This window comes from Adiantum capillus-veneris, chromosome 28 (genome assembly GCF_014529385.1).
Source record: "Adiantum capillus-veneris isolate H3 chromosome 28, ASM1452938v2, whole genome shotgun sequence".
In the NCBI taxonomy this organism is placed as follows: domain Eukaryota; kingdom Viridiplantae; phylum Streptophyta; class Polypodiopsida; order Polypodiales; family Pteridaceae; genus Adiantum; species Adiantum capillus-veneris.
Window position 1 is genome coordinate 48,185,670 of NC_140958.1, and position 144,179 is coordinate 48,329,848.

Genomic DNA, 144,179 nt, shown 5'->3' on the forward strand with positions numbered 1-144,179 from the left:
TCTTAATTGATTTGGATAGTATTCATTGCTTCTTATCGTCTAAATTGATTGAGAAATTAAACTTGAAATTAAATCGAGAAGTTAAAAGACTTGTGGACTTAACTAGTGGTAATAATAGTTTCACGAAAGAGTTAGTAGAAAATTTATTTTTTTTTCTTTGAAGAGTCGAAATCATAAAGATGATTTCTATAACATAAACATTGATATGCATGATGTTATCATTGGTATCAATTAGATCATTGAAAATCATGTTTTGATTGATTGTTAAGAAAGAAAAATATATCTTTAATCATTTGATGATGATAAGTCACACTCTTCGTGAAAAGAAAGAGATCCTAATTCTAGTTTTGGCCATGGAATTGATAAGGTGACTTAGATAAGAGTGTGAGACGTTTCTTGTGTTTGCTAATGAGATTAAAGAAGAATCTGGGGATAAACATAAAGAGACAAATCCAGAATTTATAGAGGATCTCTTACATGAAGTTAAGGATGTGTTCCGGACGATCTTCCTGGTATACCTCCGCCTAGAGCGGTAGACCATGCCATAGATCTATATCCAAGAACGACACCTTATTCCAGATCTCCATACAGGTTCAATATTGATGAGCTTAAAGAGCTCAAGATACAACTTGATGATCTTTTGAAAAAGGGTTTCATTAAACCTAGTGTATCTCCTTGGGGTAGTCCTGTGTTATTCCGAAAGAAAAAGGATGGTACATATAGGTTATGCGTCAACTATAGGGGATTAAACAAAAAGACCATTAAGAACAAATATCCTCTTCCTCGCATAGATGAATTGCTCAGCCAATTGAGTGGTGCCACAATATTTTCAAAGGTAGACCTTCGTTCTGGCTATCATCAAATCCGCATTAAGGTCGAGGACATTCCAAAGACTGCTTTTCGTACACGTTATGGACATTATGAATTTAGAGTTCTTGCTTTTGGTTTGACTAATGCACCAGCAACTTTCATGTGCTTAATGAATAATATTTTATCCGTATCTTGATGACTTCATTCTGGTATTCTTGGATAATATTTTTGTGTATTCTACGAATGAAGAAGATCATGCATTGCACTTAAAGAAAACATTTGAAGTTTTGCGTGAACATAAATTGTATGCCAAAGCAAGTAAGTGTTCTTTTGCAAAGGATCAGATTGTGTATTTGGGAAGAGTGATTTCTAAAGAGGGGATTCACATTGATCTTGATAAAGTTAAGACTATGTTAGTAAGAGATGTAAGAAGCTTTATGGATCTAGCACAATATGAGAGAGCACACATTAAAGATTTCTCTAAGATAGCAAGTCCTTTGACCGAATTGACCAAGAAAGACAAGGGTTTTGTGTGGACTTCTAGCTGTGAGACTGCTTTTGAGACCTTGAAGGCTAAAATAGCGGAAAATTGTGTTTTAAAAGTTCCTGAGATGGGCAAACCATTTGTTGTGTCCTGTGATGCTAGTGGTGAACAATTAGGTTGTGTTTTGACACAAGAAGGAAGAGTGGTTGCATATGAGTTTAGGAAATTAAGACGACATGAATTGAACTATGCAACACATGATCTAGAATTGCTTGCTGTTGTTCATGCATTGAAACATTGGCGTCATCTTTTGCTTGGTGTCAAATTCGAATTGCGTACTGATCATCAAAGTTTGAAGTATATTTTCACTCAGCCATTGTTAAAGAACAGACAAAGGAGATGGATTGAATTGCTGGCTGAGTATGATTTTGATTTGAAGTATTTGTGTGGAAAAGAAAATAAAGTCGCAGATGCATTGAGTCATAGGTCCATGTGTAATTTGTTGACTGTTGTGCGATCCAATTTGATTGATGAGATACATGCCAAAGTTGAAAATGATTCTTTTTACATGCCTATTTTGAAATTCTTGCGTGGGAATATTGGTGAGATGTATGAGAACAGATATCACTTGTATAAGGAAAATCTGTATTATTATGACTGCTTGTGTATTCCTGCAAATTTATGCTTTTAAGAGTCAAAATTCTGCATGAGTGTCATAATTCACCTTTTTTTGGTCATCCTGGATTAAATAAGACATATGAAAAGATTAAAACATTTGTTAAGATTTCAATGTCAACAAGTTAAGATTGAGCATAAGAGGATGCCTGGTGACCTTCAACCCTTAGAAATTCCTTTACAGAAGTGGGAGTGTATATCCATGGACTTTATCATTAGACTTCCTACTACTCGTGGAGGGTATGATTCGATCTGTCTGGTGGTAGATAGACTCACAACACAAGCTCACTTCTTTCTTGTAAAAATAACTGATACTGCATTGACCATTGCACACTTGTTTATGAAAGAGATATTTTGTTTGCATGGCATGCCCAAGAGCATAGTGTCTGACAGAGATTCTAAGTTCACTTCTCATTTCTGGAGAGCGACTTTTGACTCTATAGGTACCCAGTTACGCATGTCTACTGCTTTTCATCCTCAAACATATGGGAAAACGGACAGAGTGAATCGTATTTTAGAAGATATGTTACGAATGTATGTCAATGAAAACCAATCTAATTGGAATGAATATCTGCCTTTGGTGGTTGAATTTGCATATAACATTTCATATCATTCATCTATTAGGATGACTCCGTTTGAGGCAATGTATGGCTATAGCTATCCTACACCTATTCATTTTCTTAATTCGAGGAATAAGGTAGAACTGTCACGTGAGATGCTTGAGAAAATAGATAACGAGTTGGCCAAAATCAGGGGGAATATTAGAGAATCTCAAAAGAGACATAAACTGCATTATGACAAGAAACATCGTGTTGTGGAGTATGAAACTAGTGACATGTTTTTTTTAAAGGTTATTCCTGAGAAGTCTCATTTGATTTTTGGAAATGATAGAAGATTGTCTCCACGATTTGTTGGGCCATTTAAAATTTTGAAGCGCATTGGTTCATTAGCTTACAAATTGGAATTGCCTTCTCATGTTAAAGTGCATCATGTATTCTATGTGAGTTTATTGAAAAAAGTATGTTCCTAATGTGAATCATGTTTTTTAAGACAACTCTAAGTTGAAAGATGACGGACCATTGACTGTAGAACCAGACTTAGTACTAGATAGGCGTTTTAAACATCTGAGAAATCGAGACATTGTGGAAGTTTTGGTTAAGTGGCAGAACTATCCAGTAGAGGATGCATCATGGGTTGATCTTAGTGTTTTGCAAAGAGAATTTTCCTCTCTTTAGACCAACTCTGAGGACAGAGTTAATTTTGATAAGGGGAGAATGTAATAGGACTAGTCTTTGAAGTTCTTAAAGTCGAAAAGAATGTAGCAGGGCATATCTTTCGTTAGCACGATTTGAAAGATTGTTGAATAGTCTATTAAATAGAGCTTATACGAATGAGTTGAGATATTAAGAGAGAACATATATTCTTCTTTTTAAATAATACACTAAAGACGGATTTGATAAAGATTAATGAATAACAGATAGTCTGTCTATGAATAGTAAAATTGAGATTTTTATTAATATCAATGTTTTATATTTATGTGTTTTAGCTTAAAATACATGGGTACGCTTAAAATAAGTTGTAAAAGTAGTGGAAACCCAAAAATAAAGGTTTTATGAGTCGCGACCTAAAAGTTGCGTTTTTAGCCAAACAGAGACGTTTTTTGCAATTTTGTCCCGTTGTCTTGTAGACCAGACCTATTCACGTCGTTTTGAGTACCTAGATCGCTCTGTTCTGAGCTCGTTTGTAAAAGTTATGATGAAAACAAACTGAAGGCAGCAGCAGTGTAGTATACACAGGGACAGACAGACATACAACATCATAAAGTTCTCCCTGCTATCAACCAAGAAGTGGATTGTTTCTTCATGGTAGAGTATTACAATTGAGATTATGAAGGTATATAATTATGTTTTTTTACTTTGATTATCATGTTGAATTGGTTGCACGAGTATGTTCTTTTGACTATTTTGTAAGCGATGCAGAAATCAGTTTGTGAAACCGGATCTGTGCAAAGTGTCATGATAAAAATCTAACCTTTACGGATCGCTTAGCGATCACGTTCTTATCTTATTCTCGCAGGTATACTTGGTGCAAAAATCGAGTTGATTGGACGTCTATAAAAAAAAAAACGACTATTTTGAGAAGCCGCATGTTTTTTGAAGAAAAGAATGATTAAAGAACGACGGATGGTACGTTTGGGGATCATTCACCGATCTCTTCTTCTACGAGTGCGAGTGCGAGTGCGAGTGAGAGTGAGAGTGAGAGTGAGAGTGAGAGTGCGAGTGCGAGTGCGAGTGCGAGTGAGACGCTGCATGCAAGCGAACTGAAGCTCGGGGGTGGTCGGGAGGTTCGAGCTCCGTACAACGGAGTGCGCCCATATTGAATTGCTCCTCTGTTGTATCAAAAGTCTGCAAAGATTCATCAATACAAAGATCTCTTTCTGTACCTTTTGCTGTCTATCTCTATTATTCGGTTCCCGTGACATCAGTAGAGGAAAGATTCGCAGCCGTGAGGCATCGTCATCCTTGTTGGAAACCACACAAGTGATGTCAAAGTTATCCAAAAAATTGGTGGTGATGTCTTCTCCCTTCTTGCCACTGGATGTGGAAAAAGAGACACTTTCCATGGTACTAAATCAAAGAGCAGACAATTACAAACTTTTTTTTCTTTTGGAATGACTTATTGATTCATAAAGGTTTATACATGGGTGAAAAACTTGAGCAGGAGCTAAGAAGATCCCAAGGCTAGAATAGAATAAAGATGCTTACATCAAAAGAGTGGTAATAATCAAGAATGGGCAAGATGATGGGACATGGGGATCTAAGACTTTTATCAAGCATCTCTGCTCCAAATAGGAAAACATTCTAGCGTTATCTAAGGATTTTATCAAGCATCTCTACTCTGAATAGGAAAACAATATTTTGTTGTTAGATTATCTTCCTATCAATGTACATGTTTACATGTATGTGTTGCAAGAAACAAAAACGAGAGACTTCTGGCCTATTGTTATTATCCATGTTGGATGTAGGGCAAGGCTTTGACCACTAGAGTTGCACCTTAAGTGTTGACAAGGTGACACCTTCACCACAGGCCTCTACCTCTTTTTGAAGTCCATGTAATCCTCCATAGTGGGTTTAAAACTGACTGGGCGAGAAAAAGCTACCTCAATTGGCTTTCCATTTTGCATGCGGCGGTGACGCGCGAGTGGTCGTACTTGACTTAAACTCTCTAGTCCTAGAGAGAGCGTAGGGCCACTTGATTCCACCAAATGCTTTAGGCTTTGTGGCTTGGACTTTGTGGTTGATGTAGTTGATGAATCTTCTCTGAGCGTTGGAGCGAAAACCCTTAGTGCTACACAAAATGTGACTGATGTGAGAGTGCTGATGCGGTTTTGAAAAGCAAAACTCACCGTTCTTTCTTCACCTCCTCTCTCGGCACTCATTGACAGAATGCTTTGATTGACAGCAGTGATGACATTTCATAGCCCGCCCTCTTAATGTTCTTGATTTGCGATTAGCACAAGCAGTGTGAGATGGGGAGCTTATCTCTTGGATATCAATGACGCTACAACCTAGCAGTAGCAGTTCGATGAAGGCCTTGAGTGCTTCTTCAATCTCCTCGTCTTCAGTCCTCCAGTTTGAAAACTCTTGAAGCCACTCATCCATGATTGATGGCAGGTATCACTACTCTTTGTTGACTAAAGGTCTTTGCAAGCCCTCCTTCGTGGGGGGGGGGGGGGGGGGGGGGGGGGGGGGGAGGCAAATGAGAGGAGAAAGTGGAAAACATACCGGGTGGCCTCTACACAAAGACTATGCACGATGGCTTTATCATGGGAGGTAAACTATAGGGGCACCACCTAGCAAGATATGCGGCTAGGACACATACATACACACAATCAAACATGCCACGAAAAACAATTTCAACATCCATGCACAAGTGTGGGATGGGGTGGTCCAAAAACAAGATGAGAGGAATGGTGAGTGAGTGAGAATGGGCTTGCTACTCGTGCATGTAGCAAGGAAGATAATGAGGTAAGGGAAACATACAAGTATGCTCACTTCTCATACCAAAGGTGGCGAATCTGCACACCTTAAGATGCAAGTAGCAAGATGAAAGGAATATGAGAGGGGGAGAGAGAGAGAGAGAGAGAGAGAGAGAGAGAGAGATGATGGCAAATTTGCACACCCCAATAAAGCGAAATGGAAAGAAGCAAGCATAAACCACACTCACAATGAAGTATATCCCAAAGACACAAGGTATGGCACCAAGATGGAGTGTGTTGATTGCTTGCAAAAGATGAATACAATAGGTAGCATAGGGAAAGAAGATGAGAAGGGGACAAGACAATAGGATGCATAATGGAGGGATGGGAGTTGATGGCGAGGAATATCATGAGTGTAGCCATCATTCTTCTTCTTGAAATCGTGCCTTCAATCCTTCATTAGAAGTGTGTGGAGATATGGTGCTCATTTTGTGCATGGTGACTGTTGAAAGGTCAACCTTTCAACAACGCTTCCACAAAGATTCCATAAAGATCCCTCAAATATTCTCTAAAGATTCCAAATAAAGATGTTGATGAAGTGATGAAGACGAAGATGGATGCTGTAATGTGAAGATACAAGCTCATGGACATCATCAAATATCCCGTTATGATCATTTTGAGCCATTACGACCACTTTTGTAATGTTTACGGGAACTTCATATTTTAAGTCAGCAATTGTATTGAGGCCACAGATGCTTGTTGGATGAGCAAAGCCAGCTCACGGTGTTGTAATTAAGCTCTATAGAAGCCTACGGACAAATAAGGTCATTTTGGTCGGACATTAGGTTTTCTAAGGCTTAGTATATAAGCCAAAACCTAAAGCTTTGTAAAGGGACTTCTAATAAATCTGATCTTCTGTGTCGTTGGGAGACTGCGAGAGAGTGAGAGAGTGTGTGTGTGTGTGTGTGCTACAGGAGCTACGGTGGTCGGAATCGCAAACGGAGAGCAGCAGTGTGTTTCCCACGAGGAGAGCTACTCGTTGATGCTTACATCACGTGCGTTCGTCTGTGTTTTGGCAGATTCACCCGCGAGCTACTTTTGGAGTTTCGGTGAGTAATTGTTGTCCGTTTTTGCATCTCAGCATATCCACGCGATCAGAGTGAGTAGAGCTACACATTAGGCACTTTAGTTTTTGGAAACGTCGACCTGCAAAAACCGGCTAGACATCCTACGCGTTTTCTGCACGGAGGGTATTGAGTAGGTTTTTTTGGTCATGGACCTTAGGAAGAGTGGCCTATTGGTGTTGATAGGATATCCCTCAAGTTTCGTAACGTTTCGAGAACGTCTAATGGGCTTTTGGCTTGCGGTAGCATCATAGGAGACTCTCACATTCACAGAACCGATGGCATGTAGATTTGATATCTCTGTAGGAAGTAGTCATTAGTCGGTCGAGTAGAGGTTGACACCCTTTGCTTGCTTCCACGCGTCTGCGGGTCGAGCTTCGTCCTCAGTTGACATTATATATTAGATGAGTTCTCGTTATGCTGGCGTCCGTCACGGCGTACCCGTCCAACATTGGCGCCACTGCTGGGGACGAGGGTCCTAAGTAGGTGACCGAGACTAGTCCTTGAGGATAGAGGTCCCTCTGGCTTGCTAGAGTATATTCATTATTTTAGATAGGATCGGAGAGTGGTGGACTCTTTTGGTCTTAGAGGGAGTCTAGGGAGCGTGTGTCTGGCCTAGATCCTTCGTCTTAGGTAGTATTAGGTAGTAGTTGGTTGTGGTGTAGAGAGTAGGAGTTGGAGTGGTAGATGTGGTGGTAGGTTGACTTGAGAGTCCGTGTGAGGCTAAGAAGCAACCAAGACATCAAAATCACCATCTCACATTGATGAGTAGGAGTAGGGTAAGTAGGATATCTTGATTGCTGATCTAGAGTACTTTATGCATGTCTTATTTGCTGTTAGGCTCATCAGAAAAGTGGAAAACGTAGGAAAGACAGTAAATTGTGTTTGGAAGCTGATTTGAAGTCCAAAAGTTTCTATGATTATTGTTGAGAGCTCTAGAGAGCATAGGGAATACTACTGCCAGGAAAAAATTGCATTTTAAGATAGTAGACATCCTACGCGTAGGATGTCTCCAGGGCACTTTTGGTAGGGAATTTGGGAAAACTGAGATTACCAGTGTGTTCAGAAGGAGGGGTTTACCCTAAGTATACATTGAAACTAAATTTTTGACCAACTCTTGACACCCAAAAGACCAAAGACGGAGTGTCAAAAACACGAAAACAAGAAACTTAAGATTCTGAGCACAATTTTGCATAAAAACTGGTAGGAATGCTTGAAAAGTAGTGCTCAAGACTCGGGAATGCCTGTGGATGAATTCTGCCACAAATTTCATCAGTAGACATCCTACGCATAGGATGTCTAGAGAGTGATTTTGGAAGCAAAAATCAAGTTTTGGCATCATACCCATATTATGCATGTTGTGTTGAACACACACACCAAAGCTCATGTCATTTGGACATATAGATTGAGATTTAAGGGGATGTTACTCTTTCAGAGAAATATTTTGCCAAAAGTGGTGATTCTGAGCAATTTTGACATCCAAAATTTGTTGTGATCACATATTCTTGTTATATGCATCAAGAAGCACCTTGGGTGGAAACAGAAGTCCATTCTGAGAAAAAAAGACATCCTACGCGTAGGATGTCTACAGGGTGATCTGGTGGAAATTTTGAAATTCTGAGTTGACCAGTGTGTTCAGAAGGTAGGTTTTACCCTATTTTCACCTGGAAGGGGGAACTTGACCATATCTTGACAGGATAAGGCCAGATAGACTGAAATTGCCAGACATCCTACCCAAATTGTGCCAAGGCATTATTCCAAGACCAAAAACATAGGATGGCTGCAGGAGCATGATCTGCATGATATATTGAGTGACTGAGAGAGTTTTCATCTCATTTGGGAAAGAAAAGGGGGTCCTAAGCAGACTTTAGCACTTTTGACTGAAAATGACTAGAACAGCTAAAATTGGGATCTTTTGAAATCCAAACCAAAATCTGAGCATAGCATTGGGTTGCTGACATCAAGGGGAAGCTGTGGGACAAGTCTGGGGTCAAACAGGCCAAAGAGACATCCTACGCGTAGGATGTCTTCTGTATGATTTTGGACTCTAAACAAAATTATGAGCATACCACAGTGATCAGCACCTTAAGGAGAGTCTATGGTTCAAATTTGGGTTCATTCTAAGCAAAAAGACATCCTACGCGTAGGATGTCTACCGCATGATTCTGAGACCAAAATTCTTCTGTGACCATACCATGTTATCATATAGCCTTAGATAAGCCTCCTAGGAAAATTTGGTCCAATTTGGAGTTGATTTGACTTGGGAATTCATCAGAACAAACATTAGGCTTTTGGAACAGATTCTTGATCATTTGACCAACCTATAGGTGTCAGAATCAAAAAAGTAAAAAGAGCTGTGAGTTTAGCACATCAAGGGGAAGCTCCAGTGCAAGTTTGAGTTGAAACAGAGCAAAAAGACATCCTACGCGTAGGATGTCTCCAGGGTCATAAAGTGGTCAAAATTCTACTTTGGCCATATAGGGAGGTTCCCAATGTCTCAAGGATTCCAGAACTTCTTTCAAAAGTGAATTTGGGCCTTGTTTGGCCTATTTACCAAGCAAAGACAAGAATTGTCAGACATCCTACTCTTGGAGTGCACTAGAAGCTTATGCAGCCCAAATCTTGACCTATTGGCATCCAAATTCAAATCTAAGCATACCATTGGGTTGTTGAGCCCTAGGAGAATCTTGGGATCAAGTTTGGACAAAATCTGAGCACTTAGACATCCTACGCGTAGTATGTCTTCAGCTTGATTTAGGACTCCAAACCAATTTATGAGCACACCACTGTGATCAGCACATCAAGGAGAAGCTGGGGTGAAAATTTCAAGTCATTCTAAGCAAAAAGACATCCTACGCGTAGGATGTCTCAAGGCCATTTTTACGTCCAAATGAAATTCTGAGCATACCATTGTGTTGCTGGACTTAAGGGGAGTCTCTGGACCAAATTTTGTTAAATTATGAGCATATAGACATCCTACGCGTAGGATGTCTCTAGGCCAGTTTTAGGGTCCAACTGTAATTTTGACCATACAAGAGTGTTCACAGTGTCACAGAGATCCCAAATCTTCTTTCAAAATTGAATTTGGACTCATTTTGACCATTCTAAACTGCAATTCACTGTTTTGGCCATAACTTTCACAAACGGTATCGGATCGGAAAAGTTTTTATATCAAAACGCAGCCTGAGAGCGACTCTACAAATCTTAGAGCATCGTTTAAGGCCTCAAAATGCATCCGGAAGTCAGGGGTGTCTAAAACAGACAGTTCGAAAGAATTGTGAGAAAACGGTCACGGTTTTTGAAGACTGCTAAGTTAGCAGATTGAAATTATCTTTTGGGAAAACCATTGGTCACCCGCTGGAAGGTGCTCAAGGAACAAGTGTAGCCGTCAAAGGTACATCAAGGATTTCTGCATTCATTGTGAAAAAGTTTGCCAGCTAAATAGAATTTTGTAGATTGTGTGCTAAAGTGAACACAGGTTAGCTCGACTCAAGAATCGCTACAAAGGGAGCAGTCGTTGCAATATAGTGGTAAGTTGCATAACTTATCACAGCGCTTCCACTAGATTGAGGCTTGCTAAAAAGCTTTAGGAAAAGCAAGCAGCCAAACAAGACAGTATCAGTCTTGGCAAGCAAGGGAGCTAGAAGTTCAAGCAGTGCAAGCAAAGCCCAATTCAGAAAACTCAGAGATTAAGGCATCCACAAAATCTGAAGGACCTCAAGCGAAAAAGACCGACACAAGGGTGCTAATAATTTTTATTAGCATTGAGGCAAGCAATTAGAGCTATCACTGAACAGGTACAACAAGGGAGTCAAGACGAAAGCAATGGCGTCTCAAAGGAATCAGAACAGTCAGGAAGAAGCTTCAAGTACATCCACAAATATTACAAGAGAGCAAATTCGGATCTATCTGATTGGATACTACAAAGGACTGCCATGCTATGAGGATGTCAATCGGAATTTGTACATCAAGACAAAGAAAGATACAGAGGAAACTCGGACATCTCAATATGTGGAAGTTGAAACAGCGAAGAATGTACTACACCCACATCCAAATTTCATGGAAGACTGTCTGGGATCAATTTACATGAGGCACGGAAAATACATCGACAATGAGATAGAAATGTTGTACAAGGATCAAATTACAGAACTTTACGCATATCCTCCAAGTATTTTTCTGTACAAAGCACAAGATGGAAAATAGAAATTTGGTACCCTCTATGGAGATGAAGACGGTCGATACTACAGGGCTGCCAGAAGTCATGAAGGTCCTGTAGAAAACAATCATTACTTTACAGCAGAAGCGTTTGGCTCAAGAGGAGAAGACTACATGTCTAAAGGTGGTAATGTATACCATCTCGTCATGGGTTTACCTCTAACTACACACCTGGAAGAACTGACACCTACGGCTGTCACTACACAAATGAGTGACACACCACATGACACACAACAAGGCACAACACAAGACACCACATGGAAAGACACGACACAAGTCTCGTGCACCGCACCAGCACAAGACAAATCTCAAACACACCAAATTGCACAAATAGGGAATACGCCGGAAGTATCACCTATGAAGATAGCACAACTTCAAAAAGAACTAGCTCGGTCTCAAGAGCTACTTAACAAAGCACAAGAAGTCATATCATCACGCATTGAACAGATGCTAACATCAGATATGGAACACTCTCGGATGGGGGGAGTTCAAACTCAACAAAGAGACCCTATATCTTCAAGAGTGGGATTAAGAAGTCCACCTTTACAAGAAGCAGTGTCCTTTTCAGGAGTCCAAGTGGAATTTCAAGAAGCATTGGAAGATGCTGAGCCGGAGGAGAGACCACTGGAAATTCACAATGCCCAATATAAAAGGTCAGGTCAAGATGTCATTGTGGTCGACAAATACGATAGGCACTATGAAATAGCCGATGTGAAAAATATGGATGAGTTTAGCAATTGTGGGCAACTTGTAAGTCACATACTTGGACCCCGTCCAAAAGCACCATCAAGGGAAACGGAAAACAAAGATTCGGTTCAATCTTCACCCTCGGTGCAGAACTCGCCAAAATCAACTCGGAAACATAGCCCTAAGGCTATACAGAAGCCCCACGTCAAAGACCATATACTGATGGAAGAATTAGCATCACAACTGCTAGAAAGCATGGATAGTGATTTGATCTTGTATGCAAGAAATAATGGAAGCTATTTTCAGCTTCTCAAGGACAAGACGATGAAGGATAGAGAGACAAAGCCAGTGGATACACCTAAGTCAGTCGTAATCTATAGGTTCATGCATGCAAAGAAGAGGTCATATCTGTATCTGATACCACAGGAAACCATTATCAGTAGTATTATGGGAAGCTGCCTCGTCCAAAGGGTGCACATGTTGAGATAACAACATATTGCGACCAATGTGCCATTGGTCATTTAGTGAAGGACTGCCCAGTAAAGCTCTACATGGAAAAGAAGAAGCAACAAGCCAAAAGCAAAGTTCAGACAGTGACAACAAGGGAATGGAAGAAAGAATCCCCAACAAGATCTCCGGAAAAGAAGCAGATCTTGTCGCAGAGCACAAAAGATAGGCTCAAGACACAGTTGCTTGAAGTCAAGGGTGTCAACGACATTATCATAGAGAATAAGGCTTTCAAAAAAGATCGATTGAATCAGCTGATTCAAGATCGTTTAAGGAACCTCAGTGAGGACAAGTCAACGCATCCACAAGGTGATGAAGATGAAGCTCGTAGTTCAAGGTTAGAGAGTAAAAGAAGCCAAGATTCTGACTATAGTGAGCCAACACAAGAGGAGGTGGTAGAGGTAACAAAAAATCTTAGTGCCACCTCACAAGTGGAAGACATGCAAATAGAATCAATGGATGAAGCTGAAAGTCTACCAAATAAATTATCTATTGTGGACTCTTCATTGGTGATTGAACAAATCAAAGAGTATGAGAAGCTAAAAGAAGATGTAACTGAAGACATAAAATGCGCAGAAGAAAGGGAAATGACTGAGTCCAAGATTGACTACCAAGGACAAGCAATACAGGATATGAATGAATATTTTCGAGAAGAGACTCTACAAAAACCCATGGACCAATGGAAACCAAAGGCCACGGCGACCATTGCATCAGAAGAAGAGAGTAAACCTCAACATCCTGCTACACAAGCTTCAAAATATTTCCAAGAAGAAAAGTCACCATTGAATGACCTTCAAGTGCTAGAAGAAGCAAATAGTGACAGACAGCTTCTAAAATCAAGAATCAAGGCGTCACAGTCAGAAACTAGCAATGAACACCAACAAGCAGCTACAGCAGAAGATAGTAAGCACTTGGGACATGCTACAACCAGTCAAATGACAAAGAAGTTCAACATACAAGAGGATGACAAAGCCTTCAAGGCACAAAAGTCTAAGAAAAGTACCGAAAGCAATGAGGACATCAGTTACTTGGCAGCCAACAAGAAGATTAAATTCTCGTTGGATGTGCATGAGAAACTGAAATTCAACTTTACAGTAGAGATAGATTGCACTGCCACGACTAATGTCATGTCTTATGGGCTATGGTTACTTCTAGGTAAGCCAGAACTGTATGAAATTCAAGTACAGGTTCCTATATCACATGGAATAGCTGTCACTAGTTTAGGGATTGCGAAAGCTACCCTTAAACTACGGTCAAAGGTAATCAAAGACAAATTCCTAGTGGTGGATTCCTCCAAAATGAATACACATTTGATTTTGTCCAAGCACTGGGCAAAAACATTGGCAGAAGAACCTGGATTTTCAACAATGGTCATCGCGACTAACTCTCAAGAAATCCAGCCTACTACTGCTCCAAGATTATCGGCTTCCGACAAAGGCAAAGCCAAAATGAGCCCACAAATGTCCTACCAACAGAAGCAGCCCCTTAAATCAGAGTCTTCAATCCAGCCTCGAAAAGTTCAAGACAGAGCTTCGATATCAACTGACCACATGCTTCCACATGAAAGACAGACTCCAAAGAAAATCTTTCAACCAAAATACCCTACACTGCGAGATCATCGTCGACAAAAATCTTCAAAGGTCTACATCAAAGCTGAAGAAATCAAGGTCAAGGACCCAATATGGGTAAATGAGCCTAGCCAATTGATGAAAGGTAAAAACATGGGATGGATAGCCTCCCACTACAGCTTAGCAGAGCAAGGCTATTATGAGGGTCAAAAGAAACTTTGGTTACCAAAACCACAGACCTCGGCTTATGTGGTGGATAAAGGTTTCAAAAATCGTCCCCAAAAGCAACAAAGCTCATATTTATATCGCCAAAGAGACCAACCAACAAGGCTCGCCAAAGGGATGCAGGAAATTTCAAATCCAACTGGCCTTCATACCAACATAGGACTTCATCGATAAATAATCCCAAAAATGGCACTCTTGTACATCTCAATACGACATCAAAAACATCATGGGAAGTGCCATCTACAATTCTTCAAGCACAAGGTTACTATGAAGGAAATCGGAGAATCTGGCTACCAAAGATGCCAGGTAAACATTCTTCAAGCAAATGACTTCAGCTTGAAAATAATCGCAATTTCACGGAAGGCAAAATCAAGGACAATGTCACAGTCAAGGCAAAGGATATCTGCAAAGACACGCTAATCACACGATGCAGATACAAATGGGTACCAAAAGAACAACAAATAACGAAGAAGATTGAAGTCATCTCTAGCTCTCAAGAAATGTCAAGACATGATAGACAAAGTGTTACGGGGAATGGAGCGAGCCAATCTTCTCAACCAAGGGACCAACAACAACAAAAAGAAATTTTGACAACCAAGGTCACCCAGGTATGGCAAAAGAAACCAATATTTCCAGTCTGGTCCTTTACAAGTCCTCTCTTCGAGGATGGGAGTTTTGAATTTCAAAGCCTATTCTTGGTCGAAATCTCCCGAGAGTAAGTCAAGTCGCCGTAAAAATCATGGCATAAGAGTCAAGAGTCGGGCAGCTGAGCCACGAAATGAGCAAGCGTCAGACCCAAGCTTCATGTCATAATATTCTATGTGGTCTATGAGTCTAGATATTTAGATTAAAGCTCAAGCTGGAAAGTTGAACATACATAAAGTCATGTCACTCATGCTGGAAGAGGTGAGCATAAGAGTCAAAGTCTACTATTTTAAATGGTGGAGTGGCGGAGTAGTCCAGAAAACACTCACGCACATGAACACAGTGAGGAGAGTGGAAAAAACCTCGTCGACAAAAACCCTTCTTGTGAGTAACGGCAGTTCTTGAAGTCAAATATATTTTTTTGCCTCTCTAGCTACGTTCACTCCTAGAAGCACCCATTCAAACTCCTCTCGCACCGCATATTGTTTCCCATGCATCTATCTGTGCAAGCATATATAATGTCCCATCATTGGACATTTGCATTTGACACGATTTGTGTTCCGCCCATGCACTTACACAACAAAATGACGATGACGAAGTGGTAACAGGTTTCATAAGCATTTGCTCAACAACAATGACTCTGACTTCAAGCTACTAACACTTATCCACTGTATATCCAGTAATAGTAGCCATACGGCCATAAGTACTTTAATTCAACAGTTACATCAAACATAAGTACATATAGCCTCACATTTAATGGTGACTAAAGGCATTTTTTTCCCACTGGGTTTTTCCCTCTAGTCCTATCCAAGTATCCAAGACCTTCATTTTGTAATATACGCCACATTTTATTTTTACTATTTTATTTTTCTTATAAAAACAGAGAAAAGCAAACCAACGACATCCCTAAACAACCACATGCTCATCATCTATAGGATCCAAGGGGAGCGGCCCAGAAACAATTCAAAAAGGCTTCAAAATTACAGGTACACATGCAGGATGACACCCAAAGAACAAACAATACAGAGCTGCCAAGATAAAGACTCGCTGCAACAACAAACCTCACTCAACCTATTCACCCTACAACAACCAATCGGAGGGGGAGAGTTATGGCTTCAACTACACTACATGTACAAGAAAAAAGTAACTCTACAACATACAAAGCATCTAGTAGAAGCAACTGCAACAACAAAAGATTCAACCAACACCAAAACATGAACCACTCGCCAAGGCCACTGCAGACATAGGGTCTTGTCGGGGACGACAAGACTTCGGAGGGGGAGAGTGTTGAAAGGTCAACCTTTCAACAACGCTTCCACAAAGATTCCATAAAGATCCCTCAAAGATTCTCTAAAGATTCCAAATAAAGATGCTAATGAAGTGATGAAGATGAAGATGGATGCTGTAATGTGAAGATACAAGCTCATGGACATCATCAAATATCCTGTTATTATCATTTTGAGCCATTACGGCCACTTTTGTAATGTTTACAGGAACTTCATATTTTAAGTCAGCAATTGTATTGAGGCCACAGATGCTTGTTGGATGAGCAAAGCCAGCTCACGGTGTTGTAATTAAGCTCTATAGAAGCCTAGGGACAAATAAGGTCATTTTGGTCGGACATTAGGTTTTCTAAGGCTTAGTATATAAGCCAAAACCTAAAGCTTTGTAAAGGGACTTCTAATAAATCTGATCTTCTGTGTCGTTGGGAGACTGCGAGAGAGTGAGAGAGTGTGTGTGTGTGCTACAGGAGCTACGGTGGTCGGAATCGCAAACAGAGAGCAGCAGTGTGTTTCCCACGAGGAGGGCTACGCGTTGATGCTTACATCACGTGCGTTCGTCTGTGTTTTGGCAGATTCACCCGCAAGCTACTTTTGGAGTTTCGGTGAGTAATTGTTGTCCGTTTTAGCATTTCAGCATATCCACGCGATCAGAGCGAGTAGAGCTACACATTAGGCACTTTAGTTTTCGAAAATGTCGACTTGCAAAAACCGACCAGACATCCTACGCGTTTTCTGCACGGAGGGTATTGAGTAGGTTTTTTGGTCACGGACCTTAGGGAGAGTGGCCTATTTGTGTTGATAGGATATCCCTCAAGTTTCGTAACGTTTCGAGAACGTCTAATGGGCTTTTGGCTTGCGGTAGCATCATAGGAGACTCTCACATTCACAGAACCGATGGCATGTAGATTTGATATCTCTGTAGGAAGTAGTCATTAGTCGGTCGAGTAGAGGTTGACACCCTTTGCTTGCTTCCACGCGCCTGCGGGTCGAGCTTCTGACATTATATGTTAGGTGAGTTCTCGCTATGCTGACGTCTGCGGCGTATCCGTCCGACAGTGACGGTGATGGTGATGGTGTTGTGATTATGCAATTAGGGTTCATGCTACTAGCATGTAACACAAGGGTGTGTATGTGTAGGTGTGTGTGTATGTGGACATGGGATAGTGTGTGTGTGTGTGTGTGTGTATGTGGGTATGGGATAGTGTGCATATGGGGTAGTGTGTGTGTGTGTGTGTGTGTGTGTGTGTGTGTGTGTGTGTGTGTGTGGTGTTTACAAAAGAGGGAGCCTCCTTTTGTAGGCCAAGAGAGTGATTAGGGAAGAGATTATGAGCAAAAGGAGTTATTACAATGTAACCTCAGCTAGAGGCATTCCCCCAATGAGAGAGCTCTGTGTACCCTACTTATTGACCAATCTCCTCCTAATCGCCTTCATCATGGCGAGCTTTGTCTCCATGCCACCTTCCATAGCTTGAGTCCAAGAGCTTCCTTACAATATTTGAGAGAATCTTGATAAAATAAGAAAAAATACAACAATAATGGAGAGAAACTTATAAGAAATTGTGTGTGTGGAGCTAGATAATCATGACTTCTTCGCATGTGGACAGATAGGCTCCACCATTTTGGCCATATCTCCCAAACCGTAGCTCCAAAAACTATTAAAAAATAGGGGTCAAAAGATCAGCTCAACACCTACAACTTTGCTATAAACACGTTTTCCAATTAGGAATGGAAAAAATAGAGAAAAATCCCACAAAAGTATGTGTCTGTCCTTTTTCTTCCAAAAGTCTTCGAGGTGGTCCCCTCGTGACTTCATGTGCAAGCCTTGTGTCCACAAGTGAATTAGGTTTGAATTTGATAATATTTTGTTGACTCCAACTCCATAATGCATAAAATTCTCTTCCCTTTCACTATTGACTTTTTCTCTTCGCCGGTAGTGACTATTGGGTAGAATCGACATGCATTGAAATTTTCCTTTTTCATAGGGTTTGTTCCTACCTCTCCTTATTTTTGAGATCCAAATGTGTCAAAACCATAGCTAGGTACAAAATAAATACATAGATTTTTTTTCATTTTCATGCATCAGGTTCTTCCTCCTCTTAGGGTCCTTCAAGCCTTGCCACTAAGTGCATACCAAGAGAGAGGTGGAGAAAATTTTAAAAAGCGGCCCTCAAAGGGTATTGCTAGTTCCTGTGAGTACCTCTTGATGTGGTCTGGTTCATGGCTTAATCTCCATGCTATGCTGGGTGCAAAAATTTCCTCTCCTATTTTTGCTTCTACACTCTCATGTATTTTAAATTTTTATATTGAAGAAAGGTGTAAATTGTATAATTCTTGCATATACCCCTGGGGAGGGGATCTTTAAAACATTCCACCATGTGGCTAGAAATAAAGAAGGGACACTTTTTCATAAGCCTGATTATATTGAATCGGTATAAAGTGAAGAACATGGATGTATATCTTTGTCCTCTCCTTAAAGAACTACAATAACTTGGACATGCATAGAAGTGGTGCACACGAGCCAACATGCAGGTTGGCATAGTGCTCTCATTTAAGGCATTCATATGTGGACAATGTATGACTGTCTCAATTGTGGAGAATAATTAGGTATATTTCTAACACAGCCTAAACTATATCCAAAAATGTATGCACTTCATGCTAGTTTTTTTGTGCATGGCGCTTAAGGTTAGTGGCTACAATGCATGCCCTTTGTGTGGGCTAAGGTTTTGTAAGTTGGTGATCACTTGCACTAAGAAAAACGATTTATGACGGTGTTTTGAGCATTTCTTCCATAGTCCCATGATCTACAAGAGGGTGTTCCTTTGGGACATGAGCCTCAAAGATGTCCGCTCAGGAGTTGTTAGAGAAAAATGAGCTTCACGATGAGGATCCTCCATATGAAATGGATAGGTTTTAAATATTGTTTGAGTTGCCCTAGCGGGCGAGAATGAAATTCAACCACCCGTTGGATCCACTGCATAAGTAGGAAGCTTATTGTGGGACCAATTCATTTGAAAGAAGGATATGTTGGCAAGATGGAGTGTTAATGGCCATGCACAACTACGGACGGGTTGCAAAACGAGATTAACATTGCCTCCATACTTGTTGTGAAGCAAAACACAAAGAAAATGGTTTTCATGTTTGAAATGAACTTTCCCACTACCATGCATACCAATCAAGTGTGTCTCTTAGTGCACATACTTAATCTTGTCAAGTCTAAGGCTCAAAACATTGAAGTCTAATTTTAGCAAACATGCAACACGGGCAGACCTCAAGGGGATTATTAACTCCAACTTCTAAGTGGGTCGGGTCTAAACAAACTGATTGATTGGCCATTCCTTTTACTTTTCGTCCAGTCGTCGCCGCACGCCCCATTCCGGCCTTTGTCGCTAAACGCCCATACTCTGAACACCTCGCGCTCCGATCGGTCATCGCTAGTCAGTCCGCTAGAGAACAGATTCCCATGGACTAGCCTAAGATTTGGGCCTTCAAGTCAAATCCCTTTAAGGGGCATTTTCCATGCCAGCTAGCCATCACTTCCTCTAGGGGTCCTTCCCATCGGAATTAGCCACCATGGGCCAAAGCCCCTTGAACCCATTTTTGGGGGTTTCTCCCACCTACATTGAAGCCAAGGAGACTAAAAGCACTTCTACAAAATGCAAAAGACTTAGCTCAATAGGGTTTAAGTGGGCGTGAGTTTGCACTCACCTAAATAGCAACACATACAATGATTGTAATGTATGCTATATTTGTGACCAATAGCACCGTGCACAAAATCACGGGTTCTAGACACTACCTATACATCAAGTATATAGTAAGACCACCCATAATCATTAGCGCACTTAGAGAACTACACTTGCTATGTATGTGTTTTGCACTATTGGAGATGGAATTTACACCCTTAACACAATGGACCATTGCAGATTGAAATCAACATGAATATGAAGATGATGAATGACAACTTGAAGACGACAAAATCAAATGAAGTCAGTGGCATGAAGAAGAAGACAACAAACAACAATTAATACATGAAGACAAATTTTGGAGGAGATACAAGCAATTACACCTTCACACAAAATGAATGAATGAAATTTCTTGTACTACCTTGGACTACTAGTGAACCTACTAAGTCTCACTTGTGAACCATAGAGATGAATCCAATTGAGAACCACTATGATGTATCATGAGACATTGAATCATGGTGATAAATCAAATTGAATCACCATGATGTATCAAGTAGATGAATCATGTTAGCCTAGGAGTATGCCATGACATGAATCCATGAACCAAAATACATGAAGTCTTTGTAAAACCCCAAGTTTGGCTAAAAGGGGCAATTGTAAGAGTAATCCCAACTTGTGGCACCATGTGGGAAAGCCCTCTAGCCACCTAGGAAGAATAAATGATGAGATGATCCAATAGCAAGAGGATGCAACCTCTCTAGCCAATGATTGTAAAGCACCAAGCCTATATTAGAGGCTATTTTTAATGAATCAATTGCACTTTGAGATATTTCATTGTGTCTATACTCTCTCTCCTTATTCTCTTGCTCTTGGCTTAGCCTACTAACCCTAATCACCATATCTCTAACCCTAACCCTAACACCATGGCTAAGCTAAGGCTTCATCCTCCATAGACTAATGCTAACCATTGGTGATTAGGGAGTACGCTTCCCCATCAACTAACCCATCAATGAGGTGGGAATAGTGGTAGTCGTGCATTCCAGATGGATATCTTCCTAGAGTGCTTTATGAAGACACTAAAGGGCTTTGTGCATCAAAGACTGCACCCAAAGGGAAGCATGGTTGAGAGCTAGCTATTTTTAGAGTCATCCAAGTGTGGCTCTTAGGATTGAAACCTAAAGATGACATGCTATGGCAGACAATGGATGATGAGCGCATGATCGGAATTGTTATGGTGGACCTAAGCATGAAAAAGGGAATGGGCATGGAGTTAGAGAAAAATATGAACCAATTACATAACAAGGATGCAAAGAAAGAGAGAGAGGCTGAGCAACATAACTTTAGAAGGAATAAATGACCATCGATGCACTATCGATATGAGCTTGAGACATTATCTTCTTTCAGGAGTCTGAGATGGCTACATGATGCTTTAGTGAGGGCCACCCATGAAGGTGTGCAGGTGATAGATGAGGTGTGGGAGTTTTCTCAAGGTTGTAGCCCTAAGGTAACTCTCTACTCTATGACTCTTAGAAGGGTTTGGCTTGGCTAGTTGGCCAATATCTTGTAACTATCTTAATGTATCACAAGTCAAATAAAAGTAATACACAACAACTTGGATTAACGGTCAACACTTCAAGGTAGAGTGGGTTGACATAAATTGATGCACGTTTGATTGTGGCGTCATGGCTAAATTTGAGCAAGCTAGTTCATGAAGGTTGTCATTTGTGGATCCTTCCCAACATTCAAATGGACATTTTTGAATTACTTTCATGTTCAACTTAATCCGATTAGAAGTTTTGGTTGAGTTATTAACATCTTCAATTGAGCTTTCAACTAGGTCAATTTTCTTCAAATTTTCATTTCTAATTACTTCCACCATAAAGCTTCTCTCATTGTGAAGTTTCCGCGTGTGTGAATAGAACTCCTCAAGCTCTTTTGATCAAGTCTTCAAGCATGGATTTTGGCAACAATATGCCACCTCATCATCAAGCCCCAAATTCATTTTTGTGTGTGTGTAATTCAGTGTGTTTCTCTTCATACACTACTATCTTTAAAGATCTCAAGCACACAAGGACCGTGGACCATTTGGCTAAAAGAGTTTGACCACTAAAAGTGGAAGGGAGGTTGCAGGTACAAACGAACCCTCCTATTTTTGGCTAGAAAAAGGGTAGACTTCTCCCCAACATTAAAATGATTTTAAAAGTTGTTTTGGTTTTGCTACAGAATGTTCACATGTAGGGATTCATACCTTTTCACATGTGCCCTTGGACAACACAGATATCAAACTGGCTTCAATCTATTTGTCATGTCTATCAGTACCTAGTCCCACAGGTAGCTCTCTTATTCAAAGGCTTCAAAGCTCCTTTCCCTGAGAGAAGCTTCCCACCATCACCAAGGAAATAACCTCTTTGCCAAGGGAGATTCCCACAAACCATAAGTAGTATTGTTGTCTATCTAATGACAATTTCACACCTTTGTTTTGGCAGAGAGCTATCACACCAAGAAACTCTCAAGTTCAGGGAAAGCTTCAAAGGTCTTTCAACCACACCAAAAAGGTTTCACTTAAATTCACAAAGGGAATTGCTCATTATTTCCTCTCTCTCTCTCTCTCTCTCTCTCTCTCTCTCTCTCTCTCTCTCTCTCTCTCTCTCTCTCTCTCTCTCTCTCTCTCTCTCTCTCTCTCTCTCTCTCTCACACACACACACACACACACACACACACACACACACACTTGAGCATCCAATGCATACCATTTTCAAGCATGTATTTGTATGCTATCATTCTCCACGGAGATGACTTGGTCATAACGCAAGTGTAAGGAGTCTAAATATTGGCATCTATTGGAAACTTCAAATCCATATGTTGTTAAACAACTCCAATTGGCATTATGGATAACAATGACATTGATAACTTCAATGATTTGGGATTCCACACATGGCATACAAAAATGCAAGATTGCCTCATGAAGAAAAATTTGTGGAGATTTGTACTTAGGCAACCCAAGATTGAATCGACAAAAAAACTAGGGCTTCATCTTCAGAAATTACTACAAAAAGTCAAGCTAAAGATGAATATGCACTAGGCATCATTATCACACCCTTACACACCTATTATGTGCATTTTGTTGATGAGTGCACAAGTGCTTTTGAACTTTTGGAGATTTTTTTTGGGATAAGAGCAAAGAAAAGTAGAGTCAGTCTTAAAAGTTAGTTTTTTAGAGTACCTCTTATCATATGCACATTGATATGACATTTGAGTAGATGACATTCACATGTACTAAAACCCAAATGAGGGTTCATGAACTTGTTTTCATGTTTGTAAATGGCAATGGTACCCTTTCACCTGCCTTAATTTGTCTATGTTGTATCAAGAACCAGCTCTTTTGGGTGATCACAAGAGAGAGAGAGAGAGAGAGAGAGAGAGAGAGAGAGAGAGAGAGGGTAAGTGAGTTGTATGCTATCTACTTTCCCATCAAATTTTTTCTTGCTCCTACTCCGACTCCCACCTGCATGCTGGCCAATTCCATCCTTTCCCTTGCTAGATACCCTAGTGGTGGAAGCATTTGCCTTCTCTTGCTTTCATGCAATAGCTCTCGTTAGGGATCCTTCATCAATGAAATCAAGTTGTTTGAGTGATTGCACTTTCCTAGGTAATTGCCCTCCTCTATTAGCTATAAATTTTCAAAAATCTAGAGAGATCATGAGGATCATCAACCCTAGTGAGCCATTCTAGATGTAGATTTAACAAAGATTCCATTTACTTGCGATGAGCTATATTAGGTCAAGCTTTGAAACTACTTTTTTGTTCATTACTCAGAAGGGTTAGATGGAGAAATTCATTAATGGGAGCCAAGAGGATGAAGTTATTGAAAACCCAAGCTTTTTGGTTGGCTTGTTGTTTCCTTGTGATCTCTTTTGGTCAAAATAGCTCTCTAGAGATAAATGTGAGGTTTCAAGGAATAAAAGGTATGAATTTGCAACCTTTGTCTTGTCCATTGTCTAACCATTAGGAATGTATACCTTTATGTATCCATTAGAGGGGGGTTGGGACTTATAGGCACACAATGTAATATAATAATTATATAGGTGTATTATTAATGATCTCTTGAATGCATATGATATCAGGAGCTTTTGATGGGTGACTGCCCCAAGAAAGGTCATTGCGTAGCTTTTTGTTGCGTTGTACTAGGAACTATCTTACGCGACTGAGTGGGAAATTTCACACCATGTTGGTTGTTCTTCTTCATAATATTTGACAATATGATAAATAATGAACCCTGCTACATGTAGTAGCCAATTGGCAACATGGTTCAAGTCATCCATGGCTAGTGTGTATACTCTAAGCTAAATAAGGAGGAATATCAAGCTCAATGTGGAAAAGGTGGTGGGAAGCATCCTCCTCCTCAATCTAAGCGATGTGATTTGGATAATGGCATTATGGAAGGACAAATCTATTACATAAAGAGTAGCCCTTGGACAAGTTATGGGACAATGAGATGATCCTACTATAAAGAAATTGGATAAAGCTCTACCAATTTCATTAGTTAGTTAGTGAGTGTGTGTAGGTGACTCATATGGTAAAACATTCATAGAAAACATTCAAAAAGAAAAGAAAAGAATGAAGCAAAAAAAATTCATAGCGTACACCAAATTGGTAAACCTTTTTTTCTTTTGCAAAACTCACAATTGTGAGTAGATTGAATTAATACCAAAAATAATTACAAAAAGCTCCTTCTCAAACCGAGCTAGGAGACCCACAATCCAGCAAGTTCTTTCATCACATGGATACAACCACTACATACTAGCTTTACAAGGAGCCAACCTTGCAATCACATATCTGAGACAATACTTCTTGGTGCCACAGGTGCCAAACCCTCTGCAACAGGGCACACAACCCGCCAAGAAGAACAACCAAACTAAGACAGGAAGAAGATGCAAGCATAGACCAACACACCTATTGCCTCAGAGAGGTATCATTGAGATCAATCAACTCCACCCAGAAGATGAAGAGCCAAGCACCACCAACCGCGCAATACAATCACATGCAGACCGATTGAAGCCACCAACCAGCAGCCCAAGTATAACTACCCCCCTAAGCCATCTAATGCTCCACAGGGAGAAACCCTAGACCCGCTCGCTGCAAACTAGTAAACCTAAAGACCCTTTTTCCATGATATGCCCTAATGAAGAGTAAATTATCATTTTCTTATAAGAAATTGCCATAAAACAATACACTAAGATTAGATTTTAACAAATCGACTGCTCTCTCTTTGGGCTAGGGTAGAGATGGCGTCTTTGTCATGCTAACGTGCAGTGAGGGGCAGCTCGAGTGATGTTGCACGGGTTGGGGGGCCCATAGGTGGGTTGTATGGGGGCTCTTCTAAGCAGAGGATCATGGTTTTGAATGTTTTGTAGGTTCAGAGCCTAGCAAGTGGGGGTCCTTTTGGGATCGAGAGAAAGAAGGCTACGAAAATGGAGTCTTCAGCTGCTCCTGCCCACCTTGGCAAGTGGAGACGTCTTAGTGTAAGCCTTACTTTTGCATCGGGGTTGTGCGACAACCTACCCTTCACGCAAGGGAAAATCATTTGCAAAGTATGGCTTCATGATATTCAGGGGAGGAGGGTGATTTGGACTTGCTGATGGCTTCTGTGGTTCTGGATCTAGTCGTTCGCGATGATTAGGGTTGTGGGGTTTGGGTTGGGATTGGACTCTGGTTGGTGCTTGGCCCTCCATAAAGGCATGTTGTTTGTTTTGCATCATGTACAATGGCGAGTTGGTGGGAATGCCGCACTATCATGGTGCATATGAGGATCTGTGGTTGGCAGCTTCCTTTGCATGGTGGTACTCTGGGATGACATCGTTGTCATGTTGCGGGCTGGTTCAATGGATGCTTGGCTCTCTTCTTGTTTTGGTGTAGGCTCCTGTGAAGCCGATGATGGAGTTGGACTCCGCCCCGTGTTTGGCATACTCTCTTCTTACCTTCGACAATTCTGTATGGGTGGAGCCTTTCCTGTACAAGGGAACAGAATCTGGTGGTGCATGTTCAGATTCCTCTTCCTGCGAGGGTGGCTCCCTGATCAGCTAATGTCTTTAGTGTGGTTTTGGATAGTGTTGTTAGGTGTAGATGGGTTTCCTAACCTCACTTTTATCTTATTGCAAGCATAGCAAGAACCACGAACATAATTGTCAATCCATGGGACAAAGCTGACTCGACTAGTGCATGGAGGCTATAAAAGGGTGTTAATCTCTTGGAAAACAACAGACAACTCGCATCTAACTCAAGCTACACTCAAATGACCTAAGTCATCAAAAGCTAGTCACTAATCGGCAAACAAATCATGACTGTTATAGTATCAAACAACATCCAAATGTTACAAAACTTCTAAGACAAGTATATAAGACCTAAGCACACATGCTTGTGGTCTCAAATCTCACTTTCGATGAAGTGCAAAAAATGTCATTATTAACAGCAGTAGATTTTGACCTAGTCGTTTCGGACTCCAAATGCATCTAAATGCTTAGCAATGATGCCCCAATACCCCGCCTATACTTATTTTATGAATTCCCAGCTTAAATTCCTACTTATGATGAAATTAGGCCGTGGGTCGACGACGCCAAAAGCTACAATTTATCATGATATGTTTACGTCAATGCTTAGAGCTCTTACATGTGGTTGCAATGCAACAGACATCACTACAATGTGACAACCAACAAGGGAGAAGGAAGCACGAGAAGGAGAGAAGTGAGCGCCATTAGCTCACGCTGTGTATTTCTTATCCAAAAACTTAATAATAACTTCACAAAGTTGTCTTTTATACCTTAGCCAAGGTTTAGACTGTGTAATGTCCCGGAGCTCAAGACCTTTGAGGCTCCACAAATTACTGAATCTACAACCTAGGCACACTAACTGACCTATTCTTTACATCTTGGAACTCTTATTGATCCCATAACACATTAAAAATATTACAATGGCTTGAATTGAATCGGGAATTTACAATATAGTGCCATTTTGGATAAATGTGAAAAGTGTGTAACTCCAATCTTCACTACGTCTTCATTATTCATCTTTGATGTGCATTCATAAGGCTTTGATCTTTAGCAGCTCATGTTAACTGACATCGGCTCATTTAGCATTCCCCTATTTTGATTTTAGTGCCCATCCCTCGGGCACTGTTGAGAAGTATCCGTGGAGACAATAGAAGGTTTTGATTGGTTGTTTATGGGCTGATTGTCTTCATTTATCGTTGAATTTGTTGATGAGGTTTATTTTGATGTAGCATCTTCATTGGTGTGAGAGATAATGTCGCATTTGTCCATTGTAGCATAATGGAAAGGCTGTTATTTATTTATTATGAGTATGTACAAAAGAAGTAGAACAATGAGGATCTAAATTAGGGTCTAATACCTGGATGACCAAAGAAAAAAAACCCGGTGGAAAAAAGGTGTATTTGGGATACGTGCATTATTGGAGTACTTATTAGCATGGAAAATATTAATAAAGTACTCAAGGGATTGTTTGTTGTTAATAGATATCAAAATAAGAGGACAGCAAATATATGAAGATAGCATGATGGAACATTGGTTTGCCTGTTGTAATCCACTCAAGGTGCATAGGTGGAAGCAAACAAGAGTGTAATGCATATTGTCCAATGGTGGGACTTCCTATATATGCATACACAGATTTTCATGGAAAACAATATGCTATGCAAGAAAGATTTTGAGGGGTTCTTAATTAAGATGGTATAGCTATAAAAGCATATGACATGGCTTTGCAAGCTGGCACCTCTTTAAGAATGGTTTTCGTTGTCAAGGATATGTGCTCTCATCTTACTGTGCACTGTACATGAGTGTTGGACTCTAAAACACTCCACCAATTGTAAGTTATTAGATTTTGAATCTTATGCTCATCTCATCCAGCATGAGCGACATGACTTAGATATGCTGAACTCTTCCAGTTTGAGCGTAAGCCTAATAACTACGACTCTTAGCACAGAGTTTATTACGACTTGAATCTTTGGGACTAATGCTTTGCTTATTTTATGACTCAACAACCCGACTCTAACTATGCCAAAGAATGTTTTTTGCACCCTGGCGATGACTTTTTACATTCTTGTGCTTACTACAAACATTTCTACAGGTAAAAGTAAGCTTGAATCCTCAAAAAGAGGATTAGTGAAGGACCAAGTTGGCATTGAAGGTTTCTTTCACCATACATGTTTTATCATCTTTGAATCAAAATCTTTGTTGGTTAGGTTGTCCTTAGTTGACTATGAAGAGTCCATTGTTCGTGCGATTCTCCAATTGGGCCTGTTGTAAGGAGTCTTTGATGTTGTTGTAGGCCTTTGTTGGCTATTGGCATATGGCTTTTGACTCAAAGCATTGGAAGACTTAGGAATCCAAATCTCTTAATAAACCTCTGTATCTCATTTGTTGACTTTGCTTCGCTCTAGGTCTTGTTGAGTTCTTGAGATCTTCATGCAGAACTGGTGTAGTTGCAGTTGGCTTGTGATTGACTGGTAGCCAAATCTTTGTATAACCTGTGTAGAATCCTTGTCCAAGAGGAAGATTATTTGAGATCCATCTTTGTTTTGTATCCTCTTGAGAGTTGTGGTAGACTTTAGCATCTTTTGATGTTGTTCTGTTGTATACCTGCTTCTTAAGTATCATGGGATATGGTTGATGTTGATACCTAGTGGGTCTTCTTTCTTGGGAGGGTCTTGATTTCACTTGATATGCTCTAGCATGCGGTTTTGGTACCCATATTTGTATGTTACCTCTATAGTGCTCCTGTTCTTTTAAGATCCATTGTGATGCTATCCATCCCATGTGTTTCTCTTTCTGTGTTGATTTTTTGTCTTGAATCCACACTGGATCGCTGACTTTTACTAGACTGCTCGGAACAAACACTTGCTTGACTTTCCTTTGCTTTCTTGGGTACTTTGGCTAATAAACCTTTGTTTTTTTGGGTGTCTTCCTAGAGGTTTCACTTGGGTCAGCAGTTGACTTGAAATTTTGAAAGCCTGGCTTGCTTGAAGAAGATGATCTATGAGGGTTCTTTGATGTAGAGGCATATGATGCCACACCTTTTGTGCTAGTCGGTGGAAGGTCTGCTTTAGCTTTACCTTTGTATGCAAGATTTGTCTTTGATTCCTATGACTTTTGCAACTTTGAATCTAGCATTAACGGTACTTGTATCTTTTGCTTGCTATCTCTTGGAAAGTAGAGTAGTAGTATGAGGGTGGCTTGAGACTATGTTTTCTAATCTGACTTTCATTCATCAGATTTAATTGGCAATGTCTATGGAGGGTGGCTTGAGACTATGTTTTCTAATCTGACTTTCATTCATCAGATTTCCTATTGCTTCCTGGGTGTCTGTAATTTTGATCTTTTTTTCTTATTGTCTTGGTGGCATTCTCTGCTCAATAGCTTTTGCAGTTGCTCTTTGCTCTGTTTGATCTGCAGTTCTTGATGTCTGATCTTCTTTAAGATCTTCTAAGGTTATGTCCAATGGAGATGAATCATCTTCAACAAGATCTGCTTTGATATGATTCTCCATTTTAACTGTCCTTGAGGACTTTGTGTTGTCGTCCTTGAGTGACTAGTCTTGGTCTTCATTCTTTGTTGTCTGTGATGACTCCGTCATGTTTGAACACCGTATCTCTAACATCTTCTAGGCCATTGGCATTCCCAATATAATGTTATTTGGTATATCATTTGTTGTGATCATGTGGAATTGGGTTGTGATTATCTGTGAACCTATTTGAATGGCGGTGGAGATGATTCCCCAGTATTTTGCTCGTTTGTTTCTAGATATGTCAATGAATTAAGGAGCATCTTCTAGTTGTGATTGACCACATTTTTTTCCAAGTGCAAAAGGACATGAGATTCTTGTCTAACTGGAAATCTAGCTTTACCTCAGTTGATAGCTTTTCTTCATTTTCACTAGTGATGTTGCATTTGATCTTCTCAGGATTTCTTTCTGTATTAATTGATTTTGTTGTGGCAGTGTCATGGGTTGAACTTTTTCTACATTGGCTTTGTCTTGATCACCTGCTTTCATTGATGTTGACTTGTATGACTGTGATACTACACCTTTTTCTTATAGCTGTTGAGCATTGTCTGCCTACATCTGAGTAACTTTTGATCTTAGAAGATCCACTGTACTTTCTAGCAGAATCGGTCTCTTTGGAGGAGATTTTGGTGATGACCTTTGTGTAGCCTTCTGGACTTTAGCTTTCATTGATTTTGACTTTTTTGTCACCTATTTTAGCATCTTGAAGTTATACATCATCTTATCTTCAGATAGTCTCTGACTTCAAGTTTAACATCCATAGGGGCTTGTACAAGGTCATGAACCTACTAATAATCATTGCCATTTGCATCTCAATATGCATGTGTGAGCTTGGTCATATGAAATTGCTTGAAAACTATGGGACTTGTAGGCTTTTGGCTTTGACTTGTAGAGATCAACTGAAACTTTTGTCCCTCATGATCTTCATAGAAGAATTTGTCTACAGATTTTGATGGGATCTGGGTCAATGGAAAACTTCCAACAACCATATGATCTTCCAATGTTTTTGCTTTAAAGGGGTCTGTTGGCTAGAATTTTTAGGGCTTCTTACTGTTGTAGCATTTTCTAGTACTAGAGCTGAGCTTGATGGATTTGCAGCACCCTCCTTCTTAGGGTGATCACTATAGCCTGCTCCATTATGAGAGTTCAAAACTGTTCGGCTCTGGTTTAGTCTCACCTTTTGGGATTGTGAAGGCACACTTTAGGTAGCACTGTTGATGTTTGGCATATGTAAACCTTCTACATAGATTCCTATGTATCTTGGTGAAACATGAAAAATTATTCCCCAAGTCAATCTATAGATAGCATTATCTTTGCCCTGATATTGTCTACCCCATGGGTCTCCTATGATATGAGCTTTTGTGGTTTCAAGACCCATGGCATCATAGATTTTAGACTCTCATCTATATCTATGTCTATTTTGGTCAAAGTATATGCTCGTTTGGTCACAACATCGAAGCTTGATTTCCAATGAAGGAGAGTTTGGCTATGAACAAATTTCTAGGTTCACTCGGGTAATATCATTCAGCTCTAGAGATAACGGGCTATAATAGATTCTATCCTTTGAAATGAACCATCCTTTTTTATCTATCATTGGATGCACTTCTATGAGCTGGGATGTGGGCTATTCAAACACAGGTTGATCCTTTTTGTACAATTTCCCTTTTTGGTCCTTATAGTGTGCATATGAATTATGTGTGCCATACAAAGCTGACATTGATGTGTCCCTTAGACTTGTGAATGATTGCACACTTGTGGTAGTGGATGCAAAATCATTTGCAAACCTTACACTCTTTTTGACCATTGGTGATAAATCGAGATTCAGGTTTCTAGTTTTCTCCATGCTTTGCTTGGCAACTGATGTGTCCCTGTTGTCTGGATTTCTTGGACAATCTTCATGAAAATGTCCACTTTTTCTTCCACGATCTGAGAAATACGCCATGACTGGTGGTATTGCATTGGGTTCTGTCATGTCAAGCTCTAGCTGAGAAGTTTCAGCTTCTGTACTCGCCAAGTTGTCGGCATCTTCTTTTGAAACATTGAGCATCAAGTTGTAGACTGCTCCACCGTGACCTTTATACTGTCTTTGACTTGGTTCTCCAATTAGATTGGCTTCAATTGGTTGATATGTTGGATCTCCCATTCTTGGCTCTCGACTATAGGTTTGACCAATGTAATCCATGTACGATGATCTTGATTGCATATGCACTAAATGGATGATTTGATGGCTTGTGCAGGTTTTTGGATAACCACTTGGATCCATCTTTTGCACTTCTATTTGCACTTCATCTTTGAGCTTGCAATATCTGGCTCCACTGAAGTCTCTGAACATCTGGGAGTTCTTTGAATCTGGCTTTACTCTGATCAATAGGATCACGGCTCCTGTGCTGCTTTCGCCAATCGTAAGAAACCTATGGCCTTCCAAATCTGTATATAAAACTTTATCCGCAATGTAGCCATATAGTTGTAAAATTCGCTCTGTTGTAGTTGTGCATGTGTTGCTACTGCTATTGGTTAGCTTTGTTTGGTTCTCATGCATTTGAAATCTCGGCTCGACTTGACTCCATGTCGTCTTGGTCTCTAAGAACTATCTCTTAGCAGATCTTGGCGTTGATTAGCAGAATTACTCCTGCTTGAGTTTGATAAGTTAACCCCAGCTCGAAAGTATCAGAATTGATTATAGCCTTTGAAATGATGAAAATCTAGGCCTTGAATAACCTAACCTATAGTCCAATTGATTTGTGCACCGATTTGCAAGTTCTATGCGTGAAACTACCCTAATGGCCTGATTTTACTAAAAATTCGTTTCGAACTGCACTTTTATATGCTCGATCCCATTTTGATAGGTTTTTTATTGTTCTCTCAAACTGCTCAATTTTTTGCTAACTATTGTGATTGGTCTGTGTATATCACTTCAATCTAAGCTAAGTGAGTCATTAAATGAGATTTCCAAATTCTATCCTTGTAAAGAGCCAAAGGACGAATCTGCAACCTGAAAACCGAGTTATCATGTATTAATTTTGATCCGATGGAACCCAAACTTGACCAGTAACCTTGTATTATGTTGCTCTAGCACTGTACAAGCTCAAAAGTTCAAAATCTTGTCTCTGGGGCTCAAAAGTAAATAATCTAATTATTTACTTTTCTCAAATTTTCCCACTTTTTAGGATTTTTTTTGCCACATAGACACCTTGTTGTAGTCTCTGGACAAGTTTCACTGAGTTTGAACAAGATTTGTCTAAGTTAACAACTGTTTAGTGTCCCCATACTTAGTTTTTGAGAATTCGGCTTAAGTTTCACTTTTGTGATCCAAATTTCACCAAATTTGATATGTGGAGTCTACTTAATACGCTTGACCTTGTGGTATACTCAGATGTGCAAAAAATCTCAATTCTAGAGTAGATATAAATAATCACGATTATTTACTTTTGGGATTTTTTAACTTTTTTTGTCAAGTTGATGGTACAAACTGGTAAAGCAACTCAACTTAAGCTTCTTAGCAAAGTTTCACCAGGATAAACCCTGCTCAATTTGTCAACAGTTTTGTGTCTACAGACTGTCTTTACAAAACTGGCCACAATTTTCATTTTAAAGATCCAAATCTTACCAAATTTGATGTGAGTGCTCAATACAACATGATAGAACTTGTGGTATGCTTGGTTGGTCAAAAAAAATTTAAAAATGGACAAAAGTAAATAATCGCGATAATTTACTTCTTGAAAATTTTAGCATATTTTTTATCATCTGAGCATACACACATGTTTTACACTCTAAATTAAGCCTCTGAGTCAAGTTTCGCCAGATTTGAACAAGATTTATCAAGTCAAACTCAATTTCTCGACAATCAATACAGATTTCTGTTTTTGTCAAGTTTTGATCTGTTTTGTGATCCAAATTCTATGAGCCTTTACAAAAGATGTTTGTAATCATACATAGAGTCTTTGGTATCAATCATGATCAATTTTGAGCTAAAAGTAGATAATCATGATTATTTACTTTTGGCCTAAAATGAGCAATTTTTGCTCTTTTTTTTTTTAATACTCAGTCTTTTTGTGACATGCTTTAAGCCTTTGAGTCAAGTTTTGCCAAATTTGAATAAGATTTATCAAGTCAAACTCAATTTCTCGACAATCAGTAGAGATTTCAGTTTTTATCAAATTTTTTATATGTTTTGTGATCCAAATTCTATGAGCCTTAACAAAAGATGTTTGTAATCATGCATAGAGTCTTTGGTATCAATCTTGATCAATTTTGAGCTAAAAGTAAGTAAGCATAATCTCCAGCTGGATTCGGTGATTGGCAGTCTTTTGGTGTCGTTTCAAGCCACTACAAGAGGTTATGTGCACTTGTGACGTTTTTAGCGACGAAAATACATTGAGTTTTTATACTCCCCGGCGTCGCTAAGACCGTTGCTAACAGCGTCGCTACAAGAACGTTGCTATGAGCGTCGCTACAACCCTTGCTATATGTATCGCTATATAAGGACGCATATAGCGATGCTTATAGCGACAATTACAATCCTTCTGTAGCGACGCTTATAACGACGTCCGAGAGTAAAAAATTTTGGGTGGCAAGGCATTGAATGCCCTGCCACCCATCACCCATATTGAATGTTCCCAGAATTGAGTAAACCTAAATGAATCTAAGATAAGCCCAGATTCACCTTTGAAAAAAAGTGCAAGGTACAGACCCAAAGTAGTCACCCGCAAGGCAATATAACCATTAACTCCATCATGCATAGTATTATTTGCAGAATAAAGATACAAAACTGACAAAAGTAATTGGACGAAAGTAAATTGACAAAAGTAAATCAATGACAATTATACACATCATAGGGAAAATCACTTGATTGTTAAGCTTTGCAAATGTAATAGTTACAATGCAATTGTCATTATTGAGAAAATACATGGTTTTCCAATAGTTACAAAAAGATATATACACGTCATCTCATTATACATGCTATGACAAAAGGAAACTAATGCTATTTAGCTACGACTAGATTGACATCTAATCAGACATCTCATCGCGTCCAAGCGGCGTATCTACCGGATTCTGTAGAAAAAACAATAAGACGTACTTTTTGTAAGTATGAACATATAATTACAAAACAATTTATTTTCTTAGCTTATCATTAAAATACAACAAATGTAAAAGATTAAAGTGAAATACTAACCATGCCACCGTGAGAACTCAGAATGTCCATCAAGGCATTTAAGCCCTCTCTACCTACGTACTCGCGCTCGTATGGTGTGGGGTCACGTCCTGTCAACGACCACTGTCCAGAACATACAAAGAATCCATTATGCTAGAATTTAAAAGTACAAATAGACATAACTACCAAACCTAAAGAGTAATGCAAAACACTTACAAAATCGGCCTCAAATGATGCCCACCCGCTGCTCCCCAAGTGGTGCGAGCTCCCTACCTCTACATGCGCTTTGGCTGCCTCCTTTTGTTGCTTCCACTTGTCAAGATTCTCGCGTGCTACTCGCTTCACATTCTTCTAATCTTCTTTGGCCAGCCAATCTGGTCTGTTCCACCCATGCTTTATTGCTTTTTGTACTTCAAGACACTTGTGCTTTCAGTATTCGCGCATTCGAACCTTCATCAGGTCTTCATTGAAGCACTCATCCCGACTTGACACGAGAAACTTTTCATGCAACATGCTAATGACTCTGTCTTTTTATTCATTTGGCACTTCACTCCAAGTGTTTAGTATGTAATGTCTAAACACCTGAGAGCAAAGACCGCGCATGCGCAAGATCACCTTCTTGCCTTCATCATCCATGATGATGCCGTCGTTGATGTCGACCGAATACGGCAAGTCCTCTCGCCTATGACGCGTGAACTTGGGTGTCTCGATAGAGGTCTCTAGTGGCGTCTCAATGGGGGTGCGGACGTCAGGTGTCTCCATTGGAGTCTGGGCCCCGAAGCAAGGAGTGTCGACTAGGGTGACTCCCGGAGGAGTAGCTAGTGGTGTGTAGCTAGGAACGGCTCCGATAGCCGGGCAAAACCTGGCGTAGATGGTGATGATGTGGCTAGAGTGGGGGCGGGCAAAGAAGGGAAAGGTAAGGAGCCTCGTCGAACACGAGACGGTGTCGAGGCATCAGCGGTGGCATCCCCACAGCAAGCGCCATCTCCGCCACTAGAGCGTCGTTGCCTAAAGAAGTCTGAAGATCGTCTCGTCAACATCGAAGCTTCGGAGTGTGCTAAATGCTCCGAAACACAGGGAGATGCTGAAGGAGTTGAACGACGTGATAGTGCTCCAAAGCGATGACGCTCCTCGTACCACCTCCTCTACTGGGATGACAAAGAAGAAAGAAACTCATCATCATCCATACCTGTATTAAACACACAAACATTTAATCTTAATATTGAATAGAGAAGAAACCATGGACAAGTTATAATCTATATTATAGATAATATGTGGAGAGAGAGAGAGAGGGGACTCAGAAAGGGGGAGGGATTCCTCTGTAGAGAGATTCCTGTAAAGTTCTTGTGAATTTGTCTCCCGTGTGCATTCTACGTATCTTGTAAAAGCACTGCGATCCGAGTGTGATGGAGACTAAGGCTGCAATCGCTAAGAAGGTGATCCATCTCTGCTCATAGATGCTGCTCGTCCCTCCACTAGATCTAGTTGATTGGGTGAAAGAGACCCTAAGAAGCACTGACGGGAGCAAAGCGAACCCCGAACCCCGACGGCCTATAAAACACCGGGGACCGAATGGAGCGCCTCGAGCCTGTCATGGTAAAGCAAACAGGGGCACCACCTAGCTTCAGCGGCTAGGACGCAAACAACACACCACCATAACAAATCTTTCATCCAAGAGAGATGGATGCTTGGGAGTAATGATGAAGAGGAAAGGGAATGAGATCAAGTGAGAGAGAGAGAGAGAGAGAGAGAGTGAGGGAGGGGGTATAACGGCTTAGTACTTAGGCACCACAAAAGGATGGTGAATCCGCACACCCTTCAAACATACACAAGCTCACTCCAAACACAAAATTAGGTGGCGATTCCGCACACCTCACATGCGCAAAACATTGCAAGAAAACATACTCACAAAACCTCAAGATTTATTTAGAGAATAAGGCGATGAAATGGGGAGCATAGGGTAGGGGAATAAAAAGGGAGAGAGTGGTAGAGCACATGGCGGATAGGTGGGAGTTGATGGCGAAGACTCGCACGAGGGTTATGGCCATCATCCTTCATTTAGTTGCCCTTCATCTTCCAAAGCCAAAGGTGTAGAGGTCATGCTCAAGACAAGCATGGTGATTGCGGTGATGGTGATGGTGTGGGTGTGTGTGTGTGCACTAGGCACACACAGTGCATAGTGTGTTCTTTGGTGATGTTGTGTGTGTATTTAGTGTGATGGTGACCCCTCTTTATATAGGGGAGGAGGGGGGAGGAATTCTAGAATTTAGAAATGAAGAAATCATTATCTACATAGGCCATGTGACTGTGGGCCCCACTTGTCTGGCTGTGCGTATATGTGCCAAAACAGAAGTCTCATGAGACAGAGACTAAGAGAGAGAGATGGGTTGATGAAAAAAAGTGAGAGGTGACATGGAGAATAAACTAATTACAAGAGGGGAGAGAGGGGAGTGTGTTCAGAGGTGAATCTGTGTGCAGATGTGTGTGAACACAAGAAAAATCAGGTAATCATCGGGTGGGGATGGGTCTGTGGGCAAGGTACCTTTTTCAGTGAAACTGAGTGTGTGTGAGTGTGGGGGAGGTTATTTAGCTACAAGACAAGAGACATGGCGCCCTTTAGAGAGAGAGGGGGGTATTTGGGTCATGGGATATGATAGGAGAGAGAAAGAGGGGGTGGGGTATACTATTTTGGAAGATAGGGTAAGTTGCATGTGAGTTAGGGTGCATTATTGGTGAGAGGTGGGGTAGCTTGAGGGGAGAGAGAAAGGAGAAAGGACAAGGGGAAGAGAGAGGGGAGTTGACCTTTTGAGTGGAGGAGAGGAAAAGGGACACCCGGCGGGGCAACAGTGAAGAAAAAGGAGGCAAGGTGGGGATGGGCTACCCCGCAGGCATGAGGTGGCCTATTTTACCTTTCTTATATATTTACATAATCATACTTTATTTTTTTCTTACTTTTTCCAATGCCTTTTATCACTCCCTCGCTAAGAGGGGATTTTCATGGGGTGGGGACGGGAGAAGAGGGGTATGGGAGCTTGGCTTGTGAAAAGCCCCCATCATTAGCCCTCCCCTTTTGGCTATAGGCATTCATGTCTCTAGCACATCTGTTTGATCATTATCGTCGGAGGTGGCGGCTGATGGTGTGTTCTCATCTGGAATGTCAATTGGTGGAGCCTAGTCAAATTGAAGAAAATAAGGTTTAAGTCGCCAACCATTTACCCTGGTTTTATGAAGTTTTCCATCAGCCTCCATAAGCTGGTAGCTTCCATTGGCATACTTTTTCCTGACGATGAAAGGGCCTTCCCATCGGAGTAGGAGTTTCTTATCCTTGCGCGTGTCCAAGCGATTGTCGTAGCGGAGCACCAACATTCCTTTCTTCAGTTCTTTTTTCCAGAGATGCTCGTTAAAGCTAAGCCGTCTATGCTCTGCTTGTGCTGCATAATAATTTATTGCTTCTTCTCTGTCCAGCTGAAGTCTTTCCAAGTTGATGATGTGATCTCTCAAATGCATGTTGGGCTGTTGAAGTTGGCTTGCCGTTACTCTGAGACTTTGTAGTTGCACTTCAATGGGCAGATTGCTTCCTTACCAAATACTAGATGATACGGTGTGAATCCCAAGGATGTACGAAATGAAGTTCTGTAGGCCCATAAAGCTGGTAGTAGATACTTATCCCAGTCTCCAGGATGATTGTTTACCTGCTTGGTAATAATTTTAGAAACCATTCCATTTACCTTTTCAACTAGGCCATTACATTGAGGGTAATATGGTGAAGAGTACCTCCTTGTAATGCCCAGTTTCTGCATTAATTCTCCTACCAAGTCTGCTCTGAAACCAGGCCCTCTATCAGAGATGATCTCTAAAGGTGTGCCAAACCTACAGCATATGTGCTCGTAGATAAATTTAGCTACCTCTACCGCTGTGATTCTAGTGGTGGCTGTAGCCTCTGCCCATCTAGTCATGTAGTCGACCCCCATGATAATGTAGAATTTTCCTGAGTTGGCCCTAGGTAATGGCATCGATACCCCATTTTTCAAATGGGCCATATGAGAGAATAGGTGTCTGTGGTTCAGGCAGAAGTAACCTAGTGCCGGCCTTTTGACACAACTTACACGTTTTGCACCAGTGGTGTACATCACGGTTGAGGCTAGGCCATATGAAGCCTGCCTGCAAGATTTTCCTACTTGTTATGTCTAGGGCAAAGTGACCACCACAAACCCCATCGTGACAACTAGCAATTACTCCCGTGATTTTCTTAGAGAGAGGGACCTTCCTTAGTATTTGGTCCTTACCCTTACAATACAAACCGTCATTGATGAGTCGATACCTTGTGGCCTTCCGCCTCAGCCATTGTTTCTGTCCCTTTGTTAAATCTGATGGGCATTCCCCTGTTTCCAAAAAATGCATGATGTCAGGCAAGGCATCACTGCCTTGAAATAGAGGGAGCTTTAGTTTTATTGCTCCAACCACCACTTCCTGTAGTCTTTCACTTGCTAGGGCATCTGCTTCTTGGTTTTGAGCCCTTGGGATATGGTGTATTTGAACTTCTTCAAACTTACCCAACAAGGTTTTTACACCACTTAAGTGAGTCCTTAAACTAAGATTCTTGCATGTCCATGCTCCATTTACTTGCCTTACCAGAAGTAGAGCATCCCCAAATACATTAAGGCGTTGTACACCTTGTGAGACGCACCATTGTAGACCCTTGGTTAGTGCTGCATACTCAGCTTCATTGTTAGAATGTGAATCTAACAATTGGCCCAACGAAAATACCTTTGTCCCTTTGTCATCAAAGACCACTATGCCTGCAGCTGCTTTGTCGGACGCTCGCTTGTAGGCTCCATCAACGTAGAGAGAGTATGCTCCTTCTACCATCGGTGGTACTGGAGGTAATCGGACTTCTCCTTCCTTAGATTGCTTCTCCTTCCTTTCAAAGACTTGGTAGGTCATGAGTCCCCCCAAACTTGCCCTTGTCGTGCTTTCTACCTGTACCGTGTAGTCAAACTCTTGCAGATGAACTAGCCATTTAGTAATTCTAGTAGACACATCCATGTGTTGTACAACATAGGGAAATATTTCATCCGTGGTTAGAATCACAAATTGCTTAGGCAGCAAATATGACCTAAACTTTGTAGTTGCAAATCTAAGAGCTAGGACTAAGTGTTCCACATGGGTGAAACCTTTCTCTCTTGCTGTCATCATTCTACTAGAGAAGTAGATTGGCCTCATGAAAGATGTCGTCGTATCCTTTTGGAGTAGCACATGCCCCCAATGAGTCATCACCAACACTTGAGGTGACATAGAATTTTTCATCACACTTAGGTGGTGAGATAGTTGGCAGAGTGGCTAAGACCTCCTTTACCTTGTTGTAATGATGTTCGCTTTCCTCGTCCCAAGTGAAAGTTGATCTTTGAGTGAGTTGTTGCAGTGGTAGAACAAGTTGTGATAGTAGATGTATGAATCTACTTAAGTACCTCACCTTCTGTAGAAAAGAGACCAGTTGACGTGCGATCGTTGGTGAAGGGAGGGCTATGAGTGCGGACACCTTACTTGGGTCGGCGTTGATACCTTTTGCTGAAATTTCATGGCCTAGTAGAATGACTTTACTCTCCCCAATGTGGCATTTATCCACATTTAATTGCCCACCTAGGCTCTGCAACCTGGCCAAACCTTCAGTTACCTTTTCTAAATGTGAAATACGGGAGCTATATATACAAAAATCATCAATGAACACTCTTATGGATGTTCCAAAGAACGGTTGAAAAACATATGTGACATATCTTTGGAATGTGGCAAGTGCATTTGTGAGACCAAATGGCATAACCCTGTATGCAAAACAACCCCATGGCATGATAAAAGTGGTTTTTAGCTGATCTTCCAAGGCTATGCGTATTTGAAAGTATCCAGAATAACCATCACAGACGGTATAGCATTCAAAACCCGCTACTTCATTCAGAATTTCATCCAAGAAAGGGAGAGGAAAGTGGTCTCTCTTTGTAGCTGCATTTAGTGCTTTGTAGTCAACACAGACCCTCCACTTACCATTCTTTTTAGGCGTCACCACTACGGGTGACACCCATTCTGAGTTTTCTACAGGATAGATGAATCCCGCCTCCAGCAGTTTCCTTACCTCGGCCAAGAGTGCCTTTTCTTGTATGACCCCCAGTCCTCGTAGCTTTTGCACAACTGGTTTTACCCCTTCCTTCAGCTTAATATGATGTTCCACCACTGTAATGCCTGTGATTCTTTCATAGTTGTCAATGAACAGGTTAGGAAATCCCATCAACATTTGCAAAAAGTTATCTTTCTCCTCAAGTGTTAATTCCGTAGACAACATACCCTTCAACCTACTTCCTCCTAGGCAAGGTGATTTGCTCTCCTCTTCATTGGGTTTCCCTTTTGGTGATGAATCACCAGTTGTGCTTACCCTTTGTAGATCCTTCATAATGATACCCATCACATCAATGGAACTGTCACTTTCGTCGGTGGATGTGGTCTCCTCCTCAGAACTGGAAGATTCGCTAGTGTTTTCATCTGCCGATGTTTCCAGATTCATTTGCTTCTGCTTGCCAATCCTCATGTCGTAGTAGATTGTCTCCCCTTTCTTACCGGTCATGCGTAGAAGGCCAGTACCCCAGTCCTGTTTTGCCTTCATGGCCATCAACCATGGCCTTCCCAAAATTAGTCGATAGCCCTCCCCCTTAGTAGGCATCACAAAAACATCTACCTCTACCTCAGTGTTGAAAGCTTTGATTTTCACGGCACTTACCACACCCACACACTTTACTTTTGCGTTGTTTGCCATCTTTGCCTTGCATGGAGAAGGCCTGTCAACCTCGAGCCCTAATCGAAGCATCATAGCTTCGCTCATTACACAGATTTGTGCACCTCCATCAATGTAGGTGTTTCCAACCCTCTTTCCTTTTATGTTTACGTCGACAATTGAAAAGGTGTCATCCATGTTGCATCCCGAAATTGATCCGGATACCTTTTTTTTGGAGCGTCTTGTACTTACCATTTTAAACCATTGTCGCCTTACTTTAGGTACAAGATGTAGCAGCTGTGGCCATGTAATCTTCGGTCCTTGCTCTGCCACATCCAATGTTAGATCATAGGGCTTAGAACTTTCCCCTAGCTGGAAGTCGGTGATGCCCAATTTCCGTCGTGGCCTGGATGGCCTCTTGCTAGTTTCTCCTCTCATGCTTCTCTCATCATCTGATTGTATAGCCTTCTTCCTCCTAGCTCTTTTCACAGTCATGGCCTCAAGTGGTTCTAAAAAGGTTACCTTCTCCTTACCCTTGTCCCTCTTCTTTGATCTGGGTGGATCCACTACTACAGCTTTTCCTTTCTCTTCTAGCCTTATGATGTTTACAGGGCAATCAGGTGGTGGGGCTGGTGGAAGAGGTGGAATGGATGCTTGTAGTGGTGTCTGGGGTGGACGTAGAATTTGTGTTGGTGGGGTTGGTGCTCGGGGTGGGGGTGTTCTTTCTCTAGGGGGTGACAATTGGTTCACCTACCTCCTCTATTATAGTTTTGTCGTGGTTTGGGATAGTAGTACATACCGTGACCGTCTTCTCCGCAGTTGTAGCAATGATACTCCCTGTTTTGTCGTCGTGCTCTTCCAAGGTCTTGATCTCTTTCTTGACTCCTCCCTTGTTGTATTAAGTGGACAGACAAATTCTGCAGTTGGTCAGTAATATGGGCCAACATATCTTGTTGGTCATCTCTTACCCCAAGAGCCGGTGGTGGTGGTGGAATGGTGGTTGTCGTAGTTGCTGGTCGACATGATGTTGCTGTTTCTGTTGACTCGGTTTCTTTGGCTTTCATTCGCATCTTCTTGTCCTTAAGGCAAGCAATCTCAACGGCTAACTCGTACGTAGCCGGGAATCTACCTTTCACCTTCTCCTTGAGAAGCGGCCATAAGCCATGCGTGAACCGATCTTTTTTTAGGAAATCGGGTGCAGCCTCCCCCCTTGCCAGTGATTCAACCCACCGTTCCCACAAATCCACAAAATTGGACTCATAGGTGGCATATTCTAAAAGAGACTTCTGCTTCAAGTCTCTCAACTTGTCCCACAACTTTTCTGAAGTGGTACCTCCCCCAAAGCGCCTCTTAAAAGCGGTTTTTAAGGGTTCCCAGTCATCCTTGGTTGCTTGTGGAAGTGCATTGTACCATGATCTACCTTCTAGCTTCATGAGATGCTTAAAGATTCTAACCCGGGATTCATCCGTATCTTTGTTGCTCACTACACATGCTACTTCAAAGTCATCTAGGAAGTCTGTTACCAAATCCTCCCCCTTCTTTCCTTTAAATGTTGGAAATGCTACACTTGCCACGATTACTGAGAGACAGCTAGAAAGACACACTGCTTAACTTGCAAAAGTTTTTTTCTTCTTTACAAGGAGGCGTTGATGGGGGCTTTTCATAAGCCAAGCTCCCATACCCCTCTTCTCTCATCCCCACCCCATGAAAACCCCCTCTTAGGGAGGGAGTGATAAAAAAGCCCCCATAATGCATTATAACTCACCAATAATGCATTATAACTCACCAATAATGCACCCTAACTCACATGCAACTTACCCTATCTTCCAAAATAGTATACCCCACCCCCTCTTTCTCTCTCCTATCATATCCCATGACCCAAATACCCCCCTCTCTCTCTAAAGGGCGCCATGTCTCTCGTCTTGTAGCTAAATAACCTCCCCCACACTCATACACACTCAGTTTCACTGAAAAAGGTGCCCACAGACCCATCCCCACCCGCCGGTTACCTGATTTTTCTTGTGTTCACACACATCTGCACACAGATTCACCTCTGAACACACTCCCCTCTCTCCCCTCTTGTAATTACTTTATTCTCCATGTCACCTCTCACTTTTTTTCATCAACCCATCTCTCTCTCTTAGTCTCTCTCTCATGAGACTGCTGTTCTGGCACATATACACACAGCCAGACAAGTGGGGCCCACAGTCACATGGCCTATGTAGATAATGATTTCTTCATTTCTAAATTCTAGAATTCCTCCCCCCTCCTCCCCTATATAAAGAGGGGTCACCATCACACTAAGGACAAAACATCACCAAAGAACACACTATGCACTGTGTGTGCCTAGTGCACACACACACACCCCCACCATCACCATCACCATCACCATCACCGCAATCACCATGCTTGTCTTGAGCATGACCTCTACACCCTTGGCTATGGAAGATGAAGGGAAACTAAATGAAGGATGATGGCCATAATCCTCGTGCGAGTTTTCGCCATCAACTCCCACCTATCCGCCATGTGCTCTACCACTCTCTCCCGTCTCATTCCCCTACCCTATGCTCCCCATTTCATTGCCTAATTCTCTAAATAAAGCTTGAGGTTTTGTGAGTATGTTTTCTTGCAATGTTTTGCCCATGTGAGGTGTGCGGAATCGCCACCTAGTCTTGTGTTTTGGAGTGAGCTTGTGTATGTGTGAAGGGTGTGCGGATTCGCCATCCTTTTGTGGTGCCTAAGTACTAAGCCGCTATACCCCCTCCCTCTCTCTCTCTCTCTCTCTCTCTCTCTCTCTCTCTCTCTCTCTCGATCTCATTCCCTTTCCTCTTCATCATTACTCCCTAGCATCCATCTCTCTTTGATGAAAACTTTGTTATGGTGGTGTGTTGTTTGCGTCCTAGCCGCTGAAGCTAGGTGGTGCCCCCTGTTTGCTTTACCATGCTAGGCTCGAGACGCGCCATTCGGTCCCCGGTGTTTTAGAGGCCGTCGGGGGTTCGGGGTTCGCTTTGCTCCCGTCAGTGTGTTCTCATTTGGAATGTCAATTGGTGGAGCTTAGTCAAATTGAAGAAAATAAGGTTTAAGTCGCCAACCATTTACCCTGGTTTTATGAAGTTTTCCATCAGCCTCCATAAGCTGGTAGCTTCCATTGGCATACTTTTTCCTGACGATGAAAGGGCCTTCCCATCGGAGTAGGAGTTTCTTATCCTTGCGCGTGTCCAAGCGATTGTCGTAGCGGAGCACCAACATTCCTTTCTTCAGTTCTTTTTTCCAGAGATGCTCGTTAAAGCTAAGCCGTCTATGCTCTGCTTGTGCTGCATAATAATTTATTGCTTCTTCTCTGTCCAGCTGCAGTCTTTCCAAGTTGATGATGTGATCTCTCAAATTCATGTTGGGCTGTTGAAGCTGGCTTGCCGTTACTCTGAGACTTTGTAGTTGCACTTCAATGGGCAAGATTGCTTCCTTACCAAATACTAGATGATACGGTGTGAATCCCAAGGATGTACGAAATGAAGTTCTGTAGGCCCATAAAGCTGGTAGTAGATACTTATCCCAATCTCCAGGATGATTGTTTACCTGCTTGGTAATAATTTTAGAAACCATTCCATTTACCTTTTCAACTAGGCCATTACATTGAGGGTAATATGGTGAAGAGTACCTCCTTGTAATGCCCAGTTTCTGCATTAATTCTCCTACCAAGTCTGCTCTGAAACCAGGCCCTCTATCAGAGATGATCTCTAAAGGTGTGCCAAACCTACAGCATATGTGCTCGTAGATAAATTTAGCTACCTCTACCGCTGTGATTCTAGTGGTGGCTGTAGCCTCTGCCCATCTAGTCATGTAGTCGACCCCCATGATAATGTAGAATTTTCCTGAGTTGGCCCTAGGTAATGGCATCGATACCCCATTTTTCAAATGGGCCATATGAGAGAATAGGTGTCTGTGGTTCAGGCATAAGTGACCTAGTGCCGGCCTTTTGACACAACTTACACGTTTTGCACCAGTGGTGTACATCACGGTTGAGGCTAGGCCATATGAAGCCTGCCTGCAAGATTTTCCTACTTGTTATGTCTAGGGCAAAGTGACCACCACAAACCCCATCGTGACAACTAGCAATTACTCCCGTGATTTTCTTAGAGAGAGGGACCTTCCTTAGTATTTGGTCCTTACCCTTACAATACAAACCGTCATTGATGAGTCGATACCTTGTGGCCTTCCGCCTCAGCCATTGTTTCTGTCCCTTTGTTAAATCTGATGGGCATTCCCCTGTTTCCAAAAAATGCATGATGTCAGGCAAGGCATCACTGCCTTGAAATAGAGGGAGCTTTAGTTTTATTGCTCCAACCACCACTTCCTGTAGTCTTTCACTTGCTAGGGCATTTGCTTCTTGGTTTTGAGCCCTTTGGATATGGTGTATTTTAACTTCTTCAAACTTACCCAACAAGGTTTTTACACCACTTAAGTGAGTCCTTAAATTAAGATTCTTGCATGTCCATGCTCCATTTACTTGCCTTACCAGAAGTAGAGCATCCCCAAATACATTAAGGCGTTGTACACCTTGTGAGACACACCATTGTAGACCCTTGGTTAGTGCTGCATACTCAGCTTCATTGTTAGAATGTGAATCTAACAATTGGCCCAACGAAAATACCTTTGTCCCTTTGTCATCAAAGACCACTATGCCTGCAGCTGCTTTGTCGGACGCTCGCTTGTAGGCTCCATCAAAGTAGAGAGAGTATGCTCCTTCTACCATCGGTGGTACTGGAGGTAATCGGACTTCTCCTTCCTTAGATTGCTTCTCCTTCCTTTCAAAGACTTGGTAGGTCATGAGTCCCCCCAAACTTGCCCTTGTCGTGCTTTCTACCTGTACCGTGTAGTCAAACTCTTGCAGATGAACTAGCCATTTAGTAATTCTAGCAGACACATCCATGTGTTGTACAACATAGGGAAATATTTCATCCATGGTTAGAATCACAAATTGCTTAGGCAGCAAATATGACCTAAACTTTGTAGTTGCAAATCTAAGAGCTAGGACTAAGTGTTCCACATGGGTGAAACCTTTCTCTCTTGCTGTCATCATTCGACTAGAGAAGTAGATTGGCCTCATGAAAGATGTCGTCGTATCCTTTTGGAGTAGCACAGCCCCCAATGAGTCATCACCAACACTTGAGGTGACATAGAATTTTTCATCACACTTAGGTGGTGAGATAGTTGGCAGAGTGGCTAAGACCTCCTTTACCTTGTTGTAGTGATGTTCGCTTTCCTCGTCCCAAGTGAAAGTTGATCTTTGAGTGAGTTGTTGCAGTGGTAGAACAAGTTGTGATAGTAGATGTATGAATCTACTTAAGTACCTCACCTTCTGTAGAAAAGAGACCAGTTGACGTGCGGTCGTTGGTGAAGGTAGGGCTATGAGTGCGGACACCTTACTTGGGTCGGCGTTGATACCTTTTGCTGAAATTTCATGGCCTAGTAGAATGACTTTACTCTCCCCAATGTGGCATTTATCCACATTTAATTGCCCACCTAGGCTCTGCAACCTGGCCAAACCTTCAGTTACCTTTTCTAAATGTGAAATACGGGAGCTATATATACAAAAATCATCAATGAACACTCTTATGGATGTTCCAAAGAACGGTTGAAAAACATATGTGACATATCTTTGGAATGTGGCAGGTGCATTTGTGAGACCAAATGGCATAACCCTGTATGCAAAACAACCCCATGGCGTGATAAAAGTGGTTTTTAGCTGATCTTCCAAGGCTATGCGTATTTGAAAGTATCCAGAATAACCATCACAGACGGTATAGCATTCAAAACCCGCTACTTCATTCAGAATTTCATCCAACAAAGGGAGAGGAAAGTATTCTCTCTGTAGCTGCATTTAGTGCTTTGTAGTCAACACAGACCCTCCACTTACCATTCTTTTTAGGCGTCACCACTACGGGTGACACCCATTCTGAGTTTTCTACAAGATAGATGAATCCCGCCTCCAGCAGTTTCCTTACCTCGGCCAAGAGTGCCTTTTCTTGTATGACCCCCAGTCCTCGTAGCTTTTGCACAACTGGTTTTACCCCTTCCTTCAGCTTAATATGATGTTCCACCACTGTAATGCCTGTGATTCTTTCATAGTTGTCAATGAAAAGGTTAGTAAATCCCATCAACATTTGCAAAAAGCTATCTTTCTCCTCAAGTGTTAATTCCATAGACAACATACCCTTCAACCTACTTCCTCCTAGGCCAGGTGATTTGCTCTTCTCTTCATTGGGTTGCCCTTTTTGTGATGGATCACCAGTTGTGCTTACCCTTTGTGGATCCTTCATAATGATACCCATCACATCAATGGAACTGTCACTTTCGTCGGTGGATGTGGTCTCCTCCTCAGAACTGGAAGATTCGCTAGTGTTTTCATCTGTCGATGTTTCCAGATTCATTTGCTTCTGCTTGCCAATCCTCATGTCGTAGTAGATTGTCTCCCCTTTCTTACCGGTCATGCGTAGAAGGCCAGTACCCCAGTCCTGTTTTGCCTTCATGGCCATCAACCATGGCCTTCCCAAAATTAGTCGATAGCCCTCCCCCTTAGTAGGCATCACAAAAACATCTACCTCTACCTCAGTGTTGAAAGCTTTGATTTTCACGGCACTTACCACACCCACACACTTTACTTTTGCGTTGTTTGCCATCTTTGCCTTGCATGGAGAAGGCCTGTCAACCTCGAGCCCTAATCGAAGCATCATAGCTTCGCTCATTACACAGATTTGTGCACCTCCATCAATGTAGGTGTTTCCAACACTCTTTCCTTTTATGTTTACGTCGACAATTGGAAGAATGTCATCCATGTTGCATCCCGAAATTGCTCTGGCTACCTTTGTTTTGGAGCGTCTTGTACTTACCATTTTAGACCATTGTTGCCTTACTTTAGGTACAAGATGTAGCAACTGTGGCCATGTAATCTTCGGTCCTTGCTCTGCCAGATCGAATGTTAGATCATAGGGCTTAGAACTTTCCCCTAGCTGGAAGTCGGTGATGCCCAATTTCCGTCGTGGCCTGGATGGCCTCTTGCTAGTTTCTCCTCTCATGCTTCTCTCATCATCTGATTGTGTAGCTTTCTCCCTCCTAGCTCTTTTCACAGTCATGGCTTCAAGTGGTTCTAAAAAGGTTACCTTCTCCTTACCCTTGTCCCTCTCCTTTCCTCTCGGTGGATCCACTACTACGGCTTTTCCTTTCTCTTCTAGCCTTATGATGTTTACAGGGCGATCAGGTGGTGGGGCTGGTGGAAGAGGTGGGATGGATGCTTGTAGTGGTGTCTGGGGTGGACGTAGAATTTGTGTTGGTGGGGGTGGTGGTCAGGGTGGGGGTGTTCTTTCTCTAGGGGGTGACAATTGGTTTCTCCTACCTCCTCTATTATAGTTTTGTCGTGGTTTGGGATAGTAGTACATACCGTGACCGTCTTCTCCGCAGTTGTAGCAATGATACTCCCTGTTTTGTCGTCGTGCTCTTCCAAGGTCTTGATCTCTTTCTTGACTCCTCCCTTGTTGTATTAAGTGGACAGACAAATTCTGCAGTTGGTCAGTAATATGGGCCAACATATCTTGTTGGTCATCTCTTACCCCAAGAGCCGGTGGTGGTGGTGGAATGGTGGTTGTCGTAGTTGCTGGTCGACGCGATGTTCCTGATTCTGTTGACTCGGTTTCTTTGGCTTTCATTCGTAGCTTCTTGTCTTTAAGACGAGCAATCTCAACGGCTAACTCGTACGTAGCCGGGAATCTACCTTTCACCTTCTCCTTGAGAAGCGACCATAAGCCATGCGTGACCCGATCTTCTTTTAGGAAATCGGGTGCAGCTTCCCCCCTAGCCAGTGACTCAACCCACTGTTCCCACAAATCCACAAATTTGGACTCATAGGTGGCATATTCTAAAAGACCCTCCTACTTCAAGTCTCTCAACTTGTCCCACAACTTTTTTGAAGTGGTACCTCCCCCAAAACGCCTCTTAAAAGCGGTTTTTAAGGGTTCCCAGTCAACCTTGGTTGCTTGTGGAAGTGCATTGTACCATGATCTAGCTTCTAGCTTCATGAGATGCTTAAAGATTCTAACCCGAGATTCATCCGTATCTTTGTTGCTCACTACACATGCTACTTCAAAGTCATCTAGGAAGTCTGTTACCAAATCCTCCCCCTTCTTTCCTTTAAATGTTGGAAATGCTACACTTGCCATGATTATTGAGAGAGAGCTAGAAAGACACACTGCTACTTGCAAAAGTTTTTTTCTTCTTTACAAGGAGGCGTGTATACCCTCTTATACTAGGACATAGATTAAAACTTCAAACGATACATTGCCTTGTACCAAAGGTAAGACAAATGGTTGATCTGATGCCAGAACCTCCAAAAACCGCTCCCCACCCGGCATGGTGTCAATGACGTGCTGGTAGTGAGCCTTCAAATCCAGTATTACCTTGATTGAGCGTACACGTGTTGGTATGTGTGATCTGTCTTGAGGTACGTTGTACTGATTCATTTGAAGCTTAGAGGTGCTTAGTCACTGTCCAAGCTTGTGGGACAGGGTGGTGTTCTTTCCTGAAACAAACTCAGTAGATCCCTAGTTTCTCTAGTGAGAGTGTGAGCCAATGCTTCCGTTATCTGTGCTGCAGCATCAGGTGCGACTTGAAAACTGACTGTGATAATTACCTCGGTGACCTGAGTTACCCGATTCTCAAAGTAGAATAGTGTTGATTCTCTATTGTGTAGAGCTCCTTCCATTTTGTTGTTGTGGGTTGGTTGTAGGTTGCGTACATGGTTTCGACCTTCTCCTTCTTCTTCTTGGCACTTGGCCTATGTATATCCACTGGGTTTGGCGTGTTGGTTGACTCTCCCACTACAAATCAATTACCGTTACGCTTGGCACTCGAGCTTCGATGGAGATGCGGAGTTTATCTAGTTGTGCTTGGAGCTCTTCTTCTTCTGTCGTCCAATTAGCAAATCCTGCTAGCCATTCATCCATTCACAATAGTTTAAGGATTTCAGTCTTGTAAACTGAAGGGTTTCATGAAAAGATCCTCAGTGGGGGCACCAAATGACGGGAGCAAAGCGAACCCCGAACCCCTGACGGCCTCTAAAACATCGGGGAGCGAATGGCGCACCTCGAGCCTGTCATGGTAAAGCAAACAGGGGGCACCACCTAGCTTCAGCGGCTAGGACGCAAGCAACACACCACCATAACAAAGTTTTCATCCAAGAGAGATGGATGCTTGGGAGTAATGATGAAGAGGAAAGGGAATGAGATCAAGTGAGAGAGAGAGAGAGAGAGAGAGAGAGAGAGAGAGAGAGAGTGAGGGAGGGGGTATAGCGGCTTAGTACTTAGGCACCACAAAAGGATGGCGAATCCGCACACCCTTCACACATACACAAGCTCACTCCAAAACACAAGACTAGGTGGCGATTCCGCACACCTCACATGGGCAAAACATTGCAGGAAAATATACTCACAAAACCTCAAGCTTTATTTAGCGAATTAGGCGATGAAATGGGGAGCATAGGGTACGGGAATGAGAAGGGATAGAGTGGTAGAGCACATGGCGGATAGGTGGGAGTTGATGGCGAAGACTCGCACGAGGATTATGGCCATCATCCTTCATTTAGTTGCCCTTCATCTTCCATAGCCAAGGGTGTAGAGGTCATGCTCAAGACAAGCATGGTGATTGCGATGATGGTGATGGTGATGGTGATGTTGGGGGTGTGTGTGTGTGCACTAGGCACACACAGTGCATAGTGTCTTCTTTGGTGATGTTGTGTCCTTAGTGTGATGGTGACCCCTCTTTATATAGGGGAGGAGGGGGGAGAAATTCTAGAATTTAGAAATGAAGAAATCATTATCTACATAGGTCATGTGACTGTGGGCCCCACTTGTCTGGCTGTGTGTATATGTGCCAGAACAGCAGTCTAATGAGAGAGAGACTAAGAGAGAGAGAGATGGGTTGATGAAAAAAAGTGAGAGGTGACATGGAGAATAAAGTAATTACAAGAGGGGAGAGAGAGGAGTGTGTTCAGAGGTGAATCTGTGTGCAGATGTGTGTGAACACAAGAAAAATCAGGTAACGACCGGGTGGGGATGGGTCTGTGGGCACCTTTTTCAGTGAAACTGAGTGTGTATGAGTGTGGGGGAGGTTATTTAGCTATAAGACAAGAGACATGGCGCCCTTTAGAGAGAGAGGGGGGTATTTGGGTCATGGGATATGATAGGAGAGAGAAAGAGGGGGTGGGGTATACTATTTTGGAAGATAGGGTAAGTTGCATGTGAGTTAGGGTGCATTATTGGTGAGTTATAATGCATTATTGGTGAGAGGTGGGGTAGCTTGAGGGGAGAGAGAAAGGAGAAAGTACAAGGGGAAGAGAGAGGGGGTTGACCTTTTGAGTGGAGGAGTGGAAAAGGGACACACGGCGGGGCAACAGTGAAGAAAAAGGAGGCAAGGTGGAGATGGGCTACCCCGCAGGCATGAGGTGGCCTATTTTACCTTTCTTATATATTTACATAATCATACTTTATTTTTTTTCTTACTTTTTCCATTGCCTTTTATCACTCCCTCCATAAGAGGGGGTTTTCATGGGGTGGGGACGAGAGAAGAGGGGTATGGGAGCTTGGCTTATAAAAAGCCCCCATCAACACCATCAGCCACCACCTCCGACGATAATGATCAAACAGATGAGCTAGAGACATGAATGCCTCTAGCCAAAAGGGGAGGGCTAATGATGGGGCCTTTTCACAAGCCAAGCTCCCATACCCCTCTTCTCTCGTCCCCACCCCATGAAAACCCCCTCTTAGGGAGGGAGTGATAAAAAAGCACTGGAAAAAGTAAGAAAAAAATAAAGTATGATTATGTAAATATATAAGAAAGGTAAAATAGGCCACCTCATGCCTACGGGGTAGCCCATCCCCACCTTGCTTCCTTTTTCTTCACTGTTGCCCCGTCGGGTGTCCCTTTTCCTCTCCTCCACTCAAAAGGTCAACCCCCTCTCTCTTCCCCTTGTCCTTTCTCCTTTCTCTCTCCCCTCAAGCTACCCCACCTCTCACCAATAATGCATTATAACTCACCAATAATGCACCCTAACTCACATGCAACTTACCCTATCTTCCAAAATAGTATACCCCACCCCCTCTTTCTCTCTCCTATCATATCCCATGAGCCAAATACCCCCCTCTCTCTCTAAAGGGCGCCATGTCTCTTTTCTTGTAGCTAAATAACCTCCCCCACACTCACACACACTCAGTTTCACTGAAAAAGGTGCCCACAGACCCATCCCCACCCGGTGGTTACCTGATTTTTCTTGTGTTCACACACATCTGCACATAGATTCACCTCTGAACACACTCCCCTCTTGTAATTACTTTATTCTCCATGTCACCTCTCACTTTTTTTCATCAACCCATCTCTCTCTCTTAGTCTCTCTCTCATCAGACTACTGTTCTAGCACATATACACACAGCCAGACAAGTGGGGCCCACAGTCACATGGCCTATGTAGATAATGATTTCTTCATTTCTAAATTCTAGAATTTCTCCCCGCTCCTCCCCTATATAAAGAGGGGTCACCATCACACAAAGGACACAACATCACCAAAGAACACACTATGCACTGTGTGTGCCTAGTGCACACACACACACCCACATCATCACCATCACCGTAATCACCATGCTTGTCTTGAGCATGACCTCTACACCCTTGGCTATGGAAGATGAAGGGCAACTAAATGAAGGATGATGGCCATAATCCTCGTGCGAGTTTTCTCCATCAACTCCCACCTATCCGCCATGTGCTCTACCACTCTATCCCTTCTCATTCCCGTACCCTATGCTCCCCATTTCATCGCCTAATTCGCTAAATAAAGCTTGAGGTTTTGTGAGTATATTTTCCTGCAATGTTTTGCCCATGTGAGGTGTGCGGAATCGCCACCTAGTCTTGTGTTTTGGAGTGAGCTTGTGTATGTGTGAAGGGTGTGCGGATTCGCCATCCTTTTGTGGTGCCTAAGTACTAAGCCGCTATACCCCCTCCCTCACTCTCTCTCTCTCTCTCTCTCTCTCTCTCTCTCTCTCACTTGATCTCATTCCCTTTCCTCTTCATCATTACTCCCAAGCATCCATCTCTCTTGGATGAAAACTTTGTTATGGTGGTGTGTTGCTTGCGTCCTAGCCGCTGAAGCTAGGTGGTGCCCCCTGTTTGCTTTACTATGACAAGTTCGAGGCGCACCATTCGGTCCCCGGTGTTTTAGAGGCCGTCGAGGTTCGGGGTTCGCTTTGCTCCCGTCAGCGTGTATACCCTCTTATACTAGGACATAGATTAAAACTTCAAACGGTACATTGTCTTGTACCAAAGGTAGGACAAATGGTTGATCTGATGCCAGAACCTCAAAAAATCGCTCCCCACCCAGCATGGTGTCAATGATGTGCTAATAGTGAGCCTTCAAATCCAGTATTACCTTGATTGAGCGTACACGTGTTGGTATGTGTGATCTGTCTTGAGGTAGGTTGTACTGATTCATGTGAAGCTTAGAGGTGCTTAGTCACTGTCCAAGCTTGTGGGAGAGGGTGGTTTTCTTTCCTGAAACAAACTCAGTAGATCCCTAGTTTCTCTAGTGAGAGTGTGAGCCAATGATTCCGTTATCTGTGCTGCAGCATCAGGTGCGACTTGAAAACTGACTGTGATAATTACCTCGGTGACTTGAGTTACCCGATTCTCAAAGTAGAATAGTGTTGATTCTCTATTGTGTAGAGCTCCTTCCATTTTGTTGTTGTGGTTGGTTGTAGGTTGTGGACATGGTTTCGACCTTCTCCTTCTTCTTCTTGGCACTTGGCCTATGTATATCCACTGGGTTTGGCGTGTTGGTTGACTCTCCCACTGCAAATCGATTACCGTTACGCCTGGCACTCGAGCTTCGATGGAGATGCGGAGTTCGTCTAGTTGTGCTTGGAGATCTTCTTCTTCTGTCGCCCAATTAGCAAATCCTGCTAGCCATTCATCCATTCACAATAGTTTAGGGGTTTCAGTCTTGTAAACTGAAGGTCTTGAGTTCGATCCTCAGTGGGGGCACCAAATGACGGGAGCAAAGCGAACCCCGAACCCCGACGGCCTCTAAAACAACGGGGACCGAATGGAGCGCCTCGAGCCTGTCATGGTAAAGCAAACAGGGGCACCACCTAGCTTCAGCGGCTAGGACGCAAACAACACACCACCATAACAAAGTTTTCATCCAAGAGAGATGGATGCTTGGGAGTAATGATGAAGAGGAAAGGGAATGAGATCAAGTGAGAGAGAGAGAGAGAGAGTGAGGGAGGGGGTATATCGGCTTAGTACTTAGGCACCACAAAAGGATGGCGAATCCGCACACCCTTCACACATACACAAGCTCACTCCAAAACACAAGATTAGGTGGCGATTCCGCACACCTCACATGGGCAAAACATTGCAGGAAAACATACTCACAAAACCTCAAGCTTTATTTAGAGAATAAGGCGATGAAATGGGGAACATAGCGTAGGGGAATGAGAAGGGAGAGAGTGGTAGAGCACATGGCGGATAGGTGGGAGTTGATGGCGAAGACTCGCACGAGGGTTATGGCCATCATCCTTCATTTAGTTGCCCTTCATCTTCCATAGCCAAGGGTGTAGAGGTCATGCTCAAGACAAGCATGGTGATTGCGGTGATGGTGATGGTGATGGTGATGTTGGGGGTGTGCACTAGGCACACACAGTGCATAGTATGTTCTTTGGTGAATGTGTGTGTATTTAGTGTGATGGTGACCCCTCTTTATATAGGGGAGGAGGGGGGAGAAATTCTAGAATTTAGAAATGAAAAAATCATTATCTACATAGGCCATGTGACTGTGGGCCCCACTTGTCTGGGTGTGTGTATATGTGCCAAAACAGCAGTCTCATGAGAGAGAGACTAAGAGAGAGAGATGGGTTGATGAAAAAAAGTGAGAGGTGACATGGAGAATAAAGTAATTACAAGAGGGGAGAGAGGGGAGTGTGTTCAGAGGTGAATCTGTGTGCAGATGTGTGTGAACACAAGAAAAATCAGGTAACCACCGGGTGGGGATGGGTCTGTGGGTACCTTTTTCAGTGAAACTGAGTGTGTGTGAGTGTAGGGGAGGTTATTTAGCTACAAGACAAGAGACATGGCACCCTTTAGAGAGAGAGGGGGGTATTTGGGTCATGGGATATGATAGGAGAGAGAAAGAGGGGGTGGGGTATACTATTTTGGAAGATAGGGTAAGTTGCATGTGAGTTAATGAGTTATAATGCATTATTGGTGAGAGGTGGGGTAGCTTGAGGGGAGAGAGAAAGGAGAAAGGACAAGGGGAAGAGAGAGGGCAGTTGACCTTTTGAGTGGATGAGAGGAAAAGGGACACCCGGCGGGGCAACAGTGAAGAAAAAGGAGGCAAGGTGGGGATGGACTACCCCGCAGGCATGAGGTGGCCTATTTTACCTTTCTTATATATTTACATAATCATACTTTATTTTTTTCTTACTTTTTCCAATGCCTTTTATCACTCCCTCCCTAAGAGGGGGTTTTCATGGGGTGGGGACGAGAGAAGAGGGGTATGGGAGCTTGGCTTGTGAAAAGCCCCCATCAGCACTACTCTGGCCCCGACAGTAGTGCTTCTTAGCGTCTCTTTCAATAGATCAACTAGATCTAGTGGAGGGACGAGCAGCATCTATGAGCAGAGACGGATCACCTCCTTCATGATTGCAACCTCAGTCTCCATTGCACTTGAAGCGCAATGTTGCGTCACCATATTGTCTGGCACCACCTCAGCGGCTTTTGACTGAGCATCTTCTCCGATCTCCTCAATTGATGCCGTTGTCATTGGCACATGGTAGCCCGTGTACTACGAGGGGCTACCTCTATGACGTACCACCAGTTTGATGCAAACTTTGTAGGATGAAATATCACTTGCCAGAGCCACATAACTTACATGAGAGCTTCCAAGCACATAACTTCTAGAATTGGATGTTAACTATTTACAGACTTACTTGTTCACAATGCTCGGGTAATACAAAAGTGTCTCTTAGGTCGGTCCATTTTTTAATTGAATCCACCTCAAGGGAACTAGACTCTCCTCTAGTAGCGTTGCGACCCTCCATGTTTATCTTAAACCATTGCACGTTGAACAAGTCAACAAAAATCCTCTATAATCGATCCTCAAAATCTCTTGTAGCGTGCCGAAGTAAGTGAGTTTTGCCACCACAAGATCTGCATTAGAGGACTGTCGTCGACTAGAATGTTCAAATTTTGCCATGATTCCACAATCTTGAGTAAAACGCTTTTTGTCGATTCGTTCCACCCTGTTGACATTTACACCATGCTGTTGTGTATGACTTATACTACAACCAGCAAAGATTGTGAGTGGCTGTTCAAACATCTAGAAAGTTGCTAGTCGTACATTGCAAACTTACCTTGGTCGTGCAACCCCGAGAGTACTCCCACTCCTCCTCAATCACTTCTTCACCCACTATTGTGTGCTTTTCAATTGGTTGTGTAACCATCTTAAGCTCATGAATGTTGGTAGGCTCTCCAAACCTGCCGGATAATGCATCGGCGATTGTCTTCCCCGTCTCCATGCCACTTGATTCGTGCCCTTTGTCGCTCTTGCTTTGCATCCTCGTATTGTGAAATCCACTTTTGCATCACTGGATTGTGAAGCATGCAAAATCGGTTGATTTTAGCCTCTAGATCTTCCCTCATCTTCTTCTCAACACCGAGATTGCACGTGACAATCCCAGATATGCGCTCATCATCTATGGTTTGCCATAGCATGTCCCGGGCTTTATCAAATTCGTCTAGCCACTCTCCAATGTAAAATAGGGACTCTGATACTAGCCAACCTTTTGCCATGCTACCCTCCGGACGTGCCTTCTAACGCACATATCCCTTGAGCGTTTTCATGAAACGTTCTAAAAAGAACATCCATCTGGAATGTATTGTGCCAGCTATTTCCACCTCATCAACTATGTGAACAAGAAGATACACCTAAATGGTTAGCATGGTAGTAGGAAAGTGTTTCTCAAACATACACACAACCTCCGCAACGTTTAGTTTTTTGAATGGTATGGAGTCTACATTGATCTCCTTTTGCGAGATCCATTGCACCAACTTTGCAAGTTTGTAGATTGTGTTACGGCCGTTAGGAGACAAACATCCATCAATGGCCACCGGTAAAATAACTGCAAAACACATCTAACAATGATATTAAAGTCCACACACAAATTTGTTACCCAACCTCCACTATGATATTTTCCACTTCAAACATACCTGACACATTTTATGCGAATCGTGTGACTTCAAACCGGTAAGCTTACCTTCTTTAGTGAAACACGTACCGAGCGAGTGCATTACGCCAATGGGGGTCCGCACAGATTGAATGGTCTCTTTTACTTTGCGTTCTTGGGATCCTGTCAAAATCCATGGCGCTTTAAGGAGTTTTATCGATCCATCGGGTGCTGTTTGCGTCCAATATTGCTCCATACTATCCACATTTCTAAGGTCAACCCTGGCTCCCAAAGCATTTTTCTTGCCGGTAAGATAATCCTACAGCAGATTACCCACATTCTTGAATATGTGCATTGGATCGAGCAAGTGATTGATCATGAGTATGGGCCAATATGGTAACTCGTACCATAGAGAGAGTCTCTTCATTCCTGGGGGCAAATTGTCATCACACATCTTCTTCTGCTCTAACCATGCTTGTGCAGACATCCTCGGTGGCTCTCTTCCCAAAAATCCATCGCTAACTCATGATTCTCTGGAAGATACGCTTGATGACCTTCGTAGATTTGCTTCTTCAATGAGGGTGACGTGCATTAAGTCTAGGTCCACATTTGACACATGCTCTATATCTTCTTGTATGAAGCCCTGCATGTATACAGATGACACTAGATAAGCTTGAGAAAAACCAAGATTTATAGTGTTTTTGAGTTTGAGTGTAAATCACCTGAGCATTCTATTAGTCCGGGATAGTCATGCATGGTCCACATTATAATGCCTCTGATCAAACCATTCCGTCGACCTGTGTGTCGGCTCATATCCACCACTTTTATGCCAATCCACAATTATTGTAGCTCTTCCAATAGTGGACGAAGATACACATCCATATTCTTCACTTTATACTGCCTCGACACAATCAAGCTTAGAAACAAGTGCCCCTTCTTAGTAGTCAACCACGGGGGAATGTTGTAGTTGACGATGACGACGGGCCATACACTGTAAGATGTTGATCTTTGACCAAATGGATTTACGCCATCCATAGCCAGGCCTATGCGCAAATTTTGGGCTTCCTTGGCAAAATCCGGCCATGTATTGTCTATATGTTTCTAGGTTGCACAATCTGCAGAAATCCGTAGCACACCATCCGAAGATCTATTCTCCTCATGCCATGATGCTAGGGCGGCCATGGACTTACATTCAAAGAAATGCTTGATGCAGGAAGCAGAGAAAAATGTCCCAAAACCTTTTGTGAAAATTTTTGTCCGTGGAGATCTACTCGATATCTCTCAGAATCACATTTCGGACACTTCTCCATGTCTATGTATTCCCCTCTGAAAAGAATGCAATCGTTAGGACAAGCGTGAATCAAATTGTAATCTATCCCCAAGTTTTGCAAGATCTTTCTTGCTTCCTCTCTAGAATCTGGCATCACATTATCAATTGGAAGTATGTGCTCTTTGAGCAATCTACACAGCGAAAAAAATGCAGTACACTTGTGTAAGTAATCTATCATATCATTATATATAGAGAGTTTTTTATTGAAGTAAACACATTGTAATAGATCACCTGAAAAGCGTTGTGACGCTAGTGTCACTCTATCCAAACTTTGCCTGCATGTTGAGAAGAACCACGAGCGCCTTCAATCTAGACACACGTGCTCCATCATACAATGGCGTATCGGCTTCACTTTTCATATCATCATAGATAAGCCTTTCTAAATCCATGATCGTCTCGATCATTTCATCGATCTCGAGCTCAAACATTGTCTAGTTGGGAATGTGGTATGCATGATCATCCTTCGATCTATCGGAGGCTATATCTTGTGGCCTCACGTATACTGCTTGACCAAAGCGCCTACAAACACGTCTATTGGGTTGCAAGATTGCTGCTTGTTGGCCTCCATCAGAGTCCGACGAGTTATAATTGGCAACAACTCGATCTATAATAGATGGATCAAACTCGCCAAACTTGCAAACGTGTTGCAAAGAAACGCGTCTTGTCCGTCGCACAACATGCTTGCATTGATTACAAGGACATAAGATCCTTGTTGAGAGATAGGTGTTTCGGTTGGACAGCCCCACATCCTCATCACTACTCATAATGAATGTAAAAACCTTATAATCTGGACATAAATTTCATCTTCTATTGGAAACCTCCGTCTCTCTCTCTCTCTCTCTCTCTCTCTCTTTGTTCACATCGTAAACTACCTTACATTCTCTAGTCATGTCCGATTCCCGCACACCTTGGTCTAGAGGTGCACAGAGATTAGAACCACTGTATTATAATCTCGTCTTTATTGGTCAATGCCTATATTTGTTGATACCAAAAATCTACACACGTCTACATGATAGTGCATGTAGTGGACAAAACCCCTATATTTGTGGGTACCAAAAATCTACCCACGTCTACATGATAGTGCATGTAGTGGACAAAACCCCTTTGCCTCTTCTCTAGTTGTAGCAATTCCCAACAACTTAACATCTCTTCACAGCAGATCCTTGTTCGAAGGATTACTTAGCACATTACATGTTGGCCTCCAATCTTAGTATCATATCGTTGTGAGCGGGATGAAAACACACACAACGCCTCTATAATGACCCGACACACACTCTTGGGATGATACACACACACTATGGGGCACCACTCGGCCTACACAACCCACCTGGCCGAGACAGGGAACACACCGATGGAGTGAGAGGAGAGAGACTACCCATTTATCCACTCCACACAGAGAGACACACACACACACACACACACCCAAAAAAAAATCAGCTCAAAAGAGGAGAATTTTTTATGTTTAGATACAATTGAGCTTGGGCCAACACCAATGGGGCAAATAGCTCACACAATATGGGTAAAATATGCCAGATACAATCACAAATTGGAGCAGAAGCTTCGCTCATAGGAGAAACTTACACAGCCAAAACAGCAGAAAAACAGTTAGGAATCTGAAAAAATGGACTGCGCCATTGCATCCGGAACGGCCCAAAACCACAGTCTACAATGTCAAAGTACTCAAATCTGACCTTGGATGAGAAGTTTATGACCAAAACATGCTCCAAAAATAGCAAAAGCACAGTTGCGACTGTTCCTCTTCTTCTCTCCACATTTTTTATGGTCTTCTCTCTGGTTTTTCAGTGTCCACACTTCACTTTATCACTTGGGCACCTTTGGCGTTTTGATTGACCTCAAACGGATCCCGAACAGGCCCCGAACTGGCAGTGCATAGTTGTCACCCTACTACATCCATCCGCACACCTGGCACTCAACTTTTCCAATAATGCATCCTGCCACCACATGAAGTGGCCCCAAAAGATGGTCCTCATGATGACCTTTTTGCATAATTATCATAAAAAACAACCCCACTGTGTCTTCACTTATCCATGTGCAAGTATTGATCCCATTCGACCTCCTGACGCCACTAGATGCCATCTGACGCACCTGTTTACCTCATGTTGTTGGCCCGCAGATAGCTTCCTCGAGAATTTTTACGTGCTACCAACTCCTCATTATTATAGAAAAAACACATTGATACTGCTGACGATGAAAATCGATGCACTATGTACATGTTGTCCTACTTGTACACATGTGGGCCCCACGTAACCACCTGGCTCTGGAAAATGGGCAATCCTTTATTCGATGCACCATGCATGGGTATGTACATATGCGCAATCGCTTCTTCCAAAAAAATTCTAGCATAATTTGCCCATCCCCTAGCCTGCTAGATCATTCATGATCAGTAGCAACAGATATGAAACTCGCCGCGTCACAAGTTTCCTCATCCCTCACCAACATTACTTGCTCCACAGACAGCTCATCTTGCTCCACCATCATTAACCTGGCATGATATAATTTAAGACACAGTCCATTTATCCTTGACTTATGTAAATTCCCATCCAAGTTAGCAAGCTAATAGGTACCATTCGGAAAACACTCCACTACCTTGAAAGGGCCTTCCCACTTAATTTGAAACTTCTTTTGGAATGTATTATCCAGCTTACTGTTGTAGCGCAAAACCAATTCATGTTTCTTGATACCCTTACTCTTGACCTTTTCATTTATCTTTGCCAAAGCCTTTTCCTGCATCTGTCCATAATGTTCCAATGCACTCATCCTATCCAACTGAACCTCTTGTAATTGAAACAGCCTCCCTTTGAATGCATCACTAGGCGGCCCAAGCAACTTTTCTGACATCTTGACCGCAGGCAACTCTACTTCCACACGAAATAGTGCTTCCTTTCCATATACCAAATGAAATGGAGTAAACCATGTACCTGTGTTCACGGAAGTACGGTAAGCCCATGATGCACTAGGCAATTCCAAGTCCCAATTGTTTCCTTGGTGCTCTGTCACTTTCGAAAGAATTTGTACCAACTCACCATTGAATCTTTCCTTTAAGCCATTACACTGTGGGTAATAAGGAGTGGTATGTTGGTGCCTAATCTTCATCTTCGCGCATAAAAAGTCTAGCAGTTTAGCTCTAAATCCTGGCCCCTTATCCGAAAGTAGCTCTAGTGGCACCCCAAACTTGCAACATATTTCATCATACACAAATTTTTCCACATCCTTTGTAGTGATTTGTTTTACTGCTATAGCCTCTGCCCATCTAGAGAGATAGTCCATTGCAGTCAAAATATAGCTTTTGCCCCTGCTTGTGATAGGTAACGGGCCTATTGCAAAATTCCCCCACTTTTCAAACACATCAAACGCCATAATGGTTTTTCATAGCTCTGGCTTCAACACCCTCTTCCCAAATGCTTGACATCTATTGCAAGACCTACACCAATGGTGAACATCCTTGTGCAAACTAGGCCAAACATACCCCTCTTGCAAAATCTTATGCAAGGTGATCTTTCGAGCAAAATGTCCGCCACATGCACCTTTATGATTCTCTTCCAACACTCTATAAAGCTCCTCCCGCCAAGGTACACGTCTCAACACGAGATCATATCCTTTCATGTATAGGACATCACCAATCAATTTGTACCTGTATGCTCTACACACAAAGCCATACTTCTTAGACTTCTGAATGTCCTTTGGAATGATTCCTGTTAGCAAAAACTCCTCTTCTTGAGCCAAACGTTCCCGGCCATGATAAAGAGGTAAATTGGTCCTCAACACAAATAGCTCCCCAATCATGCTTTGAGCTACTTCATGTGCCTCTCCATTTAGAGCATGTTCAATGTGTCTGATGCTCCATGCTTTGAATTTTTTTAACAGGCCTTTAACTCTAAAACACATTTCCTTCAACGAGGTGTTCTTGCTCTTCCACACACCCAACACTTGCTTCACAACTAACAAAGCATCACCTTTTATGCTCAACCTTCTAATCCCATGCTTCAAACAAATGTGTAATCCAGCTTCCAAAGTAGCATATTCAGCCTCATTGTTACTATGCGCATCAACCTCTCTTGCATACTAACTTCCCCTCTCAATCATAAAGTGCTATACCCCCTGAAGATGCATCATGGCTCTTTCTGTATGAACCATCAAAGAACAACACATGTACATTGCTGATCTGTGGAACTTCTTCGACTACCTTTTTCATTGCCTCTTCCTTAAAAATAAGGGGATTCTCCTTATAGGTCAACAAATAGGCTAGGGTAGCTCTTGTACTGTCTTCCACTAGAAAAGAGAACTCAAACTCTTGCAGCTCAATTACCCATTTCTTCACCACATTTGACATGTTAGTGCCATTAATTAACTGTGGAAAAAAGGCGTAACTCGTCAAGAAAACAAAAGGTCGTGGTAGCAAGTAATGACAAAATCATCAACAAGCAAATATTACACTGGCCATCACTAGCTCTACTTCCAAGAATTTTCTCTCTGCTACCAACTTCACTCGGCTTGCACAATACACTGGCCTCATATAATGGCTGCCCTTCCCCTTTTGCAATAGCATGGCTCCAATGACATCATCCCCTACTGATGGATTTACATAAAACACTTGCTCCCAATCAGGAGCCTGCATGGCTGACAACCCCCCTAACACCTCTTTCACCTCTTGAAACACTTCTTCACACTTGTCATCCCATTGCAATGGGTCATGCTTTGCCACTTGTTGTAATGGATAAAGGAGTTGTGAAGACAACGGAATAAACCGCGCCATGTACTTCACTTTGTGTATAAAGGTTGCCAATTGCTTTATACTCATAGGTGATGGAAGAAGAATAATAGACTTAATCTTGTCTGGATCAGCCTCAATGCCATTTTCTGACACCATGTGGCCCAATAACTTCACCCTTGGCTCTGCTAGATGTCATTTCTTTGGATTTAGTTGTCCTCCATATTCATCATATCGAGCCAATACCATCTGCAGCTTCTCATGGTGTTCAGCCCTACTACTGTAGACAAAGAAGTTGTCCATACAAGCTTTAACAACACTACCAATGAATGGTTCCAATACCCATCTTGCTCTCTCTTTATAGAAAGATGGTCCATTTGACAACCCAAATGTCAATACAGTGTAGTAATAACAGCCCCATGGCGTAATGAAAGTTGTCTTTGTTCGGTCTTTAATAGCAATCTTCAATTGAAAATAGCCTGAGAAACCATCACACACACTGTACCTCTCATAGCCAGCCATTGAATCCAAGATCTGATCAATGAATGGAAGAGGATATGGGTTTTCTTAGTGACTGCGTTTAAGGGTTTAAAATCTACACAAATCCTCCACTTCCCATCCTTATTTGGACTGGCTACTACTGGACTCACCCATTATGTGGTTTCAACAGGGACTATGAACCCTGCCTTTAATAACTTGTCCACCTCTTCTCACAAGGCTTCCATTTGCTCTTGACCCATCCTTCTTAGCCTTTGCCGCACTGGTTTAGCACCTTCTTTCAGCTCTATATGCATCTCTTCACCCTTGAACCCTCTGATCTCTTTATATGAAGTAATGAAAAAATCAGGAAAACTAGCCAACATGTGCAAATATATCTCCTTCTCCATAGCTGAGAGGTCTCCACTAATCATTTGTGTCATCAATTCTTGCTTCTTTGACAATTCAACCCTGGTTTGCATCAGCCCTTCAATCACTTCATAAGGCCCTTCACTTTCATCTTCAATCTCATTTGCAAATGCAACTAAACCAGACTCCTGGATTTCTTTGTCCATCAAAAGAAATGCAACATCAACATCCTGATCACTGCTGGCCATCATTGTCCTCATCAAAACACTGTGGAATAGTCTTCATCACTAGACTCATCCTCATCTTCATAAATCTCTTCCAATACTTTCCTTGTGTCCATATTATATAGCTTCTTGGCACCTGTCTTTCCATAGAGGCTAATCGTACCACGTCTCCAATCTTGAACAACTCCCACTGCACGTAACCATGGTCTGCCCAGTATAATAGGATATGCTCCCAACCCTGCTGGCATCACATGAAAATCAACCACCGCCTTTGCATCATACGCCTCCACTTCTAAGCTCTTTACAACACCCAAGCATTTTACTTTTTGATGGTTTGCCAATCTGATCCGAAATCCTGACACCCCAATCTGTAAGACCCATCTTCTCAACGCATGAGTGTGTTATGACACATATTTGGAGTTAACATCAGGGTGGCTCCCCTTTTCGCCGTATTGTTTTGTTAACCTTATATTTGGATGTCGGTTATATTAGTCTTGCCTGACTGCTAGTATGGGCGTTACGGCTTGGTGGGAGCATGGCTTGGTATGTAATTCTTTTCGGATTATTATCAATTAACACACTCACAAATTGTGAGTTTTGCCACACAAAAAACAAAATTTGCCATAAAACAAGGACAACATCCACCATCATACAAGAAAACATTAAGAAAGTTAGGCTATGTATAGAAGGTAAGTGTCAGGGTTGCAACCCACTTGTTATTGATGTCAATCTTATGCCAATTCTATAGAAGGACAACATCCACCATCATACAAGAAAACATTAAGAAAGTTAGGCTATGTATAGAAGGTAAGTGTCAGGGTTGCAACCCACTTGTTATTGATGTCAATCTTATGCCAATTCTATAGAGAAGTATGCAATTTTACTTCTTAAGGTAAGGTTACCTGTGTAGCCAACTCCATGAGATGGGGGCGAGGGGTCACTAAAGGATATTGGCCCTATGAGTCTCTCAGCAACCCTGCAACCGTTCAGATCCCTACTCACTACTTTTATGTAGTATGCATATCCCTTGCAAATTTCCCTCAATGTGTGTTTGTGAGGCAGCATGGTGGTGCCTTTATGTAGTATGCGCATCCCTTGCAAAATTTCCCTCAATGTGTGTTCTTGAGGCGGCATGGTGCGGCCTTCTTCTTTTGGAATGTGTTAAAAAGCCGCCCGAGAGAGCAGGTGAGATAATTTTTACATGCATCTTTGCTTCTTTGGGAGGTGAAGTAATAATACTTTTATGCGGTGGCATTACGTACCCCGTTGGTTTTCCCTAACCATGTGTAGAAGATTTCTCAAAAGGTGTATCATTTGAAAATATGCCTCGTCCTTTTATGGAAAATAAGGCCTTGTTCTCATGGAGTGTTATGTTTTCTAGCTTAAGAGGTTGTTCCCATTAGCTTTGCCAGGGAGCGCGCGCGTGTGTGTGTGCGCGTGCGTGCACATTTGTGTAGGTTTCAAAGTCAAATTCAAAAGAAAGCATCACATCTAGAAAAGCATAGGACAAGCTAAGCATAGGACAAGATGAGCACAAATGACTAAATTCTAGAATAGTATAGATTAACAAAGAGTACAAATATAACAAGGTGAGAAGGCACGAAGGCCTGCTAAGTTAAGGGGAGATGAGCGAGAGTAAGTTTAAGTATGTGCCCATAATTACATGGAATTTTTGTTGTGATTTAATATAAAATTGTGTGATCTATTATACATATATAATCACAAGTAGTTTATATATTACAAAGAGCCCCACTTAAATATCGTGAAAGGTGCACATTGCATATCAACAGTTTGACATAAAATAAAATGAGAAAGAAGTAAAATAACAACAATAAAATTTAAATTGAAAACATAATAATTATTTAAGTACTTTTTTTATAAGAAAATATAAATTTAATAAACATAATAAAAGAAGATGGTGAAATGAATTTTTATGAAGTTTTGAATGACAAGACCTTTATCAATATCTCATATCATGGGATCAAACTCCTATGAATACACTTTTTAATCCAAAACTAGTATGTGACCCGTGTGTTGTTGTGGCCAAGAAAAGCATGGCAGTTGGATCTCTCTCTCTCTCACACACACACACACACACACACACACACACATACACACACACACACACACACTTAATGGAATCGTAGTCCCTGGAATCACTATAGGAAGATACCAATGCATATGTATGCCTTCTCTCTATCTTTCTCTCTCTCATAATAGATCTTGAGATCGAGACCCATCGAGTAGATTTTTGATATCTCTTTTATCACCTGCTTTTTCCCCTTTCTCAATTCTTTAAAGTTGAAAGAATTGAGTTGAAAACTTACTAGGTAGCTCTCTCTCTCTCTCTCTCTCTCTCTCTCTCTCTCTCTCTCACACACACACACACACACACATAATGAACGCATGGAGTGTTATTAGCCAACTGGTTGTGACAGATTCATCCTTCACATAAGTTCTAATAAATTTGAGCTACCCATATCCCTGCTTTGTCAACCAATGACGATGTACCAGATTTCTACAAACTTGCTACTGTTGTGCCATGCTATCAAAACCATGGCTTACCAACAGATGTGCTTCTCACAACCCTCGGTTGGTTGGAGCAAGACAGGTTTCGGTTGGTGACACACTTCGGGGTCATTTTTGGTGGGTTACCAGGTTGCCAAGGAAAGTCTCTCTCTCTCTCTCTCTCTCTCTCTCTCTCTCTCTCTCTCTCTCTCTCTCTCTCTCTCTCTCTCTCTCTCTCTCTCTCTCTCTCTCTCTCTCTCTCTCTCTCTCTCTCTCTCTCTCCCCCCTAAGCCCTGCAACGCGTGTTCCCCTGGGCGAGGCCGGCCATGGGGGGGCGTTAATGCATGAGCATTGCCCGCAGACCGAGCTCGACCCCTTGCCAGCGACGCCTTGCCTACAGCGCGAACATTGCTTCTCTGCCTGCCGATCGCCGACTTGCCTACACAGGATATTATCACTACCCTAAGGCCTCCACAAATCAATTAAAGCTAAGCCTAGCATCGTCCTGTTGCCAACCAAGTTACACATCTTTTCTCTGTTGCCGACCAAGCAGTTGCCAACCCGCTTTGCCGATTTGCCTACACAGAGCTACCCTCAAGCCTCCACAAATTAACCTACTGGTTTTTTTTTTTCCGAGTGCCTAATGACCACTTGAGCTTCCTCCCAAGGAAAGCCTACGTTCGTCGGGGTCGTAGCAACACCCCCAAAAGTAGACAGCATGGTCTGTCTCCAAAACGAAGTCAAAAGATTGCAAAAGGAAAACGAATATTTGAAACAAAGACTCGTAGCCATCGAGTCTTGACTCATCACAATGGAGAACTCCAAGGAGGAAGAGATGGAACAGTTGGCAATCAAGCTCAATAAAACACAAGTGGAGGTAGAAACCAAGGTCAAGTCTCAAGGGCAAGATGCCATTTTCAGCACAGTTGAAGATCGTGTGGCGTCTACGTTTCGCGAACGATAGCGACAAGATGATATTGCTCTCAATGTTCGCATTAGTGGGCTCTCGAGCGATTGGCAAGGAAAGGAGGACCCCAAGTTCTACGAGTCTTTCGCTCGCATCCGAACAACAACCCCCGTGATACAGTGGGATCCAACAACAATCACTACTCTTGCTCATGAGCATCGTACCAACCATGCAATCCTCACCTTCAAGACCAAAGCGGATCGAATCAAGCTCCTTGAGAAATCGAGGCTTCTCAAGGACAGAAAAATTTGGTTTGTTGAAGATCTTACACCCACCCAACTCAAACAGAAGAAGGCTGAACTCCAAAAGATGCGAGCAGCACGCATAGCAGGGAAATGGGCAGTTTATTGAGGAGGTAAAGCCATCATCGATCCAAGTGTTTTGAACTCCCAAACTAGCTCCCCCCTCCTCACCTACCCCATCTTAGGTTTTTTTCACTCCACTTTATCTTCTCTCTTTTCCACCCGTCGATGGACCCTTAGTCCTTAACTGATATGTATCCGAACGCACTCTTTGTAATGTTTTGTTTCCGGTCCCATAGGTCATGTATGACCTCCATGGACGATAATTCAATCTATCTTCTTCTTCTTCTTCTTCTTCTTCTTCTTCTCTCTCTCTCTCTCTCTCTCTCTCTCTCTCTCTCTCTCTCTCTCTCTCTCTCTCTCTCTCTCTCTCTCTCCCGCTGCCCCCGCTCCCTGCTCCCTCGTGCTCTACCTGCAACCTCCCAACCCAGCGCTAACCTAATGCGTAGAGAGAGAAAGAGGGAGAGAAAAGTAATGTAGAGAGAGAAAGAGGGGGAAATTTGCATAGAGAGACAGAGAGGAAGAGGGGGGAAATCACGTAGAGAGAGAGAGAGAGAGAGAGAGAGAGAGAGAGAGAGAGAGAGAAAGAGGGGGGAAATCATGTAGAGAGAGAGAGTGAGAGAGAGATAGAGAGAGAGAGAGAGAGAGAGAGAGAGAGGAATGGCATAGAGAGAGAGAGAGAGTCTTTGCTCGCATAGAGAGAGAGAGAGGAAAAAAAAACCAAAAAAAAACAACATAACAACTCCCCCTCTCCCTCTCCCTCTCCTATTGCGGTCCGTCAATCATGAGAAAGCAGAACGACAAGGATGACCCTGTGGAGGATGCCATCCAAAAATGCAAAGAAAAATTGAGTGAGTCCATCAACAAGATCAACCACCACCTCCTAGGTATTATTAACAAACTAGACACACCCGTAGCAGCACAAGAAAGCACGATACATACACTCGAGGATTGTGTGAAGGCCCAAGATGAGGAAATCGCATTACTCAAGAAAGAGCTTGCAGAAGTGCGTGCAGAATGTCCTCGAAGAAGGAGAGCTTCAACCCTCTGTCATTGAAGAACTTAACACGATTAAGGAACAAGTACATGCCATCAAGAAAGGTGGGGAGCGACAAAAAGAAATGACGACCTTGTGTGTAGATGTCATCACAAAGACCCAACAAAAAGCAAAAAAGGCCAAAAAATGGATCAAGATTGTCAAGAAAGGAAAAGGCAAGGAAATAACCCCCACTCCCACGCCAACCATCATCAACTTGACACTAGAAGAGGAGCAAAGGAGACGTGTACGGGCCTTACACATAAGGATATGTGGCCTCAGAGACCAAGATAATGTGGATAAAGAGGTGAAAGAACTCATGACACTGGTGGGAGTCAGCGAGCAGACGCATACAAGGGCTTGGAGAGTGGGCACTAAGAAAAGTGGGAGCAACGGAGAAACCTTGAAGGAAAGGGCACTCATTCTCTGCTTCCCCTCCATGGAAGCAAAAGATAGACTTCTTGAAGAAGAGACCAACTCTAAAGAAGACTAGCATCTTTCTTGGAAATGACCTCACCCTCTTGCAAATTGCTCATATGCAAGAAGTAATGCCGGAAATAAGAGCAGCAAGGGAAAAGGGGAATATTTCTTTTTACAGGGATGGAAAGGTGGTGATATTGGAGTGAGCCCCGCATGACGGTGCGAGACCTATGGGACCACACTAAAGATGGCAACCTGGAATTGTAATGGGTCACTCCTGTTGGGATTAAAGCCCAAGTGGCCTCTTATGTGGATATGGCCGGCCGCCCGCCTAACTCACTTACCTCTAACTCTTTGTATATACTAACTTATACTTTGTGAATACTAAGGAATTGGGAGATAACCCTTCTAACAGTTCTCTGCGTACTGTACTGTGTAAGCTCACTGTGTGTGTGTGAGAGAGAGTCGACCCACGCTCCGCTCCGCGACTTCAACTCCGTCTTGATCTAGGGGCCTTTGAGGATAGCTTCATGAGTAGAGACATCATTTTCTACTCTGAGACGCATCAAGCACCTGGACAATCCATGCCACAGGTGAGCAAATATGGATGGGAGACAGCCTGCAGACAGGAGACCAGATCGGAGCATTGAGGACGGTGATCACGAGGAGTGCCAGTTCTATTCAGGGAGGAACTGCAGCCACGGATACATATAGCACGGAAGGATAAACAGGCTAGGTACATGTGAGTGAGGCTTAGGGCAGAGACGGGCATATACCTCCACATTGCTATTTGTTTCTTTCCTCCTATTACGTCAGTATATGCATCACCCAGAGGACAATCCCCCTTTGCTATTTTGGATAATGACATATGGGAGTTTTCCAAGGATGGTGACATTGTCATACGAGGGGATTTCAATGCTAGGACTGCCCACCACCACACAATATTTTATGATACTTCTGAAGAGATGCTTAAGGAGCCGGGACGTCACAGAGACGGGTCTATCCAGACTATCACAAGATGAGGAATACATTGAATATGGTAGATACTTGATAGATATGGAAACCACACACAGATTGGCCATTGTGAATGGCCTACAAAGATTTTCGATAGCTGGAGGTTTGACTTGCTTTCCACACTGACATGGTACCAGCACAGTGGATTATGTTATGGCCGAGCCAGGTCTCGTTCCATTCTTTCAGGATTTCATGGTGGGCACTAGGCCAGTTGGAGTAGCAGTTGATCATGCTATCGTGTATTTCACCCTGACCTTTCAGTTCAGCACAGCTCCATTAGGAGAGGTCCCCACACACACTCGGTATTCGTTCATGAGGGAGACAGATTCTGTGTATATGGATGAGATATACAGGCAACTACGCACCCAGGAGCCGGGACGGCCACTAGATGAACTCACTAGATATTGACAGAGACGCTCCATGATGCAGCATCAAAGGCATACCCCCACAGCCAGCCCACACGGAGATGATTTAAGAGCATGCCCTAGAACAGTTGGTATGATGAGGAGTGCAAAGAGACAAGGATCAAATTACATAGGGAAGTGCTCATGGGTATTACCACACATAGACAATCACGGATTATCTTTTGCCGCCTAGTGCGACAAAAGAAAAGGTCCCATCTATCTCATCTAGAGTGGGATCTATATCAGCTATTTATAAGTCAGGAATTAGGCGAAGCATGGATGCTATTACATGAGCATTCACCACTACTAGTGGTCACCTCCACTGAGACACGGGGGAGTATGCCACATCTCTCTACACAGCATCAGGGCAACCACCTCTGCCAGACCCACTAGACATGCCTGGAAACATGTTCTTTCTTTATTGCCGAGAGGGTAAGGAAATCCATTGACAAGATGAAGATAAGGAGATCACATGATCATGATGGTCTGGTAGCAGAGCACTTTATCCTTGCCAGAGATATGATTGCAGAGCTCCTGGCTATGATGTTTAATCGAGCCATGTATGAAGGCTTCCTAGAGACTTGGATTTTGTCTACGATTGTGCCTATTTTCAAGTCGAGAGATCCCATGATTCCCGCAAATTATCTCACAATCATGGTTGGTCACACATTAGCTAGGTTGTATGCATCTGTTCTTGAGCAGGAGCTGAGTAGATGGGCAGAGCGAGAGGGCATAAGAGCACCAGGTCAAGCAGGTTTCAGGAGAGGTTTCTCCACTCTTGACCAGATTGTGACACTCATAGCTATTATTGAGGAGGGTAGACACCATGGCAAGAGGATCTATTGTAGCTTTGTGGATTTCCGCAAAGCTTTTGACACAGTGCCAAGAGCAAGACTTATACGCAGACTACATGACATCTGTGTGCCTACAGAGTTGATATGGGGTATTAAGGCTCTATAGAAAAAAGTGATGGGGCAGATACACACCACTGAGGGAATGTCTGACCTGGTCCACTCCACTATTGGAGTAAAGCAAGGATGTCCCCTATCCGCGACTCTTTTTGGGATGTATGTGGATGAGTTTTCGGACTATGTAGAGCGTCAGGGGCACATGGGGGGCTCAGCTAGCAGGGACATGGATTCCAATGTTACTATATGATATTGTGCCGATTTCTGACTCTCCAGAGGGGGTGCAACGTCATTTGGATGCTCTGCATACATTTGCTCGTGTGACAGTGGATTGTCTGTCAATCTGGGGAAAACCAAGGTTATGGTGTTCAACACCACACCACAGTGGGTCTGGAGGTCGGCACCCACATTTATGTATGGCCAGGAGAGTGTGGAGTACATAGATCCATATACTTATCTTGGGGTAGTCTTTGGTGGACCGGTGTTTTCACTAAGGAGAGCATCAAAGACTAGACTGACAAGAGCATATGCAGCTCTTGGCAGACTAGAGAGGATGTGTTTGCAGGTTCAGTTTCAAGAACTGCGAACAAGCTTTGGCTTTTCGACACTCTGGTGACTCTAGCTATGCTCTATGGAGTTCAGGTATGGGGACCCTCAGTAGACCACCATGGGAGATCTGGCAACACAAATGGATAGAGATGTATGGAGAGGCCTCTGTCTCTATGATCGCTCGGATGATTGGGGCTAAGGCCTTAGTACCACATGAGATTATCCGAGCCAAGCTAGCCCCCCCCCCCCCTGTGGTGGAGGCATTGACGAGATCAGTATCCTTTATGCATGGTCTATGGGATCTTCCCAGGGACAGATACGCTCGGCTTGCCCTAGAGTCATCTTAACAACTAGCTCTACAAGGCGATACAGCATGTTGGTATGGATAGATGACAACATGGTTTCAATTGCATGGTCTCAACATGGATAGATGACCTCTGCTTCAATACTCCCTGGATGCACCCTCCCCGTCTCTCACACCACAGAGGTCACCAGACTCATACATCAGGATCTGATTCAGCTAAATCCTAGGAGCACATGGATACAGCCGACACAGGAAATGGGCATGAAGATGGCCTTCTATAGAGAGCATCTTCTCCAACTCACGGAGGACGGCTTTGTTACTAGGCCTGCATACATGGATACACACTTATCTCATAGGATAAGATGCGTTATTGGACATATACGCACATCCTCACATCAGCTCCAGATCAAGAATGGCCGATTTCAAGGGATGTCGACAGGAGCCATGATATGTCACCTTATGTAACTTAGAGCCAGAGACAGAGCTGCACTACACATGTCACTGCCCAGCATATTATGAGATACACGGCCGCTTCCACTGCCTGTTTAGAGAAGGTACGGACCTTTTTCTAGAGTCATGAGATACAAGGATCAGAGGTGTCTCAGATTGTTCTTGCTAGAGCTGCACAGACTTAGGGAGAGCTTGCTGAGGACATCAAAGGAAAGAGAGTCTCAAAGATGAATCACATAATTCTTTACACTAGCCAGAGGAGAGCCAACGGAGCAATCATTACAGCAGATCTTAGAGCCTACTCATACTAGAGGTACACTGCTTGATCGAGCCATTGAGCTTGGCAAATCCAGACGTCCACGACCTCGGGGGGTCTCCCTCTGTCGACGAAGGATGCAACAGAAGATACATATTACTCTAGCTCGACATGCAAGACGCCCAACCAAAGTATTGACCATGGAGGAGGTCAATGAGATTCGATAGCGATCGATGAGAGATTTCATCAGAACCCCCCCCCCCCCCCCCCTAAGTGTTTTAGTGTTAGTTCTTTGTAACTTTGTAATTTCCGTACTCAAACATGGTATCAGATTCACCAATTGTAACTTTTTGGTCTCGTAGGTCATTTTGGCCTTTTGAAGATGTTAATATAACATTTTATTTCTCTCTCTCTCTCTCTCTCTCTCTCTCTCTCTCTCTCTCTCTCTCAAACACACACAGTGACAGTGACACACACACACACACACACACACGGAGCGCATACACACACACACACACACATACATGCAAGCTATCATGCGCACAATTTTGGCTACTACAGTCTACACGTTGTTGGAAAAGGTTGGATTTGCACAGTCTACGGAGTCTCTCTCTCTTACATACACAGGTTGACAACAACTCGTTAGGTGCATGATTTTGACTATTGCAGGTCGTTGGAAAAGGATGGACTTGAGTAGAATCTCTACTGCTCACACAATTTTTGAAGGCTCTTTAATGCGTCTATGGCAAGAACGATGACCCAATAGGGACTCAACATCTCAATTTTGGCGTTTATCCAATGGACCATGCAAATCAACCAGAAGACATCATGTGGAGGGCACAACAATTGCAGAGAAAAACATAGGTTTAGAATAATGTCACCTACAAATTTTAAGAATTACCTCAATTTTTTTAAAAAGTTTTTTTTAGCAACACTCACTCAACAAAGTGAGTTGTAGTGAATTAAAAACATAAAAAATACAGCATCCACATGCTAAAAAAGAGCCATGGACCCAAAAAGAATAACAACTTAACATCACAACCTTAAATTTTAAATTGAAGGTCAGAATACCTCCAAAGTTCAAAGAAACTACAAAGTCTAGAGAACCTAAATTAAAGTTTAGAGAATCTACAAAGTGCATAGAAGTTTAGTGCAAAAACCTATAGTAAATTTGCCTCTAAATTTTTTGGAAAAAAACATAGTATAGCCAAATGCTCAAAAAATCCTAGGTCTAGTGTAATCCCACCTACAAATTTTGAAATTTACCTCTAAATTCAGGTTTGAAGGTGAGGAAACCTACAAAGTATAGAAAAATTGAGTGTAAAAGCCTTTAAATATAATGAAATTATCCTTAAAATTTCTCATATCTAAGTTTTTCAAGTTTTTGGGAGAAAACATCATGCCTCAAATCGATTTAGTGTAAGTGCTTCTACAATTTTTTGAGATTTGCCTCGAAAATTCTAATTTGCCGTTAAGTGCTCCAAAAACCTAGGTTTAGTGCAATCCCACCTACGAATTTTGAGATTCACCTCTAAATTCCAAGTCAACCCAAAGTTGAAAGCACATGCAAAGCTCACAAAAGTCTTAGCATAAAACCTTCAAAAATAGTTGAGAGTTGTCGAAGTTGAGGTCCGCCCCTGCCTTGGCCTTGCACACCTTATGCCTTGGATTCACCGAACCAAACTTTCCTCATTACGTTGATTCTTGATTCCGTAGATGTCCATTGTCGATTCTTGATTGCAAATTTTGTCGATTCTTTGTACGACCAATGCTTATTCTCCCTCCCCCTCTCTCTAGTGCTAGTGTGAGATCTCTCTCACTCTCTCTCCCTCTCTAGCCAAGGAGAGCTTAGCGTTCTCTCTCTCTCTCTCTCTCTCTCTCTCTCTCTCTCTCTCCATGATAGCTATTTCTAGCTACACTCACATCTATACTTAACCTACTAGTATTGCTACTTGAACTACTGATACAAATAATGCTTCACCCAACTTAACACACACACTCATACACTTCTAGTAGCTGATTAAGGATTTGAGACTATTGTTGCATGATGACTTCTGATAATAAGTGGCTTACTTTGTAGCATGAGGGTGTCCACCTTGAGATTGAAATTACCTCATAGGGTAATTGTGATTAGATCCTTGATACTGGCTTACACTGCTATCTTGGTAAGCATGGTTGTGTGTGAACCACTAAAAAGCTAGGTTCAATGGGAGCAATCCCTTAAGTATTTAACCCATAAAGGATAAATGAAAAGTCTCCTTCCCATTATGGTTTCTCATGGCATAAATCGATTGCACTCTCCAATGCAAGGTTAATGCACTCAACATCTGTCTTGCCACAGGTCCCTTCCCCCTTTCACTCAAGGTGATTTACGACGAACGCTTCTCTTTCTGATGACTTGGATTGATGGTGGGCGGCTTGGTGCGGCATTTGGCTCATCATGTCCTTGACATGATAACTCCTCCACTTTTCCTCCTGAAGAGAAGGGCATGTACACTGTTGTGATGGGATTTCTCACCGTGGTGAGCATGCCAAGTGTGGCCATACCTGTCATGTCTCATTATGCCGATAGTAGCTGACGTGATTTATGCTTCTTCATACCAATCGACTATCCCTATATAAAGGTGAGGGGATCTTCTCCCCTCATTTAAACTTGGGTTCTTTATGTCTTTTGCCTTTTTGCAAAATAGAGAAGGTAATCATGGTTTAATAATTGGGCATTGGTTTTGCTGTGCTGTCCCTTGAGAAAATAAAAACAACTAGATGTGGCCGACTTTCTCTATCATCAGATACCATCTAAGGTGAGGATTAAATCTAACCTTTGGTTAGGCTTATGCTTACATGATCTAGAAGGTCAATGCCATGCATTATTTAACGATACTGGTCTCTAAGCATGGTTTATGCTTGATAGGCTTTGGAAGGGTACCTGCCTTGTATTAGTAACTTGCTGTACAATTTTGGTTCCACAAAATTGATTGAAAAACCTGTTATAAAAGCTGACGTGTTGAGAAATTTTCTTAGGCCACTTCAAGCATATTATTTAACTCATTTGACTTTTTACTTGGACATGTGGTTTGCCTATTGGACTGCTAAATAATGGCTGTATTAAATACTGAACTGTATGGTGGTGCTGTATTAACAATTCATTAAATTATGTGCAGTACTTGGGGGGTTGTGGTTTTTTTTATAATACAATCTCTTTACTGACACCACTCTAAAAGGTTGGGGGGGGGGAGCTCTGCTTACCTAGTCTCTAATGTTTAGCATGAGTAACATTCAACTAACACTACATGTGAGTCCATGTTGGCTCTTCACATTTTTTTGAGAGAGAAAAGTTCTAAGACAATCCTCAATGAGCTATGGTGTGCTCATGTACTCTTGCAACGGGTCCCTCTCTCTCTCTCTCTCTCTCTCTCTCTCTCTCTCTCTCTCACACACACACACACACACACACACACACACACACACACATATAGACAAAACACAAATGCCACTACAACAAAAAAGGGGACCTTCGACGCATCCCGTCGAAAAGCCCGTCGATATACGCGTCCCTACAAAAACGTCGCTATATGCGTCGAAAGGTAATATTATCGACGCATATTTCGACGGGCTTAGCGACGCATATAGCGATGGTCATAACATTATAAAAAATTATTGGGCAGAGGACAGGCACCCTGGCATGTGCCCAATGAAAAGATGGACACAGCCACAGCCATACTACCTGTCCTCTGCCCAAGAAAGCGAGAAGCACCAAAATCAGCCGTGCTCCCGCAATAATTTCGGCAGAGTTCCCTTCGTTTTTACATAAACTTTTTTAAAAAAACCATATCATGTATACGCCTCCTACATGCTATCCATGTAGGATCTCACATGAGATTTAAGGCTAATGAAAGAAATGAAATGAACTTTGTGCAAAACCATAACCGTAGCAACTTAAAACCATAACCATAACGAACATAATTTGTGCAAAACCATAACCAAATTAAATTAAAACCATAACCGACCATAACCACTTTGATCAAAACCATAATGCAGATAACCATAACCATAAACAAAATTAACAATAACCATAAGCATAACCAAAAAGTTAAACATAACCATAAACAAAACCAAAAAGTTAAACATAACCATAAACAAAACAAGAACCATAACCATATATGTCTATACAAAAAACAGACACATAAGCGTGTCTGTGTCTCACAAAGCATATATATGAAATCCACTGATGACTAGGCGTCACAACCTGCACATAGGACAAGTCACAAAATTAGTATTGATATTACTTCACATATACTTATTTAATTAAATCAACTCACACATATTAACGTCTCACCTCAAGCAATCAGCGAGACTCTAAGGCCTCCCAGTCTACAGGCTCTCCTGAAGCATCAAGATCATTCAATACTTCATAGATACCTCTGCGATATCCATCTGTCTCCTCCTGGCGTGTCGGGGCTTGATGCATCGCAAGATTCTGCGTTTATACAAAAATCAAAGTAATAAGAATACATAATTCATCACGTTTTAAAAAACATCATAGCTAGGATTGGATTAGAAACTCACAAACTCATAGCGAAAGGTGTCGAAGCCTCCGCTGCCAAGATGAGATGTCCCCCTGGTCATCTGTCGTATCTGCACTGCCTAACGCTGCTGTCTGAACCGCGTGTCCGCTGTCCGCTCATCCTCCCTGATCTGCTGCCACATCTCGTGTGGGATGCCCGAAGGCTTCGGCGAGCCGGTCCTGAAAGCCTGCCGAGCTGCATCTCGTTGATGTTTCGCGGTGTCCCGTGTAACACCCTTGATCCACCTCCTCGAAACAGCCTTTGAACTCGGAGCAGGTTGGTACTCTCTTAGGATGGTCTCCACTATATAACTGACTTTGTCCTCATCCTGCTCAGGCCAAGGCGTTAGAATGCTGGTCGAAAATTGCAACTCCGCGAGCTGGCGAATCTGCTGGCTCATCTCAGTCCCGACTCTATCCATGTCAACAGAACCATCTCGCCGTACAGTATAGAGCTTGGAGGCACTAGGATCGTGTGCTCCCCAAGGTGTCCGAGGTGTGCCAAGAGGTGTGTTGAGAGGTGTGCCTGGGTAGGACAGGGGTCGTGAGCGAGGAGGGGTCGAAGCATTTGTGGACCCTCCTCCATAGCAACCACCACCTCCACCTGACAATTGCCGAGATCGGCGAGTGCGCCTGTGCTGCGGAGATGAGGACGTACCTGCACCCCTAGGTGTCGAAGTGGCCGTGATGGGAGACCTCGCAGGCGTCGTACCCGTAGGCGTCTCCCCCCCCCCATAGGTGTCCCCCCCATAGGCATCGGACCCTCGGGTGTGAAGCCCGGAGGCGTAGTACCCGTGCCTCTGGCTACCCAGTATTGAGAAGCCTCTGGTATCTGACTAGGCGTCATCCGTGTGACGAAGCCCATGAATGCATCTGCACTCATAGAAGCGAGATCTGGAAACTGGTCTGCCATACTAAAGTCCTGCACAAAGAAAGTAAAATAAAGCGTCTGAACACCTTTGTTTAAATTAACTTTAAGCTTAATTTTAAATCAATGTCTTCACACAAACACTTACATGCCTAGGCCTCGACGAGTGAGGCATCATTGATAAGATCTTGCACCGTATCATCGTCTATCTCTAATTGCAGACATAACTATGCCCCAACTCGTTCTGGCAGATTGTCTTGCATCTTCATCTACAAGTGTCAATTCTGCCTCATTTGCGTCATCCCTCGTATATCTGTCAGCTTCCTCTGCCATACCTTTGTCCTCCTCATCTAATGTCACAATAGTATGGACGTCGTCTGATCGACTTTCCTCCAGGAGCTCTTGCCCTTCCAATACTTGTTTATTTCTTGGAGCAACCTGAACCACAAACCACCATTGTCGCTCTCGAGGGTCCGGTACAAAGACCACTTGCTCGCAATGTTCGGGGAGAGCAAATGTGTCGCTCGCATCTGTCCAAACCTTTGTAGAATCTATTTGCACAAGCTTGTTTCCATCTCTGCGTACCGTTGCATTGCGACCATAAGTAATCACCTTGAACCACTTCACATCCAACAAAAACATCTCTGTGATATTTGACACTAGACCACACTAATCCAGGTTGTTAGTGCTCTCATTCGTGTCTCTGGCACTGACCCTCCTCTTTTGCATGAAACTAACCATTACCCCACTGTCAAACGTGTTTCTTCTGCTGTCAATTTGTTGTGTTCTGAAATGCTTTCCATGCGACCACAGTGCCATGTATGTATGATACTTCCAGTCACATCCAATAGCCAGCTCTTCCTCTTTTAGAGATATTGGTTCTCCGATCTGTCGAGCTGCTCTCACTGTCTTGTCCAACCATGCCATTGTAGGGAATTCAGGTAGAGGAGCGAGATAGTCTGGCAAGGGTAATCCTCTAGTCGTTCGGCTTCGCCTGAAATCGTGTCGCTCCCTATTGCGTCTCTCTTTTTCTTCTTCGTACCTTTCAAGACATTTTTGCATCGGCGCTGAATTTAGTATACAGAACTTCATGATCTTTTCTCGCATGGCGTCGTTCATTTTCTTCGGCACCCCTTGCCCTTGCGGCTCCTCTCCCACCAGTCTTGCATCCTCCTCATTGCTCCACAGTCGAGGCATTTCTGGGTCAGAAACGGATAGAAATTCCGTCGTCAAGACAAGAGACTCTTGCACCAGCCATCCTTCTGCCATGCTCCCCTCTCGACGCGCTTTTTGGCGAACAAAACCCTTCAGTGTTTTCATGAACCACTCTAAAAAGAACATCCAACGGCTGTGGACTATACCTGCCACTGCAACCTCATCTACTACATGGACGAGCAAGTGCATTTGGATAGTTAGGTAGCTCGTGGGTAGATACTTCTCAATCATGCAAACTGCCTCAATGGAGTTAGCCCTTGCGACTGCAATAGATTCCTCCCGTATCTCCTTGGAAGAGATCCACCACACTAGCTCTGAAATCTTGTATATGCAGGTTCGCACTTCCTCCGTTAAACACCCCTTTATCGCAATTGGAAGAATGAATTGCAAGAACTTATGCCAGTCGTGCGATTTCAGTCCTGACAGTTGATCGTCACGGGTGAATGTTGTCTTGAGACATCACATATATCCTATTGGCGTCCTGAACTCTGAAATCACCCTTTTAACTTGTCGCTCTTGGCTTTTTAGCAATACCCATGGCGCTCTTGGAAGTTTTGTTTGGCCAGCTACATTGGTGAAAGGCCACAGCTCTGGCATCTTTCCAACTGACTGCAAATCATCTCATGAAGCTCGATTGTCTTTCATTCCCATGATTGTCTTCCAAAGGAGCTCTCCACATTCTTGAATATATGCATTGGATCCAGCAAATGGTTAATTAGTAGATCACCCCAGTACGGCAACGTATGGAGAATGGACAAACGTTTCATTCCTGGAACAGGTTGCCCCTCATGTTGCTCCCATCTGCGATGCCACTCTTGTACATGCATAGGATGACATTAAACCGACCAAGCTGACCTTCGCGCAAGTGATGGCCATATGGAAGATAACGGTGGTGGCCTTGATAAATTGTCTTTCGAAGAGGTAGAATAGCGCACATCCAAAGACTGCCCGCAAATTGGACATGCATTGTATCCCGAAGTTGTTAGCCTTGCATATATTAAAGCATGAATCAGGCCAAGGCAAAGTGCTTGCGACTAGCGAGAATTTTGTAAATCAAGAACCATTACCAAAAGCTTCTCCGTATCCTGGCCAATCATGCATAGTCCACATAAGAAGTCCATGGATCCTTGCATGCTGTTGTCCTACTGATTTAACCGCATCTGCAATGTCGATCCCATGCCATAACTCCTGGAGCTCGTCAACTAGTGGAGCTAGATAAACATCCATTTTTTTGCCTTGAACTTACCAGGTATAATCAAGCTTATATATCAAATGACCCTTCTTGATGGCAAGCCACGGCGGGAGGTTGTAATTGATAAGGCACACAAGCCAAGTGCTCCATGACGAGCTTCTCAAGCCAAATGGATTGATTCCATCCATTGCCATGCCCAAATGCAAATTGCGTGGTTCACTCTTAAAATGTGGCCAGGTATCTTCAATGTGCCTCCAAGCCTTTGAATCAGCGGGCACCCTAAATATTGCGTCAGTGGATCTATTCGTAGAATGCCACCGCATCAACTTTGCAATGGAACCACAACGAAACATGCTTTTTATCCTAGGAATAATAGGGAAATGCCGCAACACTTTACCTGGCACTGTTTCGCCAACTGCATCTTGTTTGTAGCGCATTGCACCGCACTTAGGACACGACAGACAATCTGCGAATTCATTGCAAAAAAGAATGCAATCATTTGGACATGCATGAATCTTGTTGTAGTCCAAACCAACTGAGGTCAATAGTTGCTTTGCGTCTAGCCTAGAGGGGGGCATTTCATTGCCAGTCGGGAGAAGTTGCTCCCACAACAACCTGTTTAAGCCACATTAAATTAAAAAGCTCTCCAAGCACGTCACCGTTGCAATTGGAAAATCTCTTTTGTAAATTACGTACCTAAACAAAGCAGTGACGCTTGCATCTGACCACCCGTACACTGACTGAAGATTCAAAAACGCCAGACAAGTACGAAGCACATATATTTTGGCGCCTTCATAGATTGGTTGACGTGCCAACTTCCTTAACATGTCTTCAGGAGATAGGCGCACGGCTTCTGGTGCTGCTTCGTTAGCGTTCTCCTCGCTTGTCTGGAAGAAGGCATTCAGCATCTCCTCCATGCCGTCGTCTTCTGTCTGTAAGCCCTTTTCTGCTTCCATCCTTGGCTCTATATTGGTCGGACCTTCACGCATAATCCTTTCTCTCTCTCTCTCTCTCTCTCTCTCTCTCTCTCTCTCTCTCTCTCTCTCTCTCTCTCTCTCTCTCTCTCTCTCTCAGATGTAGGTGCTATCTCGCGAAAATCAATGCCCGTTCCGTAGGAGTCGTATCGTAGATTTTGTACGGTTTCTCTAGCAAACTCTCTGTACTTGTGCACATGCTCATTACATATCCTATGCTTGCGCAGGATCTGATACTTGCAGAGCGTGCACGCGCATGCAATCTTTTCCTCCATGTTAGTTGATGACGTTGCCATTTACAATGATTATGAATGTTGTTTTAATATATATACTCCTCACAATGTAAACTACCTCTCATTCTCTAGTCTTGCCCAATCTCCGTACACCTCGGTCCAGAGGTGTACGAAGATCAGGACCACCGGGTCAAAATCTCGTCTTTATTGGTCAAATCCTATAAGGGTAGACACATACGTGCACTCCAAGGCATACATGGCAATGCATGAAGCGGGCAAAACCCCTTTGCCTCTTTTAGTTCCATAGTTTATTCTAGAGAGAGAGAGAGAGAGAGAGAGAGAGAGAGAGAGAGAGAGAGAGAGAGAGTTTCTGTCCTTTTCACACAATTGGTCAGCCAACCTAACTCTTTCTCTCTCTCTCTCTCTCTCTCTCTCTCTCTTTCTCTATCTACTATCTATCTCTCTCTCTACCTTTGTAGCTATCTCTAGTTAATTCTCTCTCTCTCTCTCTCTCTCTCTCTCTCTATATATATATATATATATATATATATATATATATATATATATATATATATATATATATATATATATCACTCTCTATCTCTTTATTTCTCTCTCTCTCTCTCTCTCTCTCTACGTACCCTATCTCTCGTTCTTTCTCTCTGGCTATCTCCCTTTCTCTCTCTCTTGATCTTGCTCTCACTATCTCTCTTTCTCTCTCTATTTCCCTATCTCTCTCTCTGTCTCGCTCTCCACTTCCCTATCTCTCTCTCTCTCTCTCCTACACAAACACATACACATACACACACACCGCTCTCTCTCTCTCTCTCTCTATCTCTTTTCTACATACACACACACACACGATGTAGAGAGAGAGAGAGAGAGGGGTTGGGAGGGGGGGAGGGAGAGTTCCATAATACCTGTGCAACAGGTTTTGGCCAAGATCTGAGCGCGCGCGTTGAAGGCGAAAATGGCCCCTGCGCGCGGGTTTCCCTTTTCCCCCCCAATTTTAGCGTTGAAATGTGCGCCGATATACACGTGGTAATGTCCGTCGATATACGCGTGGAAAATCATGCCTTGCCATGCGCATATCGACGGACATTTCGACGCATATATCAATGAGATAAAAGAACGTCAATATCCGCGTGGAAAGATACGGGTATCGATATATAGTGCGTCGATAACTTTGAATTATGTTGTAGTGTGCGTGCATGCAACTGGTGAGCTTGGAGCATCAAGGTCGGAGATCATTTATGGCAATGGAAGGTCCATGCAAGCCTGACGAGGGAGATTCATTGGGTGACATGTGGCCAGGAGTTCTTTATGGCATTCAAATTACAAAGTAGAGCTACCCTTCAAATAGATTTCAAAAACAAAAGTAGTCACCCATGGTTCCAGTGAGCTATGAAATGGAAAGTGAGCTATGAAATTCCATGGCCTTCCCAAGAACTATAAATATTATAAATATAGATAGAGTACTAATTTTTTGACTTTACATTGCCAAAAGTGAGTACTAATTTTTTGACTTTACATTTTCAGAAGTTAGAAGTCTTTTCATTTTCTACCATTTAAGTACTTACCCTTATCTTGTGCATTTTAAATGAATGTTTCTCTCTCAAGTGAACTGAGTGTGATAAGTGGAGGCTCTCTCCTTCCTTGAAAATTTTAAACTCCATTACATATTTTCAAATGAAATGTTTCTTAAGGTTTTCTTTGAAGTGAACCATAGTGTGACAAATGGAGGGTCTCTCCTTTGAAAATTTTAAGCTCCATTATATATAGTATATATATAGAAGGTGAATACAATTTTGCAAAATAACATTTAAAAATCTATCATGTCTTTCTATTCACAAGACTTTTAAACCCCCTAAAATGCTTGTCAAGTAATGAAAATTGAACGACCTTCACCCATAGTGCACTACGGCCTTTAGTTGGCCAAGACCTTCACCCATAGTGCACTAAGGCCTTTAGCAAACCAAGAAGGCTTTGGGGTGGAATCATATTTTGAGAGCTAAGTCATGATGCCAACACAACCATCATACAAAAGAAAATTTGTAATCTAAGTATATGGGAGACTGTTGTTATTAATGTCATCAAAATACCATTCAACTAACACTACATGTGAGTCCATGTTGGCTCTCCACATTTTTTTGAAAGAGAAAAGTCCTAAGACAATCCTCAATGAGCTATGGTGTGCTCATGTACTCTTACAACCTATAAAGAATACAAGATAGGACTTGCGAGGGAGCTAGACCATGGTTATTAAACCAATTTTGGAATAAATAGTGGTGTGGTGGGGGGGGTGGGTTGGGGGATTGGGGGGAGGAGAAGCCATTTCTTTTAGGTCCACTTGGGGATGAGGATGGGAAGGGCCCAAGGGTGAGGGGCAACTTTTGCACGTGGATGTCTTGCATGCCCGCGCTTGGTGCTAGTAGGCATGGACTTTGCATGTTTTTCCACATCAAAGAGATGCCTAATATGAGAACTCAAGTGTGTCAAATATAATGGATAATACCCCTCTAAAATATAAATAAAGGTAAGGGTTGGTTTCCATGTGATAAACATGGTGTTTGTATGTGTGTGTGTGTGTGTGTTTTTTTTTTTTCAAAACCCTTAATCCCTTGAATGGGTTGCTTTGATCTTCTTGCATAAAGCTTGCAATAAAGCAACCATGCAATAACAAATATCGATGGGATTAGCGAGATCAAGGGAGAGTTCCTAAATCATACTAAAATATACTTATAGACAAGTGACCATAGTATTTTCATGGCCTATTGTCTATCCAGGTAAGGCTTCCATGCGAGCTCCCTAGATTGGTTGGCTCAAACGATTGGTTGAACTTGCTACAAGAAAAATTATTTACAATATTGATATGATTGTTGTCAATGTTCGTTTGCTTCGTGATAAAACAATGAAGTTTATTTTTGATAAATTGTCATGATTAATTGAAATTGAAGTGTTTTGGTTGCAAATGAGGTTTTGCCAAGCTATGTAGGAGTCAGTGTGTCGATGGAACTGCACAAAGCCTCTCTAATCAATGACTGGGTACCAATAGGTACTTCTGTGGGAAGGAGGTGATGGTGTGGTCACATGTGCATCAATTATAAGTAAGATGTTATCGATGGAGCTACGCTCAAATCAACATACTTACAAAAAGCCTTGCATAGTTGCATATAAGACAACTAAGTGGTTTGTGTGACGATGCATAAGGCATAGTTATTTCAAAAAGTAATTAATAACTATCATCATGTGATCATTGCCTAATTGGTGATCTCGATGGGTGAGTTTGTCTAACATATGGTGAAAGGTCCTCTCTGTTGCCTTGGATTAACTTCACTTTTAGTTGGGTTAGCCTAACTTGCCTTGACAGACACCAGTGTGCAATTGCAAACGAGTGCACACTAGTGTATTGCAATTTGGATCAAGGTCCTCTACGTTGCATTGTATTAACTTCACTTTTAGTTGGGTTAGCCTAACCTGCCTTGACAAACACTAGTGTGCACTCGTTTGCAGTTGCAAAAGAGTGCACACTAGAGTATTGCAATTTGCATCAAGCAAGTGGACGTATTGTTAGTAGGAACAACTCCTTATCTCCTACGTACCTTCCGTGCAATGCAAAACTGATTTAGAATTAAAGAGCAGACAAATTTCCCTCCCTCTCAAGCCGGCCATGAGAGAGTGTGAGTGATCAACCTCCTCATTCCCTGCATGGCGAAACCCTAAGGAGCCGAGGCCTCACTTCTTCTCTGCTTCCAGCCTCCCATTATCCTTTCCTACGCTTAGCAGCACCCGTCACTGCTCGTCCTGCTTCTCAAGTGCTCCCCAGGTACGTTCTTCTGTATTTTTTGGCGATGGAGCTGCGTCAGTCATCAGTGCAGATTTACTTTAGGGTTTTATGTCTCTCCTAGCACCTGGTTTTTCGAGCCTCCTTGTGCTGAAGGAGCTGAATTTTGCCAGAGACTCCAGACGTTAAGACTTTTCTGCTCTTTTTCGCTCTTGCTCTCCGCTTTGCTCTAGTCAGCCCTCAGTTTGATGCGTGCTCTCTTGCAGAAGCGAGCTACCATTTACCTTGCCTCAGTTCCTTGGCTTTCTCTTCTCTCGGCATGCTGTTCAGTATTGCATCTGAATTGTCGCAGAGTCAGCCTGCTCGGAGAATCTACACTTTGCGTTTGCATTTTTCTTGACAGTTAAAGCTCTGCATTGTTACTGTATTGCGCATTGGTTCCTCAAATCTTGTTGACCACTAACCTGCGTATCTGATAAAATGCGTTACGAAAGAAGCTAAACTTAGTATTAGTTTGTGAAATTTTATTTCCCTGTTGGACCTTCTCCTTCCTTTCTTCAGAACATCTCGCTTCTTTGTGATCAAGTAACCCAGAGTTGAAAACTTTAAAGCTGCATTATGCTGCAAATGCGGAGTGTTTACTATGCACTTGTCAAACGTACAATGACAAGTGTTTACTATGCACTTGTCAAACGTACAATGATTTTCTCTTTCTGTTGAAAAATAATCCAATTTCTGGTCACGTGAATTTTATTCTGTTCTTTATGGGTGAACGCAGAGGTCATGACAAAGCCTACGTGGTTAGGCCCCCCTATTGAGGAAGTGCCTGGGCGCAAGATGCTTAAGAATTGTCAAACAAGCTCTGGCGAATGCATTTCTCCAGGTTGGTTGGTAGACTCTGTGGCCGCCTTCTTTTATACATGATTTCATTCTCTTTCTTGTCAGTTTATCGATGTATAGAGTCCCAAAAGGCCATTTTGTTCCTTTTTAAGTTCAGAGGGGAGATTTTGGGGTTCAATTCAAGGGGTTAAAAGTCCAAAGGCAGCCTCATTCTTTTTTGTAGATGGTGATAGTTTACATGGTATTCTCTCAAAGGAACTCTGCACTTATGATCTCAATTCTCAAGCCATCCTGACTTTTCGCAAATGCATTATTCATGCTTCTGATTACTTTGCCGTGTCTAACCCCATTTATTAAAAAAGGGTTACAGGGAGATGCTCAATGATGTAACATAAGAATTCTAGAAATCTATTCAATCATTCTGTTTTCACCAGATTATGCCTATCATGGGTGAAAAGTCTTATTCTTTTATGGTGCCTCTCGGTCAGTTTGTCAGTTTCAATCAGTTGGTCTCAGAAATGCAGATGACTTACTTGTGAGGTATCTCCATGTGCGTGCAGGTGATTTTGTTCATCTGGTTCCTTCTGATCCTCTCTTGGAGAAGTATATAGGCAGAATTGAGAGCATGTACGAAGATGAAAGTGCTCTCAATTGTATTCAAGTTCGCTGGTAACTCTACTTATATCTTTATGGTACAGTATTGAAAGGATAAGGGTTAAGGCCAACTTTAGACTCTCACTAGCAAAAATACTGTTTGTGGATTTGTCAAAGTTTTAAATTGTGATTTTATTTATTTATTGTTGAAGAATGAATGACTATTAATTTGGAGGCATTCTCTGTATTATATGAGAATCACAGGTTCTACAGACCACAAGATCTTCAGCATGAACCCCCTTCACAGCCTCTTGAGAATGAGGTCTACCGTATCCTTTCTTTGAGTGTCAAATAATATTAAGGATGTATGGAATATTCAAATTGAATGCTGGTAGCAATGTCCATACCAATTATTCCAAATAAGTAGAATTGAAGTCCAATTGATAAATGGGTAATTCTGTTCATCTATCAATAGTAATTTTGCTGTTCCGAATAAGTATCATTCAATGACTGGAAGTTTTTTGGGTTGAGCCAGTTACCTGTTTTTGGATACTAGATAGCTTACATATCCTCTGGTAAAGTGTTGATTTAAGTAGGCACATGATCAGAGGGCCACTTGAAATTCCATGGGACCTTGACTTTCATTTCTCACAGACACAAGCTATTATGATTGCCAGCTAGTTGAGTTCATAGTTGGGCGATGCATGATTAAGCACAAATCAGAGTGTCAGAGTACAAATTCCAGGCAAGCGCGACAAACATATAGGCTATCATCCTGTCACATGAATCATGGATCTGCAAATGTAAATTTGACTAATGGTGTGGTTGCCCCATCCTTGGTAGGCAAACAAGCCTGCATGCTGCTCAGGAACCAATGGGTGTCTATACTTGTTGCTACTCCTACTCTGCTGAGATGGGTCAGTTTGTTGCCATTCAAGAAGAGGATTTAGTAGGTACTGTGTATCATCACTCTGCTTCATGCGCCTAGTTTTATGAATCAACTAGTATCACCCTAAGAGCAATACATTAGTGATTTTCATTACAAACTCACTTTAAATCAGGCATCTTGGTCATCGTCAGTCATGGTTTTTGAAGGTAGTGTGTTGAATTTACCGCATGCGGATAGCAAAAAGAGTGCAAGTGGAATCATTGCTTATGAGGACACTGCAGTTGCAAGACAGCTTGCCAATGTATGTTTGAAAATACTTTTGTTTAGGGCTGATAGCAAGCAATTCATAACCCCTGATATATCCTATCTCTGTTACTTACCTACAGGCCCTCCTTGGGGTCGATCGAAGTGTGCCACGAGAGGTAGCAAGGGCAGACTGGTCAACCGCCAAAAGACTGGTATCGAGTTTTTTTTTTTGTTTTAATTCTTACTTTCTTTGTCTTGTAAACATTGTTCAAGACTTGCCTGATGTATCAGAGTGACCTTGGACCATTCAAAAAGCTGCCACTTGTTTTGGGACGTGTCAACCCAGGGTGATATTCCCAAATTTATCATATAATTGCTTAATGCTGAGGCTTATCGTGTACCTGCTATCATCCTGTGGAGAAAATAGTTTGTCTTCTTTTACATTAATTCATCTTCCTCACTTGACAATCAGCCAAGCTATAGTCTACTAGACTTTAGAAAGTTGTCTCTTTGCAAGGCGGTCCAGGCTAAATATTAACCAATTTTCTTTATTAAGAAGCTACAGAATGCTTTGGTGGCTAAGTGACAGCCTTTTGCTTGTTCCTAGAGCATCAACAATACACATAGTATAGCAAGAATTTAGGCTCATGGAAATTACTATGCTTGTCGGTCAACATGTAGGTCTGCAAAATCCTATATGAAGTACAACTTTGTGTAAGATTTGAGGCCACATAATGCCTTTGTTTACTGCAATGCTCTGCAGAAACATGAGTACCAGGAATATGTATCATACCATAAAGGGGAACAGTTATATGGATTGAAGGATCGTTAGCTCACCTTTGACCTGTTATTATTGCTATGCATCGGGTGAGGGACTAGTGTGCATTTAACCCTCATGAGAGGAATTACATTAATTCCCATCCTTGGGACATCATTGTTTTGAATTGCATGATATTTTAAGATGTCAAATTTTATTTCATTAGATGCTGTCTGCCATCCTAACTCTTTAATATGTTTTTTTACTGTGTCTGTTCAGCCTTGGGTATTGAGAGCAAAAAATGCTATGACTTTAGAGGACTTAAAACAGCTTCTGATTGATTTGGAAAGTGGGCTCGAGATCTTCAAGCATCAAAGGGGTTGGAGGAAAAGTGTGCAAGCCATCAGTTCTTTTGATACGGTCTGTCAGACAACTTTGGTGAACTTTCCTTCAGTGTATCTTTGAATGCACTTGTGCATTTTATAATGCTAAAAGCCTTCCCAACTAGAACCTTGCTCTTAAATTTACTCAAGTGGAGATGCTCTCAACTGTCTGTGCAGTTGAGCAGGTACATACAATATCTTAAGCATAATGCTCAACGAAAGGTTGATGACACATTCAAGAAGCTCAGACGAACGCACTCCAATCAGCAGATTCGAAAGCGAAAGTCTTTCTTTATGCCCAGACTTGAAAAATATAAGTGGACTGAGAAAGGTTGTCCATCAGACGAGCAAGGTAATCTCTGTTGTAGTCTTGGATTGATTTAGGATCATGATGCATCTGATAAGTTGGCTGCATGGTTACATTCTTGCAATAAAGGTACTCAACCAATATGTTTTGAGAACAAGTATATGCAGGAGCTTGAGCCAAATATGTTTGATAACTTTATCAGTAATCACGACCAGATCTTTAACATTTCGTGTGCCCTTCGTAGGAAGCTCGAAAAAGATCATCACAGTTGGGGATTCTTTTGCAGTTGATCACTCAAATTTGCCTCCCAAGTGTTTGCGTGTTGTTATGGTAAGCTTTCTGTATAGAGCTTGTGATGATCAATAATCAGCTCTGAATGTAAAGGTCATTGAAGTTATGCAGGAAAAAAAAACGACTTTTGAAAGTTTATGATAGTTGTTTTGGTATAATGGTTTTTTATGATGGTGCAATGTATCTGCACCTTGTTTTGCCAGCTTTGTAAGCCAAGCCTGGTGCTCAAACTGCCTATTGACTGGCTATCCGCATGGAGTTGTGTGCTGCTGTCTCTGTGTGACCGTGCTGATTATCCATCTAGGAGTAGCTGTACATCTTTTGCCAGTATCTTCCCTGAAAACAGTCCGACTGCCCTTCACTTCTTTAATTTCCGCTACCATATCGTTCTGATGAGTCTAATCATCTTAGCTTTCCGCCACTGAGATCGGGTAGGATGCCATCCTTCTATGACGTAGTTCAAGCTGATTGTTTATTCATTCATGTGATAAATCACTTCATCTTTGTGAAGATGTGACAGGAGTTTCTTGTATCTAAAATTGCATACCTTTGTGAAGTGAAGCGGTGCATTCACCTCAGCTCATACAGTCTGCATAAGATAGTCCATGGCTGCCATTTTCTTCTAAGCTGTCTTGTAGTTTTCTAAATGCAGTTTTAATAGTTTCAATTCCCTAAACCGAGCTTTATATTGAGAGTGGAATGTATCCAGTCATCACTTTTTCAATGGTAGCGATCGTCTTGATATGGTCTCTACATGCAAATTTAGCAAAGTGTCTTCATCATGTACTGAGCCAATCCAGAAGATTAACGTTACGAGCTTTATAGAGGGTTTGCATTGAGAATAGAGCAACTTCAATGAAGTAGGGAAACTCCTTTTATACTTGCTAGTGGCCCATCACTTTCCATTGTGACAACTTGAGAGCTGGCTTTGCAGCATTTGTTGGGTGATTTTTTCTCATTTTAAACTGAATAATACCTCTCTTTGTCAATAGAACAGGAAGAGAGACACTCTCTTAACTCATTCTTTCATCCTCAGGGTGCGACTTCTAGCGGCAGGAGTGAAACGCGGCCAGTGGAAGAACAGGTCGATGAACTTTGGAAGTCGGTCGAAGTGATGCAGGTTTGCAGAAAGTTTTTGTAATGCATCATTGGGAATTTTGTGCAAATTGTGTGGACTGATGTTTTAGTCTTGTGATGTATCCTCATCATTTCTGACAAAAAAATAGAGTCGCACGCCCAAGGCATGAATGTCTCTTGTGTTTGCCCATCTGGTCCATTTCTCACTCTTCTTTTCGATGAATGTCTCTATGGATTTCTATGAGGCTTGATTTCCTTCTAATTTTGGCTAGGAGGCTTGATTTCTCATATTTTGATGATATTTTTTGATTAACCGCCATACATTGCAGGATGATGTTGCACTAGTATTGGATTCCATGGGCTTTTCTCAAGCCATGCTACCGATGCAACCTTCCGAACCTGCCTTCAAGAATCTACTAGCCCTCACAGACAAAGCTGAAGAGGACGGCCCCTTCAAGAGTGCAACGGAGAGTGCCAGCAAAGAAAACATCCTGTTATTCCAAATGGCAGCTCAGGTGTCGAGCAAAGGCCTAGGAGGCGAGTCCACTCCAAATGAGTTTTCCAGCCCTGCTTCCAAACAGCACTTTCCAATGGAGACAACACCGTTGTCATGTTTCTCTGTCGAAAAGCAAGTAATTTCACCCAAGGAAGAGCAAGACGGCAGGTGCGGGTTTAGGCTGTGGAAACCTGAGGGAAGTTTTGCAAGCCCTGCTGCAAGAAACATTGCGTGCTTTCAGACTGATGCTAACAAGCAGATGAACGTCAGCAGATCCGTTCTCGTCTAGACATTTGGGGTTCTTGTTGGGTGTTGTCTAACATACAGAGTTCGTAGTTATAGTGCAAAGAAGCTAACATGCAAAGCTCTTAGTTATAATGTCGGGAAAGATGTCCCAATTTTGTAAAGGCAAGCAACACAGTTTTGTAAGAGAATATTTACCTACCTGGAAAACACCCCCCCCCCAACCACCCACACCCCCCCCCCCCCCCCCCCCCCCCCCGGGGCCTGGCGTGCCCCGGCCCGGCCCACCCGCCCGCCCGCCCAAGGAGGTGGTAATGCCACTCACTACCAGTTTACCAGTTATAACTTACTGTAAAGACATGAAGAGCAGCCTCATTAATACTTATTTACTCTTGTATATATACTATGTGTGGAATTCTGTGGACAAAGTAGGTTGTGCTGTACTTTTTTTTTTAATGAACAAGTAATTACTTCCCATAAGCTTGCTGTTATATTTTGATTATAACACTTTAGAATATCAAACATTTAGAATACGAAAAATTAGTTTGAATTCAAGCTCATGTAACCGAGACACCAAGCCCATTTCGGTGAATGTTAAAAGTCCTATTTTGGATCTATAACTTTCACCTACTTGGAGCTTGGAGGATTGACAACCTCTTGGACTTGAAAATTGTTTATGTTTTGATGTTGTGACTAGATTCTCACATGAATCTCTATTCAAGATGAAAAGCATGTAATTTTCTTTGATTTTTTTAAAAAAAGGTCCAAGAATCCTCCAATTGATTGAGAATTTGATGTCCTCACTAAAAAAGTAAAGTTGGTGCTTGCATGTGATACAAATGGAGTTTACTTTCTAGCGCACCTAAAAAAGACTTCGCAAGAAAGAATTAGGCACAAGAAGTTTTGGACATTCTCACAATATTTCGCACATTGTCATCATCAGCTTCTGTGAGGAAGGCGTTGCATACCTAGCTAATTGGGGTAGGGGACCGCCGGCCCGCTTGGGGGGGGGGGGTGGGGGGGGGGGCAGTGGTCCCCTGCCCCCACAATCGTACCTAGCTAGGTATGCGGTGAACTCCTCATGACTTGGACGCCATCCTTTATCATTGATAATCTACATAAAGAGACGGCTAGTCTTTTTTTTTTAATGAGCTCTCTTTGAATATACGAATTTAAAAAAAAAGATCAATAATTTGGGAGGATAATTTCTATTCGTTTGCATGTAGTATATTATTGTGTTGTTAGCCATAAGAACCTTCGGGAGACGTATATTTAATCAATCAAGTTTGCATACAACAACACTAATATTATTCTTCAAGCAAAGATCGACTCCAGGATTATTGAGAGGACTTGCAATGTTTTACCTATCCATCAAAGTCCAGGGGAGGCGGGTTGTAGATAGCGGTTGTTCGTTTACTATCCATTCCATGGCGGAATATGGGTTTGGAGCCATTGGATGGGCAACACGTCAGCATGGAGAATCATCACCAAGCTTTGCAAATGATTTAATCGCACATCAGTAGTCAGAATCTTCACGAGCATTCGCCAAGTCAGCATGCAAAAAAATGACTCCTTGCAGCTAATCATTGCCTTTGATCAATTGTGTCGTTTGCGCAAGTTGAGCAACTGTGTCGTGTGCGCAAGTTGCATGGTCCCCCGTCCCTAGTGATCGGGAATGGCCTTGCAGTGGTGGCCATTCCTTGAAATAATGCGCTCCCATCATGGCTCTCGGCCTCCGCCAGTTGCCACGAGGTCACCCATTATTTCAAGGAATGGCCATTGCAGGGCCATTCCCTACACCTTCATACCAACGATAAGATTTTAAGGCAGATCAATTCGTTCAAGATTTGGACACTACCTATGCCAAGGTCTTGATGGCTTTAAAGAAATACACAAGCAAGCTATAGATAATAATCACCAAATAAGATCGATGCTAAGCTTGGTGATTGGGTCTTGCTTTGCTTCAAGAAAGCAAGACTACAAAACTTGAAAGGAAAAGGAAGGCTTTTTCCATAAGTTAGGGGACTCTTTTATGGGCCCATTAAGGTCATTGTTCAAATATATGCTTTAAAAAACCCATCCGAGCACGTTTACCAAAATTAAAAGGTATTCTTAATGGTTTCAGAAAAATTATAAGGTATTCTTAATTCAAAGATTCTCTCAATAACAACAAAAACGATGCATTAATCTATAGCACGTAGCAACGGACAATGACGAAGCAGGTAGATTTGCAACAATATTAATTGGACGTGAGAAGGATGGGATACAACATTGAGAGAGAGAGAGAGAGAGAGGGAGAGAGAGAGAGAGAGAGGACACTTTAAAGAGAAGAAAATACTAAAGGAGAAATAAAAGAAAGAGAAATACAAATGTAGACCACCTCTTTATATGGACACAAAAAGTCCTTTTACTTTTCACTTTCATGTGTCTTTTCATTTCCTAAACTCACCCTTTATTTACGCACTTAATATGTTTTGAAAGACTTATTATTTTTTCAAGATTGGGGAGACTTAATCTATAGTACGCTGTCTTGATGTTGTGCATCCAAAGGGGGAAACTCACATAAGATATCACTCCCTGGTGCTATCAGCTTTGAGACCAATTGTTAGCAGTTGTCATTGGGCTCGCCTTGCTACAATTCGCAAGGAATCTCGGCATGGTATCATAGCTTATTGGGGGTTTCTTTTTTAGTGCGCCACTACGTAGTATGCATATGCATACTTTGTCAAACGTTTTTCTCATTTCTTTTAACGAAAATATGGGAAGATCCTTTTGGTTAAACATAGGGGAAAAGCAAAGGGGCAAGTGGGGAGCTATGAGGGGGTGAATCACATCGAGGAGTGGTCAGATACTAGTGCACGTGGGTGGCGAGAGGCCTCAACCTGTAGGCAAGTCTAGATAGACGAGAGGAGGTGGTTTCAGCGGACGGCACAGGAGGACGATGCCAAAAGGAGATGGAGTAGGGGTTCTTTTTTTTAATGCAACGAGGTGCACATCGTGAAAGCATGGAGCCATTCTTGGAGTAAGAGGAGGGTGAGGAATGCGATCCCGTGCGATGGTTGCAGGGATGAAGAACGAAAGGCTTGTGGATACATTTTTTTTAAAAGCTTGGCATGTTGAATAGAGAGCACGTGAGTTGTGCAAGCGAGGATGCCGCATGCGGGAGAGAGAGAGAGAGATGGAGAAAGAGCACGTTGGTAGGCAGCTTGTAAGCGTCAGCTCGGTGCTTGCTAAGCAGGTAATGGTTCTGTGCAATGGGAGCTGCTCAAGGAAGCGCAATCGCAAGCGGGCGGGCTTATTGTGGCCATGGGTCAATTGCAATGTCAAGCATTCACGTTGCAGATAGAGCGGTAGGAGTAAAGCGCCTCTCTCCCTGTGTGTGTGTGTGTGTGTGTGTGTGCAGGGCAGGAGGCGCCCATGGCGCACCAGCTCTGCCTCTCTGATGTAACAACTCTTTCTCTCTCCGCGCTTACCCTGACGCATGTTCTCTCTATTTGCCTCTCCATCTACGTTCCACGTGTCGTCTACATCCTTTCCCCCCTTAAGGTTATCACAAGCATCTCGCGAGATTCCCATGAAAACTAATGAATGCAAAATTGGCGGGGCTTATTTTGGAATTGCATACTCCTCATCCAAGTCCACATGCAAGCGAAACTTTGAGGGTTTGTTGGTGATTTCTTGCAAAGCCATTGTATCAAGATATGAAAATGGAGATGGAGACGAAGATTGTGATAGAGTTGAAGATGGAGATGGAGATGGAGATTGAGATTGAGATTGAGATGAAGATGGAGATTGAGATGAAGATAGAGATTGAGATGAAGATGGAGATTGTGATATAGTTGGAGATGGAGCTTTAACTTATTGTGCTTCACTATGGAGCTTTAGAATGCAAATGGATGTGTAGTTGACAATGGAGATGGAGATTGAGTTGAAGCTTGAGTTTGCAAGGATGTGTAGATCTGCACCACTACACAATAGAGGGAAAAGGGCTATGGTGAGCTCTTGCATGAGAGAGAGGGTGGGGAGGGTGAGGGAGCAAGAGGAGCTCCAGATCTGTAGGCTATGGCTTCCAGAGAGAGAAAAAGTAGCCATTACTCACGTATAACCCACTAAACTCATTTTAGAGAGAGAGAGAGAGAGAGAGAGAGAGAGAGAGAGAGAGAGAGAGAGAGAGAGAGAGAGAGAGAGAGAGAGAGAGATCTACAACACCTTAAAAAAGGGGGGGAAGGAAGTGACAAAAATTTCAAATCTACTAGGTGAGAGATGTAGTAAGATCCATAGGGGGGAATGTGGGATAGTACTAGCAGCCAAAAGGCTGTTACCATATATACGTGGTAGTGATGTGTGTGAACACACTAGGATCGCCGGGGCATTTTTTTCCCTCTTTAGGAGGTTTTTCCCCCCGTGCATTGTATATACGCCCATCACTCTAGGGCTATCTATCTTTCCATTGCACACTAAGTAATACACTCTCTATTGTGTGCCTTGAGCTTCCTTCATCTTCTCCAAGCTGTGTGCGTTTCTTTGCAACCCTAATTCCAACAATTGGTATCAAAGTAGGTTACGTCCTCCCGGGCTTAGTCGCCAGCTGCTCCAGTATACGCCTGCTCACTTTCTCCAATTACAGTGACGTTTGGCAAGTGTTCGTAGGTCGACGGAAATTTTGGGATAGCTCGTAGAGCTTAGTCTGCTCAGATTTTTGATTCGAGCTCATTTCGGCCTTCGTTTCCACTACGGGAAGGTCTGCACAGGCTATTTTGTCATTTTGTGCAGAATTTCTATCAGTGCCATTTTCTGCATAACAGGTGCCTTACAGTCTTCTACGGTTTGTGCTATATAGCACATGTTGTTCCTGCTTCATTTCTCCTCTTTTCGGGCAGTTTTCACATCAAGGGTAGCATTTACCATGGCTGACAACAACACAGATGTGTCCAAGATGTTTGCTGCTGAGGACAGGTTGGATGGGGACAATTACCCTATGTGGGCCTACATGATGCAACATGTTCTTGTGTCAAAGGGCGTTTGGAATATTGTGCAGGGCATTGATATACGTCTTGGTTCTGAGGATGCAGGTGATGTTGAGGATGTTGTAGGTCTTGCTGCTATTAGAGTTGTTTTTCCTACGGTAGAACAATCTCGTTGGGATGTAAAGGATGCGCATGCTTATGCGTTGATTGCGTTGTTTGTGAAGCGCACCATTGTTCCTCACATTCGTTCAACAAAATCTGCAAAACAGGCTTGGGATATATTGGCTCGTCTTTATGCAAGTCGAAATGAGGCTAAAATTGCTTTGCTGCGTAAAGAGCTGGAGTCGAAGATTATGCATGAGGAAGATGATATGGACACTTTCCTTGCTGGTGTCAAGGATATCAATGAGCAACTTATTTCTACAGGTGAAGTCATTTCAGACGGTTTCCTTGTGCAGACTGTTCTTGATGCCTTACCAGATTTCTACCAGAATTTTGCTAGTACTTGGAGACTGATGACCCAAGGAAATATTGAAGTTGTCAAGTTTGATGCATTATGCACATTGTTGTTGCAAGAGTCACTTCCAGAAAAAACAGGACTAGGCAGCGTGCAATTGAACATGCTTTTATTGCTTCTCAAAGAAAGGGTGGTAACAACAATGCAGCCAATTCTTATGGTTCTACTGCGAGTGGTCTGGAAATTTTGGTGATAAAGGCAAAAAGAAGATGCGTTGCCATTATTGTAAAGCTAATGATTACTTGATCAAGCAGTGTCCTAAGTTGAAGGCCAACGAGGCTAAGAAGAAAGAGGGTGGTTCCACTGCAAATGCCGGTTCCACTACAAATGCAGCCATTGTTGAGTCTTCTGTAAAAGGAGACTGTAATGCTGATGTTGATACAGAATGGGCTTTTAGCGCAGAGTGCACTTACAATCCTGCATTCCATGATGCATGCTTGTCAGTTGCTTTAAACAATTTCTGGCTATGGCTGAAAATGTCTCGAAATGTACTATGGGCACCCTCCGTTCCGATCGAGGAGGGGAGTATATGTCATATGAATTCAATGCATTTCTGGCTAGTGGTGGGATAAAACACCAATGTACAGTGCCTTATACACCTCAGCAAAATGGTGTTGCTGAGAGGAAAACAGGTCACTTACGAAAATGGCACGATGTATGGTCAAAAGTCAAGCTTTGCCGCACTCTTTTTGGCTTGAGGCCATCATGTGTGCCACTTATGTACTAAACATGTGTCCTACAAAAGCTTTACAGTCTATTACTCCATATGAAGCATGGCATGATAGAAAGCCTTCTATTGAGCACATGCGTGTTTTTGGCTATTTGGCATATGCTTTGGTGCCACAAACACAACGCAAAAAGTTGGATGATAAGGCTGTCAAATGTATTTTTGTTGGTTATAGTGTTGAAAGCAAAGGTTACAGGTTGTATCATCCGCAAACAAAACGAATTCTGGTTTCACGGGATGTAGTGTTTGTGGAAGATTGTGTTCAGCCCTTGCTATCATGTACTAGAGATAATAATGTAAGCTCACAGGACATTTATGACACTTTGTTGCCTCTTTTCAGCGGTGGAAATACGAATTTAAGTTCCAATGAGGCAAATGTACAGCCTATGGGGGTTTCTGAAAATGTTACAGATCAGCCTAATACTAATGCAGATGTACATGATGTACTTGATGAGGAAAGGGTTGAAAATGAGCAGGCTAGAGGTATGCCAAAATGGCTGGTGCACACTTTGCGTGACAGTAAATTGGATGCACCTTTGTCTAGTTGTACTCGTTCAGGATCTCGCCATGCATCTTATGCATCAGATTGTTATGCTTTGGCTGTGTCTAGCTTACATGATGTTGAGGAGCCTCTGTCTTTTGAAAAAGCACATAATTTAAAAAATTGGATGGCTGCCATGTAATCAGAATATGATGCACTTATAGAACATGACACATGGAATTTATGTGATTTGCCTCCTGGTAGAAAGACCATTGGTACAAAGTGGGTTTACAAGTTGAAATGCAAGCCGGATGGTGAGATTGATCGCCATAAGGCTCGACTTGTTGCAAAGGGTTATGCACAACAAAAAGGCATAGATTATGAAGAGACCTTTGCTCCCACTTGTCGTATGACTACTGTGTGTTTTCTATGTGCATTGGCAGCTCATTTTGGTTGGGATGTACATCAATCGGACATTGTTACTGCTTTCTTGAATGGTGACATATTTGAGGAAGTTTATGTAACGCAGCCTCGCGGTTTTGTCAAGAAAGGGCAAGAGGACAAAGTGTGCAAATGTAACAAGGCTTTGTATGGGTTGAAGAAATCTTCTCGTGCTTGGTATGAGGAAGCTGACACTCATTTGGTCAAACAAGGCTTTCGTAACAGTTCAACAAAAAGCACATTGTATGTAAATCGTGAGGGTGATGTACTTCTCATTGTGGTTCTCTATGTAGATGATTTGCTTATCACTGGACCAAATGAGAGACATATTGCTGAATTTAAGGCTGATTTGAATTCTACTTTCAAGATGAAAGATTTGGGGTTGTTGCATCATTATTTGGGCATACAGTTTAAGCAGTGTGATGGTGGTATTGCCTTGTGTCAGAAAAGTTACATAGAGACATTGCTTTTGAGTGGCATAAAATGGTAACCATCTTTTTGCAACATTTTTCAGCCTACTCAACGTCCTCTTCCTCATTTGTGTATGTATTTTTCTACGCTATTAAGTTATCTACAGTAAATTCCCCCTCTTCGTTTAACACTAGAATGGTAACAAGACACTTTTATGTCCTTGGACACTTTTGTGTCCTGTTAAGTGACCATTTTGCTTGAATTATTTGAAGAGTATGAAAATGAATTTCTAGGTGCTATATATCCACAAAGTTGCCTTATGAGCTGAAAAAAACTTAGCATTTTTTTTGAGTATCGATCTCACCATTAACCTTACTCTTGCACAACATTTTTGAACCTAAACTGTGTGAAAAAACGGGTCTTGTTTTTAGCTTTTTTTCAATTTTTGGTAACTATACCACTCTAAACTTCATGTTTGTGAGGTTTAGATGGCTAGAGGTTATGCCTTCATAGTTCTCAACATGTTTTGATGCTTGTAGGGAGACCTAAGTGTTAAAATTGAAAGTTATGACCAATTTACAAGAATTGCATAATCCTGTTTTTTGGCCAAAATTAGCACTTTTATGATTTTTTTGGTGGCTTTCTTGATATCCAAATTCAATTTTGATTGTGTAAGTGTAATGTATAACATGAAGCTAATCTTCCTTGAGTTTTGGGGGACCTAATATGCTATATAGCATAGTATATGATGATGGTTTCCCAAGTGGCACCCTCTTCAGGGCGATCTTTCCACTTGACTAAAGCTTGACTACGTACATGATGACGAGTACAGAGTTCATGAAAATCTAAAATGCGTTCAGGTTCATGCGGTTGAGTGGGAGGTTCAGTGAAATCAACCAATATCTGCTGGCCGATAACATTGTCGTCCCCATGCAAGCGTTTACGTAAACGACTTACATGAAATACCGGATGGACACGTGAGTGGGCAGGTAACTCAAGTTTGTAGGCCCTATCGCCAACTCGCTGGAGTATCTTGAATGGCCCACAATAACGTGGAGATAATTTGGGTGTAGGTCCAGTCTTCAGACTTTCTGAATGCTTTGGAACACGCAAAAATACCTCTTCACGTTCCGTGAAGGTAACTTGCCGACGTTTCTCATCAGCATACTTCTTATACCAATCCTGTGCTTGTCGAACATTGTGACGCGCAAGTCTCAGCATTTCCATATGATCCTGGAGAAACTCCTTGACCTGTTGGAGCTTCTCAGTTGCCAACCCCACCGTGACTGGTGATCTAGGTTGAAAACCATACATAAGCATGAATGGACTAAAACCAGTTGTAACATGCTTAGCACTATTATATGCAAACTCAAGAATAGGAAGATAATCTTCCCAATCTGATTGCTTCTTGCTAACGTATGCTCGTAGCATATCCTCTAGCACTTGGTTGACTCGTTCCGTCTGACCGTCTGTTTCAGGGTGATCAGCCGCACTTAAATTAAGTTGTGTACCCAATCGTTTAAAAACAGCCCTCCAAAAATGACTGTTAAACTTGGGATCACGATCACTCACAATGTTACTTGGCAATCCATACAACCGGTAAAGATTGTCCACAAATAACTTAGCTAATTCTGGAGTCTTAATGGTTGACTTGGTTGGAATAAACCGACAAAGTTTAGTCAACCGGTCTACGACCACCCATACCGAGTCATGTCCTCGACTAGTGGTTGGTAAACCTACAATAAAATCCATGGAGATACTTTCCCATTTACCATTGGGAATCTCTAAAGGATGTAAGAGTCCGCCTGCTTTCAGGCGCTCTGCTTTATTAACTTGACATTTTTGGCAATGCAAGACGTAGTCTTGAACATACCCATGCAATCCTGGCCAGTAAAACTGTCGTCTTACGAGTGCATAAGTTTTCTTAATTCCCGGGTGCTTTGCACCTGGACTATCGTGACATTCATAAAGAATTTGGCGCCGAACGTCCGTGTCCGTCGGTACACACACTCTCCCCTTGTGGAGTAGGTACCCATCATCTATGGAAAAATTCTTCCATCGCTGCAGTTCATCACTCGAAAGAGGAGACCTGGGTGTGGAGGAAACATAACCACTACCATCATTGGAGTGAGAAGGATCCCTCTTTCTTACATAGCTCCACACCTTGGAGTATGCAGTATCATGCTCGCACTTACCTTTGAGAGATTCCAAAAACTCACTCCGCAATTCCGTGAAAAGGAGAGAGTTGATCTCTGGCATTCGGCTGAGAGCATCAGCCACTACATTATACCGCCCTTTACGATATCGTAGCTTGGCATCATACTCCTGAATAATCTCAGCCCACCTGGCCTTGCGACCCTTCAAATCACTTTGTTGTGTAAACCACTTGATGCTTTCATGGTCAAACACAATCTCGAACTGTGCGCCATACAAATAATATCGCCATGTCTTTAAAGCAGACACTATTGCATAGAGCTCTCGTTCGTAAGCAGAGTAATTCTGCTGTGTTGAATCTAACTTCTTACTTTCAAATGCAATTGGTCTTCCCTCCTGCAGAAGGACTGCTCCAATCGCACGATTACTAGCATCCGTTTCTAAAACGAATGGCTTTAAGGGATCCACAATAGCCAAAACATGAGCTGTGGCTAATGTGTCCTTAAGTTTGTCAAAACTTTGTTGTTGTTCTAATCCCCACTGAAAGGTCTTGCCCTTGGCTTTCAGTTGGTCTGTCATGGGAACATCAATATGGGCATAGTTTTTAACGAATCTACGATAAAAACCTGCAAAGCCTAAGAAAATCTGGAGCTCTTCCAAATTTTTTGGAGAGGGCCACCTCCGAATGGCATCCACCTTGGATTGATCCATGTGTAACCCTGTAGCTGAAATAACATGCCCCAAGTAGTGAATTTCCTCTTTGAGGAATTCACATTTGGATTCCTTGGCATATACTGATTTTGGCGTAATAGATGAAACACTTGTTTCAAATGTACTAAGTGCTCTTCCTCAGATGCACTATATACAAGAATGTCATCAAGGAAAACAATAACAAACTTTTCCAAGTATGGTCTCAAGACACTATCCATGAGTGTCATGAACGTAGCTGGAGCATTGGTTAACCCAAAGGGCATTACCAAAAACTCATAATGTCCAAACCTTGTTCGGAACGCTGTTTTGGATATATCCGCAAGCCTGATGCGTACTTGATGATACCCAGATCGTAAATCAATCTTTGAAAAGATACGAGCGTGGGTGAGTTTATCAAACAGCTCATCCACTCGTGGCAATGGGTACTTGTTCTTAACAGTAACCGCATTTAATCCACGATAATCTACGCACATGCGCATACTACCGTCCTTTTTCTTCACCAAGAGAATGGGAGAGGCCCATGGTGAAGAACTGGGTTGAATAAACCCTCTACTGAGATAGTCAGTAATCTGACGTTCCACCTCAGCAGCCTCAGAATGACTCATTCTGTAAGGCGGTTTACTCACTGGCTTACTGCCTGCAACTACGTCTATGCCATGTTGCACAGAACGTGTCGGTGGTAGCCGTGGTGGTAAATCAGCTGGAAAAACATCCTTGAATTCCCTTAAAAGTTCCTTTAATTCATTAGCAACCTTTGCTTGTTTTGAATTAATAGACATAGCTGGAAGAGGAGAGAGAGAAGAATGCGGCGTTGAGGAAGTTTTAGTCAAAACATTATCAACATTAAAACCATCATCCACATTGGAAATAAAATGGCACAGTGAGTAACACAAAAAGAGTTCTTCTATTGTATCATCAGAAGCGAGCTTCATAAGCTCCGCTGTACAAATAAGTGGTGAGGAAGGTACATCCTTCTCCCCCAACAACAGTACGTGCACCCCATTGGATTCGAACATTAGACTATTATGCTCATAGCTACGTCTAAGTGATGATCCTAAACTATGCAACCACTCACGACTAAGAACCACATCCGCCCTCTCCATATTCATGACCTGGAAATCCAAAGAGGTACTGTATCCTTGAATTTCCAGAGGTACATCTTTAACCTGAGTTTCCCATATCTCAGCATCATGGCCGTTAATCATTGCTACTTTGTAGCGATGGGAACTCGGGGTTTGGGGTAATTTGAGTCGTTTCACCAATTTATAATTGATGAAATTGTGCGATGCACCATTGTCTACCAAGATCCGCACCCTGTGCCCTTGGATAGAGCCATGCATACGCACCAACTCATGTGGTCCGAAAGTCTGCTGTCACATGGAGGCCGTGATACAGCACTCATGCACCGCCTCGGTGTGTGTTACTTCCACATTAGCAAACTGGGAAGAGGATTCAAGAGGTAAAAGCTGCACCATGTGCACTGCTTTTTCCTTCCCCTTGTCTTGAGCAGTAGATTTCCCCTTGGGACAATCCTTTTTGCTATGTCCAGTTCCCAAACAGTTAAAGCACAACTTTTCTTTTTTGGCTTTCTCAAACTCTTCTGTAGAAAGAGGACCTCTAGACCCCTTGGGCTTTTTGGAGGTCTCTGATGCAGTAGTGATATTTTTTCTTTTATGATGCACATGCTGTGGACGTGTTGAAATAGGTGTAGTGCCATGCACATGCGAACTATGCAATGCCCGATCATCGGGGTCATCATGGATGTGTGCTTGCACTATCACGTCCTCAAGTGTTTGTGGATCCTGGGTTTTAACATGCTTCTTAAGCTCGGGAGTTAACCCACGGATGAACCCACGCACTTGCTGAAAGGTATCCATCCCTTCCAGCTTGAGGATCACATCCCGATAATGGGAAATATATTCCAATAATGATTTATGCTGACGCATAGAATATTCATCCCAGGCGGTCCAATTTCTATCCTTCTCATTGGTAGGTAGAAATTCCTTCCTGAACATAGTCTCAAAAGCTGCCCAAGTCTGTGGTAGCATGTCCTTCTCCTTGAGAGACATCCACCATTCGTAGGCCTTGCCGTCCAAAGTCAGACTTGTCTGCAACGCCTTGGCTGCATCCGGGGTACGTCTAAGGGCATGAATACCATCCCACTTACTGAGAAAAATATTCACGGTGTCCTTGTTTCGCTCACGCTCTTCGCCCCGAAAAATTGGTGGCTTTGTATTTTTCAACAAGTCGTCCACCTCTTTTTGGGTCAGAGAGTGCAGTGGTCCCGGAGTAGGGTCCTGCCCCACAGCCGGCCCTTGGCCTGGTGTGGAGCCATGCTCCTGATTTTGCTGACTAGCGGGGCCCGTGGTTTGCTGTCGCATAAACAACTTAATCAAATCGGATAATGCTGTGACATTCTGATTTAATTGTGTAAAATTCGTTTCAAGCACAGTCATGCATGTTTGCAATGCATGAAAATCTTGCATGTCCAGCAAATCATACGCATCATCTGTCGCCGTTGGGGCACGATTACTCTCCGTGAGAGGAACCGTCCACGTGGCATCGGCAGACGAAACGGGTGCGGGCTGCTCAAAATCAAATGCATGATGCATATCTATGTCCGAATCCATGTTGTGGACGTACTGTGCGAGAAAAGAAAGAAGAATACCTGAATTCCAACGAGCTCGTAGCAGGTTGCGCTAATTAATCGTATAATTACGCCTTTGATGGGAAAAAACGCTGAATTCGAAAGCGATCGTCAACCCCAAACGAAGAGTAGCTTGAAATAATGGTCAAATCCGCAGCCAATGATGCGCTCGAAAGCATCGATCACGTTGGAGTTGCCAACCAATAAGTTTGCATCGTATGCACTACGCCAAAGGAATTTGAAATTTTCCGACAGAGAGTGCAACCAAAAATAAGCTTGAGAACAAGAATCAAGAGATCTTCACCACCAGAATGGTTTGCATCGTATGCAAGAAGCTAAATCCAAAAATTTTGCCACCAATCGCTGGCTTGCAAAACTGTAGAAGCCGCGTTTTTGATTTGGTTTGCAAAATTCAAACAAACTCACAGCTGTTGTAGGCTTTGTTTGCCTTCCGATGCGGAGAAGGCTGCCGGAGAGCACTGAAAGTCAAACGGCGCAAGACCGATCCTTGTCCAAAACCCACGAGGGGTTGCTGTGTGTGAACGGCCAACCCCTTGAGGGTTTGAAAAAAAAAATTTGTTGAGAATTTCTCTGCTGCAACTCGCGGCCGACCTGCGCAGGGAAACGTGATGATCTACCTCGCGATGGCGAGGTCCCCTGAGACCGGGCAAGAGACGGGATTGGTAGGTCTTCCCCGCGCGCTCCCAGCGAGCTCAATAGCGCCCGTTTTGCTGCACGTCGTCCGCCTCCTTCTTCCCCGACCAAGGGTTGCTGCACACGCAGTTTCGGCCCCTTGTTTTGTGTGGCTTGCTCCTCGTTGCATGCAACATGCAGCATCACAAAAACGTGCCCCTTGCTCCAAAAATAGCCTGAGGCTCTGATACTAGTGTAATACCGAGGGACTGCCGTAGACTGGTCCATCCGCCCAGCCTCCCTTTTATAGACTCCTAGCCCCTTTTGGACCCCTTCCCACTGGCAGCCGGCCCTTGGCCGAGTCCGTGACCCCTCAGTGTGGCCCTTGGCCTGACATTCTAGAGGTCATAATGCTAAACCCAGTTTTTTCATGTTTGCTGTATTTAGCACTTTATCATTGTCCCCAAGGTTCCAATTGTAAGAGATCCATTATCCTTTTGACATGCTCCATGGCTCCTTTTGAATCCAGAGGCCCAAAGGGAACTAAGAAAACATGTATATAGTATCTGTATTGAGCGTGACTATAGAAACTTTGATGATAGGTCCGTAGAATGGCAAAAATGCAACTTTTTTGTACCTATTTTTTTTGCCCAAAAAACAATTAGTGAGGTAAAAGCAACCATATGTTTTGGTCACCAACCCATTGAAGTTAACGGGTCATTTTATCTCATGTCCTACAAAAATCTCCACTCTTATTTATATGCAATCAACCATCAGAAATTGCTGTTTTGGGCAAAATGCACTGCTCCATCAACTTTGGAGGCTTGTAGTGACCAAGGGATGAGAAAAATTACAAGTTTCTCATTTTTTCCATATGTAGTAGTTATTGAACTATAAGCTCATGAAAGGATTTTTCAAAATGAGTGGATCTACTATGGTTTTGGAAATTTTTCCCAAAACCCTGAAAGGACACTTTTATGTCCTGTTAGGTTACCATTCTAGTGTTAACCTTTGTGGCGACACATACATTGTACTCTTCCCAAAAATTTCACCTTAGTCATATATTTATATTACCACCCTTTTCTTTTTTTGCTTTGTAAATAAAAGTAAGCATACAATAACCAACTATCTACCCCCAAACTTTCTTACCTCTTGTGAATTAGTAGTAGAAAAATAATATATCCATCTTCCATCCCATATAGATAAATTACCATGGAAATCAACTCTCCACTTGTTTTTACCAAAGATTATGGTCAATCTCTATAAGTCTTCTATGCCCCCTACATAGGTGGCCCAATATCTCTTAAGAATATACATATAGTTTTTCTCCTTTCAAAAAGACTCCAATTGTATATTCTTTTCACAAGAAAATAATATTGGGCCCTCCTCTATTTGTTTAAGCATCATAGCCTTTTGAAAAAGCATGATTCCCCTTGGATGCATACAAGCAAAGGGCCCATACAAGAAGACTTGGAAGCAAAAGGTTCCCTAGCCTAGTGTGGACCTTCCAAACCGAATTCCTTGGTGCATGGATGTGAAGAATAGTCCAAATTCATATCAAACATGTTGAGAAGGTTAAATTTGCCTTTTGAAGCATGTCATTCCGAGCTACAGGTAAAAAGTTATGGTCAAAATAGTGTAAATCTTTCAGATTCGCAGCAAAAGGGAACTGTAAATCAAGTAAATCAAGAGGGTGAGATCTTATTTTTCCCCTACTCATCTTCTAGAAGAGCAATGAGTGTTCAAGGTCACTTGCATGTGATGGGACCAACCTAAAGATGCTTTCTAAATGCCAAGACAGACAAGTTAAGATACCCCGCAGGAGCCACCTGTAGGGCCTCATGGTGGGGCCCACCTACATTATGCACACCTATGGAGCCTTCACGGTCTAAAATGATATTTTTGATGAATAAATAGTCCCTTTTATGTCCAATATTCAATGAGTGGTCAAAAGACACTTAATTAGGGCTAATCACTTACCCTAATTAAGTGTAGCATAATCCCACTCCTACACAACTATAAATAGCCCCCCTTGGAGAGACTCAAAGACACACACCTATATTTTCAACTTCATGTTGTTCTTGATCAATAGTAGAGAAACCCCCAACTCTCCCTCTTTCACATCCTCCCTCCTAACCCTCCTCTTTGGAGGAAGTGCAACTCTATCCTCCACTCTTTCTATTCTACAATCTCTTACTCCATCAACCCAATAAATCATTGTAGCACCTCAAATAACTTGTAAATACATCATGATCTCTCTCATGGTTATGTTAATGATCATTAAATCATCTTCAAACAATCAAGTGTCGCAATTCGTGATGGTTAGTCAGCGTCTGTCTACCCCTTAAAAGGTGTGCGAGAAATCAAGTAAGTGTTCTACTCTCAATTTACCATTGGTTTGTTTCTCCACACTTATTCAATTAGTCTAAAGAAAATTCTCACTCCAAATCTCTTTTGCTTCATTACATATGCATGTGGCTACCTCTCATGGTGATTTTATTTGTCACGGCATTGCATAGATGGAGATGAGCTCTCTATGCAAAGTGTGTTAGTTTGATGTAGGTGATTCTCTTGTGTGTTTGAGAGGCAGGTCTTGTGCGCATGATTTTTTGATGAGTGCTTGAGAGAGGAGGAGTTTGGATGTATCATGGGTATTCTTATGGGGAGAAGGTGAATGCTATTCCACAAATTGCATATTTACATTTGATGCACGACATTGGGTTGCATAATCGTTGATGGTGTCAAGTGTCCAAAGTGTACATAGAGTAAGGGTTCTCAAAGTGTGTTGCTTGAGTGGGTGAGTGCAAATGTTATTTTGATTGGTTTCCTTCTCCACTCCCAAAAGAAGGTGGTGCCCCACGTAGTGTGCGTACCTCTTTACGAACATTTTGTGAGGGTAGGCCCATTGGTTTGGGTTTAGAGGCCCCATTTCAAAAAGCTCGCCCTCACTATGTAAGTTTGGACTTGAGGATTGCAAACCTATTGCCACTCCCATGGAAAAAGGTTTGAAGTTGAGTCTACATGATGCTGGCAATCCTGCTGATGTCACTCTTTATCAAACTGCTGTTGGTTGCCTCATTTATGTATGAATCACGAGGCTAGATATTCAGTTTGTAGTCTCACAGGTCAACAGATTTATGCATAGCCCAGGGTCTAAGCATTGGTAGGATGTCAAGAGTATTTTTCGCTACCTTAGTGGCACTTTACATCTTGGCTTGTTTTATCCCAAGGGGGGGATCATTGCTGCCAGATTTACATGCTTTTTTGGACTCAGATTGGGCTGGTTGTTTTGACACGCGAGTGTCCACAAGTGGTTTTTGTTTCATGCTTTTGGTAGTTCATGTATATCATGGTTGAGCAAGAAGCAACCTACTGTGGCCACTTCGAGTTGTGAGGCTGAGTACAGGGCAATCTTCAGAGCTACGGTTGAGTGTGTATGGCTCAGACGCCTTATGGCTGATTTGGGTGTTGGATAGGACATTGCCAACACTATCTACATTGAGAGTCAGAGCACATTGGTAGTTGTGAGGAACCCAATTTTTCATGCTCGCACAAAGCACATTGAGGTGCATCACCACTATGTTAGGGAGAGGCTCTCAGCAGAAGAGACCAGCTTGGCTTATGTGCCAACACATGACAACCTTGCAGATCTTTTCACAAAGGCATTGTCTCGTGAGAAGCTGGAAGCTTTCCGCAAAGCTTTGGGCTTACTCCCCTTTGTGGACTGATCATGTTCTCAGGGCATGGCACTTCCCTTTACTCATGTGCCAGCTCTCGTTCACCGCATCACTCCAGGGGGGGATTTGTTACCATATACATGTGGTATTGATGTGTGTGAACACACTAGGACCGCCGGGGCATTTTTTACCTCTTTAGGAGGTTTTTTCCCCCGTACATTGTATATACGCCCATCCCTCTAGGGCTATCTATCTTTCCATTGCACACTAAGTAACACACTCTCTATTGTGTGCCTTGAGCTTCCTTCGTCTTCTCCAAGCTGTGTGCGTTTCTTTGCAACCCTAATTCCTACAAAGGCCACCTCCAGGTACTTAAGACTATATTCTTTCCCTAGGTGAGTGGCTCTAATGATTAGATCTCCTTTTGGCCTATTTTATTTTTTGTATAAAAAGAAATAGGCATTTTCAGGCCTAGTCCATTAGCTTGGTCAAAGCTTGATTAGCACTTTAGCCATTTCACTAAACATCCAAATAAAAGGGCCCAAGAAGACCCCAAACAATTCCTATTGTGAGTAGCCTTGGAATCTATTGCAAAAAGGTGCTATTGCTAAATGGGTTGACATACATGTGGCATATGTTCTCCCAAGTGCCAAGTAGATTGGTTATCTAGCCTCAAACGATATCAAATATGCTAACAATGGATCTTGACCAAAAATCCAATGGACCAAAGATACCTCTCTTCAATAGAAGCATAATCGAGGACTACTCTGATTTCAAGGGTAGGGTAGTGCCATCAAATTTAAATTTTGATAGAAAAAAACAATTTTGTCTCTCTAGAATTGACCATTCTAGTGAGACAAAATAAAAAAGTAGAAGGGCCAATTATGTCCAATGGGCAAAGGAATGTGCTCATGAACTAGAGAGTTCTAGAATCTGAATAATTTTTTCATAAGTGCCATTGAGATCCAGTAAGGGTTCAAACATGAATTTTTAGGTAAGTTTTTATATCCATAATGGGTGTTGCTGTTGAATGACCACTCAGAAGGAGGAAAGTGGGCAAATGGTGTGTGGGAAGGGGAGAAAAGTTGTTTAGGCTAGCCAAGGGTGTGAATGGACAAAGGAAGGCCCTTTTCCTCATGGAAGGTCATGTGGCCACATCCCAAAGTGGGACTAGCCATGCAACTAGTCCCTGAATAGCCAATGGAGACACACACATACACTCAAGGGGGCCGCCGGGGGGGGGGGGGGGAATTTCCCTCATGCAGGGCTGATTTGGCATTATCTTTATAAGCATGCAAGCTCATTGTAAATCTTTCCATCTCCTCTCTCTCTCTCCCCCACACACACAATTCTCCAAAAGCTAGGGTTGCTCAAGCTTATGTATGTAACTACATATATTCTTTCTTACATGATTCTTGCTTAATCCCGATAGATCTTATCACTAGTGAAGTGTTTAGGGAGTTGGGATTGAGTTCAACAAAGTGTTTTAAGTGAAAAGCCTAATTGCAATCTTTGCCAAATTTAGAGCTTTCATCTCTTCAATTTGAGTAGTTAAAAGTGAGATTAGCAAATTGTATGGGTCAAAACCTCTTCTGAAGAAAAGGAATTATATGATACAAAATCCTTTTGGAGGGGGGGTTGGCTCTAAAAAATTCAGCCATCAACTAGTCTCTCTCTCTCTCTCTCTCTCTCTCTCTCTCTCTCTCTCTCTCTCGCGTAGTTTTAGCACATGTATGTGATGTGTGATTTGAATATAAGATGATGCTTAATTTTTGATCTTCATGCTTGAACATGCTCAATGTTATTCAAGTGATTAATTATTCTAGTTAATCTAATTTTTTTGATGCCAGATCAGTAAAAGCTCAAAATTAAGTAAATTTTTTAATAGCAAAGCAGAGGCTTTGGGTGACCACTAACTTACTAAAGTAGCCATGAGCCACTTGACCACAAGTCTTGCATGAAGAACACCTCAAATCTGAGCGTATGAAAGAATAATACTTACCACAACTTTTGATTATGCATGACTTACACCTGGCAAAGCAGAAGCAGACTTTTGTTGGAGGCTTGTTCAAAGGAAACTTCGCTCACTGGCCACTATTTACTCCACGTCAGAAGAGCGAGAGTTCTCAATACCTATGCTATGAAGAGAGCCTGGTTAGATGAGCCATCAATGCCTGTGCTATTAAGAGAACCTGCAATGCTGATAAGAACATGCAAAACTCAAAATTCAAAGTCCTAACCCCACATTACGTACACGTGGCGTACATTTGTGACATTCATTCAAGGGTGCAAAAAATACTCCCTCTATACATATTTCCCTATGGCCTATGCGGGACAAAAAGGGAAACTCCCCTATCCAATGACATTACCTCCGTGAGGCCTAACCTTCCCAACTACAAAAGGTAGTATTCTTGATTCAATGTGAAAACTTTCCCACTACATAAGGTAGTATTCTTGATTCGACGCATGCGAGACCCGACTCTAAACTACCAAGAAAAGCCAAGTGGGACCCCCATGAAGGTTCTGCCTCACAGGGAGTCATATATGATACTTCTTCTTGAAGAAGGTAGACTGCTAAATGCTGGAAGCAAACTTCAAAGTGCCCCGGCCCCCTACCGTATGCCATATCTAGCTCAGTTGATAGAGCAAGAGCCTCTTGTGTCTAAGCTCTTGGGTTCAAACCCCCTAGACAGCTCGTGTGACATAAAGGCTGTTCCCTTGGTCCATATGATGGGTTGGCCAACTTTATCCGGTTGGGATGCTCCACCTCACGGACTCGGGTGTGTGAGTTGTAATTTCAAGTTCCTACTCTCTCTAAAAAAAAAAAGAGTTGCCTCGGCCCCCTACCGTACGCCATATCTACTCCCTCTGTATGTTTGTGAAATTTTTTTATCATTAAACTACACACATAAGGATGGGTAGTATGTGAGAGTGAGAGAGAGAGAGAGAGAGAGAGAGAGAGAGAACTAGCTGCTGCTTCACAGCGAGCGCTATGGTGCTAGCTGAAGGTTGAGACGTCCCTCAGGCTTAAACCCCTCCGGGCCCTCCCAACTACAAAAGCTAGTATTCTTAATTCCACGGGAGACCCAGCTCTACACTGTTAAGAAGAGGCCAAGTGGACCAATGAAGGTTGGCTGAACTTTGAAGGTAGAGAGAGAGAGAGACTACTGCCTAGTCACCAGTTCCTCATAGAGTCTTGAAGACGGTAGACTGGTTAAAGCTGGAAGCAAAGTGCTGTTCAAGTAATTGGCACTGCAATTATTTGGCAGCTCTCTTCGTCATCTCTCTCTCTCTCTAGACTCTCACTCACTCTCTCTCTCTCTCACACACACACACGCACAAACACACCCACACGTAGGCACTTACGGCAGAAGGCGGGCCAGAGAGAGAGAGAGAGAGAGAGAGAGATGGTGGCAAGTTCTGCCTCTAATCTCCATTGTCACCTGCTAATTGCATGTGTGATGTTGATCATGTTGGTCATAAGCGGAGCAATGGCGACTCCTCCCCATCGCCAAATTGGATCAAGTAATTGCCCCCCCCCCCCCCCCCCCCCCCCCCCCCTCTTTTTATATTCTGATAGCACTTTCTAAATGCAGACAAAAAGATTGACCATCGCTACTCCTCTCCTTGTGACATCAAATGCCGGGTATGCCTCTCTCTCTCTCTCTCTCTCTCTCTCTCTCTTTGCCCATTGCCTTCACCTGCAGTGAGTCTTTCATTGATTCCATTGAACTAATTCACGGTTAAAGAAAAGGTATGATGTACAAATAATCCACACCAACCAACTGGCTTTTCACGTCGTGCCATTTCATTGCTTGCTTTAACTTGACGTCATTAATGAGGTGAAGGTGACTTGTTGGTAGTACGGTGATCTCATAAATGTAAGTCGAATCAATGGGTGAAGGTGACCTCTTAGAAGTTAGGCGATGGTCCTGAGAGGCTTAACTCTGACACAAGCAGCTTTGCACCGGCTTAATTGTCTAACTATGCCAAAAAAGGCATAGTTACACAACTATGCTGGTTAGTTGATGGTTAATGACGTGTTTTTCTCTCTTGTTATGCCTAGCGCTCTCTCTCTCTCTCTCTCTCTCTCTCTAATTGTTGATGCCTGTCACACTTTGAGCGTCTGTACGTGCTAGGGCCAAGCTTACGGATAACTAAGCCTTGCGTGAGCACGTTCTTAGTAGTACGTAGGGGGGATATAGTTTAGACTGGGTCTCGATGTTGCGTCGAAAATCTTATGCCCAGGGGCATCAAAATGTCATGGCTAGACTTGGTTCAATGCAAGCAAGGTTTCTCTTCCTCCAGGCCCGCCATAGCCCCCCCCCCCCCCCCCCCCCCCCCCTTTTGGAAGATTGCACGCCTTCTCAACATCCCCCTCTTTTTTGCTCTGCCTCCTCCAAGGTCAATCAGAAGGTTTGCATCTCACTTTTCTCCCTTCGGCTCATCTAAACCGAGCCTTACAAAAGAAACGTGTCTCATTATTGGCTCCTCTCGACCTCTAACCTACGTTAACAAGCTCAATTAGCCATAGTGGCTACACACATGGGACATAAGCTCAAGTTTGTGGGTTCAAGGTCTTAGATGGGTCCAAATTTACTTGCTGATCCCAATTTTCTTCCTGTCTTGAGTTTACATAGTGCTCAAACGCTCTCAACCGTTGCTCTCCTGGTGATTTGCTTGTGTTAAAGAGTGCCATGGGGTGAGCCTAGTCCTATACACTAAAAGTATGCCACTCCCTTGAGAAACACATCTATATTTTGTCACGTCCTCATTGACAGCCTCAAAATGATTTAACTTGGATAGTTTATTGTACGCTTTTGTACTTTAGCTCTCCTCATGTAAGTGCTAGGGCTCTCCCTAACCAACTGTTATACACCTTTTTTTTTTGAAGGAAACAAAAATTTTGTATTAAAGAGAGGACAAGGCTTCAAAGATAGGGAAAGAGGCAGTCCCCTCAAGAAGGGTTACAATAGGCTATAGGAACCTACTGCATCAAACCTTTCCTTGGAATAGAAGGACAACAGCTTAAATTTCCATTTCTTACCGGACACAGTTCTTTGGATAACATGTAAAGGCTCAGAGGTAACACCTTTAACGTTCTATAGGGAGAACTTAGCTAATGAGTTCAATTGAGCTGTGAAAAGATAATAGGAGTTAGAGTGAGAACCATTGTACATGACATGCACCTTTTGGATCTAGGCAAACCAAATGTAGGTATTTCTCCATAGATTCCACAATGAAATATCTGGATACATGCATTCTCCAATCAAAAATTCTAGAAATGAGAAAGGCTCAAAATGGTCTGTTGAAGGGGCTTTAGCTTTGGGCACTTCATAAAGAGGTGGATGACATCCTCCTGTTCCCCACGTCCGCCCGGGACATTGCCCATTACCAATACCATGGCACTTTCAAAGCCCTCTTTCTTGTCCATAAATCATGATGCAACACCAAGTAGCTGAGTACTAATTGCCTAATTGGAATAGGGAAGCTCCAAATTGCTTTAAACCTATATATCCACTACTTGCTACCCGAGGACAATCCCCATTTTTATATAGTTTTGCTTTAAGGGGGGCTTCAAGTTCAAGAATGCATTCAAGCTTCTTATAGATCTGCCCAACTATCAGACTCAGTGGGTTGCTCTTGTGAGAAATAATACTACTAGTTGTCTTGAGGTCCTGGATGAGCTGCAGCCTGGTAGTGATTTCTGCAAGATAGCCAACAGACAATTGGGTATTTATTAGAGATTTTATTAGCAGACATAAGGAGGCCTTGGTGACAAACATCCCCCCAATTCCCTATTCCTTTCTTGAAGTGTTTGTGTGCTTTAATATTGAGAATCCCAACTGGATAAACCTGTCCACACTTTATAGATTTGCAGATTACATTTTGTTGCAGAGATCCTGAGAAGGCAAGCCCAAAAATCATTAGATTGAACTAATCTAAAAATCCATTTTGCAGCTAATTTAACAACAAGATTATCCAGATCCAACACACCCTATCCTCCTCTAGATTTATGCATATAGCATGTTCTTCAATCAATCTTTGGTACTTTTGTCCCAAGATCATGACCTCCCCAAAGCAATCTTCTTGAGAGCTGCATGACCTGATTGAATTGGACCTTAGAGGGCTTCCATGACGAAATAAAGTAAATCATTGAAGGCAGCAAGTAATGGTTTAGTACAAAAACTCCACAGGATATGTTAGGTTGCATATTTTGACATTGAAAGACCTTTTTCATGAATCTGGCCGACCATCAGGAATAATTTGGCAACTAACACTAATGAATGAACATGGCACCTCCCCATTAGATGACTTAAAACCAATCTTTGTATGGTTTATGATGGACCCACTAGCAAGACAAAAAAGATTCAGACAGTCTAAAAAACCATTCACTAAGTCACTGTTAGCTTGCATCAAACCATTTGTATCATCAGCAAATTGTTGCAGTCATAAAGGACAAGATGCTCCATGTATGTTAATCCCTTTGATCTTACCTTCACTAATCTTGTTTTTGATGAGCCACCCTAGAGCATCAAAGGAAATGAAAAATAATAGAGGACCAAGAGGGCATCCTTGTGTGATAGATCTCATAAGGAGAATTGTATCTGTCAGATCTCCATTCAATGCAATCCTTGCATAGTCATTACCAAATAGTACATGAACAAATTTAATAAATCTCTTCCCAAAACCAATGTCATGCAGAGACAAGAGGATGAAATCCCACTCCACTCTATCATAAGCCTTGTCAAAGTCTACATTAAAAAAGTAAAAGTCCTTCTCAGATCCATAAGCATGCTCTATATCTTCTGGCACAGAGTGATAATGGCATCAATTGTTTATCTGTCTCTTATAAAACCTTTTTGCTCATTAAGGATTATCTGATTTATCAAAGGCCTGTTCCTTCTAGCTAGACACAGGTCAAACATCTTATAAAGGGTTGTTAGACAAGTAATATTCCTCCCATTACTCAGATCCTCTTTACTTCCTTTTCTGTGTATGAGTTTAACAATTCCAGTGTCTATACTAGCAAAAACAGCTCCTTTTCTAGTGGCTAGAGAGATAAGGCACTAGAAAGTCTTGGCATTCCACAAAGAACTGCTTGGGTACGCCATCAATCCCACGCGATTTTCCAAATTTCAACTTAGAGATAGCTTCTCTGATCTCCACGTTAGAGATGGGATGATCTAGGAACTGAACAGCTTGAGAGGAGACAATCTTCTTCCTCTTAAGAGCTATCTAAGCTCTTGCTTCATGAATGGTCCTATTTCTCTTGGGAGGATTAAAGAATATGTTTGAGAAGAACTTATGAGCAATTGACATATTCTCTTGGTGAGAAGTGGCTACGGATCCAGTATCATCTTCAAAACGGAAATAAACTCTGTGGATTTTTTCTGTTTTAATAGAGTAAACATATTCTTAGTAGGTCTGTCCAACTTCCCAACCCGAAACTCTCTAGCATAGACAAGGGAATCACTAGCTTCTAGGAGCTCTTCCTGTCTTAGACTCTCTGAAGGTTAGGAGTTCCAAAGTAGGAGAATCTGAGTAATTGGAATTTTCTTCTAGTTGAAGGATTTGACCAGATATCATCATTCTCCTCTTAGCCATGGTCTCTTTGTCTATTTTCTTATAAGAGTGGAGAAGCAACTGAACTCTCTTGATAAAATTTTCCCATGTAGAAAATGCAGAAGTGCCAGTTCCAAACTTAGAGCCGAAAATACTTTTGATTTTATCTTTTATGTACTTCAACTTAAGCAGTTAATGATCTAAATGAACCCAACCAGCTCTATAATTATCATCCGTTCTATTAAGTTCAAACAGAACTAGTTTATGATCATAGAGTAACATAGAAGAGTCTGACTTTCAATCCACATGCCAATGGTTCTGAAGCAGATTGAATGACATATACACTCTGTCTATCCTTGCATCCCTATAGCAAGAACCACTTTGTCTATTACTCCATGTGCATCCACAGTTCTCTGATACCTCCAATAAATCAAGTTTAGTGGTCATGTTTTCCCAACACTCTCTTTCTTTTCCATATAAGCATTGACCTTTTTGCAACCATCTTTCTTTTACATTTTCCACCATGTTGAAGTCACCTAGAAATACAACAAGGTTAGAAACATGAGAAATGTCTTGCAAGCTTGCACACCTGCCATAGATAGATTTTGGAGCCTAAACATTAACAAGAGTGTAATTGAAGGAGCTTTGAGGAAAATTTCTATCTAGTCGTCCTTTTCAAATTTTCAAACCTCGATGACATACTCTGCATATTTCTGTACTAATCCAATTGCAACCCCACCTTTATCTGCAGCAGTAAGAACAATAGAGTACCAAATATGATTAGAGGCTGAGTCTTTTTAGATTGACCTCCAATGGTTTATTGGTAGCCTTAATTTCCTGAAGGCAAATGAAATCAGGGATAAGGATAAGGTCCAACATCCATTTTTTGATTTCCAAAGCTCTGACAGGATCAGTCAAGCCTTTGTAATTGAAAGAGAAACCTTTTATGTTAGGACACTTCATTTTTTGATGGATTTGGAAGGTTTAGCTAGAGATACTGAGACTCTTGCTAGATCAATATTCTTTTCTTTATTCCTCTTGCTTTTGCCTGAAATCTGCTTTGGGAGGGATTCTTCTTCAGCTTGGGTCATGTTGGTGTCAGCCAAGGGTTTTTAGGAAGCAGCAAGTATTTGTTTCTAGAGAGCTTGTCATGTTGGTATAGGTCCTCCAAGAGGCTTGATGGTCTTATTCCATAGCATTGATATTGAATTGAGTGTTTGCAATGACTTCATTGTCACTTTCTGAAGAGAAGCCTCGTGTCTACACATTAGGGCTAGGAGAGAGATGGTCTATACAACCAGATTCTTTGTCATCTTATCCTAGTCTTTTTGGACTCAAATCTTTAGCCAGTTTGGTCAAAGGGTCAAAGAAATCTTCAAGCAAAACATAAAATCTATTGGTAGTCCTTGAGTTAGAAGGTTCAAGGGATCTGTTTTTTTGCCAACATTCCTCTTGTGCACTTACTGGAACTGTTGCTTGTCACATGTGGGAGTAGCAGGTCCCTTAGCTTTTTTTAGGACAAGACAATCCTTAATTTGTTGTCATTGGGCATGACAGTGGAAGAAGGCATTGGGAATGTTCCTGTAAATAATCTTCTGAGAATGAAGGAGAATATCCACTCCCCACCTCGTTCCCTATAGCAAAAAGAATTACCAACTATTATACACTTATGCTCATACACACCCCGCACTTTGGGATTTTTGGATAATTATTATTGAGGTGTCTACCCATGTGGCATCTTGGACCCAATGAGTAGACTATACCTATGACTAATTAGTAGCTTTGATCAGATTTCCTGTTTGATGCTCAAACAAAGATCATGTTTAGCTTGTGAATGCTGAGGCTCGATGTTCCTATGTGAACCAATGAAAGAAAATCACCTTTGTTGCTCTATTTATTGCAAACTTTCCATTCAACCAACATATGAGCTAGCATACTAAATCATGACCTACTATGCACTTATCTACACTGAGTCCTACCATGTGGCGAGTGAGAATTATTGAGCGAACCAAAATCCGAAGCGAAAGAATGAAGATGGAAGCTTATAGACATGAATGGCATGAGTGTTATGGCTACAAATGAGCACTTAGGCTATTGTGAGTCTATTGTGAGATGCCCAAGGTTCATACATGATACTTATAGTTTGATATACATAAATAACCACAAAGAAACGTAATAAGATATTGTCGACAAAGTGAGCTTCATGATGCTTAGTGAAGCTCAATTAACTTGTTTGCAGATCAACACAATTTTCTTAGCTCTTTAAGCTTAACAAAGCTACCCAAGTCAAAATAATGTGCTTCATTATATTTTTTTGTGCATCAACCCCTTGTCCATCTCTTAATTTGCTATATTATACTCAAATGAGTTCTCCCTCGTCCATGATAGAAGCTATGACCGCTCACCTACATACATTCATGCATTTATAGATGGCTTAAAAAACCTCTTTGAAAGAAACCTTGTCAACATTGCTTTCTATACAATTATTTTGCGATCTTGAAAGCACAAAAAATCATATTGCAAATATCTCTTTGAAAGAGACCGCAGTGATGCAACTTTCTATAGGATTACTATGTAACCAGCCTAGTTCGATTTTTTTAGACTACATAAGGAATCCTTAGTAAAGGGTTGGATTTTTGGTGCAATTGTGGACCATTGGATAAGCTAGCGGATTAGTGCCACATGGCAAAAAGCTTTCTTTTCAGTGAAATTAGGTGGTAAGAAAGGCAGCTGGGCATCCAATAATCATCTTTGAACGAAGGAAAAAAAAAATCGTTGCAAATTTTGGAGCCAAAATAGTCCAAAAAGACCGAATGGGTTGGTTGTCAGGTTGTTCCCATGGCTCACACAGTTGATCTTGCTGAAGTGCTATATAAACAATCCATGTTAGCATCAACACAACACCCATATACGACTTTGTCTTGCGTGTGGATTTGTTTGTGCCTTTTTCAATGTTGCACTTGCTTCCCCTGATAATTTAGTAATGATCTGAGTAACAAAGTTCTTGTGAAGTGCTTTGTTAGCTACCACCTTGGTGCTAAACACTGATGTAGCGATTTTTTCAAGCACACTCCATTTGTGGGGGTAAGGGAGATGGAAATGTTGCATGTATAACTAGAATGGTAGCCTAATTTCTTGAACTTTGAGCTCATCCCACCTTGGCTCTACCACATCAGCTGTGAGATAGTGGTCCTCCACTTTTTGTTGTTTCTCGTTGAAATGCACATCATGTGCTAGCAGGTGGAGTGCATCACTTACTAGCTGCCTTATTAACCTGGAATTTTGGGGGTTTCCTTAAAAATCCATAACGGTGAATTGGAGTTGGGTGTTGAGGGTCCTGTACATTTCCCACGCCCTTTGCAAATCTGGCCCCCATGGTGCCAAAGAAAAATACCCTTCCAAGCATAGGCTTTTCCAAATAAATGATGCTCGAGGATTTAGGCGATTGAACCCAAAGAAATTGGCTATGGGCACATAAATGCGGATTTCATTCCCATGGGTTTTTGTGAAAGTACCCCTTGCCAGTGCAGCATTGTTTTCATACATTATATTGGCATCCACAAAGCAATCAGCCATGTAGTGATCCAATGCGAAAGCATAAACATCAACTGGCTGTGGGATTATTGCAGGGTCAACAGGAACATCATCTGCTTTTGATTCTTCTTCTTCCATTGGGTCTAGCAATTGCGTGCACCTTGCCCGGAGATGCTCTTCCTCATCCTTTCCTTTCTCTTTGACATTGTGAAGCTCCCATTGGGTCTGGCAATTGCATGCACCTTGCCCGGAGATTCTCTTCCTCATCCCTTTCCTTTCTCTTTGGCATTGTGAAGCTTTCTTGCCGAAAATTCTAAGTGTAGGTATTCTGCCAAAATTTTGGATGAGCTTTGCTGCTAGAAGTATCAGTGAGCCTACTGGGGAGGGTGACACCTCATACCCAGTCCGATCCCAACTTGCACTATGCGCGGTGACCAAACACTGACCAAAGCTAGTCAAAACAAGCTGGCCACTACCAAGAACCGATTGCAATGGAAAACTTACCTGCAATGGGTCACGAAGAAAATTGTTGTGGATGCTCAAAGGATGCAGGAGGGGAGTCAAAGTGCTCTCTCACAAGTTTCCTAGCTCTTATGTGTATAAAAATGAGGTGTATGGGGGTCAAAACCTAATATAGTTGTTCTTTCTACAATCCGCTACTCCATCAACACACTCCATTGATAGCTCTTTTCTGGCTGAAATTGGTATCATAGCTAGCTTGAAGTTTGTACATAATGTTTCTTTGATCACAGTATTTTCTGGAGCTCTAAATCAGTAGTTATTTCACTCCATCAACAAGGTATGCTGTCAATGTAGTAAATAGAGTTGAGATTTCTCTGGGGAGGCAATCTTATCATTGGTGCTATTATTTTGCATGTTTGCATGCTACCATGTGTGATAGGTACTTAGTAACCTTTTTGTTCGGCTAATGTTGTCACAGAGTAACTCAGCTTCATATTTAAATGACTTGGTAGTTGTATGCAATGTGACTGTGTCGTTCTGTGGTATGTGATAGCCCTTTTTCTCCCCAGTCTAGACTTGTGCCTCTCTTGGAGTGGTAAAAGCAATTGTCTCGACATGGTACCTACATTGTGTATGGTGATTGTGCATGGAAATTTCTACTAAATCATGCCAAATGCAAACATTCTGATTGAACGCCCTAAATGCTTGATGCAATGTGAACATGGGTGCAAGCAGATTGTAAAGAGGGTGCTTGAGGTATCCATGTAACCCATAAACCATGTTTTTGGTCGATAGGTTTCCATAGAGACAGTCAAGTGGCATTTGATGTCGAAGCTGGTCTAAATCTAGTGTGTGCAATGTGAACTTGTCAATCGCCTTAAATAGATAGACTTCCTAGGGAGTCCATCTCCTTATATGTAAACATACGACGTGCATGCATACAGAGGGAGTTTTTATTACCAAAAAAATACATAAATTCACAAAAATATATTTATATGAGGGGTATTTAAATCCGTTTTTGAAAAAAATCCTTAAGTTTTTTTAAAGAAAAAGGGTAGGTTTATTCACTTAAAATTCACAGGAAAGGGGATTTTTAATTACTACTTGAACACATGTTGTATATACGGCTTATACATAGTGGACTCCCTAGGATAGGATTAGACTCTCACGCTTACCCCATGGCATAAGCGACACACTTATTTAGCCTTGCTCTCAAGCGTTGGAGGTAGTTATGCAAAAGGTAAACATTGAAAGTGGGTGTAATATGTACATCCAAAGTAGTCACAGTTATTTATGAAGAAATATGGGTCAAAAGCTTGTATGTATCCTCTACTGTATGGTGATGCTTCCTTAAAGCGTCTTTAATAAATGCATGGTTGATCCCTCAAATGTAAAGGAAGTTGTTCATGATAAAGCAGACAAGGGTACTGTAGACTGGAAGGAGAAAAAAGAAGCCTGAACTGAAGCACTCAAGGGAGTTCAAGAATCCCAAGGTGGGAGTACATTATCTGAAGAATGGGAGTTTCTTGTAAGATCCTTGGTGGATAAGGGAAAAAGTACATTAGAAAAAGGAAGAACTAAATTGAAAGAGCAGGATAGTGGTGATGAATTTTATGAAGCCTTGTTGTCAGCTCCAATAACATTTACTGTAAAGCAAATGTTGAGGTTGGTACTTGCATTCTCTCAACATTTGTTGAAAATATTAATTAATGAAGAAAATGGTAATCGGGCAAGAAGCAGGGACAATGAAGAAAATTTTCTAGAGAAGTATGTGAAGTTCTGCCAATGGATGTGGATTACAAGGTACCAGTTGTAGGGGTATCTATTGGAAAAGTGTTTGTTCCAGGAGTTTACTTGGATGGTGGGTCAGGAGTCAATATTCTCCCAAAGTCCACATGCAAACATTTGAAGCTCTTGGAGTGGGATCCAGCACCTTTTCGGTGAAAATGGCAGATCAAAGAAGGGTTCAGCCTTTGGGGATTCTCAGAAATTTGTTAATTTCAGTTGGAGGACTGCAGTTTGTGGCTAACTTTGTGGTTCTCAGATTGGAAGAATCTACTTGTTCATATCCAACGATGTTAGGAAGGCCTTGGTTAAGAGCAGCAAGGGTAAAGCAGCTATGGGGAGCAGACTCTATAGTGATCAAAAGAGGAAAGAAGAAAGTGAGAATGCAAATGGATACAAAAAAGGTGATACCACCTAGTTTCAGGGCACTGCATGCAGAAGGACTGAATATGGTAGTTCCTCAGTAGTACCTATATTTGAGGTGGATGTGCAAATAGGTATGTAATACAGTCAGAAAATGATGGAATACAATCAGTACATCAGAAATCAGTGATTACTCAGGGGAGTAAACAATCAAATAGCAAGATGGGGAGTGACCTACTGAAAAACCTGAAGATTGAAAATAAAGAAGAGGAGGAAGTTATTGAAGCAGTGAAGCAAGCAGAGAGGGCTTTTGAAAATCAAATGGTCAAAACTGCTAGAGTACTCAGGATGAACTGCAGGAACTGAACCTGAACACTTAGGAGGAGCCACAAACAGTGAAAGTATCAACAAATTTGGATGAGGAATTTAAACTGAAATTGAAGGAATTGTTAATAGAGTTCAAAGATATTTTTGGATGGACATACACAGATATGAAGGGAGTAGATGCTAGTTTTTGCCGACACAAAGTTAACCTGAAGGCAGATGTAGTTCCAGTTGTATAGCAAAGATACAGGAAGAATCCTAATTTTGCCAGATAGGTGAAAGAAGAGATTGATAAGCTTTTGGCTGTTGGTTTTATTTATCATGTGGAGGAAGTTACTTGGTTGTCACCAATTGTTGTAGTTCTAAAGAAGAATGGAAAGATCAGGGTGTGTGTAGACTACAGGAAACTGAATGCAACTACAATAACTGATCCATTTCCTTTACCTTTTGTGATACACTACTAGATGCAGTAACTGGACATGAGATCTATAGTTTTTTGGATGGTTTTAGTGGTTACAACCAAATTGCAATGGCATTTGAAGACATGAAAAAAACAGCTTTTCTTACTGAATGGGGGGGTGTATGCTAGCAATGTGATGACATTTAGCCTGAAAAATGCTCTCCCAATATTTCAAAAAGTAGTACAACATGTGTTTTCTGAAATTTTTACAACATTTATGAGAGTTTTTTTGGATGATTTCAATGTTTTTGGAAAGAAGCAGGAGCATCTTGGACGCTTGAGACTATGTTTTCAAAAATGCAAGGAATTCAGGTTGTCATTAAATCCATCAAAATATGCTTTTTCAGTGTGAAGAGAGGAGTTATTTTAGGGCATGTGATTTTTGAAGGATTTTCTATTGATCCCAGAAAGGTGGAAGCTATCAAAAAGGCACCAGCACCTAAAACAATTAAGCAATTAAGCAGATTTTTGGGGCAAGTCAAGTGGCATAATAGATTCTTGAGATATTTGGCTCATGTTTGTACACCATTGACAAAGCTTACAAAGAACGATAGTGTATTTGAATGGAAAGAAGAGCAGAGCAAGGCATTTAGGATTTTAAAGACTATGTTGATTGTGGCACCAGTGTTGATTGTTCCTGATTGAAGGTTACCATTTCACATCTTTGTAGATGCATCCCATGTAGTAGTTGGTGCAGCTTTAATGCAGGAATCCAATAGAGGTTGGTTCAGACCTATTTATTATGCAAGCAGGGTGCTAACACCTGTAGAGAAGAATTACACAGTTCTAGAGAGGGAGTGCTTGGGAATGGTGTATGCATTGCAAAAGTTTAGACATTATTTGTTGGCAAACAAAGTAATTTCATGTAGATCACTAGGCATTGATCTACCTGGTAAATAAACCACACCTTTCAGGAGGTTGGAAAGGTGGATACTGCTCTTGCAGGAATTTGATTATGTAGTAATACATACTCCTGGTAGACTTCATGTATTGACTGACTATTTGAGCAGATTGGAGACAGAAGAGGAAGATCCTGGAGGAGTACCTGATCAATTGCCTGATGCAGAATTGTTTCTCCTTCAAGTGACTGATCAGTCAGGGGACAGGTATGAAGATATGATTCAGTTTTTGTCTGACGGAGTGCTACCTGAAGTAATGAATAAGGATCAAAGAAAGAGATTGGCATTAAGAGGTAAACCATTTACAATTATTGCAGGGTGTTGTACAAAAGAGGAATTGACCAGGTGATCTACTGCAAGGAAAATATTTCAAGCAGGACTTTGGTGGCCAACTGTAATAAAGATGCTCAAGAATTCAGTAAAAAATGTTTGTTATGTTAAAGAGAGGGCAGACCATTGAATGTAGACAAGATGCCTTTGCAACCTATACTACCTTTGGAACCATTTCAAAAGTGGGGATTAGATTTTTTTGGTCCCATTAAGCCACCTGCAAGGTATACACAGAACAAGTATATCTTAGTTGCAACAGATTACTGCACAAAGTGCGTTGAGGCAGTGGCTTTGCGAGACAATGCAGCCAGGAGCATGGCAAAATTTTTGTATAAAAATATTATGACAAAGTTTGGATGCCCAATTGAGTTAGTTTCTGATCAAGGAGGAAATTTCATTCACAAAGTGATCAGTAAACTGACTGAACTGCACATATTATATAAGAAATCAACTGTGTACTATCCTCAGGCAAATGGACAAGCAGAAAGTACCAATAAATTTTTGGTCAGGATAATCGGGAACTTGGTAAATCAGAACAGGATAGACTGGGATGAAAAATTAGATCCTGCACTCTGGGCTTTTAGGACAGCCTTTAAAGTAACAACAGGCATGACACCCTTTAAGCTAGTATGTGGATTGGAAGCAGTAGTGCCTATAGAATTTTTGGTACCAAGTCTTAGGGTAGCAGTCCAACAGAAGTTATCTCTTGAAGAGTCAGTCAACTGCAGAAAGAAGGCACTGTTGAAACTTGAAGAGGATAGGATTCAAAGCATGTATACTACAGAGGTCATTCAACAGAGAAGACATGCATGGATTAACAGAAACATTAAATTTTCAAACAACAACATGAACTGCATCGATGACTCTGCTGGGTGCATATTCCTAATCAATGCTCGAAGAACACAAAGGCACAAAGGGGAAGAGTTGGAGGGATCCCTCCACATCCAGAAAGATTGCAACTGCCTCTGCCACAACCACCACCATTGATGGGGCTTGGTAGACCAGCTATCATAGCCATGGATTTCCCTGTCCCGCCAACACCCGCACCACCCACATAACCCTTATAAGTACCTAGGCCAAGCCAAATGAAGCAACACAAACTCCAAGACCCCGGGAGTACCAGCCAATCTCATTAGGAACAACCACCCCCCCAGTGACCAATCAAGCGTGTCTGTGGATCGATAGATACAATTTAGACTGGGGGGATTTTTGAGCATCAATAGAGAACACAGAAGGAAACACCCTATGGGACGACTGAAGACAAGGAGCAAGATCTCAGTTTTAAAGGAATTTTCCATTTATTACCCGCCAAAGTGCATTGTATAATTATAAAGCCAATTTATGGGCTCATGAAGTTCCAAATTTGTAAACCTTAGCCTATCAATTTGCTAAGAAAAACCCTCTCTCTTAGTTTGCTCATAGTTTGTCCGCCCACATGTGAAAGGGCATATTTTAAAGAAACTAGCTATAAAAGTGAACACAACTAAGAATGAAGGGCTTTTTTGGTCATTTTCATGAGTAGAGGTCTCTCCTTCTAGCCAAATCATAGGCTCAATCCCTCCATAGCTTGGAGCTTTCATTTTAACTATCAAGGATTAATATGAGAGCAATGTTTCTTCCATTTGCTTATTTCTCTTCTCTTCCTTTTTGTATTGAATGAGCTTATTGCTTACATCAAGCTTGTGGGTTCTTGTTTAATGCATGAAGTGATTAGTGAATACTTAATCAAAGGTTATTAGTTTGTGGGTTGAGCACATAAGCATGGGTTAAGGGGATGGGCACAAGGGCTTAGGGAATGCATAGGAAGCTAATCTCTTTTCTCCTTTCTAAGTGGACTTCTCACAAATGAAGTATAGATTAGCATGGGTAATGAATGAGGGCATGGGATTAGTATATCTAATAGTGAGTTTCTATTTGATCAATAACCATGATAATTTATTTCTTAATGTTCAGTAAGGTGGAAGGGAAAAGACAATAGGAAGTGAATGGACTAGCATCCTCATTGCTAGAATCATCTAGGTTGCTAAAAGTTGGTTAAGTATTAAGTGTGATTAATTAAGCCACCCTTAAGCTAAGCTAGAGACCCCCTTGTTTTGACAAGGCAAGGATTCCTCCATGAGCTAGCCGGGTCATGCTCTCACATTGACATCTTCTCTTCTTGCGTAGAGTGAGAGTTGTGTGAAAGCTACTATCCCATAGTGGCCAAAACAGTGTGGGATCCTGATTGTGAGGAGGTTTTTCAAGTTGTCAAAGATGTGTTGGGGGACATTACCAACTATGCAAGCTCTTAATTTTGAAGAAACTTTTTATGTTAACCCTTCAGTTGGAAAAGAGGCAATAGGGGCTCTTTTGTTGTAGAAAGGGAAGGCTTCACTATACATGAGGCATGTTTATTATGCTAGTAGGGTAAAACAATAGCAAAGAGGGCCTATTCTGAAGTAAATCTTATTATGGTTGTTGTGGTGTATGCATGTAGGAGATTTAGGCATTATCTATTACCTAAGCCTTTTGTTTTGTTGACGAGTTATTCTTTTTTTCCATAGTTGATTAATGGGGTCAACATTTCAAAGCCCATGAAGAGGTGAATCATTTAGCTGTAGGAATTACGATTTTCTTTTTTGGTGGAAGAAAGGACCAGAGCTACGCTTGCAGATTTGCTTACTTAAAAAGAGAGTCCTCTCTTGATCAAAGAATCAAAGGTGGCCAAGCCTGTGTAGCAGTTAATAGATATCCTAGACTCGTATCTTTTATTTTTTGATGGATCCTACAATAAAGTACATGGTGCTACATCAGGAGATTTAGTGATTTATGATCTGCAAGGGAGATTGGTGGAAAAGAAAGGGTTGCAACTTTTTGCTTCAAGCAACAATGAAGCAGAATATGTTGCTTTGGAGATTGGTTTGCAAGTTTGCTTGAACCTTGGCATACAACATCTATGAATGAAGGGGGATGCCCTTTTAATTTTAAGCAGGTTCTTGGTGCATGCCAAAGCAAAAATCCAAAGCTTCAACAATGGTGTTTCAAGATTTGAGCCTTGTTAAGGAAGTTTCAGGCTCGGAGTATCAAGCTTGTGGATAGGAGGGATAATGAAGAAGATCATGCAGCTGCTCAGGCAATGTCTATCAAGTTATTTGTTATTATAAAGATAGATCTTCCTATGTACATGGGGAGAGAGACTCTTTTTCAAGAGTTTTTCAAGAGGAGATGTACCTAATAATAGGGAAGATTACCTGAGGGATTAGAAAGGTCCAAGAAGTATGGTTTTCTTAGGAAAGCAAGTAAGTTTATGATGCTTAAAGATTCTTTGTTCATGAAGGGTCCTAACATGGTTTTAAGGAAGGTAGCTATGAAGGAGAAAATATACAGGATCAAGGAAGCAAATCATGAACGTTCATGTGGTGGTCACTTTGCTATGAAAATACCTCTTCATAAGATATTACAGGAAGGGTATGTATGGCCAAGTATCCAAAAGGATGTGTACCATTGGTGCAGGTCATGTAAGAAGTGTCAAAGCATGGCATCAAGGGTTCTTAAGCCAAGATTAAGGAACACAATAGTTTGGATGCTATAGGTCTTCTCCCAATCACAGCAAGGGGGAAGAGTTATATCTTGACTGATGTGGATTACCTTTCTAGGTGGGATGAAGCAAAAGCGGTGAAGCAGATTACAGCTAAGGACGTAGCAAAAATTATTTATGAGGATATTTGCTGCAGGTTTGGTATGTCATTAGAGCTTTTGTCAGACAATGTACAAGGTTTTAGAAGTGAATTGGTGGATTATCTCTGGTGCAACAAGGTAAAGATCCGACATAGCTTTACAACCCCATACTATCCTCATTGTAGCGGTTTGAATGAGAGGTTTAATGGAGAGATCATGCGACTGCTTACTAAGATGACTGATCATCATGGCAAAAATTGGGATTTGGAGATCCCTTGTGCCTTGTGGGCTTATAGAACATGTATTAAAACAGGTACAAGCTTCACCCCTTTTCAGTTGGTGCATGGTAAAGAGACTTTACTACCTATTAAGATAGAAATTCAAGCTATGCAGATGTTATTGAAGCTTACTGGAGAGTCCTCATATGATTTAGAGGAGAGAATGATCTTCTTGAAGAGAGCAGCTCTGGATAGGGATTTAGCTTTACAGCATTACATACAGGTTAGATAAAACAACATTAAGAGGGCTAATGAAAAGTTTAAGTAAAAGGGCATTGAAGAAGGGGATTTAGTACTCAGGTACAATAGTAGGTTGGATAAGACTATGCACAAAAAGTGTTAGATTAAGTGGGAGGGTGTGTTTAAGGTTGTCCAAAAGTTTGCTAGAAGAACCTTCTAGCTTGCGGATTTGGATGGATTGTTACATGCACACAAGGTTAATGGATCCCGTTTGAAGAAGTACATTGCTCATTTCATGAACATTGTGGAAGATATTTTACCAGGTGATAGAGAACCAATTCTCCCCATCTTAATAGTTGAGGAGGATTATGGACTGGCTTTGTAGCTTCTATTTTTGACTACTGATCATGAATGATCTAGCAGGCTAGAGTGTGGGCAAACTATGTGGTTTAATAAGCTCTTTGCAACTTTCTGGCAAAAGTTGGAGCAGTTTTTAACATGTATAGATGATGCATGGTGTCACCATGGTAGCAAAATAAGCTCCCCCCTTTGGTTTTGTTCAGTGTTATGCATTAGGTGCCTTGAGTGCAATGTTTTTTTTGCTTAATATCATAAAAAGTGCAAGGGAGCTGGTGGATGAAGAGTTGTGATAAGCCTGCATGAGATACTAGTCGGTTATGTGGTTTAAATCTGGAGAAACAGAGCTATGATGAAGGTTAATTGGTTGAAAAGGTCAAGTTTTGGAGACCAAGTAGCATATATAAAGGGTGCTAGAAGTAGATGAACTAAGGCTATGCAATTTCCTTGGGTATGCTAGGAGCAGGTTTGTGAAGATAGATCAGTGCTTGGACACCCTAGCAGAAAGTTATGTGTGCCTAAAGGTGGATTGTTGGCTTCGGGGAACTATTTTTGTGCTCAAGTTTATGATTGCCTATTTTTGGGTGGGATTTGTATTGCCCCATAGGGTTAGATGAGGTGGGACCTAGGTGTTTGAACATAGCCTCTCAACTGTGTTAGAGGGCTATAAGATTGGATTTCCCATTGGTAGTATGAGTAGTGAGATTGGAACCCTCCAGTTTGCTCACTTTTTCATTCAACACTTAGAATTTTTTTTTTGAAGGTGGAAACTGAGTAAAGGGCACTTTTGATGCCTATGGATGATGATTCAAATGATGAGTTTTGGAGGATCCCCACACACGGAATGCACTTGACTATGTGGGTTACAAGTCTACCAACTTGGTTTTGGCATTGGAGTCTCGGACAGTGAGTGTTAGGTAGTCAAAAGAGGCCGGATGGCCATTTATACTTTGATTTTTTAAAAGGCGGGGAATCTACAAAGGATTGGTTTTGGACATAACTTCTAGAGCCCCAAATGAACTCATCATGAGGAGCAGAGGTTATGAAACATAAAGGGGTATGTATGGAAGATAATGATTTGTTTGGTTGGTCCATTGGGTACCTGTGGAGCAAATGTCAGAAGGGGGAAAAAGTGCCCCTAGCACTCCATTTTTTATCTTCCACTTAGAAGGGGGAAAAACTTTGAAGCACTTCTTATGTGGAGACCTTTCACGGAGCCACCATGTGGTAGTTTGATAAGGTTAATTAATCCCACATTTGAAAAAACACACATCAAAGGCAATTCCTTATATGTAAAAATGTGGGCTTTCACTTGTATCTCTCATATGAGAGAGTGAGGAGCTTTCTCTTCTTGGCTATGGCCGTGGTGTTGTTGTTGTCCATGTTGTTGGTGGCAATGGTGATGATGATGTCCTTTATGCCGAAGCGGATGGAGTAGATGATGGACATGGTGAAGATGGCATTGATGACGACGCTGTTGCGGAGCCTGCGAATAGAGAAGCTTGGGAGCAAAGAAGATGGTGAAGAAGGGTGGAAGGGGTGGTGACAGAGAAGCTTGGGAGCAAAGAAGATGATGAAGAAGGGGGGGCGGCGATTTCCCTGACCCCCACCAAGGTTCACATGGAGAACATTAGGGGGGGGGGACACCCGTGAGCACATGGGGGCCTTCTCTTGGTGAAGTAGGTTCACATGGAGAACATTAGGGGGGGCCGCCTGTGAGCACATGGAGAGCCTCTCTTGGTGAAGTAGAAGGGATTAGAGGGGGTTCCCATGAACCCCTCTCTGATGGCTTCAAAGAAAGGAAAAAAAGCCATTAAAGGACCACTTCACACATGTGCTTTCGGTGCTGAAAAAAATGGCCACCCTTCTTTAAAAAGAAAAAAACCCTATTTTTAGAGAGGAAAAAACGTGTATGAGAGAGAGAGGGGGGAGTAAAAAAGCATAAAGAGAGGTTTTCTTTTAAAAGAGAAGTGGGAGAGAGAGAGTTTTTCTAGAAGGAAAAGAAAGGCACATGCATGCCTAAAAAATAAGGTGAGAGAGGGGTGAAGAAAACAAGGGAGAGAGAGGTAAAAAAAAGGAGGGCATCTATCTACTTCTAGCTACATGGGAGGACTAGAGTATGTGTGGGTGAGTGCCCAGGGCATGTGCTGGGTTGTATACCTCCATAGACACTCTGAAGGCATATTCTCATGTATTTCTTCACAATTAATGGACGACGGGTGCCCTTGTGGTATTGAAGCAATTAGTGTGTTTCTCTTGGTGGTGTTGAGTTATTTGAGTGAATTGAGTTTAGTTAGAGAAAATTGAAGTGTTTCTTCTCTCTCTCTCTCTCTCTCTCTCTCTCTGTGTGTGGGTTGTGTGAGCGTGCAATTGAGAACTGCATGTGTGTTGTGAGTGGATCTTCTTGGAGGAGAGTTTGTGTGGGTGTTTGGTGTTGTTCCAATCTGTGTTAGGCCGGTGGTGCCCTCATGACTTCTTAATGGTGTTTATTTCCAAGGTGGGAGTGGTTTCATAGAGGCATATCCATATTTTTCTACCATTCCAAAGTTTTTGGCACCCCCACCAAGGAATATTCTTAGAGTTACCTTTAGTTGTGAGTGCTATGGGGTTTGATTATCTAGAATTTCGTGGTGGATCAAGCAGGGATGTGTAGAACTTCTTGGAGCAGATGGAAATTACTTGTATAAGCAATAATATATTGGATCCTACTCAGGTTTTAAGACTATTGCAGATTTGTATCAAAGGGGATGCACGAAAATGGTTGAATAACTTTGAAGCACAGCATACAAGGAATCAACCAGGCATGCCCATTAGAGTGGATTTGATTAAAGACGCTTTGAGGTAGCATTATCGTACGATAGAGGATGCAGACAAGGTTTGGCAAGAAATAAAGAATTTGAAGCAGGATGAAAGGGAAACTATTGAAGTTTTTGAGAAGAGCTTAGAATAACTCATACTCCTCCTATACTTACAAGTAGAGGAATTTATACGATGACAGAGCCTCATCCTATGCAACTTGCAGTTCCTGTTACAGTGGAGGGAGATGATGAATTGAAGAAGGACATGCATTAGATGGTGGATTTGATGAAGACCTTGAGCATCAATTTGATGAATTCCACTCAAGGACAGGGACAAGGAAGAGGTAGAGGTGCTGAAGGTTATGGAAGGGAAGGATACAGATTTCTATGGAGCAACGAGACCTCCGCCAACATGTTTTAATTGTGGAACCCTGAGGCATTATTCTACTGGATGTGACTAGGCTCCTAGAGCTGGATGGATATGTTTCCTTTGCCTTCGACTTTGCCTGACAGGTCCAAGGATTATGCAATTGACACATCATGGGTGATGAAGGGTCTATTGGTCTTATTGCAGAAGAAAAGGGGAAGAACAAGGTGGTTAATGTGATCACTTTAGAGAAGATACAAAAGAAAGAGACGGAGGTGATGGCTATTGGGAAGCGAACTAATGAAGAAAGGGAAGCCAATAGGGGAGTACTAGACCCAGTAAGAAGAAAGGTAAGGTACATGAAGGAGATGATGCTACAACTAAGAAAAAGAGAGGTCCTCGTAGGAAATCTCATGTGTCGGATTATGCCCTTGTTTGGGCCAAGAGTGTGTCATTACCCAATCGTGTGTGGAGTTTTTGGGACTTCCTATTACTGGAAATTCTTCAAGGTTCAAAGGCCAACCATCAAAAAGTCAAATGTTTATTCAAAATTTGGAATTGGAGGTTTTTGGAGTGAAGACATGCATCAATTTCCACATCTTGCCAGCATGTCTAGGTGCATTCCCAATCATTCTTGGTTGGCCTTGGCTGAGGGATGTGGGTGCGGGTGCAATTCAAGATTGGAAGAAGGGGGTAATAAGTTTATGTGATAAAAAAGTGTAAAACGGTTTGATATGGAATCCAGGGATCTGATTTGAGATATTGAATAAGATGAAAAGAGGATGACGATACCTGTGACACCAATGGCTCTAAGGAGTCTTCTACCTCTGGTTTGGAAAGTGAAGGCAAAGCTAATGTATATTTCCTCCTCATTGATAAGGGAGACCATGAAAATGCTCAAAATGTTTTTGATGTTCAAGAAGGTGAAGACCTCAATCCATATGATTAAATTGAAGAGCTGATGAAGCCTAAGGTGGAGCCTAAAGTTAAGCAGGAGCTTATTGCCAAGATGTTAACCCCAGATTTGCATGCACGGGAGGTACAATAATACATGCAAATGTTGGCCAAGTTTCCCAACTTGTTCATCACATCCTATGAAGAAATTAGAGGGTTTCAAGGTGAATATCTTTGTATTGAGATCAAGGAAGAGGTCAAGCTAGTTCGAAAAAAGCTAAGGTGGATGGGGAAAGAACAGACACAAGCTCTTAAAGAAGAGGTAGATAAGTTTCTCGGGGGTTCACTATGTGTAAAACTACCATATCACGTGCTGAGAGGCGGAAGTGAAAAAATAGACCCGGTGGCCTCTACACCAAGACTATGTACAATGGCCTCATCATGGGGAATACACAATAGGGGCACCACCTAGCAAGATATGCGGGTAGGACGCATACATATACACAATGAAACATGCCATGGAAAACAATTTCAAGATCCACGCCCAAATGTGGAATGGGGTGGTTAGAGAATAAGGTGAGAGGAGTGGTGAATGAGTGAGAATGGGCTTGCTACTCGTGCATGTTAGTAAGGAAGATAATGAGGTAGGGGAAACTTGCGAGTATGCTCACTTATCATACAAGAGGTGGCGAATCCGCACACCTGAAGATGGAAGTAGCAAGATGATAGGAATATGAGAGGGAGAGAGAGAGTGTGTGTGGTGGCGAATCCGCACACCTTAACATAAGCAGAAAAAAAATGGCAAGGAACAAGCATATACCATACTCACAATGAGATGTATCCAAAGCGACACAAAGTATGGCACCAAGATGGAGTGTGTTGATTGCTTGCAAAAGATGAATACAATAGGTAGTGTATGGTAGGAAAATGAGAAGGGAACAAGATCGTAGGAGGCATAATGGAGAGATGGGAGTTGATGGCGAGGAATATCATGAGTGTGTCCACCCTTCTTCTTCTTGAAATTGTGCCTTCAACCCTTAATTACAAGTGGTGTGGAGGTGTGGTGCTCATCTTTTGTGCATGGTGATGGTGATGATGATGGTGTTGTGATTATGTGATTAGGGTTCATGCTACAAGCATGTAGCACAAGAGTGTGTATGGATAGGTGTGTGTGTGTGTGTGTGTGTGTGTGTGTTCTCTCCCCCAAGTGAGCTCTCATGGCCTCCTTATATAGGGAAGGAGGGAAGGATTTAGCAATATTTCTATTTGAGGTGAGTGTCCCACTTTGGTGACTAGGAAAATGGGGTGCATGTGACTGTGGCTCCCATCTTGTCTCCTCATTATTTAAAATACCAGAGTCAATAGAGAGATAAAAAGAGAGAATGTGGGTAGGATGTAGAGGATAGGAAATATTTACAATAGTCTAGCTTTGGATAGACATAAGCTTATTAGGGAGAGAAGAGAGAGGTAAGAAAATTATAAGAGAGGTTGTCGAAGGTGGATATTTGTTGATGAGGATGGATCCTCCAAAAATGGTGATAGAATTACTCTAGACTAACCAAGACCTCATTAAAAGATCCTTGTCTCTTGTAATCATGCTTGAAGACTTGTAGAACCATAGCCATTCTAGAAGGAAGAAAAGTGGGGATGGCCTGTGCCACCATTACACGAGAAAACTGGGGTCCACTACAAAAATCATATCTCCGTGTTCATAACTCCAAAAATTCTGAAAAAAATTGAGCTAAAAGTTGAGATCACGAGCTACATCTTTCATGTTGAACGCTCCTTCAGATTCGGGGTTCTTCTTTACTTAAAAAATTCAGCCAAATAATGTATTATTTGTGGCTGCAAAAGTCTTTTGGTGGTCCCCTTTGAGTGGACTTCTCTCTTGCCTTCAAGTGTAAGCTCCTTCATGTGTATGAAAACATGACCTAGAGTGTTGAAAAGATTGGCAATCATCTAGATGGAGGTATTATTGAAATTTGAAAGTGGGGTTGAGGTTTGAAAATGAAAACTAGTGAATAAAATATTTGGTAGAGTGGAATAATATACATACATGAAAAAAATATATTAGAAAATACTAGAATATATATATTTAATATTTTTAAGGTCAAAAGAGAGATCAACAAAGAAAGCTTACTTATTATGCTACATCGTGATTGATTAGCATAAGTATTATTTATTTAATAAAGGCTAAAACGTTAGTGAAAAAGGGAAGAAAAATCAAAAGTAACTTATATAATAGGAAATATTTTTGGTAAAAGAGAAAAAAATATGGGGGGGTTCCCATGCATGGAAAAGCTTGCCTCAGTGCGTTCAAGACATGTTTGTAAAACCCCTTATCTGTGAATTTTGTTAAGAATATAATGTATCCTTTTCTTTTAAAATCTGTAAGTTCTTTTCAAATTTTAAAAAATAATGCCCTTCTGTATACATATTTTTGTAAGTTTCAATAACTTTAAATACCCTTCTGTTGAACTCACGTGATAGGTAACATTTTTATTAGGTGACGTCCCCGGGATAAGTTGTTACATGCATACAGACTGCAGATTTGGTCAGCCGAGTGGTTGTTACTCCAAAGAAGGATAGAAAGGTGGAGAGTGTGTGTAGATTTCAAGCCCGTGAATGTTGCTACAAAGAAAGATCCGTACCCTCTACCGTTTATTGATGCGATTCTTGATGCGGTTGCGGGCTATGAGAGGTATAGTGTATGTGATGGGTTTTCTAGTTATTTTTAGCTTCAAATCACACCTGAAGATCATAAAAATACCACATTCATCACTCTCTTGGGTTGTTTCTATTACAAAGTGCCGCCATTTGGTCTCACGAATGGGCCTACCTACTACCAAAAGCGACAAAATTAGGTTCTTACCCCTTTTCTTGGCACGTGGGTCAAGAATTTTATCGATGATTTCTGTATATACGGTGATACGGTCTTACATTGTTCAAAGATTGAAGTGGTTCTTGGGAGATATGACAAGTGTCAAGGACAGCTTAATTCCAAAAAAGTGTCATTTGGGCCAGCCAAGGGCAAAGCTTCTTGGCCATATGGTGAGTGAGAATGGAATTGAAGCACATCCAAAAAAGGTGACTACTCTTTTGCTTCTATCGTCTCCGAAAGATACAAAGAAGTTTGCAACTTTCATTCAAAAGGTGAAGTACATGTCCCGGTTTATTTATTATTCTTCACAACTTCTTTACCCTCTTCAATAAGCTGCCAACACAGAACCCTTGGTTTGGGATCGTGATTGCGAGGAGGTTCTTCAAGTTAAAGATGTGTTGGGGGCATTACCTACCATGCAAGCTCCTAATTTTGAAGAAACTTTTTTATGTTAGCCCTTTAGTTGGAGAAGATGCAATAGGGCCTTTTTTGTTGCAGAAAGGGAAGGCTTCACTGTACATGAGGGATGTTTAACATGCTAGCAAAACAATAGCAGAGAGGGCCTATTTTGAAGTGGAGCTTATTATGGTTGCTCTGGTGTATGCATGCAAGATATTTAGGCATTATCTATTGCCTAAGCCTTTTGTTTTCTTGACCACTTATTCTTTTTTGCCACAGTTGATTAATGGGGTCACCATTTCAAAGCCCATGAAGAGATGGTTCATTGAGTTGTAGGAATTTCAGTTTTCTTTTTTGGTGGAAAAAAGTACCAGAGCTACGCTTGCAAATTTGCTTACTTACAAAGAGAGTCCTTTATTGATCAAAGAATCAAAGGTGGCCAAGCCTGTGGAGTAGCCAACAAATATCCTAGATTCCTATCTTTTGTTTTTTGATGGTTCCTATAGGAAAGTGCATGGTGTTGCATCAAGAGGTTTAGTGATTTATGATCCACAAGGGAGATTGGTGGAAAAGAAAGGGTTGCAACTTTATGCTTCAAGCAACAAAATGAATCAGGATATGGTGCTTTGGAAATTGGTTTGTATATTTTCTTGAAGCTTGGGATACAACGTCTACGAATCAAGGGGGATGCTCTTTTAATTGTTAAGCAGGTTCTTGGTGCATGGCAAAGCAAAAATCCAAAGCTTAAGCAATGGTGTTTCAAGATTCGAGCCTTGTTAATGAAGTTTCAAGCTTGGAGTATCAAGCATGTGGATACGATGGATAACCAAGAAGCTCCTGAGGCTACTCAGGGGATGATTACCGAGTTATTTGTCATAGACAGATCTTCTTAGAGAGTGACTGTTTTTCAAGAGGAGATGTACCTGTTACAGCGAAGATTACCTGACAGATTGGAAAGGACCAAAAAATATGGTTTCTTAGGAAAGCAGGTAAGTTTATGATGATTGAAGATTCTTTGTTCATGAAGGGTCCTGACATGGTTTTAATGAAGAAACCTTGGAACGAGGAGATATACAGGATCTTGGAAGCGAATCAGGAGGGTTCATGCAGTGCCCACTTTGCTATGAAAACAACTCTTCATAAGATATTGCAGGAAGGGTATGTATGGCCAAGTATCCAAAAGGATTTATACCTTGGTGTGGGTCATGTAAGAAGTGTCAAAGCATGGCATCAAGGATTTGTAAGCCAAGATTAAGGAACACGATTCTTGCTTATAATGTACTTGAGAAGTGGGGGTTGGATGCTATACGTCCTCTCCCAATCACAACACGGGGGAAGAGTTATATCTTGACTGCTGTGGATTACCTTTCCAGGTGGGCTAAAGCAAAAGCGGTGAACTAGATCACAGCTAAGGATGTAGCAAAATTTATTTATGACGATATTTGCTACAGGTTTGGTATGCCATTGGAGATTTTGTCAGATAATGCACAAAGTTTTAGAAGTCAATTAGTGGATTATCTTTGCAAGAAGGTAAAGATCCGACATAGTATTACGACCCCATACTATCCTTATTAGTGCAACGGTTTGAATGAGAGGTATAATGGAGAGATCATGCGAGTTCTTACTAAGATGACAAATCATCGTGGTAGAAAGTGGGATTTGGAGCTTCCTTGCATCTTGTGGGTTTATAGAATATGTATGAAAACAGATACATGCTTCAACCCTTTTCATATGGTGTATGGTAAAGAGACTTTACTCCCTATTTAGATAGATATTCCAGCTATGCGGATGTTGTTGAAGCTTATTGGTGAGTCCTCAAATGGGTTAGAGGAGAGATCGATCTTGGAAAAACAGCATTAAGAGGGCTAATGAAAAGATTAAGGAAAAGGGCATTGAAGAAGGGGATTTAGTACTCAGATACAACAATAGGTTGGATAAGACTATGCACAAGAAGTTTTATATTAAGTGGGAGAGTCCATTAAAGGTTGTCCAAAAGTTTGCTAATGGAACCTTCCAACTTGCGGATTTGGATGGAGTGTTATATGCACACAGGTTTAATGTATCCGGTTTGAAGAAGTATAATGCTCGTCTCATGACTATTATGGAAGGTGTTTTGCCAGGTGGTGGTAGAGAACCAATTCTCCCCATCTTAACAACTTCTCTTTTTTACTACGGAACATGAATGGTCTAGTAGGCTAGAGGGTGGGCAAACTATGTGGTATTTTTTGAATAAGCTCTTTGCAGCTATTTTACAGATCTGGAGCAGTGTTTAGCATGTGTAGATGATGCATGGTGTCAGCCTGGTAGCAAAATAAGCCCCCCCCCCCCCCCCCCCCCCCCCCCCCCCCCCCCCCCCCCCCCCCCCCCCCCCGGTTTTTTTCACTGTTATGCATTAGGTGTCTTTAGTGCAGTGTTTTCTTTGCTTAATATCATAAAAAGTGCAAGGAAACTAGTGGATGAAGATCTGTGATAAGTATGCATGAGCTACAGGTGCGTTATGTGGTTTAAAGCTGGAGAAACAGAGCTTTGATGAAGGTTATTTGGTTGAAAAGGTCATGTTTTGGAGGCCAGGTAGCATATACTCTGGGTGGGGGAAGCAGATAAAGTAAGCCTGTGGAATGTGCTTGATTATGCTGGGAACAAGCTTATGAAGACAACTCGGTGCTTGAACACACCAACACAAAGTTATGTGTGCCTGAGTGTGGACTGTTGGCTTCGGGAAAATATTTTTGTTCTCAAGTTTATGATTGCCAATTTTTGGGTGAGATTTGTATTCCTCTAGAGGGTTAGATGAGGTGGGGCCCAGGTGCTTGAACATAGCCTCTCAATTGTGTTATAGGACTATAAGATTGGATTTTGCATTGGGTGTATGAGCAGTGAGATAGGAACCCTCCAGTTTGCTCACGTTTTTATTTGGATTTAACACCTACAAAAAAAAATTGAGGGTAGAAACTAAGTAAAGGGCACTTTTGATGCCTATGTATGATGATTGAAATGATGAGTTTTGGAGGATTCCCACACATCGAATGCACTTGAATATGTGGGTTACAGGTCTACAACTTGGTTTTGGTATTGGAGTCTCGGACAATGAGTGACAAGTAGTCAAAAGAGACCGGTTGGCCTTGTCTACTTTGATTTTTTTTAAAGTTGGGGAATCTAGCAGGCAGCCATCAATGTAGGGAGAGAAAAGGCAGTAAAGCTGGATAAAAAGCGATGGGCTAGCTTATGTTCTCATGAAAAATCTCTGATCACACAGAAGGATCAATGAAAATACCTCTGCTCACGTAAATTGACATTACCATGTTTTGTCTTAAGTAAAGCATACTTTCCCTGCTTCTATTCGTTTCTCATTGCAGGTGAGCTTATAAAAAATGTAGCTTGTGAATTCTCTCACGTTGGAGGGCATCCAGGGTAGCCAAACCCTCCAACACAACTCATATCATGTTCCTATACATGTTTGCAGACAAAGCTGCACTTCATCCTTTGAAAACTTTCCTCTATAGTCCAAATCATTTTTCCCAAAGCTACTCACAAGTGAACCCCATCCCTGTTTCAAACCTCACCAGGCATGCATAATTAAGATAAAGCATCATGTAATCAAAAGCCCATCTTGTATATCTATCAACATTTATAAAAGAAATCAAGCCTCTGTCTGCTACAAAATCTTCAAAGTTCCAATCCTTTGTTTCAAAAGAACTCTCCATTTTATAATCAGCTTCTCACACTTCAATTCGATGTGCAAGAATTTCATCTCTGAGCTTTAAGAAAAAATTCCGTTACTATTCATAAAGCTGCAATACAGACATTCAAGTCCCTTTGCAACAATAAGACACATGTAGCAGAAGAGATTCTACAAAAATGCTAGCTTAACTATTCATGGCGTACAATTTTCAATAGTGCGAGCTTACTTGTTGAATTTGAATTTTTGAATTCAGAGGCTAATGCATGTGCGCGCGTGCACACACATGTGTGTGTGTGTGTGCACACACACACACACACACACACACACACACACACACACACACACACACACACACACACACACACACACACACACACACACACACACACACACACACACACACACACATGTGTGTGTGTGTGTGTGTGTGCGTGCGCGCATACATACATATATATGCATGTATGCATACCTTTGCTACCCTGCGGGAATAGCCCCTTATGAGAGGCTCACACACATGACTTTATGCTTATGTGAACCGCCGCCAAGGTGATTAGTAACCCCCAAATGATGGTGTGTAAATACCTGCTATCAGTGCCGGGGTGCCACTTAGTGAGAAGCAAGAACTAGCCCTAAGCAAGCCAGGCTCATTTCATTAATGGTGCTTACAAGGAAAATATTTTCTTCAAGAATTGAACACCAGACCTCCTGCTTCTCAAATATTACGCTTCGGCTTGACTTTAAGTCTTTAGAAATGGCTCATGGCCCCGGCTCCCCAAATATTTTTTGTTGAGAGCTACATGTACCTTGGCTTCTTCCATGCTCTATTCTTAATTCTCATGTTATGTCCCATGCGATGTCGTGCCGCTCCGCTCCCCATGACAAGAAAATGAGCAAAGGAATGCTGATCAAGAGTATTTGAATCTTGCATGGTTAATTAGCAGTTATAAGGGCTTGTTAACATGCCAATTTTTAAGCTGAAAGTGTGCCAGATACGTGCTATCAGTGCCGGGGTGCCACTTAGTGAGAAGCAAGAACTAGCCCTAAGCAAGCCAGGCTCATTTCATTAATGGTGCTTACAAGGAAAATATTTTCTTCAAGAATTGAACACCAGACCTCCTGCTTCTCAAATATTACGCTTCGGCTTGACTTTAAGTCTTTAGAAATGGCTCATGGCCCCGGCTCCCCAAATATTTTTTGTTGAGAGCTACATGTACCTTGGCTTCTTCCATGCTCTATTCTTAATTCTCATGTTATGTCCCATGCGATGTCGTGCCGCTCCGCTCCCCATGACAAGAAAATGAGCAAAGGAATGCTGATCAAGAGTATTTGAATCTTGCATGGTTAATTAGCAGTTATAAGGGCTTGTTAACATGCCAATTTTTAAGCTGAAAGTGTGCCAGATACGTGCTATCAGTGCCGGGGTGCCACTTAGTGAGAAGCAAGAACTAGCCCTAAGCAAGCCAGGCTCATTTCATTAATGGTGCTTACAAGGAAAATATTTTCTTCAAGAATTGAACACCAGACCTCCTGCTTCTCAAATATTACGCTTCGGCTTGACTTTAAGTCTTTAGAAATGGCTCATGGCCCCGGCTCCCCAAATATTTTTTGTTGAGAGCTACATGTACCTTGGCTTCTTCCATGCTCTATTCTTAATTCTCATGTTATGTCCCATGCGATGTCGTGCCGCTCCGCTCCCCATGACAAGAAAATGAGCAAAGGAATGCTGATCAAGAGTATTTGAATCTTGCATGGTTAATTAGCAGTTATAAGGGCTTGTTAACATGCCAATTTTTAAGCTGAAAGTGTGCCAGATGCGTCTCTAAGGGTCAAAAGATGTCTTGGTAATGCCAAACAGTGAGTATTCTTGAAGTGGTCATAGCTGGGATTTTATTAATCCAAGTTGAAGTACTCAAAAAGCTCTACATGCCTATCTTTACGGCTCGTCAATCGGGAGCTACGGGTAAGAAGTTATGAAAGTTTTAAGTTGAATCAGTAGTAGCAGATCCGTACCGGATTAAGCACTTGCTGATAAAAGGTCAAAGATGACAGGAATGCATGAGTCCAAAGTGCTCACTTTCAAGAGCATGTCGGTCTTTTCAGTTCGTCAATCGGGGTTTTAGTTGGCAAGATATGGCCAATTTAAGTATCGTCGGGGGCCGGGTTCGAACCGCCTTGGTTGCCCTGATCAGTCACATTCATCTGGCTTAATGCAGTGTGGTGCCCAATGTGTATGCCAATAGGCCGATGTGGAAGCAGTTTTTATAATATGCCTAGCCTTGACGGGACAACTCTCCAAAAGCAATTACTTACACTTGCATCTTGCAGGCATGTAGCACTGTTGAAGATTTTACGACATCAAAATTCATGATGATATTGTTAATCAATGGTGACTGGAGAAAGATGTTGTGCTTAATGATGCTTGCCCGACATTTATGCAACATGTATGCCTAAAGTGGTGCCCGAAGGCCGCCCAGAGGAGAAAATGAGAAGCTTGGCATTGGTACGGCCGATATCCGATATGTATGCCAAATGTGGTGCCTCTAAAGTAGAAAAAGGGCCCGACTAAACCAGGCCAGCCAAGGGCCATGGGTTTAAATGTGGGCCAAATGTGATGCCCATCAGATTTTGGCCAAGGGCTCAAATTAAGGCCGCCCACACCCTAAATGGGCTAGCCCGCCCAAGTCAACCAAAGACGCCCGTTTCAATTAAGGGTTTTTTTTAAAAAACCTAATGTGAAGCCAAGGGGAAAATGGCGAGCCAAGTTGTGGTGGCAGCGA

General features: G+C 42.1%; 1 protein-coding gene and 1 pseudogene across 1 annotated transcript; one reads left to right on the plus strand and one right to left on the minus strand.

Moving 5' to 3' along the window:
• The first annotated feature begins 21,245 nt into the window (after window positions 1-21,245).
• On the plus strand, window positions 21,246-93,249 carry LOC147420402 (uncharacterized). Its single transcript, XM_086504523.1, has 15 exons — window positions 21,246-21,386; window positions 25,297-25,404; window positions 86,700-86,739; window positions 87,476-87,580; window positions 88,098-88,206; window positions 88,396-88,460; window positions 88,786-88,876; window positions 88,975-89,084; window positions 89,227-89,321; window positions 89,407-89,478; window positions 90,303-90,443; window positions 90,584-90,758; window positions 90,958-91,043; window positions 92,041-92,124; window positions 92,411-93,249. The coding sequence occupies exons 1-15, from the start codon at window positions 21,246-21,248 to the stop codon at window positions 92,864-92,866; spliced, it is 1,878 nt and encodes a 625-aa protein (XP_086360649.1). The 3' UTR covers window positions 92,867-93,249.
• A 27,617-nt stretch (window positions 93,250-120,866) lies between these two features.
• LOC147420403 (uncharacterized) lies at window positions 120,867-121,553 on the minus strand (annotated as a pseudogene).
• Between the last annotated feature and the right edge of the window lie 22,626 nt (window positions 121,554-144,179).

Excerpts from the sequence above, each read along its gene's own strand:
- LOC147420402 (XM_086504523.1), top strand. The coding sequence starts at position 21,246 with ATGCACTATCGATATGAGCTTGAGACATTATCTTCTTTCAGGAGTCTG. Across the intron at positions 25,405-86,699 it reads GCAAGTGGAGACGTCTTAGT|CACCCGTCACTGCTCGTCCT; the intron begins GTAAGCCTTACT and ends TACGCTTAGCAG. Across the intron at positions 86,740-87,475 it reads GCTTCTCAAGTGCTCCCCAG|AGGTCATGACAAAGCCTACG; the intron begins GTACGTTCTTCT and ends GGGTGAACGCAG.